This window comes from Photinus pyralis, unplaced genomic scaffold (assembly GCF_008802855.1).
Source record: "Photinus pyralis isolate 1611_PpyrPB1 unplaced genomic scaffold, Ppyr1.3 Ppyr1.4_LG1, whole genome shotgun sequence".
Taxonomy (NCBI): Eukaryota; Metazoa; Arthropoda; class Insecta; order Coleoptera; family Lampyridae; genus Photinus; species Photinus pyralis.
The window spans coordinates 29,374,962-29,500,268 of NW_022170249.1; the positions used below are offsets into that span (position 1 = coordinate 29,374,962).

Below are 125,307 nucleotides of genomic sequence, written 5' to 3' on the forward strand. Positions count from 1 at the left end.
TCTAGTCTATAACTTTTGATTGAGAAGTCTGATCGAAAAAGTACGAATTGTTTTGGATTCTACGCACCCAAAATTAATAAGAAAAAGTGTTTTCCCGAGAAATTTTGGTGCAGTCGATTTTTGGTAAAAAAGGAAGGTTATACACTGCCTTTTTTTGAGCCCCGAAAAAAAAATTGTCTCAGATCGACCCGGAAAAAAAATGTTCTTATAGAATGTGGCCTGTAGAATCCATAATTTCAAACAGTTCCAAGATTGGGCTACTAGTTCAAAAGTTACAGCCCTTTGAATTTTTTTCGAAATTGGTTTCTAGTCTATAACTTTTGATTGAGAAGTCTGATCGAAAAAGTACGAATTGTTTTGGATTCTACACACCAAAATTAATAAGAAAAAGTGTTTTCCCGAGAAATTTTGGTGTAGTCGATTTTTGGTAAAAAAGGAAGGTTATACACTGCCTTTTTTTGAACCCCGAAATAAAAATTGTCTCAGATCGACCCGGAAAAAAATTTTCTTATAGAATGTGGCCTGTAGAATCCATAATTTCAAACAGTTCCAAGATTGGGCTACTAGTTCAAAAGTTACAGCCCTTTGAATGTTTTTTCGAAATTGGTTTCTAGTCTATAACTTTTGATTGAGAAGTCTGATCGAAAAAGTACGAATTGTTTTGGATTCTACGCACCAAAATTAAAAAGAAAAAGTGTTTTTCCGAGAAATTTTGGTGTAGTCGATTTTTGGTAAAAAAGGAAGGTTATACACTGCCTTTTTTTGAGCCCCGAAAAAAAAATTGTCTCAGATCGACCCGGAAAAAAAATTTCTTATAGAATGTGGCCTGTAGAATCCATAATTTCAAACAGTTCCAAGATTGGGCTTAAATTATAGCAAATTTGGTCTGCTTTGAAAACTTATTGAACCGTTATTGGCGAAAAACTGATCCTTCAAAGTTAAAATCGTCAAAATCTGAAAAGAAAACGAAAATTCCTCGGTTTGTAGTATATTTGACTATGTTGCGTTCGCCGCTCGAGGTCGAAATCTTGAATTATACATTGGGTTAACAACATAAGCAATCCCACAAAAAATCAGAACTACCGGATTTGACGCTTGGTACCCCTCATTTTTAGGAACAAAGTTACAGGACTATAAACTGCCTGAAAACATGTTTGTCATGGTTTATTGGTGATTTTGTTTCGCATAGGTATATTTGGATTGGGTTTTCTACTTTGTCGGATGAGATAGATTCCTTTGTTCATAGGCATAGTGTATATTTATGCTTAAAATTGAATTCGCGATCCTTTTACATATTTTGTCAACTTCCAAGTCCAAATGCAAAGGACGAAATGCAAATAACATCAATTCAATTGTCTAGATCTTGTCAGGGTACACTGAATAAATAAAATAAGTCCCGATTGCTTTCAGTCCCCACGAGCTCAGGTATGAGACTTCTTAATTATTTTAATTCTCGACAAAGATTTTTGATGAATGGAGTTAGTTAAGCGCATTACACTCGAAATGTAAAATTAAAGTGAAATTTCCATACAATTTTCGCCTTCTGTTGTGCAATTCCATTTGAAATGATTTAGTATCCAATTACCCATACTCGTTTCCAAGTCCAGTTAGAAACAATAAGATTGCTAATCGAGTTAAGTAGGTGCAGAAGCAATTTGCAACAAGGTGTCCTCTTTTAAGCTTTGTATATATTACAAGATTAGGGGAAATGCTGGCAATTTAGCAGCAGTCGGAATGTTTTATCGCTACACGAGGAAGTGAGGTGTAAAAGTCTTGTTTTGTAAGCTGTATTCTGAATAGGAAGTAACTAAGTTTCACAACGCTGCGTGAATAACGAACACCAAGGCAACCTATCCAGATGAGGATTTGAACGTGCTTTGCCTTTTAAATAGGCTGAAACTCCGAGAAAGCAGCGCCAACTTTTTGCACGACTTGTTCTCGCGGCTGAGCTACAAAACGGCAGTAATTTCTATTATCTCCCATTAAAAATTTGGCATTGTTAAATTCGGTAAAAGCCTAATTTAATAAATCGCCCAGTACTACATAATTGAATATTCATAACGCAATCCCTTTCTAAGGATTGTGTTCTTTGGCGTTGAAGTACGATCTTCGTGACGCAACGTTTCTGTCTCTCAATGCCAATAGTCTTAATTGCAACGAAATGGGGGGGCGTCCCGAAATACACTTGGCGAATAATCATAATTGACACTTTCCCAAATAAAACGAAAAGAGCTTTTCTAGTGTGTAGCTTAGGTAAGTTTCCATCACATTACACCGCTACTAAGGAAAATATTTGATGAACCTTCAAGATGGGGAACTTATTATTACATTTCAGATCGAAAATGCCCTTGTATATCTCCCATTTTAATTAATTCGGGAATTACCATAAAGCGAAATGTTCATAACTAGATTTGTGGAAAACAGATTTCCTTCGTCGGATAAGCACTGAAGCAATTCTCTCTTTTTCTGGTAGAGTAGTTGCAGGACTTTCTGATTTAATATGCCACGCACGCAATAAAATTTGACGAACCGCCATCTTAGGTAGGGTTACAATGGGGACTTGAAACACAGAAGGTGGAGCCGCGGATAATAAACCCTTTAATTACATGATCTCAGACAATAAAAATGTAAAGTGTTGTAGATGCACTCGCCATCTTGTAACTTAGAACAGCCAATTTTTTTATTACTTCAAAAGGGAGGGCGGGGGTATTTACGCCCGCACCGTATATCAAAATCATAACTTCTTTAATTCTGAAGCAAAAGTAGTAAATTTAAGTTTTCATCTGTAACACCAACCGTATTAAAATAGTTTTCAGTGACGAGCCCCGTTATAAAATATTTAATGCTGAAACGTGTGAGACGTCCGATGGACAAGAGGCTTTGTAAAACAGCGAAAAGGTCATGTGCTTTTATGGGGTGGGTAGGTGGTCATTTTTCCATTTCAAAAATTTGGTTTTGTATTTGTATTTTCTTAATCATAGGGAAATTTACACATACCGCTTCAAATCGAACATGAACAAACGATGGCAAGCAACGTATTGAGGGAAAACGAGCGCGGTTGCCAGAGAGCCAGATATTACAACGCTACCCACTAACTGACTTTCCGCTGAAGAAGATTTTCAGCAGCACATTTTTACGACAGAACATAGCGCTGTCACCAGGTAGAATAACGTGTCGGTTTAAAAGAACATATATTGCACTATATACCGTCAGTAAAGAACAGCACAAATATACCAAATACCGAAATCCGCAATAAAATATGGGGTGCATACAATATGAGGTGCTCCATTTTACTCCCCGGAATATAGCACGCCACTGGTGATCATAACTATTTTAGAAACATGGCGACGGTTGTCGTATTTATTTGTATAAAGTTTATTCAATTTTAGTGAGATTACGAGTCAGGGCCATGGATAAGGATCCTATTTTATATTCGATAGAAATCTATTGTTCGAACGCGACGTACTTCACGAAACGTTCATTTTGATTATTACGATACTACACAATTAGCCGCGAATAGTGATTTGTGAAATGATTAAAAAACTTCCTTATTGGTCCTGCCAGTAATCAATCGCAAATTCTTCACTTTGTTTTATGATAATTCTTACCCACTCTTATATCCCCTTGGAACGAAGATTCCAACGCATTTTGGGGTAAGTAGAAATATACGTACCGTCCATTCAATTGTCAAACAACGGTAATTGTGCACAATTTTGCTCCAAGATCTTTTATAGTAAAGGACTTATGAGACAAAAGAATCGCAGTAATTTCGTTTCCTTGTACATAATACATACAGTGTGTCCCAGATCGGGTGGGATTGAATGGGTAACTTTCTTATTATTAAAGAGTAATCGGGAGCTGCTCCAGTACTTTCTAAGGGACGCAGCGGTAGGAGACGAAGTATTCGAAACTGCCAGTAAAGGTGGAGCTTAAAAATGATAAAGTATAACGTGCTATCCCTACCCTACACGCGTATAGTACCTACTCCGTTCAGTTCAGTCATTTCATTTCAATGTAACATGAATAGACAATTGAATAAGGAATTTATTTACACATATCACATATGTAGGTACTTACTCGATTTATTTTTTTTATTTCATACTGACCCGTAGATGGTCGATTACTATCAATTTACGTCCGTGAGTGTCGCTAAGCAACACTTACCGGACTGTTATTTATACTTACACCAAATTTGACATCTTCAAACAATTCATTAAAAACTCCAACATAAATTTGACCATAATTATTTATTTGGAACATTAACATTTATTGTAAAAGAACAATTTGTGGTTCCCGCACCACTAACGCCTGGATTATTACTAGATATCGAGTTAGTAGTTTGATTCCCTCCGAGGCTCTGCTGTAGAACTGCAATAAAATTCTCGTCATGAATTGATTTATTGGAAAGCGTAAGCGGGTACGAAAGATCACCTTTGAAACTCGATCAGGGTAAACGCATGTTTTGAGTTCCATAAGATACCACCAAACCCTACCCCCACCTAACCCTTAAAAAACCCTCAAAGGGTTGAAAATGCCTATTGTTGTTTTTTGGGAATACGTATCTTGAAATCAAAGCTATTTAGGGAAAAATATGAAGATAGAAAAATTTAAGCATATATATATTTTCCTATAAAACCTATACCTATACAGGGTCATTCTTGACGAGCGTCAGTTAGAAAGATATGGAAAACATTATCATAATAAAAACAAAAGAATAACAACAAGCGACTTAATTTTTTTTATCAATTTGCCACAAGAAGTAACTAAAACATGGAATATCTCGGAAACCGTTTGAAGGAGCTTTTGACATTTTGTATCAAATTAAAGGTCTGGGAAAAAGGAAAACAAGGGTGAAGAACAAAATGGGGGGTGTCATTTGAAAAAATGGAGTTATGGGTATTTAAAAGTTTAAAAGTTGAGAGCTTTGAAAAAGTGACGTAGTCTCACTTTCTTAGACTGTTACGCATACCATAAGAAAATTCGATCTTTCTTTAAAAAATCAGTGCAAACGGTGTTGCAATATCTCTCACCGTTTTCGAATAATAAATTTTTAAAGTTACCCCTGCAAATTCAATTTTTTACATAAAAAGTTGAATATCGGCGAAGCCCTTGGAGCAAAGGGTCAACTATGGGGTATCGTTGTACTCCAAATTCGACGTAGAATCCGAAAATGTAGAAAAAATAGAGGGTCCCTATTTAAAATATCAAAGTTGATGGCTACTTCCGGTATTTCCGGAAGTGGCGCCATCTTAAAAATATTTTAGTTCAATTCATCATGTGCCAAAACCCTTAAAGAACTTATTAGTTTATCTTCATTTTCAAAGGTTTTCCATATCTTTCTAACTGACGCTCGTCAAGAATGACCCTGTATATTTTCCTGTACCAGTGGCGGAGTTATGATATTAATTTTGGTTATTTTTAAAAAGACTAATGTTTTAATTTCTGATTGAAATAAAGACAAATTTTTCAAAAATATTTAGTTCATTAAGTCACTATGCCAAACAAAATTTATATATGTTGCGGCCAGGAAATTGAAAACCAAATAAAGTCATGGATATTTAAAAATGTCAACATAAATTAGGACCTCTAAAAATGTTATTTTTGCCATGCACGCCATTTCTGAATGCGATACCACATCTGGGCTTTTCAACAAATAGGAAATATTATTTTGTCTATACCTACTGTAGACAAGGAAGAAATATAACAAATGACAGATTAAGGACCTTGACGTTCTCTACCAGCAATATGTAGTACAGCAAAATTTAAATAAGGATTTTATTTTAGCATAGCTTCCACCAGCTCTGAAGGCAGCTCAGTACCAATAACCATGCGTTTTTAGGACTTTTTAACAAGTATTTTCTTTGAAAAGATTAATTATATTATTAAGAAGCTCCTAGCGAGTTCAGAATTTTGGTCTTTTTGTCCGTCCGTCCGTCCGTATGTGGACAAGATAACTCCCGAACGGTTTCGAATTTTCCAATTCTGTTTTCAGTATTTCGTTTATCATCACCCAAGGAAAAGATGTTCAGTGATCCCGGAGCTCGTTTGCTATATTTGTTACAAGTTTATTCTTATTTGACTCTATCGCTTCAATTCCTCTGTAGTTTCATTATACCTTCTTTACAAAGGCCTCAAAGCTGGAAAGTAATACTGACCCGGATGATTTTCCTTTTTAGTTTCAAACATGGCTGAATAATAACTTACCAATGCAGGAGTGGATCAAGACATACATGGACCTCGAAAGGGTTCTAAAGCAAATTTTTTGCAACTGTTCGTCAGGCGGTTGCAAAAAAGCTTGCTCGTGGCGAAAAATTGGTCTAAAGTGTACCCTAGCTTGTAGAATTGTAGACAGTTATAGAGTCTGACGAATTAATATAGGTATAGAAATAATTAAAAACTTATGCTATGTTAAGTATTCATTTGCCTAAACGGATCGTATTTTAGTTACACTACCTCATAATAAGTTACCCTACTGCACTGCATAGATACCTACTGACTACAATATATTACAATATATTATCGTTTTAATGCATTAAAAAAGGGATGACATAAAAAATTAGTACTGCCACTGTTATGATTTTTTATTTCATTAGAATAGGCACGAAATGAATGTTCTTACCTAAATATTTTTGAGAAATTTCTCTAGATTTAACAAAAAAAAATAAAAAATTAGATTTATTTTTTAAAATAAAATTAACATTACAACTTCGCCACTGGTACAGCACCAAACCTACGCTTTCATTTGTCTATCTTCACATTCTTTTGCAAATAGCGTTGTTTTCAAGATATTGACAAAAAACTTAAAAAAATCCCTTTCAAAGGTAGTTTGGAGGTGACAGACACGGCGGATCACTTATGGGGTTTGGTGGTATTTTAAGGACTCCAAAATCAACTTATTTACCAAATTTCAGCTTGTCAGTAATTTTTTCACGGTTAGACTGGGTCGACCCTGACGCTTTGGTGTAATCGGGGTTGGAAAGTTTCCAGAATTTTTAACATAAAAAAAGGGATTGTATGACATAAATTCCCACATCAAATTTAAAGACAATTAATTTCTCTACAAAATGGTATTTTTACCTCGAGCTAAAGTGCAACTATCAGTGTTCGAAGCATTGTGTTGTGAATTTTCAATCGTTTTTAATAAATTTACAATATTAGCGGTCATTTTCGGAGATCCATTTTTTGGTATGTTAATCAGCAGTAGGGCTGGGCGATTACGGGTTTGAATAATCGATAATCGATTATGAAAAATAATCGATTACACTGATTAATCGATTAATCAAATAATCGATTAATCAAATAATCGTTTAATCAAATAATCGATTAATCAAATAATCGATTAATCAAATCATCGATTAATCAAATCATCGATTAATCAAATAATCGATTAATCACCTAATCGTTTAATCAAAAGTCGATTGTCACGTACAAGGAGTGATAAATATCTGTTTGTATGCATTAATACGTTAATTATTTAATAATAAAAATAAAAAATAATTCCATTACTCTTTTCATCAAATCGTTCATTACTAGGCAGATCGATTAATCAATAATCAACAAAGTGTCCCTGGTTCGAATCCGGGTTCGGGCATGGATATTTGCAAATGCATAGTGGGTTGGTTGGTAGAACAGCCTTGGCTGAAACCCTGTCCATTTGAAAATGAAGGTCAAAAATAAAAATAAATAAATAAAAATAAATGATTAGGCAGCTTACTCTCCGATGAGGTGTGCTTTAGTTTTGATGATACAATCTTAATTCATTTTAGCTGCTTAAAGTGACGTTTTAACATCCGCTATAAAATAAAATAATACTTGTGAGCTGTGAGTGCTCCTTTTTGCGTAAACTGATGATCCAGCTAATAATAATCAATTAAAATTTACTTAATAATTGATTAATCAAACAATCGATTAATCAAATAACCGATTAATCGATTAATCAAACAATCGATTAATCAAATAACCGATTAATCAAATAATCGATTAATCAAATAATCGATTAATCAAATAATAGATTAATCAAATAATCGATTAATCAAATAATCGATTAATCGATTAATTTAATAGGATAATCAAATCCGATTATCGATTATCGTTTGATTATAATCGATTAATCGATTTTTTTGCCCAACGCTAATCAGCAGAATATCTACTTCTACTCAGTTATTTTTTGATTGACAGAAATTTTATATGAAGGTTTCTAGGGGGACAGAATAGATTGACTAGACTAGTATACAATATATCGTCAATCGCAGTAATTATAAGAAATAACGAAAATATACCAGCGCACGCCTATGACTGCTCACATCCCCAGCATGTATTGCCGAAGTAGGTACCATCCCCATACATTGCTGCTGCACATTTTTAATTTCTCACTTCAAATACCTATATGTTTGGTGGAAAATATTTGTTATCCGCTACGGCGCTACTTCTATGTAAAAATAATTATACTCTTTCGTAGGCCGGGTGGTTTATTACTCCTAGGTCTGAGACATACTATCTATAAATAAATTTGATTGTTGTACGAAATGTAGCAAAAAAATTGCAAACATTCTGACGGAAAGACCAACCTTAATTACATACCTATACCTATGTGCAAATTACGCACATTAATTCTGAAGAACAAAAATATACTGTTTACTTTTAATAAAAACTTGTTAATTTGAGGGTTCAAAATTGTGCTAACCAACAATCAATTTCGAATAATTTCAATGCTACTTTGTTTTGAGGTACAACAATTTTATCATTGCACGGAATTGTCTCACATTTGTGTCCCATGTAATAATTGCCTTGGACGCAAATGAAGCGAGCGAAAGGTTTCCGACACATAATCACAGTTAAAAGATAAGAAAATTTCCTTGCATTTTTAGCACCTCCCATAAATGCATTTGTCTCACAAGTTTCTCTGTCTATATAAAAGTTCGGTAATTTGCCGTAATGTGACGCTAAGATACAGACTTAAATATTTGCAAAACAGTGCCTCCGTTCTCCCCATAAAATTACAAAAACGGACTGTCTTTTTAATGATCTTTTTGTATATACTAATAAATAAAGAGCTAATGTATGCCTCTCTAATAGTAAAATTTTCATTTTTTGCTTTTTTAAGAAGAAATTGATCTTTAAAAATCACTAAAATGTCGCAACTTTAACGCCATATATTTTGTTTTTTTCGATTGTTTTTAAAAAAAGTGGCATTAGAGAAGCACGGCGGCATTCTTTCTGAATCGATATCACTCATCACATCAGTAAAATACCTTTGTCATACTTTAAATTTATAGGGACAACGTAGAGATGTTTAGGCATTTAATATGCGGAGTCCTGATTCCTCTTAAAGATAGAGAATTGGTTAAATGGGCAATGTTTTGCAGTTTTAGATGCTTATTTCAAATTTCCTTGTGGAAATTCAAAATGTCGATTAGGTTCGATGTAAATTCAAAAAAACTAAAATTGGCCATTTCCTTTAATCTCTTATATCATCGAAAGTATAAGAGATATAAAAAGAAGTTTTATATAAAAGTTATTGTATTTGACACCCCTAATTTAGAATTGATGTCAAACAAAAATTCAAAATGGCTACTTTTGAGGAACATTTACCAACTTCTTAAAGTTAAATAGGCGCCATATTGGATTTTTAGATTACTTGATAGAATTCTCTTTTCAACGAGCTATCATATCATAAGATTGAAAATAAGATACCAGTTATATCAACGGTTTTTATATTTTAATCAAGTAGGCTATGATGAATTAAAAAAAAAACAAAACAAAATCTATTCGAGGCAACAAAACGATGAAAGTAATTACATCAGATGTTTAAAATATCAGGGGCGCACTCATGGGAGGGGGCGTTACAACTCCCTCCAAAATTTGAGGCGTAGAAAAATTTTGACTTTTATGACGTCACTTTTTGACTATCATATTATCCATACTTACATACCTACAAAATGCTGGTATAACTACAAACTATCCCCTCGAAAAAATGCCATGCCATTATCCAGTTAAACACATTTCAAAACACTTCGATTTACTTTACACAACGTATTACCATTGATGCATTGTCCCAGGTCACATTTTGTAGGTGGTTTATCCATAGGAATATCGAAACTAACTGCAGTTTTACGAGTCCCAGTATATGGACAGATGAGTCTTATTTTGCGGAGTGTTCAAATCGAGATAATGAACAGTACTCGTCACAGGAAAACCTGCATGTTGTAATTTGACGCCGAAATCAAGTAAGGTTTTAAATTAATGTATTTTATGACATAGGTAATGGTAAGTCATGTAATTGAACCAGTAATCTTCGATGGAACTTTAACTGCTCACCATTATTTACAAATTCTCCAATAAACTTCCTTAAAGGATTTTCTAGACAACGTAAGTTTCGCAGAAAGGGTTAGTACCTACCAACAATTAAGCTGGCTGCCCGGGTCACAATTCACGAATTATGTACATTAAAGAATAAAGTACATATATGGAAGTAGCTACTGTACTAATAGGTAATAATAACACAACTGCACGAAGCCGTTTTAAAGGCGTCTTATAGCATCAATGGCAACACGTTGCCTAAAGTAAACGGTCTTGAAGTGTGTTTCACTAATAATGGCCAGTATTTTAAACATGTGATGTAATTATTTTTATTGTTGTGTTGCCTCGAATAGATTTTGTTTTGTTTTTTTTTTAATTCACCATAGCCTACTTGATTAAAATATAAAAACCGTTGATATAACTGGTATCTTATTTTCAATCTTATGCTATGATAGCTCGTTGAAAAGAGAACTAAAAAATCTATCAAATAATCTAAAAATCCGATATGGCGCCTATTTAACTTTAGGAAGTTGGTAAATGTTCCTCAAAGGTAGCCATCTTGAATTTTTTTTTACATCAATTCTAAATTAGACGTATCAAAGACAGTAACTTTTATATAAAACTTTTTTTTATATCTCTTATACTTTCGATGATATAAGACATTAAAGGAAATGACAAATTTTAGTTTTTTTGAATTTACGTCGAACCTATTCGACATTTTCAATTTCCACAAGGATATTTGAAATCAGCATCTAAAACTGCAAAACATTGCCCATTTAACCAATTCTCTATCTTTAATAATAAGAAAGATACCCATGCAATCCCACCCGATCTGGGACACACTGTATATCGAGCGATTCAGAAAATTCAGCGTCATAGTTGGCAATGGAAGTTTAATTGTGAACATCCATGTGATTGAAAATTCGCTTAATTAGAGAGGTATTTGAATTTTTAATTTAATTTAATGGTTGGTAATAAAGTTGAATTTATGGAAAAACAGCTTCTTAACAAAAAATAATAGTCAAAATGTGAGCCATTGACTTCAAGACATTTTTGAGCTCTACGCAAAATACCGGTGTTAACATTTGCCAACATTCGACGATCATGGTTGATTTCATCAATTTTTGCCACTATTGCTTCACGCAATTCGTCTAGATTTATATACATTATACAACCGTCGTTGAGAAAACGATTTTTTTTTAAATCTGGCCACAAATAGAAGCCGAATGGAGTGAGGTGAAGATCTAGCTGAATATGGTATTGCTGTATTTCGACAGTAAATTCCCTTATCATAGCCAAAGAATAGTATGTGCTGTAGCACCGTCTTGTTGCATGTAACAGCCCACAATTTCATCATGCAGCTGCAAATCTCTCTATATCTTGCAGCAGTTAATATTCCTGAACAACTTAAGTAAAGGCGATTTAACTACCTACTTGCAATTTTGCTCCACTTTTCCATTTCTGTTTTAAAGATTTCAAGAAACTTGAGAGATGCTTACAATTGAAGCAGGTTAGTTGTAATCAAAAACGATAATAAATTATGCCTGCTCTGGCAATAGTGATTGCTAAGTATGCAAGATGATGGGTCCAGCGTCCAAGATGTTTCCCAAGTCAACACTGACATGCAAATATGTGATCGTTTTAACAGTCATTATGGATTGAGTGCAAGAGCAGCAAAGTACAAACTGTGAAGTCCGCCCTTCGAGTTGTAATTATTTTTCTATCGTTTTCCTTCCAATATTTTGTAGCTGCATCTCAATAAATACATAATTATTATCTTAGATCTCCGCCTGAAGATTCTTAACATATTAATGTGTTTCTGTTCGCTTTATTTGTATTCTACAGGGTGTTTATTGAAATGCAATTAATTTTCTTTTAGTACTTGACGATTATCCAGTATACATTGAGTGGTTCCATTAAAATTAAATATTTCCTATCACTGCGAAGGGTGTTGTTGCAAATGCATGGTGTTTACTCATTTGCCTTCCAGGGCCATTCCGCCTCAAACTCCATTTAATAATATGTTATTCCATTGCGGCAAAGATATACTTTAAATAAAATAAGAACCGATTCATTGACTTATTATTTATCCATTTATCTTTGCTTAAGAGGCCAGCTAGCCGGCGGCGCCCATTACATAACAAGAACACAAATTAGTGTGTAAGACAGTTAACCCTAATTTAGAGGTCTGGGGTGGATCGCACCCCACAGCCACTTTCAATGTCCATATAAGTTTTTTTTCTGAGATTATGCAAGGAAACACGGCGCGTGGGGTCCGTTCCACTCTACGCCCGTAAACTTTGCACTTGACTCAGTTACATGAATCCGAGATACTGGAAGCAATTAAAAAATTGAAACCGAGGTCGGCTATGGGTGAAGATGGAATCCCACCCTACATCGTGAAAGGATGTGCATCTTTATTGGTAACCCCCTTACTACATCTATTTAATTTAGCTTTGCAAACATGTACATTCCCTGAAGCTTGGAAATGCACCAGAATAACACCAATTCACAAAAATGGAAGCCGAAAATTAGTTGAGAATTATCGCCCAATTGCAATTATACCAGCAATAGCGAAAATTTTCGAAAGAGTGATCTATACTAGACTTTATTCCCATCTCAGCAGTATAATTGCAGATCAACAGCACGGTTTCAAGCGGAACAGATCAACGATTACCAATTTAATGCAGTTTACGCATTTCTCAGCAGCAGCCTTGGATGAGAGAGCCCAGGTAGACTGTGTTTATACAGATTTTGCGAAGGCATTTGACACAGTATCCCATCAGGTCTTGCTCCGTAAACTTGGTTTAAATTGCGTAAGTAATCCGACCGTCAAATTCTTGAAATCATATTTATCTCTCCGTAAAACAAGAGTGAAATTCAATGGTGTGAATTCAGCCGAATTTTATCCCTCATCAGGCGTTCCCCAGCAAACACTTCTTGGTCCTTTTCTGTTTCTCTTATATACATAAATGATTTACCGCGAGTGATAAAAAACTCGAAAGCACAACTATTTGCGGACGACCTAAAACTTTTTAGTAAAGTCCAATCCGCAAGTGACTGTTTAAATATTCAAGAGGACATTAACTCAGTAATTAAGTGGTGTATCAAAAATAAACTAAAACTAAATATCAATAAGTGTAAAGTCCTTACTTTTACTAGATCGAAAAATCCCTTACTTTTTGACTATAAAATGAATGGAAAGGTCTTACTAAGAGTCACCTCCGTTAAGGACCTGGGCGTGTTTTTCAATACCAACCTTAACTTCAACTTACACATTGAATACCTAACAAATGAGTGTTACAAACTTCTTGGTTTCGTTATCAGGCATACACTCAATTTCACGAATATACAGACAATGCTAACCTTATATAATGCGTTTATTAGATCCAAGCTTGAGTATGCTGCATGTATCTGGTCTCCTCAAACTCTCAAATACTCAGACATGATTGAAAAAGTGCAGAAAGAGTTCATCCGAGTAATGTTTTTTAGGTCAACCCAAAATTATCCACATTTGATCTCTTACGGTACCCAGCTTAATTACTTAAATAGTACTTTCGGCTTAGATGTAACGAGGTTAGAAACCCGACGGTACATTGCTTCCACAATTTTTGTCTTCAAAATTTTACACAATTTGTTAAACTCTTCCGAATTACTTCAAAAAATTAAGCTTAAGGTACCATTTCTTAAGCTAAAGCAAAATAATACTATTTTTGTAGTTAACAACACAACTTCCCCACTTATTAAGATCTTGATCACTTTAAATAAGTTATATATTATATTATATATATTATATTATAAATAAGATATCGACTTTTTTCACGATCCCCTAAATTCAATAATAAATAAAATTAGATCTTAAGTCCTAATATTTGTTCAGAGCCCTAGTGCCATGTAATTGGAATTTTTATTCTGTATGGTTTCTGGTTAAATAAATAAATAAATAAATAAATAAATAAATAAATAAATAAATAAATAAATAAATAAATAAATAAATAAATAAATAAATAAATAAATAAATAAACTTGAAAGTTTTAGTGGCCAGTAAACTAGGGTTAATCAGAGGTAGGATGCAGCAGAAGAACACCCGTTACAGCTCTCAAAAGTTAAAAAAAAGTAAAGTATGTGAAAATTGTCTATAAACCAATAGAAAATAGTCCCTTCATCTCTTCTAAGCAGTGGGCCGAAGTATGAATACGATCCTTTTGCTATTATAGCAATATGTTGTTTTATTTATTCATTTATGAATACTTGAGTCTAATTTCACATCAAGCAATCAATAAGTCAAAATTGCACGGAGATATCCAATCAGGAGCGAATCGGGACACACAATCTAAGTCCTATGAAACTTTTCTGAGAAAACCAAGTTATAAAAATACTTTCGTTAAGTTATTTCTCACATAAGAGGCACAAAATGTGGCGTAAATTGAGAGTCTGAAATAAATGAAAGCGCTTACTTTGTGTACAAAAAACTAATATTGGTAGTGGTTTGTCGGAGGTTTCTATAGCTTACTTTGGGAAAACGAATGCTGAACACATTCACACGTGCTAAAATCAGTAGAGTTCACCCATATTTCCAAAGTATAACATTTTCGGAAATTACTCTTAAGGAAATAATACTATACTTATAAATATAATCTACAGGATGGTGTTACAAGTTGTTGGCCAGTTGGTAAGTAATTGCGGTTATGGGCAGCGACATAATGAATTTGTGTAACACTTATATCCCTCCCTGCAATTAATAATATTGTGATACTTGTTTTATGATTAAAACGCTCAGTTTACAATTACTTTCTTGACAACCTTGCATATTAATAGGAGGATGATAATTAAGTAAATAAATTCCTCTTGTGGATTAAAGTTGCTACGTAAAAAATAAGGCCAAACACTTCTTTGAAGTAGTTGAACCAGCGCGATTTTGGCATATTAATTAAAAATCTTCCACGCTTCTGTTTCTTCTATTTTTCGCGTTTTCAGGAGCCTATACGCTTTTACGAGGTGATACATTTTTCAGCTCTATTGCTTCGTCTGTTCAGGCACCCAGAAAGTATCACCTTTACCACATTAATGTATTGGCATCGAATAAACAAAGCGGAAGGTTATCTAAAGCTCTCAAGATTTATAGCTTTTAAACGCAACAGGACTAGAAAATGGGTGGTATCAACTTACGCAACAGCATTATTCACCGGCACAGTCTGCCTTGCCGATCATTTCCTCAGTAAACGTAGTCAATCAATAAGGAAAGCTTTGCCAAATAAACTCACTTGTCGCTTTTCATAATCATGATTTAGGTCGTAATCGTCTTAGCAAATTAGTCTGAAGTTTTGTAGAAAGCTTTTCCGTACTAATTACTCTCCGTTTACTGCACCACAGTTAAACACATTTAAGAGACAGGACAATGAAGTTGGACGCATAAAGGCGGTTTTTGAATTTTTGTCGAATATTTATTTTGCCAAGTTTTAGGGGTGTGCCCATTTTGAATGGGATAAATTGTTTAAGGGGGTCCAGATTGTCCAGATACATCTAAGATCCGTATTCGAGCAGACCACCCTTGACGACCCTGTGACAACTTTCTGTCCAGTTCTTAGATGGCAACTATTCTCGCATTTGTTAACCCGGGCACTAGAACAAAAACCATCTTGAAACGTTCCTTCCTCCTAGACTTTGCACTTATGAAATGCACAACGATTCCGCTGGCCCAATTATCTTTCTTAATTTAATTTCTACTGATTGAAAATTTCGAAGATTCTAATCGTTAAAGGTCACAAGCGGACTTTCGGCGTCTCCTGTAACAAAAAAAACGAGGTGCTAATTAAGTAGGTAGCTAAATTTAACAATTGTGCGAAACGCTTTACAACTAAAGTTAATAAAGCCATATTGATTTCGAAGTTTCCATTGATGACAAAGCAAACTGCTAAAGTATTCGAATTCATTGACTCGCTTATTACTGACGTGAAAATCGATGTCTATAGTGAGATTTTCAATTACGTAAAGACAATGGAAACGCGAATAATTGCATGACAAATACTGAAAGATGTTCGTCATACGTCGTCCAAACGTGAGAGTGTAATCGTGTAGGTATCTAAATTGCAATAGAGCTTTCTCTAGTCGTTGGTTTTAATTGTTTAGGAGGTGATGTAAATGTAAATGCGACTTTGAGCCTTTCAAGATGAGATGACATGGAAAATTAGGGATTAATTTATTTCATTAAGGAATGTAGAACTTTGTGCACTCTCACTTCGCTTTCAGGCACGAATTTTGCAAATATTTAGTAACGGAACCTACAAGGAGAGGGGGTCACTTTAAGTGCAATACACAAAACACTTTCTTCCATTGTCACTTTGATTCGTGGCAGCAGGGGCGGACTGGGTAACTGCGGGCCAGGTGGAATTGCATAGGTTACGGGCCATTAAAGTATTAGTGTAGTAATGATGGTGACCGGGGGGGGGGGGGGTGTTAGCTCTGAGGTGCACCACAAAACCATTTTAAAGTACTCCTTTCATCATTGTAAAACACTTCAATTATTTAACAACATCAACCCCAATTAGAGAAACGTGTTAATAATTTATTAATAGTGCAAGAAACTAAATACAGCACACACTTATAAATTTCCAACGGGCCATTATGATCTACAGGTCAGGTGGCAATCGCCACCCGCCCCCCCGGGCCAGTGCGCCCCTGGTTATACACGACCCGGAAAAAAAATTTTCTTATAGAATGTGGCCTGTAGAATCCATAATTTCAAACAGTTCCAAGATTGCGCTACTAGTTCAAAAGTTACAGCCCTTTGAATTTTTTTTCGAAATTGGTTTTTAGTCTATAACTTTTGATTCAGAAGTCTGATCGAAAAAGTACGAATTGATTTGGATTCTACGCACCCAAATTAATAAGAAAAAGTGTTTTCCCGAGAAATTTTGGTGTAGTCGATTTTTGGTAAAAAAGGAAGGTTATACACTGCCTTTTTTTTGAGCCCCGAAAAAAAAATTTTCTCAGATCGACCCGGAAAAAAAATTTTCTTATAGAATGTGGGCTGTAGAATCCATAATTTCAAACAGTTCCAAGATTGGGCTACTAGTTCAAAAGTTACAGCCCTTTGAATTTTCTTTCGAAATTGGTTTCTAAGTCTATAACTTTTGATTGAGAAGTCTGATCGAAAAAGTACGAATTGTTTTGGATTCTACGCACCAAAATTAATAAGAAAAAGTGTTTTCCCGGGAAATTTTGGTGCAGTCGATTTTTGGTAAAAAAGGAAGGTTATACACTGCCTTTTTTTGAGCCCCGAAAAAAAAATTGTCTCAGATCGACCAGGAAAAAAAATTTTCTTATAGAATGTGGCCTGTAGAATCCATAATTTCAAACAGTTCCAAGATTGGGCTACTAGTTCAAAAGTTACAGCCCTTTGAACTTTCTTTCGAAATTGGTTTCTAGTCTATAACTTTTGATTGAGAAGTCTGATCGAAAAAGTACGAATTGTTTTGGATTCTACGCACCAAAATTAATAAGAAAAAGTGTTTTCCCGAGAAATTTTNATTATAAATATATATAAAGGCAAAAAAAAAATAAAAAAAATAAATAAATAAATTAATGAACAGTTTAAGGGTTGTTTATACATTATTGAAACATAATCTATCAACGAAATAAAAATGTTCGGTGTATTACGAAAGTTACAACCCCCGCAGTCTAAGTACGGTGCATCCCATCCCGTTACACCGTTTTTCCGGCGCCAACCCATCCCGGCGACCATTACTATCCCGGCATCGGTCATCCCGGCGACTATTGATTTTCCGGCATCGGTTATACATTGCATACCTTCCAAACGATCCCAGTCCATCACCATCTTTCTTTTGTTTTTTCTATACACAAATTTAATATCTTTCAATTGCAAAAATTGAACACTGTTCATTGTCATTTCCTTTCATTTTTCCTGTATGAATAATAAATAGGCAAGGTATGTGAAAGTACCTACTTACTGTTAACGCTCCATTTTGTAGGTATACTCAGTGTGTCCGTTCGATAGAAAGAGGGGTACATCAGCAAAGTTTTGGAAAGTTCTGAGCTGATTTGAAATGATTTTAAATTTAAGTAATCTCATTTTTTTTGTTTTCAAGATATTTGAGAAGAGCAAATTGCCGGTACGACCGAAGCCGGGACGTGCACTGTTGCCGGGATGGTCATCGCCGGGATTGCCCATCGCCGGAGTTGCCCGTCGCCGGGTTTAAATCGCCCGGATGACCGAAGCCGGGAAGTAAATGGTCGCCGGGAAGTCGGTGCCGTGATGGGAATGGCCGGGATGACCGTGGACGTTAGTATGCTGTAAGTGATAGTTTTAATTACTTGAAAAATTGAGTAAGCATAAAGGATACGGAAATGTATTATTAAAGGGCAGTTTAAGGGTTGTTTATACATTATTTAAATATGTATATAAATATGATCGGTTTTTCAAATCCATTGATTCTATAACTGAGGCTTAGGATTGCGTCTACACCATAGGCACTAGCATCACTAGTTAAATATAAAGGATAAGACGAGTTATAAATAATGCTCGTCTACACTATCCGATGTAATCAATTCTTTACTCACTACTTCACAGTTTTTATTCAAATGTAGGCAAAGAGTACCCCTTTGATATAGGTATTCCAACTTCATCGATGCGATGACCTAAAAAATCAACTTGCTTTTTAAAGAACTGGCACTTTTTCATTTGCTTTTACATTAAATTCTTGTTTTCATAACAAGGCCGTAAAGAGTCACCAAACCCAAGTATATCATCTAGAATAGATAATTCCTGCAAGGTAATCCTGGCAAAATAGTTGACATGGCAGCAGAAAATATAGCCGGCGCAGAATTAATACCATATGTTAATCGTTTAAATCGAAAGAGTCTTTTATGCGTATTAATGGTTAAGGAATGGACTGGATTGTGGATCTACTTCTGAGCGTTGATAAGCTCCATTTTGCTCAGTGATACTAAAAGAACGACTACCCCGACTTTTTATGGACAATAGCAATAGGACTGACTATACTTGCCTTTTTCAAGTACCATTTTTGACTCTTTTTCAACTTTTTTCTATAACCAACTGGTACATCGTACCATAGAGTAAATACTCTATGATCGTAGGCATTGTGGTGTTTCTTTATTGACTTAAAAGGGGCATATGACGTGGTTGATTTGGATATCCTATACTTAAAAATGGTAGGACTAGGTATCAATAGGAAAGTATGCATAAATTTACTTAATCTTTTTGTAAATAGAAAAATACATTTGCGTGATCATAATAATGTATTACACGGTCCTAGAATGCTCTATAACGGTCTCCCACAAGGCTCAATATTGAGCCCACTCATCTTTAATATTTATACTGCAGGTCTGCATGATTTGGTGGCCGACAATATCAAAATTGTTCAGAACGTCGATGATCGATGTATGTTTAATTGCTTAAAAGACTGGATCAACGAAATGGAATTTAGTATTTCACAAGAAAAATCAGCTATAATGTGTCTGACAAGAAATAGGCTGCTAACTGCTGGAGAAATTTCCATAAGAGTGATTATACTTTCTCTATAGTCGACGAATATAAACACCTAGATATAATTATCGATAAGAAACTCCTATGGAGCAGTCACATAGAGTACATTAAACAAAGATGCGTCAAAGGATTTAATATTCTTCGCTTTGCGTCAAAAAAATCTTGGGGCGCAGATTAGCATATTTCCTTGATGTTTTATAGGTCGTATATATACGGTTCAGTCTCAAATTCTAATTTATTAACTGTGGACGAGATACAATTTAAAGCCCTAAAAGAAGTCTAGGCCCCATGATGTCTTCACCAAATCAAGCAGTATTAGCAGAAACCTCTATATCTACGTAGGCAATACAAATATTTAATTAAATACAGGATCTTTAATGGTCAATAAAGTATACCTAGTTCCTTACTGGAAAATTAAAAATTCACCACCATTAGCAAACTCTCTTATTGATACAAACACCTACCAAAACCAAATATTACAGCACGCTAAACTCCCTTTATATGAATTCAATTTGGAAGTCGTTATAGACACACCAACCACCATATTCCCTAATTATTCTGATAACCCTGTTCTAACTAATATCATGCTTAAATGTGCACTTAGTAATGTTGGAGAAAAGCTGGCCGCAATTAACACAGATGGGTCAACGAATGACGGAAGCACTGGCTGCGCTTTTTTTGTTGTAATCATAAACTATATAAACTACGAAAAAGGGTTTTCGGCATGCAAAGAAAGGCTATTCGAAGACTACCTTACAGAGCTGACTGCAAGTCTGCATTCAAACGACTCAGGATAATGACGTTCTATTCGCTTTATGTATATTCTTGCTTGTGCTATGCGAAAGCAAACTTACACTGTTTTAATACATGCAAAGATGTCCACTCACACAGCACAAGAAACAGCGAAAACTTACGCACTCCCTTCGTGAGACAAGCCACCTCACAATACGGGCCTAACTTCTGGTCCGTAAAGTTCTTTAATGCCCTACCCACTGAAATAAAAAATTTACCGACACATTTGTTTAAGAAACAAGTAAAGGAAACGTTGCTTTGCAATCCCCTATATTGTATAGAAGATTACTTTGTTGTTAAGTTTAAGTGTTAAGTTTTATTGTGTTCTCTACTTGACAATTGACATGTGTAAATATCTGCAGATAATACTACACGAATAAACTTTATTATATTATTATTATATTGAAAGTTACAGAATATCGTTAAAAATCTTATTATTGATTATAAAAAAGATAGTATAACAATTGCCTGACCTGGACCAAGGTGCATTGTGGAAATGAAGCTCAATATTGGAAAATAATGGAAAATGGCCCAATGCTTACTCTGCACTTTGAAGCAGATAACATTAATGAAAATTGTATGAATTTATCTCTTGTTACTTCGGCATTCTGTCACCAGGCTTCCTAAAGCTATTAAAAGTACAACACACTGTAGAATCCAACGACGCAGAAAAAAACGATCACTAATTTTCAATTGAAAACTTCGAACTTTGTTAGAAATCTAAATTTACTCAAATTTTTAAATTACCAACCCTATAAGTTGATCACCCTGTAGACTCTACCTATTAAGAATGTGCACCCCTAACAATCAGAAATTCTAATTTCATACAAAAAAGTTTGAAAAAAAGGAATCCAAATTAAGAGCTACCGTTACAGACAACGCCAATTAACATTATATGGGCGAAACATATTCAGTGATATTTTTTAACAATAGGGGTTTTACATACGTTGTTTTTCACTATCTCTACTTTTAATTAACAACATCTCTTTTAAAGGGCGCCTAATTTTGTGCAACTGCGTCCACAATAACTTAATATGACATTAATTAATTTGAATGTTGTTGCTTTGGCTTCACCGAAAATTAATCTCTCACGCTCCCTAAAGCTAAACTGTTACCGGAAATATAGGTACCAATTAACAACAATTTCTTTAGTATACACCGCACACGAACGAATAAAAATAAAGAAGCCAAAATTAATTAATATGACAGCCTGATGTTCATTTGTTTTAAAAAGTTATTTGGATTGCATAAAATGAGGCGGTCTTCTGAAGGATTTTGTCATTTAAAGGTAGACATTGGGAAAAACAATACGCGTAAATTCCTATGCCTACATCTTAATTGATATCACCGTAGGTATATTTAGGCCAGTAAACGGAAGCAATAAAAACAAAGGGAAAGATAAATAGGAATACATTCATTATTTTTAAGTTTGGGGATGGCAAACTTTTATCCTATCTCTTTTTGGTGCGTCACTTTGCATATAAATATAATGTAGGTACATGGTGAGGTGCCCTGCACCTGTTCGTTTAGCAATATAGAAGTTTATGTAAGATTATGTATGTATCTAATTCATTTTCGAATGAATCGCCAGTGAGAGCGAGTTGTGTGTGTCCCACTCGTATGAAACGAGTTTATATTCCACGTGTAAAGGGGTGAGTTTTGAATTTTGATTTCCTTTACAAAAGACGGGTATCCCATTGAGAAGTTTTCAACATTTTCTTCTGTATATACGTAATCTTTTGTTTTGAAGTTTTAGGGGTGAGAGGGTGCACTATTTTGAATTTATTACATATACTTTAAATGGAATTATTCCCTCGACTAGCCCTCTACATGAACATGTTTTAGTTTCCTTACGAATGTTCCATACCCCACAGAATCGTGCCAACTTCAATGGCCTTTTTTGTTCTAAAAAAAACTTGTGAGGTGTTAACGCTAAATTTTTTTGGGTGAGAATGTAGCACGGGGGGGGGGGGATAGTAAACAAAACTTAGTTTACCCTTTTTCGACCATCATCATTACCATCATGAAATGGTTCGAGTACTCGCATACTATTCCAGACCGCCCAGTTTTAGGTTTTTATGTAAAACTCTAAGCCCGAACAAAGAATTAGGTAATACGAGTATGAAGTAAATAAACGTAATTAAACAAATTGCGGTTAATAATGGTTTTTCTTTGACTACATCACAAGAAATTGTTAACAAAAATAAAGTGCAATGCTCCTATTATCAGCGTTAGCGTTTTGGTATGCAATAGCAAGCATCTTTGTTTGCAGCCCTACGGTTGCGCGTCACTTTGCAATAGGTTTTTGGAAATTAAAGGGGTCGTTTGTCCCTTACTTTGCTCGTAAATAATTTGAACTTTCAATTTTTTAAATGAATTGTTTCTCGGTATAGAAATTATTTGGGTTCACGGTTAGCTCTATTAAATTTTATATTTAGACTACACACGGAAAAAATTTGCTTCTCAGGGATCTCGAAATTGAAGCTTATTTCTTTTCCGGAATGTAGGAAATAAATAGAAAAACAAACATTTTCCCAGTCACTAATCGAATTTGGACACTTTTAAATTTCCAAAGTAGTAACAGACTATTTTTAACTAATGCTGAAACCCTCCTTGGCCGCTTCTTCTTTTGCTCCTGTGTACCAGCCACGGGAGCGATCTATTATGTGTTGGAGGTCGGAGTTGTCCATCCTTTGATAGATTTTGTCGGCCAGCGATCGGGTGTGCTGCGAGGGTGTCTATTTGCTGGTCCCTGCCTGATGGTGGTGTTGAAGACGAAGTAGGGGGCTCTGGTTATCGTGCGCAGCGCGATGGATTGTACCGCTTCCAGTGCGGTGGAGTTGAACTTCGAGACATACGCCTTCCAGCCTGCAGATGCGTATATCAGCACGGGGCGAACGTAACTCTACACAGGTGTACCTTCGTTCTTGGCGCCAGCGCTGGGGATGATAGTTATAGAGGGTACAATCTAGATCTTTCCCTCCGTCCTTTGGCGATCGTGTCGGCTACGTGTTGGGCGAAGTTTAGTCGCTTGGCGCTTCTTGTCTGATGAAAAACATTTTTGAAATCCCAACTCAACTCAATATGAAACTCCCAAAGCAACAATTACAAGAATTTCTTAGAATCCCGTCCTAGCGCCTTATGACTTCGATCGTGCCCTTGAACTCGAAGAATTGAGTTAAGGAGCAGCGTTTCCAAACTCGCAAGGAACTGAAAGAATTTGTCACAGCTTACCATCATTGGCAGCAAAGTTTTATGAAGAAAGTATTCACTTATGCGACAAATGCCTCTTCGTCAGGGTGAGTAACCTAGATGATACATTCTTTTTTGGTTTTTATCTGTATTCTCTTATAGGAAGTTTACCGGAAGTTAAAAAAATAGCCTTCTGTTCCACTTCGTTTGAGATCGTTCCTCGGAATACCGTAGTGCAATTACTACAAATGGATTGAGCACAGGGCGTTGGCGAAGGCGTTGGTGTCTACCTATATATTCGATGGTGGGCCATCTGCATTACTACAGGAAAGACCACTTGTAAGTTAAGGTAGACAACTTTGTTTCTACTACATTACAAGGGTAGGTACTTCCTGAAAAGGGATGAACATTGCTTTCTTTTATTTCCTCCCTTCCTAAATAAACTTCACAATAGTACATAATACCAAGGGACTAAAGTGTGCGTTTTAATCCCCAAAGGGGCCTCGTACTTCAATAGGTATTTCATCGCAGATAATGTGCCATTTTATTGACTTTTTGTAAATAAATAATGCGCGAAAATTTTTGGAGTAGTCATTTTTTGGTAAAGTGCAAAGGCTATTCTTGCCTATAAATTAGGATGAAAAACGTATCAAGTGTCAAGTGTCAAGCGTCAAGCATCAAGTATCAAGTGAGAAGCTTATGAGATTTTAAGAGAGATTTAAAAAAAGTGATTCAAAAAAGTCAGGAGAGATCCAAAAAAGTTAGTAGTGAATCAAAAAAGTTAGGAGTGATTCAAAAAAAGTTAGGAGTGATTCAAAAAAGTTAGGAATGATTCAAAAAAGTTAGGAGTGAATAAAAAAGTTAGGGGTGATTCAAAAAAGTTAGGAGTGATTCAAAAAAGATAGGAGTGATTCAAAAAAGTTAGGAGTGATTCAAAAAAGTTAGGAGTGATTCAAAAAAGTTAAGAGTGATTCAAAAAAGATAGGAGTGATTCAAAAAAAGTTAGTAGTGATTCAAAAAAGTTAGGAGTGATTCAAAAAAAGTTAGGAGTGATTCAAAAAAGTTAAGAGTGATTCAAAAAAGTTAAGAGTGATTCAAAAAAGATAGGAGTGATTCAAAAAAGTTAGGAGTGATTCAAAAAAGTTAGGAGTGATTCAAAAAAGATAGGAGTGATTCAAAAAAGTTAGGAGTGATTCAAAAAAGTTAGGAGTGATTCAAAAAAGTTAAGAGTGATTCAAAAAAGATAGGAGTGATTCAAAAAAAGTTAGTAGTGATTCAAAAAAGTTAGGAGTGATTCAAAAAAAGTTAGGAGTGATTCAAAAAAGTTAAGAGTGATTCAAAAAAGTTAAGAGTGATTCAAAAAAGATAGGAGTGATTCAAAAAAGTTAGGAGTGATTCAAAAAAGTTAGGAGTGATTCAAAAAAGTTAGGAGTGATTCAAAAAAGTGATTCAAAAAAGTTTTTTGATTTAAAAAGGAATGTTTCAAAAAAATAAAAAAAAATTTTAAACTTTTTTATTGTATTTCTCAATAGTTACATTTGTGTAATTTTTAATAAAGTTTAAATATAGATTCTCTTTTTAATTAAAAAAATTTCGTTTACTTTAATAGTTTTCATTGTTTTTTTGCTGGGGGAGACTGTCTTGTGTTGAACTAGTGCCAGCTGCCAGCAAAGTGCAGTTAGGGCAGTACAATATTATTCTAGAGATGAACAAATGTAATAAGTTTCTTTTTTTGTATTACAAAGATCTTCTTGTAACAGTGATAACTTAAAAAATAAATAACTTGATAGGTACGTATATTTTGTTCTCAATTGAAGCTACTAGTACTTAGTGAAACACCATAGTCACTTTGATTGACTACTAGTAGCTACCTTAGAGTAATCCTCGATGACGGATGGACCGGAATGATGATGACAGCGCCGAATTCGAAGTGGTGATGGTAAATAGTACTCACCCCTACAACAATAAGATTATCCAGTAAACGTGTAGACAGGATTTCATTGTCCTACCTAAGAATGTTGGTCTTTGTTGACAACTGCAGAGTTGACTAGTTCCTTCGGTCTTCGCATCGGAAAAGTGTCGTTGTTTTAGAAGCTAGCGATGGAGGTAGGTACTTACTGCTTAAGACCGGCTAAAAAGTGAAGTCGGATTAGAATAGTATATTGAAAGACAAGTGTTACAATGCGACCTATTGTAATACGACCATCTTGTGGCACGAGTGGCGACGCGAAGCGTAGCCACGAGTGTCCGCAAGATAGGAGTATTACAATAAAGCATTGTAACACGCGTTTTTCATACTATTTTTTCTATTTCGGTGCTTTAATTTAATTAAAAAAATCATTATCAGAAACTATAGGGAACATTAGAACTAACATGTTTTATGTTGGGAACACTTTTTATGCCGTTAAGTTTTAGGTTGGCAGCGTAGTAAGACTGACATTTTGAAGTTCAAACATGGAAGTACCCAACGAAGTACCTACTTGTACTAACTAGTAACTGCCAACTTAAGAGATGAGTTACCAAAAAAAAACGACTACAATCACTGTCTTTGTACAACTGTTTTCGGCCGAAACAGTTGTTACAAAATCATCATTGTGACACCGAAATAGAAAAAAGATCTTTTGATGGGTAAGTATATGTATCCCAAAATAGCTGATATATTTATGAAATAAATCAGATCAAATCAGTTGAATGTGGCCTGTAGAATCCATAATTTCAAACAGTTCCAAGATTGGGCTACTAGATCAAAAGTTACAGCCCTTAAAATTTTCTTTAGAAATTGGTTTCTAGTCCATAACTTTTGATTGAGAGGTCTAATCGAAAAAGTACGATTCGTTTTGGATTCTACGCACCAAAATTAATAAGAAAAAGTTTTTTCCCGAGAAATTTTGGTGTAGTCGATTTTTGGTGAAAAAGGAAGGTTATACACTGCCTTTTTTTGAGGCTCTAAAAAAATTGTCTTAGATCGACCGGGAAAAAAACATTTTCTTATAGAATGTGGCCTGTAGAATCCATAATTTCAAACAGTTCCAAGATCGGGCTACTAGATCAAAAGTTACAGCCCTTTGAATTTTTTGTCGAAATTGGTTTTTTGCCCATAACTTTTGATTGAGACGTCTAATCGAGAAAGTACGAATCGTTTTGGATTCTACGCACCAACATTAATAAGAAAAAGTGTTTTCCCGAGAAATTTTGGTGTAGTCGATTTTTGGTGAAGAAGGAAGGTTATACACTGCCTTTTTTTGAGGCTCGAAAAAAAAATTGTCTCAGATCGACCGGGAAAAAACATTTTCTTATAGAATGTGGCCTGTAGAATCCATAATTTCAAACAGTTCCCACATCGGGCTACTAGATCAAAAGTTACATCCCTTTGAATTTTTTGTCGAAATTGGTTTTGTGCCCATAACTTTTGATTGAGACGTCTAATCGAAAAAGTACGAATCGTTTTGGATTCTACGCACCAACATTAATAAGAAAAAGTGTTTTCCCGAGAAATTTTGGTGTAGTCGATTTTTGGTGAAAAAGGAAGGTTATACACTGCCTTTTTTGAGGCTCGAAAAAAAAATTGTCTCAGATCGACCGGGAAAAAACATTTTCTTATAGAATGTGGCCTGTAGAAGCCATAATTTCAAACAGTTCCCAGATCGGGCTACTAGATCAAAAGTTACAGCCCTTTGAATTTTAATAATTTCCATAAAATGATTAACGTTCGACTGTACCTTACTTTCAGACTTGCGGTGAGACGACCCTGGTGGATGTTGCGAAGATGATTTTACTGGACAAACGGGTGCCAGATGTCCTTTCTTATTGCAACGATCACAAGAATAGTCGCGGTACTTGCAGTCTTTTGCCATATGGATTGATCGCCCACAAACCGTCATTTACCACGTAACTTGTGGCGGCTATCGGGACTGATATGATGAAGGTCGGGTTCCCCTATAATAAATTGTCCAATCACTGTTTTTGAAACTAAATTCTGGTAAATGTCCAACACTTGCGGCACTGACAGCCATTGTTTAACCGATGCACAATTTATTTGTAAATGTTAACAATATCCTTTAAAAACCCTCGTCGCGAATTTTGTATTTGAACGGAGCCAGAGAAGGAAACAAACATGTTACTCTACACAGCGTTTATTCTATACTGAATTGTACGGGGAAGTCCGATATCAATTTTGGGAAACAACTGGGAAACTTTCAAACTTTTTTGAAACCTTTAATTTTTTGAATCGCTTTTTGAATTCCTTTTAAACTTTTGTGAACCACTTAAACTTTTTTCAAATCCCTTAAAAATTTGTTTGAATTTTTTATTTTTTGAAACTTGAATTTTTTTGAATGTATTTTAGTATTAAAAAATTGACTGGACTAACAACTTTTTTGTATTTTGCAGACATGGTTTCCTTACCGCACTTTTCGCCGTAAACTTCCACAGAGAAAAAGATGACCACGAAGATGGCGTTAGAACAATAAAAATATATTTTTAAGTGAATATAATTTAAATTGTGATTGAAGGTGTACACTGTGTCTTTGTTAATAAATTTTCACCATCAAAACTTTACTTTACCACTGCTCTATTTCTACAAAGGGCAACCAAAGTGATGATGAGAACCCTATATGAAAATGGAGGTAGAACACACCTGTGTATTTGAGCAACTCCATTTTGAATTAGAAACCTCCATATGACAACCTTTTCTAACGACTGGAAAGTGGCACCGGGATCGATTCGATGGCCTACCACCCCATCTCAGGCATCTTGGCCTAAAATTAAAATAAAAATAAAGATGTAGGTAATGGAAGTACTTGACGCGCCTGTGTATTCCGTTCCAAAGTGCTGTTGGGTCGGTTACAGCCCCTTGAATTTTTTAACGAAATTGGTTTTTTGTCCATAACTCTTGATTGAGACGTCTAATCGAAAAGGTACGAATCGTTTTGGATTCTACGCCCCAAGATTTATAAGAAAAAGTTTCCCCAGAAATTTTGGAGTAGGTTTTTGATACAGATGACGCCTGAGATGATGCGTCTTTTCGTTTGATTTAGTTACATCTAAGCACAAATTTGGATTCATTTACTGTTCAATGTCTCAAAAGCAGTTTGGTCGCATCAGAAGGTCAGTTTAAAATAAGTAATGTCTGGAAAAATCCCTTTTGATGTACCTACTTATTTGCAAGAAAAATGTAAAAACTTACCCTTTACACGTGGAATATAAACAAGTTTCATACGAACGCAGCACATGCAGCCGCACTTACTGACGATTCATTCGCAAATGACTAATATAAGTACCTACTCGTACATACATAATCATAACTGTAATGGTGATAAACAGGTCACCCGAACACGTGCCTAATTATCCTTACATACAGGATGGTGCACCAAAAAACATCCACTCTTAGGAACTGGGGAACGAAGTGGTTTTCACTAAACGTGTCACCACATCAGATTATTTAATTTATTTAAATTAAAGTTGTGAAGCAAACATTATATTGCTACTGAAACGCACAAAATGGACAAAAAACCGATTTAAAGAAACGGCAAATTGAATTTTGTTTGTAACTTTTAATGTAGTCGCAAAATCACGAAAATTTTAGATTACACAGCCCAAAATATACAAGAAAATTTCCTCTCCCGGTCGATCCGAGATTCCAGCCGTTTTCCGACAAAGTTTGGAGGCAAGAGTATACAGGTTGTTTCGCGTAAACCATTACGTAAAAGTTTTCAGATTCTCCTTGACACATTAAAGGATATTCATTTGCTGAATTACATTAAGATCCACTATTATCATTTATGTAACCCTATTTTGTTAATTGATGACATACTCTAACGACCATTGCAATGAATGGCATGAAAATTGTATAAATATATAGCATGCCTATAGTAATGAACCATTCATTCCTGTACGTGTACGATCACCAGAAAAGGCCGAAGTGTACCTGCGGTAGGTGGGCTACAAATTAAATCAGCTTCGCGGTCTAATAAGAGAACTATAAAGTAAATTATCATTGCAACAGACAAACATTGTTTGAAATAAATTTATGACCGATGAACATGTACGAACGTACATTACTCATTGCCCGACACGCGAAGTTGCTATTTAAGTAAAGTAACCGATAACTTCAATTTTACTTATCTATAGAAATAATTTGATATCTGAAATGCCGAACATGAAATTCGGTCATAAATTACGCTACCATATAGAGATGGAAGTTAATTTTTTACAAAGTAGCTATATTTAAGGATCGAAGTTCAGGACTTGCAAACTTAAAATAATCTATTATAGAAAGTTTAGCAAATTTCGTATTCTTGTCGCTAAGTTTTCTACAATTAAAACCATTTTAATCCACTAAAAGACTTTCGGAAATTAATTTTTTCTCCCCGCACGAAAAAAGTTTATTTATTCTAGAAACTTTACACGTAAGTCGATTTAGTGAGAGATTACAACTTTTTATGAGAGGATAAAGTTATTGATATTCCCAATATTTCGATACACGCGCAACGGCGGTAGGATTTAGATTTTCGGGCTTAATTCTATAATGTGATTCAATTCGCAGAGCTCCACAAAGACGTTAATTTCGCAAATGCCAACATGAACAAAAACTGGGATTAACTTGGATTGAAAGGAGTATGGCGGAAATTTCGTATAGGTACAGTTAAAATGTGCAGGAAATTTTGGGAATGTTAGTCTGAAATATCAAATTGGGCGATTTAATTTTACTGTGAAAGTTTTCCATCATAAGGATTTTTCGAAATATGACGCCTTGATTTGAAGCGTTACTTCAAAGAATTGTGTTTGCTCCGAAAGTTGAAGGTTCACATTTCAAGTTGGAAATTTAACCCCTATAAGGTTTGCCGCAGTTGATGTTTGAAGGTTCAAACGTGAGCACTGCATCGTCGTCACTTCCGAGTGATTGCAATTTCAAGCTGAAAGAACCTCAACACTTCAAGCTGAATTCTCGAACGTATCAACTCTGAACCTTGAGGTTTAATTAAATTCTGAAGCTTAACATTTAAATGAGTAGACAATTTTGGAACGCCTGGGAAAATAAGGATAAAAGTATCGTTTACCTTAGCGTAAAATTCCAATTCCAAACAGTTACATGTGTGTTAAAATTCAGACCATTACTTTGGACTGTGTGCCTAAATGAGACGCCATGATTGGGTCGAAAATTAAGTTCCCCACAAATTCGCCGTTTAAAGGACAAAACGCAGTGGTTTTATAAAAAGAAAAAAAAAACAAATTCCATTACTTTGGACCTTATACCAGAAACTGACTGAAACTCTTTCTGGCAATTTAAAACCTTACAATAGGAAATATCTCACAAACAAAAAATGGTCAAAACCGTTTCTAGGATAGAAATGGACTTGAAACTTTGGTGTCACTTTCAAGTCGAGGTTGCTAAAATGCTAAAACGCGTGTGGTGCTTGTTTTAGTAACTATTTTAGAGTTACGTTTCAAAAGAATCCAAAAACAAATCTTTTAAGTACAAAATTCATAGAAAAACTTTAGAATTTTAAAAAATCTCACACAGGACTACAATCTACAAACCGTTTATTTTAATATGTTATCAAACTTACAAGAAGCAGAAGCATCAGTAGTAAATTTTGGAAATGTCTAAGAAGTTTTCAATACCTATTTGGGAAATGTTCGAGTTGAAACAATAGTTATTTATTATACAAGCACTTTAGTTTATAGCAGAAGCCATATGAATCATTATAACACTTCTGAAAATTCTGTAGTTGTTAATAATATACTCGTATGCTATATAATATATAGGATTGCTCGATCACGAAATTTTTTCAATTGCATTTCATTATTCATATTATGTTAATTCTAATAGGTCCAAATGGATTTTGTAGTTAGGTATTTAAATTAGAAACACGTCTACAAGTCGATAAATTCTTCTTCAGTGTTTTGCTTATTGAAAGTGTCGTTCGTGTTCTTCATCTTCCATGAAAATTACAGCTAAATCAGTTATTGCAATTGCATTGTTTATGACACTGGCTAAAATGAGCGCCAGTTGAGTGTAAAATGTTATAACACTAAATGTAAAAACAACTTAGCGAATTATAACATTCAAGTCTGACAGCCAGATCCGTTGGTGGTCATATTAGGGTGGGGGCACCATCACGATTAGGGATCAGGCAAATCCTATATTATATATCATCCTTGGGTATTCAATTTAGACATCAAAAATAGCAAGTTTTAGTTTCTCCCGTCGTTTCCATGGAAACAATATTGTATTCTGCTCTAAACTTCATTTTATATAGTGTTCCGCGTCCCATTTTGAATAAAAATGGCAAATGTCATTGCAATGCACAATGACTTGTTTCACTTTATTTACCTTTGTGTCGTTAAAGTGATCACTATCTACTCTTACTGTTAAAAAGATAGACTTAGGTTACTTATTCAAACGTATTAAAATTTAACATCTGCTTTGGAATAATTTTTATAATGTACATGTATTCGAATTCGAACAATCTGTTTGATAAACCTCACATGGAAAGGAACCCAAGAACCGGTATCTGGTGACTGATCTATTTCTCCACTTTTGCCAAGGCCAATAAAGACGAATGAATTTACTGCAAAGTCGAAAGTGAACAAGAGGACGCCTGGTTTGCGGCTGTTGTCGCACAACATGGCGATAGTTTCTGACCTCGTGCTTGAAGTCCCACAAAACTAGGGTTCAAATCACGATGCCAGAGTAGAAGTTAAGTTCGAGGTTCTGTGTAGTGTATGATTGAGGTTTAATTAATTAACTTCAAAGAAAATTGTTAGGTATTATAAAAGCGGAAAATAAAAACCCAATTAATGAAATAAAAGCTACGGTAAGTAATTAATTGAAGTACTGACCGTGATCAAAGACGGAGCGAAAAATAGCTTGCGCACGGCGTAACTGTTAAATGAAAACTGATTTTGCGACGTGGATGTTTCCCACAAAATCAAAAGTGTGAGGTCCTTGACCGTGCGTCGCATAATGCGATATCAACAACCTTGCAAAAGTTCTCCCAATTATTTGATATCGAAAACACTTTACCGTTGAAATTAATTACCCATGCTACCCCGCAAACGCACCATTAAAACAATAGTGACGGAAAAATTATAATTACGAACTTTTTGATTACGGGTTTACCAATTACGAAGTAATAAGAAATGTACCCGACTAATCTGCAAGTAGAACGTGATTTCTTTTACGGGAAAAGTGAAAACCCATCTTGTATTTAGAAATGTTAGAGGTTCAACACTTTGGAGCTTGTATTCTTGAAAGTGACTCACGGGCATTACGTTTGGGCCGAAAATTTGGGGCCCCAATTTGAAAATATACCGGTTGTATGGAAAGGAACATATTTCGTCTGTTTGAGATTCATATATCCTTATTGGATTATAAAACGGTGCTTTTGAGCCGAAGCTGTCCCAACATTTCCTTGAGTAGTGTAGGTACCACAACTTCTCTGGTGAAACTCATTGGAACGTTCCATGAGTTTGAGGTTTGGAAAGGTTTCAAGCTTGAAGCGTTGTTTCCAATTTTGGACCGAACGTGCTCAAAACTTTGAGCTGTATTATTGTTTGTGGTACAAGCAAACATAGCATACAAACTTGAAAAATCGTAAGGATTTGAAAGAAAGCTCCAAAATGTTGGTTTGCATGTACCTTAATTTTGCAATGAGGAGCAGTGGTTCTATAGAAGTTGGGAAAATTGTATATGTTTCAAGTTCAAGCCATCACTATAGACTCGATATAGACCACTGCAGTGTTAGCGCTTTTATGGGCCAATAACGTCTTACTTTTTAACGTATAGGTGCCCTAATCTCCTCTAGAGATAATTATTGCGCAAAATGTTATCTGTTTGAAATTCAAGTTGGGTATACTGTTGACTATACGCTTGAAAATCACTCAATCTTATGGTTTTGGCGCTGTGCTTCGACCAAAAGTGGTTTTACGGAATTTAACTAAGATTGTCGTTTATATACGAGAGACGAGAAAAAAAGACGCCTGTTGTTGAAGTTCGATGCCGAACCGCTGTAGAAGTTTAATTTCGCCCAGTTTTGTGGCCGACTACGTTTTGAGTTGAAGAAGAACTGCAATCAAATTCAAGTTTTGTATTTCGTCTAAACTTTACTACGATTACGTTACGCCAGACAGAAGAAGCTGAAGGACCAAGTTTGTGCGTGTCACGGTTCATCAGGTGTCTGTGGTCTCAATTAGTATAATTAGTTATTTGAGTTTACGAACCTTATTTGGATATTTTGTCTAGAAGAAGAAAACTGTTTCAGTTGGTAGTTTATTGTAATATTGTTCTGAGCATTCATGTCCATTTTAACAGGATTGTACCTATTTATTTTATCTTGTGTGTGTAAAATAAAAATTATCTGTGTAATTCACGCAAGTTGTGTGTTAATTCGAAGTTCAAACCCTAATTCATTATCCGACGGTTCATGTTCAAATTACGACTAATTTGAGTGGATTCTAACCCAAAGTCCATTTTTTGTCTTAAGGTCAAAGTCAAAATTTAGTTAGTCCGTTTGGAATTGAAGGATTTTGAGCTTGTTCGCTGTCTGTCGGGAATAGAAAACCGAACTGAGGTCAGGATTGAATCATTTTTCTGTATGGAATGAGGATCTGTACCGGGAAAGTTATAATTCTGGAGCGAGCTAGGTTTGAAGCGTTTTATGTATGGTCCTTTTCGCCGGTTGATTTAATTTGCTTGTTAAACTTAGGAGTATTGACGCTGCTCGAGGACCAAACCCAAGAATAGAAGCAAATAGAACCCACATCACAAATTAGAGTGAAGGGCAGTGGTGGTAAAAACTGACGTATTTAGGACAGAATTTGAGACAAGAGTAGTAAATGGTCAGAACTTAAAATGTGCGACTCTCGGGAACGGATTGTTTGGGGTGGGCACTGAGAACAAAGGGGAAGTGGTAGTTACATTTTCACAATTACCTATTTTATATATCTAACAGTTAATCAAACCGGAACTACATTTTTTAGACATTTTCGTTTTTTCATAGACAGAAGTTAGCATAGAGGAAATGTTAGCCTCTGCATAAAAGGCCTGTTCATCAGATAACGCGACCTTTTTGTAGCGTTATGCGTTGTTCGTCATAACTTTCCGAGCATCCGTCTACTTGCGAACTGTTCACGTCTAGCATTTTTCTCAGGTTATTGTTGTACAAAAGGTTTCAACCCTCCTGGCGATTTTTGGGAGCAACAAGGGAATTTTGCTTGCAGTTGGAGAAAAAATTTACTGAAACATATCGACTTTTAGACAAAGTTGGTGATAAAGTGATCGTCAATCAGTGCAAGAAACCCTCCAATCTCTCTACAACAGTACAGCCCTCCCATTTCCGAAAATTGAAATCCATGCCAAAAGAGCGCTGTTTTGGCACCACTAATCACGCTAAATCACAACCTCGCCAGAACTGAATTGGAACCACAGCTTGGAAGTGAATAGGGGAGGGGACCAATACTATTAAAGTTCTGTTATATGATGAACAAGCCTGTAAGCCTAAAAATCAAAAAGAAACAATTTAAACTGAATTACTGAAATTTATTACGCAATCTCTAAAATTTAGCATATATACAATAAACCATCTATATTAAAATGATATGGTTAATTAACAATATGCCAATAGATGAATTGAGAACTCTGGACGGTACTTCACAAATAAAACTGCATTTACAATTTACATTTAGCAACAATTCGTCTAATCCTTACATGCTGCTGCATTAGACTAGAACTGTAAAAAATATTTCATTTACATAAATTAAAAAATACTCTTACGGTACAAATTTTAACAATCATCCATCCAGCGGAATATGCAATAAATACCTACTCAAACTTTATTCAAAAAATACTGAAATCTAACACACAAAGATCACTAAACGGTGCACTATTTCACTAACAGTATAGGATTTGTCATGCTCATGGTGAGAGTTACATTAATAGTGCTCACTTCCTAACTTTGTTATAAATTACACTTAGAACATCTACAGCTAGCCTAATAAAGTAGAAACTTTCTCCTCAAACGCACCCCATTTAATAAACAAAGAAAATCAATATCACATTATTTTCGGTAACCTCAAAAATTCAGTCTTACTTCTTTGATAGTTGACCAAATTTGTTTAAAATAGTTTTTTTTTAAGAAAAATATTTTTTAACTTTCCCTTTTATAACAATGAGGTGCAATATTTACACATTCTGGCGGAATCACAAGTATTTGTTTTTAAGCTAATGTATTAGGGGTAGTTCACCTGTTAAAGAGCGCTAATGTGACTACAACTAAAAGTGCTCTAATACTCGATGATAGCTTCTGTGATGCGTTGTAAGGATATGAAAGGCCTTCCGTGTGAAAGCCTTCTATGTGAAATCCTTTTTGTCTGCAATCTTCCGCGCTGAAGTCCATACAATGCATCTGAAACAGAATGTTTGATGTAAAATAATTGTAGGCGGAAAGATATAAATAAAAAAAAGAGATGAATCCAAATTTTCTTTAAGGCGATCACGTAAACGTAGTAATTCGTAGGGGTTTGCATTTTAGATATCTATACGCGAGCATTATTTATCATCTTGCTCGAATTTCCCTTACACGTTCAATAATCAATATGAATTGTTTTACAAAAGGAAAAAGAACAGACGTGTTAATTACACCAGTTGAAATTAATGACGGCACTTGTAAAACCATCGCGTGTATGGAATTGGGTTATTTAAGTTTAATTAATTTCTTATTACTTATACAGATGCTATCAAACTAAAAATTATGGCATTACGTTTCTAGTGAACTGCAGGTGCCGAAATAAAAATTTGGTACACAATTTTCAAATGCCCTTTTTTGTAAACAACGGTAATTTTTCTTTCCCTGTACAAACCTTCAGGGAATCAAGGGTAACCGCGATTAACAATTAAGTAAATGAATTGTAATGGAAAACTTAAGTAGGCTGCTGAGGATTTTCTCGTACCAAGACGATACTTAACAATATTTTTAAGAAATTTTCTTTACAAGAAGATTACTAGAAAAAGAATAGTTTCCATAAAGAATTTCTAGGATAAATTCAAAAAATTGTCTCAAAAAATTTTTGAAGCGGACATTACCGAGATGATTTCTACTGAAATTTCCAAGAAAATCCCTGATGGGTAGATTTCTAGAGAACGGTTTCGAAGGGAATTTCTATAGTAGGATTTTTAAGAAAATTAGATTAATTGCTACACTTAACTGAAAAATAGCAATTTGCCAGTAAAACTTTTAATTAGGATAAACTCCCGATTAAAGCCAGCAAATGTCAATTGAAAGGATCAGTTATAAAACTAAATTGTATGTTAGGTACAAATCTAATAGTCTTGTGCTTATGGACGTTTCGTTCCGCGAAAGAAAAACCGAATGAAAAGGCGACGAAATCGCTCCCTCGCACTGAAATGAATGTAATTATTCTTTACAATTAACAAGATCCTCGTAATAATTAGTATGAATGGCCACGGTCGCATTAATATTTTTCTATGGGCAGACACGAATTATTTGAAGTCACGTTCGTTTGATGCTTCTTACCTTAATCATGGATGAGGCCATTTGATCCAGAAATCTTCTACTAAATAAGGCTGCGTCTTCACCGCAGGACCTCCTAATTGTTTGCGTATAACAATTAAGGTACTCTTGGAACGAGCTGAAACAGAGTAAATAATTGAAATTCGCAAAAAATTTACATTACATAAATCTGAGGACATATATTGCTAAGCGTGCGTACAAAAAGGTTTTCCATGTCATTTACATTAAAATACGTACAAACATTTTTGCATTCGGTTTCCTTTAATGTTGACCAACCGCATCCCATGCTAAATTCGACCCCGTTTTTTTAAATTGAGAATAATTACGAACCGACGCTCATCAATACGGGAGTCAGATACAAAAGAAAATTTGGACCAAGTTGTACAAAGTTATAATAATACCGAATACGTATATCTTCTTTATTATCCCATTACAACTTCCGGTAGAATGAGGAGCGATTAATTTTGAACGTCTTGTTGGTTTTTGTTCTTTTCACAGACGCCCAGACGACGCTTTTCAAATGTTAATACCGAATTATAAAGAGGGGAGTTTGTTTCACTATTGTTACATTATTTCACTCATTAAATATTGCCCGAAATCACCCTTTTCCAGTCCGAGAGTGATGCGCTTCCATTTTGGATCACGTTCAAGGCGACATAAAAATAGGTAAAATTAATGCGGTATCGACCTTTCCGTGCGAAACTGCCAAAATTAAAATAGGCGGTCTTCGCGAAGTTAGAAAAAATCGTAAAATTGTCGATTACGCAACTTAAACATTTATTGAGGTCGGAATAAATTAACAATCTCCGGAGAGTTGAAAAACGTTGCGTTGGTTAAAATTTGAAATGCGTTAATCAGTGCAAAACTAGGACTCATCGTACAGATGAAATAGCTAAGAATGAGAAGGGTACAAACCATCTTGTTAGACTGTGTCATTTAATTGTGGGTAATGAATAGAACAAGGAAGCAGTGAAAGTTGCTGCTAAGTAATATTTTGGAGACTTTGGTGTAAAATGGCTTTTAGTTGAATTAATTTGCATTAGAATGGGCTTGTTCTACTGTTAACAATTATGAATTTTGTGACAGTCTTTCATAACTTCATATGCTGGATGTGGAAGAGACTTGTACATAATTAAGGGATGCGTCATATTATTATACTACTATATAACATTTCTTCTTGCATGTCGATGTTTCCATGTCGCCTTGGCGATGATCATCAAGTTAAAAGCTCCATTTTAAGGGTGAGTAAGGTGTCCAATTTCTTCAATTCGTAAGAATGTTTCCAAGAACATTAAACAAGGGACTTCTAGGAGGGGACAGATTCGTATGATGATTCTCAAACAGACATCTGCTTTTCTAGTAAGACTTTCACGGAGATTTAGAAAGAGATTACTAAGATTCCCATAGATTATTAACTGCTACAGCAGAATTTCTTAAACATGCCATAATTTCTAACTCGCGAAGGGTTGCATTTATATGCGCAATTGGAGGGTTATTTGTAGACATTTTAGTCCTATTCAAGCGAAATATTTCTGAACAGTTACAACCCTCACAATGAAAAATTCGCTGCAGCTAGCACAGATGTCACCCGCGCACCGTATTCTGCCCTTATTTTGTCCAAGAATATGTGTAGGCTAAATTTGGTTCCAATCGGTTCAGCTATTTAGCAGGAAATGAGAGTATACAGACAGACAGACCGACATCGTCGAGATTTTGTTTGATTCGGAGTCCTGGTGCATCAAAAAGTGTATTTCCCTAAAAAAAAGTGGGAGGGGAGGCATTTTTGGCCCCAGTGCAATCCCCCCCCCCCCTTATTATGTTGTCAAGAGTGTGCTGATTGCATAACAAGAGACACAGCTGTCATATGTCAAGTGGTCCGCGTATCTACATTTCTTGCACGTTAGTGAGGGGGGGGGGGTAATGCCCTGGGGTAAAAAATGAACCACGAAGCCACGAAGAATAAAATTCATGTGGTGCTTCCGGTCCCGACTTCAGAAATTTTTTATGTTCCCTCCTGGTCTTAAGCACTCATCGTAATTACTTTTTTGATTCAGTGGTAACTGTAAAGAAGAAGTGGAAGGAACTTTCTGATTCCTTGTCGGATATAAAGCACCCTAGAGCAGTAAAAGGAGACGTCTCACCTGTAAAAGATGCAAGCATGGCTATTTGGGACACATTACAGACTACGCACTTGCATTTTCCAACAACTTTTGAAGAAGTAAAGTCAAACACGCAACAATTCTGGAGTAATTGGAGTTTCCCGCCGCTTGTTTTTGCTTCCAGTGAACGACCTGACTAAGATTGTTTGACACTACTCCCACCAAGGAAGATCTTTCTTTATATCGCATTGGATCAGGATCTGCATCGACCTTAATTGCTATTTATGTCGATGATCTCGTTATTTCATCAAAAAATCAACAAATTGCCAATGATCTGATATCTTTTCTTAGTAATAGATTTGAGATGAAAGATCTGGGAAACATTCGATATTGCTTAGGCATTGAATTTGTCCGAAATAGAGATGGAATTTTTATGAGTCAAACGGGATATAAATGTACTTTTGAACCGTTTCGGAATGACTGATGCCTACTCCAACGAATAAGTTTGACACAAAATCCTATGCTGGGTCATGTTTGGAGAAGGCCCAATATCTTGAGACTCGAAAAAACATAAGACGGTGGCTTTTCCCTCCAAAGAAGCAGGGCATATGGCTCTGACGAAAGGAACTAAGGAAACCATCAACTTTAAATCGTTTCTTATGGAATTAGGAATAATTTGTTTCAATAAAATAGTTATCTATGAAGATAGATATATTTTAGTCACAGGCGATCCGAGGAACACAACTATGTCGTGCACCTTAAAACTTACAACCTTTCCAATAGAAAATTGAGATGACAGAGAGAAATTGCTTTAAAAAAATCAGTAATTTTAAATTGGCGAAGGGTTGCAATGAGTAGTTCGAGGGTTGTTTGTAAGAGATTAATCGAAATTCTCCAACAAATTTTGAAATCATTCTTGGTAACCTTTGAAGTCCTAGACATGTTAAGAACACTTCTGAATCCTAATATAGTTCTTAGAATATGCGCAATATAAGTTTAGGAAATTATACTGTTACGTAAAGGGTTCTAGGTAAATTAATTTCGTTATTTACCTGTCGGTAACTGTGGTCATTTGATCAATGACACTTTTTGAAATCTATCGAAGTGTATGTATGAAAAGACGGTTTTATAAAAGTCATCCTCCCAATTTGTGATAGTTTTTCTTTAGAAACGAATGAAACGAAGTCTAAATGTGCAGAAAATGTGGAAATTGAGAAGTATTTTTTTATTGCTTTACTTCGAGAGTTGTTGAGTTAATTAAAAACCCATACACTCACGGCAAAGTTAACAAAAAAAAGGGAAAAAAAATGGGAAACTGCAGCAATATTGAAACGTGGGTTTTACTAATTAACTTTTGGAAATATTGCGGCGACCTGTAAAAATTTTACAAGTTAGTAATCTAGTAATTTCATTGGCCAGAATTAATGCGAAGTCTCTGTTACATGGATAACATGATATTTTAGACATTTCTTCAAGATTAATTTAAGAACTACGTTTACTATTGTTTACAGATGAGTAACAAATAAAATATTGTACATTATACGCCAGGTAATAGTTTTTACTGGCTCTAGGAGATGACAAGCTCGCCTAACGGCTCGCTAGTCAACTTCTCCTATCGCCAGTAAAAACTCACTTACCTGGCTAATAATGTAAAATACTATTACATCCCCTTTACGCCCACAACCGTCGATTTTACGTAACTGATTGAAGGAAATATACACTCACCAGCACACGCTTTTTAGTCCGTCGTCCGCCGGCTCCCTTTTCGCCTTCTGATACTTGTAGGCGGTTTCCGCGTCCGTCTTGTTCCTGTGATGGTGGTGATGGTGGTGGTGATGATGGTAGCGGTTACGCTGCGCCGCCTCCTCGAGTTCTTGTTGCTTGTTCGTAGCTGCTTGAATTTCGGTCATGGCAGCAGAGTACCTGCTGAAACAGACCTCCGTATCGCCCGCGACCCTCTGCATGCAAGGGGCGTGCGACAAGAACTCCTCCTGGTAGGTGCCGTTCCTGCAGAGGTCGTTCGCCATTGATGCGGTGCCGTGGAAGAGCTTTCTGAAGTGCTTGCGTTGCTGCAGATTCATGCAGAGTCGACTGTATCCGTGTATGCATGTCAGTGACTTTTCCAGATCCCTGAAAATGAAATGTGTGTGTAACCGCCTAATGAGAATCTTTTTATTCCCCTTATTTGCTAAGTACACGAAAAATATCGCTCAGCCGCATAAAAAGAGCTCATTAATTTAGGAGATAAGTTGGCGCTGACTTGGCGTGCAAATAAGAGTTATACGTTCCGTGCCCACCGATGGAAACTTTCGCGAACTTACATTGTTATTTTTTTCGGGGGTCTTAATTAATATTTGTGTGTTTTGTATACAATCCTAGTTTGTGGAAGTTTTAAATAACGTAAAACAAAATATTCGAGTTTTGGAAAGTATAAATAACGAGGCAATATTTTCCTGACAGCTTTATTTATAAGAAAAGAAATTCGCGGAGAAAACTTTTCTAGTGCCTTTAGGTCAGAATGTACTTAACTTTCCCATACATATAAACAAGTCCATCAAAAACTTTTTAATCTAACAGATTTTCTCGAGACACATTGTTTAAAATGTAAATAAATCAAGTTGGCAATTGCAATTCGAAAAAGTTGAATATACGATTTCGCTAAAGCTCGAGGCCCGGGGCGGATGGGATCATTGCGAAATGCACATTCACTTTTTCTGAGCTTCTAATATGTGAAAAACAAACAACCGCAATTAAATTTTTATAAAACACACCACAAGGGCTAAACTTGCCTTAGAATGGTATTCTCGTAAACCGTGGAAAAAGAAGACTGCTACCTCATGGCATCATATGATGGTGGCAGTTTCCGTGCTTAAAAAAGTTGGTCAGCACACGTGAAGAACGAGAAGTTTAAATCAGGAAATCGGAACAGACCAAAAAGGACCAAAGAAATCAGAGCTTAATATAATTGAAGGGTTATCCACTATTGTAAAATATACACGAACACGTTAAATGCATTGAATTACTGATAAACACCGATACTGTATACTGCATATACATGCATTTGATTTTAAAGTAAAATTTTGGTCGAAACAATTTCGATTGGGTTGAGATTGTATAAAAATCTAAGTTATACACGAAGATTTGGGGATTTGAAAAAGTATGTTTATTGAGAATACATGGTAAATACGCGATGCAATTTTCAGGTAAAAAAATGGACAAAATTAGTAACTTACGCAGATTCGGACCTTCAGACTGCAGTATTTATAAGGGTCTATGGACTCTCTTACTAATTGCGTAATTTTTTGATAACTGCATATGGTAAGAGTAAGTTTTCTGAAAGTTACCCTCGTTTCCTCCGGCTTGCTTCCACCCGCTAAACGGGGGAAAGAAGTTAAGTAACGTGAAAACCCACTAAATCGCTACTAGCGGCTCATGCTATTGGACCGATTTTTTGAGTTGGTTGTGGTCTTAAATTGTTCAGATAACAGTGGTTAGTTAGAATAATAAACCCTGCCACATACCACCAAATCGGTGCCACAGCGAAATAGCGAGTTTTAGTAGGTTTCGCGTCACTTAACACTTTTCTCCAGGCTATAGCAAGTGAAGCAAGGGGAACGAAGTGAAGGAGAACTTTCATAAAATACTTACCTTATTCATATACCAACCGTCACGGAAAAATCAGCTAGTTACTAATTTTGTCTAATTTAGCGCAGAATTATTCAAGAATTCTCAAAAAGCACGGATGCCGAAAAATGATTTTTCGCAGAGGTTTGTAAAAAAAAATCCTATAGAAGTTTCAGGCTGCTCAAGCATACTGACCCGAGCCACGAGAGTTTTTTTTATTTAGATTATTTAGAAAAGACTTTCAAAAACCTTTGGCTAGTAGGAAATTCTTACTGTTACCATTGAATAATAAATCTGAATAGAAGGTCAGTGAGATAGGAGAAAAGGTGGCCAGTATTCATTATCTAGAATGTGCTGGTATCGTACGGCAAGTAACAAAACGTGATTAAAGGAAACTCTTCAACATTTTTTAATTCATACAATATAGCCGAGATACTCACTTCAAAATGAGTAGAGAGGTGAGAGAGAATGTTTTGACTACGGTGACATCATGCCATTGATAAACTTACGCACGTCGGTAACTGGATACCTTTGATACAACGATCGTCTAAATATAGTTTTCAGATGAATATCCGACTTAATGTTTTAACAAATTATAAGTTCTTAATTCAATAATAACAGCGTTGTTGCAGAACGTAAAAAGTCAATTATTGGATACAAGATAATTAGACAACAATATGCTATGATAATATGATAAAAGGTCCGTTCACTTAGCCAAAAATGAACTAATTTTTTTTACGTATTGTGCCTCAATAATCATTTGTGCTCAATAGTGCATTTATGCGCACCGTTTGTGCCTTTTTGGTTTTGGAGATAATAGGACAAATCAAATGGGGGCAACTTAAATCGTTATTTTACATACGAAATTAGATCATTCACTATAGTAGTAGGCGAGAGACGCTTTGTAACCCCAAGGCCCATTCTCCAAACGAGTACCTATAACTTTTGTTTGAAAAGTTATTTTAAAATTTTGTTCCTTAACTCATCCAGTATGTACACAACCAATTTCGTGGAATTCTCTCCATTTTCGTTGTCCGGCCAAGAATTGCAGTGGAACTTTTTTTTCGAATTTTCAAAAACTAATTCCAGATTCGTGATTTTTATGTTCAAAAACCGCCAGGCACCAAATTTCGTCGAAGCAGGGGTGCGCCCTTCCGTGATAGGAAATTTGAAAATTTTTTTCAAAATCGGAAAGGGCATACCCGAAAACCTAATTAAAAACGTGTCACTTATCATTGTAACTGTTGTGTAGTGATTGTTTCAGGTACGGTGAAAATTTTTTTGCGGTTTTAGGTCACTAAGTAGGTCTATTTTAAGAATCCGCCCAAAAATGTCTGCAAAAAATACAAAAATTAAATTTTTTAAAAATATGGGCATGTAGCACATCGATTTTAGGGTTTTGAAGTTTTCTGAATTTAAATTTTTAGTTAAAAATGTTTTTGGGGGCATTTTGGAGGAGTGGGGGGTGTTTTTAAGGGGTGGGTTTTTATATTTTTTCAATATTAACGTGTCGTACATCGATTTATATGTTTTTATGGATAAGGATCCCGAATTCCATATCAAAATGGAGGTACAGCAAGTTATTCAATGTTAAAAAAGTAGAACGACGCCGACAGACGGCCCGAAAATAACATAAAACGCGCGGTACGCCTCGCCCGCGCTGCACGACATCATTTTAATAAAAAGATAATAATTTTGACGCTATCTTGTATATCTTTCTAGGATTTATTCAAAAATCATACTTTGACATCAAAATTGTAATCTCCACCCCAAGAAACCTATAAAAAGACGTATTGCACTTGTTATAATTATTATCTTTTTATTAAAATGATGTCGTGCAGCGCGGGCGAGGCGTACCGTGCGTTTTATGTTATTTTCGGGCCGTCTGTCGGCGTCGTTCTACTTTTTTAACATTGAATAACTTGCTGTACCTCCATTTTGATATGGAATTCGGGATCCTTATCCATAAAAACATATAAATCGATGTACGACAAGTTAATATTGAAAAAATATAAAAACCAACCCCTTAAAAACACCACCCCAATCCGCCAAAACGCCCCCAAAAATATTTTTAACTAAAAATTTTAATTCAGAAGGCTTAAAAACCCTAAAATCCACGTGTTATATGCTCATATTTTTTAAAACTTTAATTTTTGTATTTTTTGGCCGCCATCTTGAATTTCTCAAAATGCTCAAGGGTGTCAAGGTGGCATTCTCAAAGTAGACATCCTTACGAACAAAAACCGTCAAAAAATCTTCACCGTACCTCACTTCCAGGTTAAGCCAAAAATCCCAGTTTGGCATCCAGACTATTAGGGAAGCGATTTAAGAATGAAAGGACACGGTTCATTTTTGGGCTAATGGGGGGCTAAGTGAACGGACCCTATGATGTATGTTCTCTTGATTTATTTTTTGACGGTAAAAAACATTCCATTGAATGCGATTGACGACTGCGTCTTTTCTCTTGCTATGGAAATTCATAATAGCTTTGAAATTTCTTATTCGATCCGTAAACTCGAGAACTTAAGAGGCCGTTCTCAGCATACGACTAGGAAAGCGCTTCAATAGAAATTATATGGGTCGAATAGCGTGTCTAGGTGTGGGACTTAGTATAACATTTTGAGTAAATTGGATTCTATACCGTGTTGTTACGTTGTTAGGTGCCGATGTAAAGATAAAGGACACATCTATGCCTCTATTGTAACAGATTTTTGATTTAATACTCGAATTTTGCATAAATAATTGTAGAAGTACTTGATATTTATGGTATTTTCAGGTGCCGTAATTATTATCTAATATTTAAAAAATATCAAAAATATGTTACAAGAGAGACGTAGAAAAAGGTTTAGAAGCAAACGTGCCGGCATGGCGTTTTCGAGTCTTCGTTTCGTAAAAGTGCAATACAATTTCTTTCATGAAGCCGATTTAAAAAACCTTTCATTTCACATCATAATAGATTATATTGCACTTCTCTCATTTGAATTTTAAAGTTGTTGTTTAAAGTAGTACTTAATTCCAAATTTTGTCTCAAAAACATGTTATTTGTGAATTTATATACGGAAACAGCAATTAAACAATATCTGTAAATGCTCGCACAACTGAGACTGACAGTATATTGCATATTCTGAAATATCCCAAAACATTGTCTATAGGTACAATAATAGTAAAGTTTAATTTCGATCTTAAAGTCTACATAAGGTAAGATCGTTGGAATCAAGATTTACTTGTAAGTTGATAACTTTGACGTCATTTCCTAAAGAGGTGTGCAAATAATAACATGTATTACGTAAGCATAAGTTTGTAAATACAGAGATAATATTGCAATACGATCTTCACCTGCTGTTACAACTCCCACGCAGTCTACGAGATAAGTACGCGAAAGTAGCGTCATCTAAAGAAATCTAATCACTTTGATTCAGTTGAGTAGGTGGTATAAAACCTCGATTAAAATTTAGTTACTTTTGATAGTTATAAATTCAATGCTTTTAATAAGCGGAGTTTGTCCCAGAGGGCAACCTACGGAGAAACTCCGTTAAAGTGGACCCTTCAAAAAGCATTGCGTTGTCTTTCTATTCAGATTTATTATTCAATGGTTTTGGAGAGTGCAGAATAAACAAACTGGACGCGGTAAGAGTGACTGAAATAGTTATACCACCACCTCCCACTTATCTTATTATACTATATTTGTGTATATTTCTGTGACTCAAACCTGCTTCTTTCGTCGGTCGATTTAGAAATCATGCACCGGAAGCAACAGCAATTATATGCGCCCCTAAGCACAATGGCACGGGATAGGTATTTCAAATCAATCTCGAACCATGGCATAAACCTCTCGCAACATGTTATAAATAATAAGACAGGCATCCTACAAATAAACCTCTGTTTGAAACGTTGGATCACACAGTCTTATGAATGGTAAGAGTAGATCTATATAAGAGCTAGGAGATTTAGCTGACCTGTGATCGTGCGTTAAAATTGAAACAATTTTGAGGTACTGTTTATCGATAATAACAATTTATTTTCACAAATACAAATATTACTTAAAAATTAATTCAAAACATCACATTTCCAGATTTTATACATTGTAATGAAGGTAAATGACCCAGTGTTAGTTACTAATTAGCATTTATAAAATATAGGTAGTATCATACAGGTAAAGCAATAGCAATGGAATAAGAAACGTAAATAGGGCAAATCTGTTCTATTACAGCTTTCCGAGAATCGCAAAGAGATGCTTATCGATACAATTTGTCATCCTAAGAGCAGTTTGTCCGTGCGACTCGCCTGCTGGAATATTTTTACAACTAAAAACTGCCTGAGTCCTTATCTCTACCCCGATAGGAGTGTTGTCATCTGGTTTTCCACCGTAATGCTTTCGAGCGGCAGTACTAATTCGTTTCACTATTTTGTCAGAGTTGAAAGTACCATCTTCATTTTGGAACTCTATTGATTTCCAGTAGCAGAAGAAAAATAAGTTAAACTGGGTATCGTTTTCAGGAAGAAATTTGTCGGAATCATTTGAAAGGATCGATTCAATGTGACTTCTGTCGAGGTTCAAGTCCTTTATGCATTTTACTACGTCGTCGGGAAGATCCATCCCCATTGCCTATAAATAAACAATAAATTGATTAAACTGATAATTATTGCGAATGATTTGTCTTTACCAGAGAAGCGCATAGGAGCAGGCAGATTGCAGTAAAGGTGTTCATGGTGGCAGGTGTTGCAGTTTACAGTTGTAAAACTATTCTGTTTCAAAGTTATAAAATCCACCGATTATATACGCAAGTCGTGTTTACCTTTATATGAAGATAGGATATGATAGGATAAGAATTTTGTCGCTTTAAAAGCTTTACCAGCTTCTCCTTTTCTAGTCGGTACTAGTAAAGTAGTAAAATCGTTGCAGTTTCGATTTTTTTCCTTGTATTGTTATTTATTCCGTAATAGTGGTGTTTATTACTTGTTTGTCTCAAACGGCATCTATGTTGCGTTCTTTTTGCTCTCTTTGATGCGATTGTAGGTTTCTTCGATACTGTGATATCTAAGTTGTATTCATTTTTAGTCTATTTATATTTTATTGGAAGAGTTCTGTTCTTGACTGTTTTTGGAGTAGTTTTATGTCATACAGTATGTAAAACGCCGTGTCTATAGTCCCGTTAATAAACGGTGATCTATTGCGCTCCCGTCAAGCGATTTGAGGTCATAAAAATGACGGCGTTAATGGAAACGCTAAGCGCACCACTCGTCTGGCTTCACTAATATGCGTGTTTCCTTTCCAGTTACGAGTATAACATAGTTCTGTTCTAGGTTCTGTTATATTCGTAGAAAGTTCGTGAAAAATCGACTAAGAAGTGTTTTTACGGAGTTATCAAATGTTCGCGATTTTTTTAATTAGTTTTTTAAGAGTTATTGTCGACGTTTTCATTTGGTGTATAACTTACTTTCTCAAAAAAGAACCATTTAGAATTGGTAGATACTGCAAGAAGTAGGTACCACAGCGTAATACGATCTGAGGCGGTAGACGGTCGATTTTAGCATACTCGGTTAGGCCAAAGTGGAACTCCATTGGTTATAATTTCGATCACTCTCGTTCAGTGGATTTCGAGCTAACTCCTCTGCTATTAGGAAGTAACCATTTTATATCTGCCACTTCATTCAAAAATTGAGTAACTTGCTCCCTTGTTAGGTAGTTCATTTTGTTGGGATGCAACCGACGGTCTGACGTGTCAAAAACGCGATGGTTTTGCAAAATTTGTTAACGTTCAAATTTTCTTTTATTGCAAGACTACTCTTAATCATTGAAAACCTACTCCATAACGTACTTGGTTCCATAGATTTTCCTCTTTTCGATAAATAGCAAAACACTATCGGCTACTTTTTTTAACGAGCGCATTCAGTTGCATACGACTATCAAATCTTTAAGTGGGGGGGGGGGGGAGTTAACGGACCCCGTACCTTCATAGGTATATGATTTTGTCGTTTTTATTGGGGGGGGGGGGGTAACGGACCCCGTACCGTACCCTTCATAGGTACATGATTTTGTCGTTTTATTAACGATCCTCGAGATCGTGTATAATTTTGTATTGCTGTCTGTCTATCCGTCTGTCTGCCCCCGTCCGTCCGTCTGCCCGACCGTCCGTCTGTCTCCCTGCCCGTGTGCACGATAACTTTGTGTAGAAACGTCCAATCGCTTTAAAAATTGATACACATGTTCTTCAGAATATAAGAAAGGTCGCTACATAGACTAACGATCCAAAAAGTTATAGCCCAAAAGCTGCCCAAACCTCTAAAAAGGGTTTCTTTTATTCTTGTTACAAAGGACATCTGAATGTCTGGGTTTTCTGTGTTAGGAAATATTCCTTAAACCTCAGGCAACTATGCAGATGAATATAAAGAAACTGCGCATGCGCAACCCGACTTTTGTATTTGCGCAATCCTCATTTTTTTATGTGTTAAGATATTTAAATGAAGTTTTGTATGTACGCACCTCGAATAAAAGTAAAACTAATGCCTAATTCAAAAAAATTGTTTGCGCATGCGCAATCCCAATTTTTGTTATGATATTCAAATGAAATTTTGTATGTGGGCACCTTGAGTAAAAGTAAAACTAAAGCCAATTCAAAACATTTGTTTTACTGATCTGGTGGAACAGAATCAACCCCTTAAGGTGTGTCGTAAAAATGATATATGTGTAAAGATATCGAGGATTGTTCGGTATAATATTAAGTTGTATCGAATTTTTAGAATTTACGTTGCAGGCGATGTCTCAAGCTTCAGAAATGAATGCTAGTGATTCAGAAAAGTTGCAGTAGAAGTGGTAGGTTCACTATGCTTCCGCATGTGCAATTGTTTGCGTTTTGTTCGTCCGTCCAGAATGATCCTAGACTTCTGGAATTTTTTCCAATATGAAAGTGTGCCAGACGGCCATCAAATTTCATTTTCAGCTCAAGAGCTCAGAGACCCCCCATGAATTACTTCCTGAGATTCTGTTTTTGAATGTAACTTTTACATGCGACAACCAACTGGTCTCAGTAACATTTTTGAAAATGGGGTGGGGGCGGGAGTGAACACACGTTCTACCCTTCATGGTATTCTAATGAAAGGTCTCGCCGAAATGAATTGGTTTGTACAAACTATAACTTTCTTGCGCGACTCCTTTCCGAGATTACTAGTAGGTGGCCAGGAGAGGAGGGAGGAGGTAGAAATTATTTGATCTTTCATGGTATTCCAATTAAATGTCTCAACAAAGGAAACGGTTGTCTACCAACTACCGCCCTACTTTCGGATTCCTTACCATAAGAGAGGATTGGGGGAGGGGGTGGAACTGGTTTTATCCTTGATGGTACTCTAATGAAAGGTCTCATTATTTCTACTAGCCATAGCCTCTTCTTCGACTCCTTATCGTGATCTGATATAAATAATTCCTTATATCTCAAGATCAGATGATCGGAGGGTGGTACTCACAAAGGGCGATTGGGACGTCTTGAAGAAATATATCTATTGGTGATGTCAAAACTTTAAGATCGGAGGTGAGTACTCACAAAAACAAAATGAATTGTTTGGAAGAGACATATCTATTGGTGGACTCTCCCCAATAATAATCTAACAAAGGAAACATTGATAAATATAGCATGCTACTTACTAGGTACCTTAAAACCCATCCATTTACAAAAATATTTCGGTTTAAAAAAATGTGCTTTATCTGCACAAGAGTTGTGTACAATTTATACTTGTTAACTCCTGTCGGTGTACCGTCATCTTGACTATTCTCCCTTGGTGTCTATTGCGTCTTTTTGTCTGCAGAAGAACTTGACTGCCAACTTTCTATCATGTATGTACTGAGCGATGAAGCAAATCAGAATCGATAACCTAAATCTGACAGACATAGGTATTATACAATATAAAATTGTTAAAGAAGGCTACTTAGATAATCAGTTTTGGTGTTTAGAACAAATAATTATGAAAAATAAGTAATGGAGTACATTCCAAAACCGAAAAAATCATACCGCATACGTTCTTTCTTCGAACTGATGCGGCAATTCGCTCTAACGATACTTTGTATTTTAATATACTATTCCAGGGAACACCCTACACCGACAGTACTTTCGGAGAGGTATAATGAAAAACGTCTTTCAATTACGTTGAATTTATTTCAGCAGGTGGAATATGTAGACTTTACATCCCAATTTACATCAATCAACGACGTTAGACACAAACAGAATATGATGAAGTGCCCGAGTAAACTTGAATCTGCCAATTCCCTTTAGTGTGCTTTAGCCTAATTAGTAATAGTTTTATAACGTTAACTTGAATGAATTAACTTAAAATTATTCACCAGTTATATTGATATTCGAAGAATCGCGTAGGCACACATTTTTCGTGGTTATTACGTAAAAATGAGATATAAACAACATATAATTAAAATTTTAATTGGAAACTGAAAAACCTAAACCAAATTAACCGAAACTCATTTTCCGAATGTTCCTTTTGCCTTTTTGATGTAGAAAGTGGCAGTGAAATGAAATATTTCATAGCTGACTGTTATAATTCGTATAAACATGCATTATAAAATGTATAAAATGCGTAAGGTTCAAATGTGAAACACATGTACATTTTCTACAAAAGGTATCGATTTCGTACCGAATGTTTCAGAACGTATCTTTCCAAATACTGTAGATTAAACGCTCATGCACCAATTACCTCGTAATTGAGCTCTTATAGAGGATAAATAAGTTCATGAAATTTGAGGCGTATATGTAAACTCGTATCCATACACTATAGTATTTTTCAAAATAAGACTAAACCTAACCCGCCAATTAATTCGCTCCGCTGTTTCACAGAATACCTCTCATTAAAGAAAATCCATCTTTTCATAACGGCTATTGCCCAATGTTATACGTTTTCGGACATGTACTACAACTTTTGTCTGTTATTATTACTACTGCTTAACAGCTGACAAACACTATAAACTATAAGGACAAGTTTTGTGCCGATTTCTCCGATAATATTTAATTATAGGTACCTAATCTAATCGACAGAAGTAAAAACAAAGTGTAATTATTTTCACAAAAGTGGCAAGTTTTGTCAATACCGATAGTGCGATTGTATTGAATTAATTTAGTATCGGTACTTATGGCACGTGCCATTGTTATGTTAATAGGTTTCTCCAGCCCGCGTCTTTTGTTAGACAATACATTTGGCAACGTTACCTTCCATAAGACCAATACTGATCTCACGCACGGACCGTTCTTTTAAAGAATGGTGTTCACAGTGATGGTGTAGTTTGAAAAGAGCCTCGTCAAAATGCCTTCCGATTAGATTATACACGTCTATGGCGTCATTAAAAATTGCACGTTGACACATAAAGGTTGGCCACCCACCCCTGTTGTAGAGCACAGCGGAAAATTTGAAGGCCCTTAAAAAGGTGCTTTAGTACAGAGGTTTATGATTTTATGAAGATTTTTAGGGCCGGTTTTTCATATTTCAAATAAACTTTCTTGATAATATAGCTAATCTCCTACTTTAATACATTTGTTTCCATGGAAATTACTGTCACAAAACCGGCCCTTGGCAAAATAAGCAGATATTTACGAATGTTTTTTATTCTTCTTAGGCTAAACAGTTATGAACGGAATGATTTCAAAACACGCATGCATTATTGCTTGATTCTGTTTCATTTTGTGATGGGGAAAATTGTCAAAATTTTGCACCTTCAAAATTATTTTCTGCGTCATGATTGCAACAAATTCAAAAATGTATATACCTATTGCTAAACAGAATTCAAATCCCATTTAAACAAGTACAACGCGGCCCTCTTTTTCATTTAAGATTTTTGAGAGGCGATCCTTACAATTCAGAGGGAGTGCTAGAAGGGTGTAATATTTTCATACCATAAATTGTCATATGAAGAATAGAAATCGACATTATTTTCAGGTTTTTTTCCCAAAAATTAATTATTCAATTCAATTCGACCGCTCTGAATGGTATACAAGGTTTATATTATTTAATTAATTAATTAATTAATTATTTTTTAATTATTTATTATCCCTCTCTTGTTCTGGGCCTTCAACAGGCTTGCGCCCAATTACAGAGTGACCCGCATAATGCTATTTAGAGGTGCCTCTGCAGAAGGTCTTAAGTTGGTCTATACTACTCCGGTATTTACCTTACGAATTAGGAAAACTGCAGGAAAACCTAATTCGGAGTAGCCGGCAGAATGCTCGAAACTGGTCTAAGGTAATTCCTATCCTATCTCTGCCACATATGAAAAATTCACCTCAACCCAAGTTCGAACACCCGACCTCCGGATTTATAGCCCAACGCACTACCACTGAACCATAAAGCCGGTTTATATTGTAGTCTTGGCTATTATTTGGAAAAGTACTAAAAATGCGAGGAATACATCTCTCATACACCTTTATACTTGTTTTCATTAAGTTATGTATGGATCAGAATTTTTTTTTACATATACTCAAAATTAATAAGCGGAATTATGATAATGATATTGATTGTGCCTAAAAAAATGTAACTGCAATTCAATAACGTTAAAATACGTATCGAAATTTCACTTGCAAAAACCGTAGCTGAATAGCGCATTTAAGGAACTCAGTTTTACGATCTAATTTTCGAAAGTAACAAGCCTAGTTTGGAATTATAGTTAGTCATACATCTTCATTTTCAGATGTTAAATCATCTCGCATACAAACGGGAAAAAATTAGCCAACCAAAGAAGCAAATTACACCCCGTCTACATGGACGATATTTAATTTGAAATTTTTGTTTAATTTTAAAACGGAAAGTATTTCGAAAGGTACTCGAGTTGAGTATTTTAAAATGAAATGTTGGAGTTGGAGGTAGGTGCACTTTAATTATGTTTTTGCGAATAACACTAACCAGATTTGCCATGATTTTTCTGGAGTGGTACGTTTCAGTTTCATTTCATTTATTAGCGTACAGGTCAAGTACCTACTGAGGGCAATAACTTGCAAAGTGGTAGTTCTAAATTTATTCTAATGTTGCTTAATTGAATGGTTTTTTTTAAACATTTGATCTCCGATATAAATATTTCAGTTTCTCGTCTTCTAATTTGTTGAAACCATAATACACTGTTTGGCTATGGCTTGTGCCAATGTTAAATTATAGTTATATAGGTATGTAACATTAAGATGGGCCGCCATTTTTCTCCGAAACGAAAGGCGCACAAAACTTGCTGATGGGCGCACAAATCAGGCCAAAATAGGCACAAAATTATGACATTGGTTTCAAGTGGATTCGATTATAAGAGGCTGTACCGTTGGCACCCCTGCCATAAAATGGAGGGATTGTAACAGTTTAGTTTATTTATATTCAAATTTCAAAATTACCGCTTGCTACGTTAGGCAGGATATAGGTGAGATGGCGTCACTTGTACGCGTGCTTCTTTCCTCGCGCAGAATCGCGTAATTTTTTCACTTCATTTCCGTTTTAAAGCCAACGAGGTTGTACTTGTAGAGCGTGGCATTGTGAATTCTTCTAAAACCAGTGGGTAATATTTGCCATCATTCACGTAAAATCTCTGGCAATTTTACCTGTTTATTGGCGTTGTCGAGTAGAGTAACTCAGAAGCCGTTTTCTCCGTTGTGAGGCTATATCTGGTGGAAGTTCATCGCCCTACCTACATGTAAGTGAAATGGCGTTGACTTTCTTTTACGTTATGTTATCTAAAATTCTTTCAGATTCACAACCTCTTGGATAATTTCCATACCTATTTCATTGATTTAAGTATTTTTCATTACCCTCCTGACGATTTCAGGTATGTTATTAAAAATCTCGTTAAGGGAGTTTTACATCTTCATTACTTTTAGGGGGTCCAGGTAGTAGACGAATTCTTGTACCGGTCAATCCAGGTAGTAGATGAATTCTTGTACCGATCAATCCATGTAGTAGGTCAATCCTTGTACAGACGAATCCTTGTATGTAAATGAATTTGCATCTTGCGAATATTCCGGAGTACGAACACCTGTTGATTGCCGGCAGCTATCCGGCGTACCACCGAGTAGATAAGCGCTAACACCTAAACGATACCGGGAGCGACCAGCTGATGGTGGAATTTTCGGAAGATACGATCTTTTACACAACCTTTTTTTTTATTTGCTTCAATACCGTTAATCTAGTGTAACCTTCCGACGATTTATGATCGGAGCTTTGTATTTTGTTCGCATCTAGTGTTTGAGGTCGTGGCTCTCTTCAAGAGCAACGCACCTGTATTTAACGTATGGGTAAACGAGCCGGCTACGAGTAAGCTATTTTTGGCCCTTCCGGCTCATATAATCGTTCCGAGCGTTGTAGCTTGGGGTTTGTTTTTGTGTTACAGAACTGGAACTTCGAAGGAGAGCTCTTTTTCGGAGAAGACAGCGTATGTGTTATTCAAGGTAAGATTTTTAATTTACTTGTACCCAGTGTTGCCTATATGAGTTGTTATTCGGGTTAACTTAATTCAATCTTTGAATCCATTGAAACCTTAACTACATTTTTGCTCGATCATTGTTGTAGGGGGCTGGTAACGTAATTATTAGGGAAGTGTTCAGGAATTTATTTGGGGATTATTTTTGTCATTTAAAGTATTTGTTATTGTCGTATTGAAGATACATTTTATTTGCCGATCCTGCACCGTTTTGCCAGGATTAATAAATCAGAATTGCTCGTAGTGAATTTATTATTTGGCTCTCTTGTGTTTTCCCAATTTCTATACAGGAGAGGTCAGAATTTGTGCAAAATTGGGTGGCGCTCAACTAATCATTTCTAGTGACTACCAAAGATCAAAAACTTATGTTATATGCCCAAACGAACAAACCGCTGTGGAAGATTCTCATCTCGAGCCCTTCTTTTAATTAAGAATCTGAGCTAGCTGGCCGTTTATGCGGCGGGGTTTGAGTTTTACAGCGCCGAACTAACCTCACGTTATAGGATTGGCTCACAAAATAAGGACAATATTTTGACGATGTAATAAATCAGGGTGCCGATTTAGGCGTGCTATTTTAACCCAGCCTGGGTCGTACGTACGTACGAATCCCTCTATCTCCTTCGTTTTGAAAGACTTTCGTTCCATGACAGGAGGAGGATGTGAATCACACATAATCAAACTTTACAAGAAGCCATTTAGCTAATGCTTGAATGGAATATCCTATCCTATCAGGACTACGTGTATTTCAAATCCATACAAAAGTAACTCCAAGTTACGATACCACCGAGAACGCAAAGATCGTTAAGTCCTGGCGCTGTCCCTTAGGGTATAAGTCAAAGTAAAATAAATCCACAAAAGTTCATTAATTGCAATTCTACACAACGGAATGTTGCGCAATGCGTATTTAAAAACCTCGGGCTATTTTATCGTAAACCTTAATTTTGTGTTCTGGAATAAGAAATAATAAAGCTTTATATTTTACTTTGCTTAGTACCAGAAATGTGAGTTTCCGTAAATGTTGACTGTTGATTTTAGATTTGACATTAGCTAATGAGTTCAACAGCCCACTCGTAAGAAGGTTTAGTTCAAATAATTGTCAAGAGGTCCCTATAGGACAAAGCTCGGGACAAAGTATGAAAAAGTCGTAGATGAGAATCGAGAAATGCTTAAGTATCGGTTGAACATTCAATTCAATGGACAATTGCGCCTACATTAAAATGAGATCTAGCTAATATTGTTACAGAATTTACTAAGAAAACATTGCTTTTGCATGACAGGCTATAAAAACAACCAAGACTGCTTCAATATTTGATTTAAATTACTACTAGTACCTACTGTTTCAGATTTGACATCTCTCCCCTAACTTCGACTCCGGTTCCGATAACCAGATTTAAAAACTCCGCTTCCGAATTCGGTTCTGATATAACCACACATCCGTAACATCTCTAATATTAACGATACTGTGCGTTATTTGTTTGTCTGTTTGTTTATTTATTGAAAAGTGTTGAAATTATTCACCTCCTGTACATATCGAATTGTTGGGCTAGCATACCATTTGAGTAAAGATAGCACGTTTGGGTCATCTCAATTTCCGACGAGTATGGAGGCGGCAGCATTTCTGATGAGGTCAGGTAAACATTCCCTAGCCAGTACAAATGTATGACGAAACCAAAAATTAACCTATTACTTCAATCAATAGTTTAATGCAACTGTAAATCAAACTTGCCAATGAATCAGTTTTGTAAGTGAAGTTTTCCATGGTTTTGGTTTCGACTATATTAATGGTAAGGTGTTAGAATGGCAAGAAGACGAAAAACAATTTAGGTAGTTTTTGTCATTTGTAACGGCTTCGACACCCCACTTGTAGAAAATGAATTTTAATTTCTATCAGTAATAATGAATAAACTTTTAATGACTCTTACTTTGCGGAAGGTTCTTTACCTCCACTTTTAATCTGAAAATAAGAACCCGATGCTCTGATTTGAGCACTCTCAAATAAATGCTCATGAAAATTGATTTGTTTGAATATTTTGGTAAAAATAAAATCGTTCCAACTCCACTTTGCTTTACATTTTTCGTACTCTAAAATATGAATGTCATTCTAGACCGGTGGATAATGACAGATTTTCGGACGTGATTTCTTACAGTATGCCTCTTGGAGTATATTGAGGTGTGGATATTCTAACGTTAATAACACAACTATGAATGAATCACTCCGTGTTCTTCATATATCTAATATGCCGTCATTTTCTTCAGTATGCTACGAAGCTCTGGATAGGACACATAGGAAATTGTTTTGTAAATTACAGTTGTAACTGGGAATTATATATACTACCTAAATACATCTACGAGATGAAGTGAAAAACAAAGGGGCATACTGTATCAATACACGAAAATTTGTTTAACAATTTTGCAACTTCTGTTGCGTATGCCTGCACGTTTTACCATTGAATTTTACTGTCCCACTCGTTATGCCAATAGAGCATATAGATCATACGTTATCATAAACTGCATGGGAACGTAATGGCATTACTTAATTAATTAATTAATTAAGTTAATTAACTTTTATATATGAAGAACACGGAGTGATTCATTCATAGTTGTGTTATTAACGTTAGAATATCCACACCTCAATATACTCCAAGAGGCATACTGTAAGAAATCACGTCCGAAAATCTGTCATTATCCCCCGGTTTATTCATCTCGTGATCACGTTCCAAATCTAATTTTTCTTTGTACTTACCTAATTTATCTATGTATTTGTAATTAATCAATTACACATTAAAAACACCTGGTACAATTCACTTCACAATTCATGAAAACAAAAATCACCAATATCTTGGGTTTGGGTTCACTTATCACGCAATGAACGTTCTGCACCTTGAGCCACAACGCTTTCGTGGTAACAATTTATTTAAACGCTAATACAATAACACGCAAATGTTTGCTCACGTAAGATTTGGTGAATAACATAGCAATAAAATATCACGTGTACGACTACGCGGCTGGCAAATCTTTCGTAAACTTCGAAAACACGGCTTTAGTTCGAAACTTACATTAAAAATGAATCTCTTCGCGATCTCCAAATGCCGCACTACTATAGTTTCATGTCGAATCTGACCAAAAATCCAATACGCGCTCGAAAAATATCGCGCTCGAGTTACGTAGTTTTGCCGCGAAGAATCCCTCCCTCCCACCTAATTTTCACTTATGTGCTTGCTGAAACGGACCGCTTCGGAGATGTTTTTTATACATGCGAAGGTATGTCATTAAGTATGTCCCTCATACCTAGTCCGGAACGTTTTTGGAACCGGAAACACTGTGGCGTTTCAACGCGCTTTATATTCTCGCCTATGATTATGAAGCTTTACTATAGAGACCACCTGTTACACATTCAATTATATTGTCATCGATAGATAAATTAGATAACGCATCTTCAGTACCAACATACTTCTGCACAAAGAAATAGAGGAATCTGAAGCACTATAGATCGTATCATCTAAAACAGGAATCGGGGGGAAAGTAGTGTAACTTCCCACTAAGTTTACTGTTCATCTCAATATCGCTGTGCTATGACCACCCTTTAGACTCCCAATCAGAGCTGGGCAGTATTCGATTTTGTAAGTACTTTTTAGTATTCAAATTCTTTAAAGTATTCAAATACTTTGTAATTAAATACTTTTATGGAAGCAGTATTTGTATTTGTAACTCAAATACTTTCACAAATATTTAGTATTCGAATACTTCGCAAGGTATTTGAATACTTTGAGAAGTATTCAAATACTTCGCATAGTATTTGAATACTTAACCTTCCTTTTTTACCAAAAATCGGCTACTCAAAAATTTCTCGGGAAAAAACTTTTTCTTATTAATTTTGATGCAAAACAATTCGTACTTTTTCGATCAGACTTCTCAATCAAAAGTTATAGACTAGAAACCAATTTCGAAAGAAACTTCAAAGGGCTGTAACTTTTGAACTAGTAGCCCAATCTGGGAACTGTTTGAAATTATCGCTCTACAGGCCACATTCTATGAGAAATTTTTTTTCCGGGTCGATCTGAGACAATTCTTTTTTCGGGCCTCAAAAAAAGGCAGTGTGTGTACCTTCCTTTTTTACCAAAAATCGACTGCACCAAAATTTCTCGGGAAAACACTTTTTCTTATTAATTTTGGTGCGTAGAATCCAAAACAATTCGTACTTTTTTGATCAGACTTCTCAATCAAAAGTTATAGACTAGAAACCAATTTCGAAAGAAAATTCAAAGGGCTGTAACTTTTGAACTAGTAGCCCAATCTTGGACCTGTTTGAAATTATGGATTCTACAGGCCACATTCTATAAGAAAATTTTTTTCCGGGTCGATCTGAGACAATTTTTTTTGAGGGCTTCAAAAAAAGGCAGTGTACAACCTTCCTTTTTTACCAAAAATCGACTGCACCAAAATTTCTCGGGAAAACACTTTTTCTTATTAATTTTGGTGCGTAGAATCCAAAACAATTCGTACTTTTTCTATCAGACTTCTCAATCAAAAGTTATAGACTAGAAACCAATTTCGAAAAAAATTCAAAAGGCTGTAACTTTTGAACTAGTAGCCCAATCTTGGAACTGTTTGAAGTTATGGATTCTACAGGCCACATTCTATAAGAAAATGTTTATTTCCGGTCGATCTGAGACAATTTTTTTTTCGGGGCTCAAAAAAGGCAGTGTACAACCTTCCCTTTTTTCCAAAAATCAATCACTCCAAAATTTCTCGGGAAAACACTTTTTCTTATTAATTTTGGTGCGTAGAATCCAAAACAATTCGTACTTTTTCGATCAGACTTCTCAATCAAAAGTTATAGACTAGAAACCAATTAAATTTGTATATAAACAAGAAATATAAAATCTATCCCCATACAAAGTATAACTTGAATTTTTAAGTAGTATTACGCCTTTTATCTAGTATACTATTTTAAATTTTTAATGTATTTGAGTGACAAGTATTCGAATACTTTTTAAAGTATTCGAATACCTTTGAAAGTATTCGAATACATTGTAAAGTATTTGAATACTTTTCAATGTATCTGTATCTAGTATTCGCTTGTGCTGGACGTAAAAGTATTTAGTATTCAAATACCTTTGATTGGTGTAAAGTATTTACTATTTAGTATTCAAATACTTTTTGAATGTATTCTGCCCAGCTATGCGTAGAGGTAATGAGTCTAGTGTATAAAACGCTTTTTGAGTCTTTAATTCGTTACGGTATACAAAATTGGGGTTGCGTGGAAGATATTTACATAAATAAATTAAATAAAATACAAATGAAGGTGGTAAAAATGATATAGCAAAACATGAACAAACACGATATACTAGACAAAATTGACACATTAACGCCGGTAGGGTTTTATAAGCTGTACCATATAATTAGTAATTTTGAGAACGATCAATATAAGGTAACAATTGAACACCAATATCATACCAGAACCACGAAATATGTAGGTAGTACCACGATCTTACAATAATTATGGCGAACGTACACTTAAATGCACTATACCGAGGTTGTATAATATGAAATTACGTTTGACTACAATTCATTGAATAGACAATTGTTTATAAAGCAACTTAAAACTATGCTCCGCAATTATTAAAGTACTGATATTGCACTTCCCCTCACAACGCCCTCAAATGTATACTTCATTTTGTGAACCTAAATGTGAAATTCTTATATCAATATGATCGGTACCCACTGATAAGTCTGTGACTTAGTGGGACCGCATATTATTGTAAAATTGCAACGAATAAATGAATGAATGAATGAAATTGGTAACTAATGCCCGTTTGCACCGACAAATTTAAGAGGAGCTTAGCTTAAGCGTCCCTTAAAATCCATGGCAACATTATTGAGACAATGGTTGCCATGGATGTTAAGGGACGCTTAAGCTAAGCTCCGCTTAAATTTGTCGGTGCAAACGGGCATAACCCAGTTAAGTTAAGGGTACACCATCTTGGGGTAGGAATTTCAGAAATATTTATACAAATTCTCAATTCTATGTTATCTCTTTATGGATCCTGAGAAGAAAAACATTAGTGAAAAACTTCGGAACTTTTTGGGTCGTACTTCCCAAACTACCTATTCAAGGGTTTTCACCACCTTTTTAGAACTATTGGGGTATCCCCACAAATGCATAGGTGTTTCCGAAAGTGAACTAAATTTAAATGTAATCTGTGTGGAAATAATCATAAATTAATATATTTTGCTACGGTTTAATGAACCGAGCTACACATAAAGCTAAAATGATATAGTAACTATTGTGCATTATGATAGGGTTCCTAATTTTGCACTTCCCGGTTTAAATAAATTATACAATCAGCGCTACATTAGCAGTCCTGAGAAGTACAATTGAAAGATTGGCGCGCACGATCTTTTAATGCCCAGAGATATAAATATCATTATTATTTATTTACACACATTGGCAATTTACTTGCTATTATCGCTTAAGTTCATCAGTGTCAAACTTAAAAATTTACCGTTGTAAATAGTCAGTATTCGTAGAACGTCTGTGTCGGTAAGGTTAGTGCGATGGGAATAACCGCGGTACTTTACCAATTTGGTTGAAAGATAAAAGAAAAATACGACATGTAGGGCACACATTATGAGGTATAAAATGTGCAACACGTAAGATGTATCAACAGTATTGTTTTACAGCTGTACTTGGACACACGCATCAACATGAAATTTATAAGCGGTGCTTGTCTGCTTTTCTGCATTTATTACGTAAGTACTTGCATTTATTTAATTGTCATTGTTCTTAGTTACCTACATTGTTAGATAGCCGAAGCAGTTCCGGTGAAAGATGAGTCAAGGTTTTGTGAAGAGGAATTAAAGTGCATACAAGAATTGAAACTGGACAAATCATACATTGAATCCATCATCACCGACGATTCCTCCAGATTTCTTCCAGAAGACGATGACGTTTTCAACACATACTTGCATTGCTATTGGAAAGCGAGAAATTTCCAAAACGAAAAGGGCATCTTGGATTTTGATAACATTATGGAGTCGATTCAGTTCTTTCCGCGCAAGCATTTTGGTGGAAGACCCAATGACGACAGTCCAATCGGAGTGGAAATTGCGGCGGCCGCTATAGAAGATTGCAAACATGTTCCTGGAGGCGAATCACATGGACAAACTGCGGTGAAGATGCAAAATTGTATTGACAGGCGTATGATGGAGTTGGTAGAGAAGGAAAAGTAGGTTGTTAGTTATTGATTATTTATTTGTTTTGGTTAACAGTTAAATTGGTTTATGTGATATTTTTCGGTAATCTGAATAAAACCATATTTTAGAAGGTTGATACGACGAGAAATTACAAAGATATTCATTCAAAAATATGTAAGGAAAGCTTTGTTTTTGATTTTTTAAATCTTTTTAATTTGTTTTAAATCCTTTTCAATTTTTTTGAATCACTTAATTCATTATAAAGAAGCTTTTGTAATAAACACCCCTATAAAAATAACATGCTATATTCTCTTTTCAAAAATTTAACACACCAGAGATGATCCAACAAAATTGTCTAATGTACACCTAAAGGGGTAACTCTACGGGCGTTCCCTAACAATGCCGAGATCGCTTTCGGTTTGCTCGATATTATAAATTAGACTTTCCCAGCGCCACTGAGCTTCTTGGAGGTTTCGACGCTGCTTATATTTCCGGCGGGTGGCTCACTGTGGTGTTTGATTGGACGAGCCGCGTTGACCAATAGGAGGCTCGCTTCGCCTTTCCTACGCAGAGCCTCCACCAGGAACGGGTGGAGGTGGTGCGGATCGCAGGTCGTGAATGTGGACCTTAGTGTGCTCGTCAGCGCATCTATGGTGTGGGGTTTTTCCGTGGGGCGTGGGGTGGAAGTTCCCTACTTGGTGCTGGGTGACCGCGGGACCATAGTTGGCTTAACGCCTTCTGTAGGGGTGTTGGTTTCGATGTACCTGCAGCATGACCTCCTGGCGGTTTTCGCCAGTGGGTGGAGGTTCTTGGGTTCCCGTTTGCCACTCTGTCGGACTTGTCAGATCGTATCCCAAGAGAGTCTTGCTTGGAGTGACGCCTGTAGCCGCGTTCTTTCTTGGTCCGGAGGTTGAAGAAGACGAGAGGTAGTACTCGCGCCCAAACTTTGGGAGATTTTCCGGTGAGGTTTTTCACCCCTTGGTTCCTTCGTTGAACTGAGTTGGCTTGGGGGTGCCAAATAATCTTGCTCTATACGTTTTTGGTTTAAGTAGAACTTAGGATGATTAGTCCTTTGTCACGATCTTACTGCTGTGATTAGATTTCAATTCGAAGATAAAAATACGAAAAGAACTGGTGTCTATCGAAAGAAACGCATTTCTCGATTTTAGAAATTCTTAAATTAATTTTGCACGTGTTATCCAGGTGCGTGGTTTTCTGAATTCATCGAATTTATGGAGTAACAGCTAAGAAACAAAGAAACTTTCTTTGTTTATTTGTCTCGACCACCTGCATGTGCGATAAATGTAACGGGCTTGTGCCCCTCTTAATTTCAGGTGTTTTTGACGTATGATTGAAATAAATTTTTTGTCTTTGCCAATTAAATAATTAGTGCAGCGGAGAGCCGGCGCTAACTCGCTTATTTGAGGTAGTTTTTTTTTCGGAGTAGAAAGAATTGGGACCCACACCATTTTGTTCAGAAATGTTTGAACCTTCAGAATCTCGCTTTACGACATTTTCCCGTGGTCCTGACAAAAGTTATAGGCCGCTAAAGTTGAACTTTACTCATTTTCGCGCGCGCGACTAGACCACCGAAAGTATTTATTTTCTCAGCAACTAAGCGATATACATCAATAATTCCTTTTGTAAAATGAAAGTACATTTATAGCAGAATCTAAAACATTCATATTTACCTACCTTGTTATGCACAGTTTTTAGAAAAATGACCGTCAACTTCCAAAATTCGTGTAGCAGATGAAAAGTGCGCACTTTGAACTCTCATAACTTTTTATTTCACGATATCGATTTCCAATATTTATAGCTCATTCGATGCTCCAAAGCATTGTGATTATTTTATTTTCTATAACATTACCGTGAATTTTTCATAATAAAAAAGTTACGGTCATTTAAGTAAAAACCTACCGACCTGGCCGAGTCGGGAGTCGCGAGTGAGACGGAGAGGGAAGGATAGTCAGCAGGGTGCGCGCAACAAGGAGCGATGCGTAGGTAAGATGTTCTACGTTACTAAGAAATTTCTCTCCGAATACCAAAACTAGTTATTTAGGCCGTTTACAAATGCATTCCGCCGGGTTGCATTGTAAAATCTCAAACAATTCATTAACTCCATGTATTCGTTTATGAGCCACCCTCAAAAAAGTGGTAAAGTTTCCATTTCTCCTTTAATTTTTTTCTCAAGAACAGTTACAGAGACTGGTGGTAAGTCTTTGAATAGGTTTTGCTGTATGCCCTTTCCGGTTTTGCAAATAATTTTTCAAAATTCCTACCACAAAAGGACACACCCCTCAATAGGGGTGCGAAAAAATGTTGATTTCGACGAAATTTGGTATCTGGTGGTTTTTGAATATAAAAATCACGAAAATTCGAAAAAAATAATTCCACTGCAATTCTTAGCCGGACAACGAAAATTGACAAAATTCCACGGATTTGTTGTGTAGGTACATACGGAACAAAATTGTTGAACAGTTTTTCTTAAGGTCATTTTTCAAACACAAGTTACACTCATTTGCAAATTGGTCTTTCGGGTCAGAAAATGTTCTCCGACAGTGGCATAACAAGCACAGTAAACGTCAATATTACATGTTCTGCTAAGGGTGTCTACCTACATTTCACAAAAATTTGTCAAATAAAAAATGATAATTTTATCACAGTGAGCATTAATAACTTCGACATCAATGAGGAAACAGTCACAGAATAAGAATAAGTAGTCCATCTTCTGTGGAAACAGACGAAAAAAATTCAACGCACAGTCCTTTTTCAAAAGCGAGATACATCGGCAGAAGAAATCCAAATTCCTCGTTTACCTATCACTAGATAACGACCAGATAACTGACTTTAACAGCCTAAGTACATGCTGATAATCCTAAGTAAGTTCCGGTATCTACTATTCAATATATGTATGCCGTTTTTGAATTCTCCACCAGCGAGCTACAATACCATCCTAACCAATCGTCTAGTGAAATCAAAAAACAAGCCTGAATCTTTGGGACAAAATCATACCGTTGTCACTGCTGATCTTGCAATATACAGCACAGCACAAGAGATACCTAATGTGGAGTAACCCCCAAAATTTACAGGGAAAGGTACGTATTTGTACCTATATATTTCACTAAAGAACTGAGATACATGGAGTTAATGAATTGTTTGAGATTTTACAATGCAATGTTTAGCGAACGCTGCTGACTATCCTTCCCTCTCCGTCTCACTCGCGACTCCCAACTCGGCGAGGTCGGTAGGTTTTTACTTAAATTACCGTAACTTTTTTATTATGACAATTCAACTCATGTATAAAAAATCGCATAAGCCGCAGTGTAATTGTCACTTTGACAGCGGCAAAAGTTACCTGCAACTTTTCCAGCGACAAATGCACTAGTGGTTTTTTCACTTATTCATTTTCGAACCAATTATCGCATTATCCTTTCCCATATGATTAGCTTGACGTCTGTCAATAATTGACTAGTTTGGTGAATTTCTTGTTCGTTAAATTGTCCTGCCGAATTACACTCGAGGTTTGTATTTAAACCGAGTAAATTTGGGTTGTTGCAATTCAAATCTGTTTCCTTTTAGCAATTGAACTCGAAAAACTGTCAACCTAAAAATGCTCCACCTGCGGTGTCGCATTTTTATTAGTTGACAGTTTTTCTTGTCTAATTGCTAGGCAACAAATTTTCATTACCTAAACAACCCAAATTTACTCGGTAAAATACAAACCTCTTGTGCAATTATAAGTGAAAAATTCACGGTAATGTTATAGAAAATAAAATAATCACAATGCTTTGGAGCATCGAATGAGCTATAAATATTGGAAATCGATATCGTGAAATAAAAAGTTATGAGACTTCAAAGTGCGCACTTTTCATCTGCTACACGAATTTTGGAAGTTGACGGTCATTTTTCTAAAAACTGTGCATAACAAGGTAGGTAAATATGAATGTTTTAGATTCTGCTATAAATGTACTTTCATTTTACAAAAGGAATTATTGATGTATATCGCTTAGTTGCTGAGAAAATAAATACTTTCGGTGGTCTAGTCGCGCGCGCGCGAAAATGAGTAAAGTTCAACTTTAGCGGCCTATAACTTTTGTCAGGACCACGGGAAAATGTCGTAAAGCGAGATTCTGAAGGTTCAAACATTTCTGAACAAAATGGTGTGGGTCCCAATTGTTTCTACTCCGAAGAAATTTTTTGAACGATTTCGCGGCTCTCTCCGCTGCACTAAATTGTGTGTTTATTAAGGATCCTCAGATCCTTTATAGTTTTGTATTGTCGTCCGTCCGTCCGTCCGTCCGTCCGTGTGCGCTCTAACTCTTTTTAAAAGTGGCCGATTGAGTTGAAATTTGGTGTACGGGTTCTTTGGACATTAAGGACGGACGCTATTGATTTTCAGGAAGCTGGTTCAATAGGAACAAAAGTTATAGGACTTCGAGTGAATCGGGAACAGGAAAAACTACGGGCTCAATATAATAGAAATCAACATATTTCATTCCCTAGGTCATGTATCGGGTTGGGACTTCCGCTAGATTATTCCCTATGACTCTTAGATGTGTAATACTTTAATATAACTCTTCTCTGTGGTATAGGTCGAAAGTTTTAGAGCAAAATGTAGCAAAAATTACACTTTATACATGAATTTAGAGTTTTAAAAGGTTTCAAACGCATTATCTTGATGCAGCAAGAGTACATCACGTGCACATTTGATAACCGCATGTGTGTGATTCAAAAATGTTAAATTATTGCCATATGGGTTTTGATCAAAATAATCAAAATCGTTATTTATGCACCAAGATCGTCGAGAAAAAGACTAGGGGCATTATTTCAATGCTCAAGACATAAATTTGATGCATTTCTGGCGACCACATGGATTTTGATCAAAACATGTCAAAATCGTTATTTATGCACCAAGAACGTTGGGAAAAAGACCAAGAGCATTATCTCAATGATCAAAACATGAATTTGATCTATTTTTGGCGACCACATGGATTTTGATCAAAACAAGATTAAGAGCATTATCTCAATGGCCAAGACACGAATTTGATGTATTTTGTAACATTAAAATAAATTATCGTTAAAAGTTATTGTAATACTGAGGATTAATTATCGTTAAAAGTTATTGTAATACTGAGGATCCTTCGATATTTCGTTGTATCGGTTTATTTAAATCCATTTTACGATCCAGATAGAATAGTATATTAAAGCATAAGTTGCAGAAGGCGCTATATTCTAGCACGAGTTCGCGGCGAAGGTTCGAATGAACGAGTGCTAGAAAGGCCTTCTGCAACATATGCTTTATACTATTTTCTCTGTTGAGCATTTTAATTGTATTAAAAAAATTAACAATTCTGACATTTCTGTAATAAATATTTCAATAAAGAAATTAAGTTGGCAACACCAACAATTTTTCAATAAAGAAATTAAGTTGGCTACCCTACATTTTGAAAAAATTTAACAAGCGCGTCAAATACGAATTTGTGCAGTATATTTTAGTTTTTTCAATAAAAAGTGAATAATGTGCGAAGAAATTCTTCCTTCCACTCCTCCAGAACTTCGACAGTTAGCAGAAGAGACTGTTCTTAATTTGCTACCAGGCAATAATTCCACAATTAGGTATTCTAAAAGTTTATAATAATTGTACATTTAGTGACAAAGATTAGTTTTGTAATTTTGTTAGGTTATAAAACCTCATTTGTATTAAATGGGGATTTCTCTAAGTACCTACACTGAATTTTCAATACCTAATGATTTCAATTACCCGTATCGTAAATAACTGTAACATAATGTTATAACAATAAGTGAAATTAGTCCACATTTTACTAAACCGTTGAGATAAGTATTAACGTCTAAATCATCCAGGCAGAACTTTGAATTGAACATACGCGTATATGATCAGCGTGGATGATTTAGACGAGCATGCCAACCACTGAATACCAAATGTTCTTAAAAATCTGTCAGTTGTGGAAAATAGGTAGTTACCAAAAATAGTGTTGGAATGAAACTCATTCCAGCACTGTTTTTGATGTCGGAATACTGTCATTATAAACGCAAAACAGAGAAACTCATGTTCAGATTTTCTTTTATTTAAGGTGGTTAAGACTACTGAGCCATCTAAATTATTAATTTGGAGTCATTATTATGATTTTTTTTTAGCTAGTTGGTGAGGTGTTTTATAGTTAGTGTAGTTGACGACACACCGTTGCACACAGCAGTATTTATTTGGCGCCCAACTTTACCAGCTTTTAAGATCGAAAATATATCAGTGCAAGGCAACTCATTTCATAACTCATAACTTTACTTCAAAAAAACTGAGAAATTCATTACAACGATGAAATGCATCGCAATTCATTACAGAGAAGAGTGTAATATATCGGTACTCGCCGTTTTAATTAAATATGATACGGTTTATGAGCTCGCTGCATTTTTATTGACGCCTTAAAACGTGTACAAAGCGGTGACAGTAAATCGTTCTTTTATGCAACCTTCTGAAGCTCACCTCATTACAGTAAAAGTTGTGCACAACTAATGAGTTTGTAATCTATATTTAGTATCGCTCGTTTACACTCACTGCACTATGAAGGTATAAAAATTAATAACATGTAAAGCAGCAAAGCGAAAAATACTTCTTGGTATAGAGATCATTTTCTAAATTTTTAGATTTGTCAACTGTTATTTAGCTGTAACTAACAAACAACTTTGTCAATTATTGCTAATCGACAGATGAATAGTGGAAGTGGAATCGGAATTGCTTAGGCCCTTCTAACTATTCCCAGAGGATAAGGGTTGTGCAACGATAGCTCAATGGAGGCTCCATTATGGAGCAGATTTTTAGCTTATGTTTTTAGTTCATTGTCGAAAATTGTTCCATCAGACCCCAGGTCGGGTTAATAGCATAGCATATGTTGGTTCTTTGTGGGAATTTGATTTGTAGGGTGGGAATTAAGCAAACGAATTAACGATTAAAGATGTCCGTCTGACTAAATATTATTTGCAATATTATTATATTTTATAATATTTTATTGCAGACATCTAGGTTCCCATGGTGAACAAAAGATGGCAGGATTGTTAAAAACGAAACTTTCTTGGTTATCTGAAAATGGTTATTAGTTCCAAATATTATGAATTTCAAATAACACACAAAAAACAACAAACATGGAAACTTATTTGAAGTACCTATTATAAATTACATAACAAACGTAACTACATAATACAAGTAATAGATATAAAGGTATATATTTGTTTTCCATTCACTATATTTGTAAATGAGCGGATTGTATCTTAATTTTAAATCTAATAATCTTACCTTTAATTTTAGGAGTTGTCAGGTAGTGAAGAAAGGGAACAATGGAAACTCAAGTAGGTAAAAACTAAAACTTTAACTCTCCCTTTAACTTCAAATTTACATCTAAATCTAAGTGCACGCATTAGTTTTGCGCAAGTACTTAACTAAAATTGTCTTTCTTAACTTCTACTACAGTAGTTATAATAACAAGATGTTTTCATTCAAGAAAATGCCGAAAATGAATCGTTCGGCTATATTCTTCAAATGGGGATATTATCTTGGTTATAAAGGCACATAATTCGGTGTTTGTTTTCTATTTGCGAGTCACTTTGGTGAACTTTATTACTGTTTATAGTATAATAGACAAAAATCTACAGTAAGCACTTACATAAAAAACTGCGACTATAATGACATCTCCCACAATGAGACCGATTTAGTAGTAGTAGTAGTAGATTTAGTTATAATATTATATATATTATAAGGTAGGTTCTCTTTACTTAAACTTCTCCATCTCTAGTCCAGGCTATAAAATATTTTTTTACAAAAAAAAGGGGAAGAACAGAGGAAACAAATGAACGCCCGGAGAAGAAGCTAGCACTAGAAAGCAGAGTTCCCTCTAAGGAAGAATACCAGTGGCGAAGCTGTGGCCGTACCCGTTCGGATCGGATAACACCCAGTGAGCCCCCCCCCCCACTCCCAATCCACAAACTCCACCACATTGTTTGGCATATGTCGCGGCCCAGCGCGATGGCAACAAAGTAGTGGAGAAACGTTCCTGATAGTGTCTACCAGGGACGCATCCTCACGACAGTTGACTAAATCCTGGGAGAGGCGGCGACGCCAGGCTTATGTCAAAGTTTCAATTAGTTACTAGTTCAAACCGGGTTTTTCATGCTGGTGAAATGATTAGAAGATGGGGAAAAATAATTAAAACAGCTGAATTTCTCCGCGGGTGAAATCACGGGGGTTGAAAGGGGTGGAAACTGGTATTTTGAAATTTGTGGCAAAACTAACAATTTTAGGCGAAAATGTTCAATATAAAAGTTATAGAAAATAAAAAAATTAATAACTGTTGTGTCTACACTATTTACACATAACCTCCAATTTTCCTAGAAAAACCGGAAAAACCTTTTTTTTCGATTTTTATTCTTATTTTTACGAAAAAAAAAGTCATAGGGGTTTGAAATTTGGAGTAAAGATAGCTTGTTTGATGATAAAAAAGGAGACAATTTTTTGGGCCCGTAAAGTTGAACCAACAGAAAAATTTTAAGAACAGCGGCAAAAACTGGGGGAACAGTTTTAAGATAATATACCGTTTTTGACATAGTAGGTAAATAGCTTTTTTTGCAACAAAATTAACGTAATGGATCCGCGCTAATAACAAGTTTTTGAAATTTGTCCTCTCTCTCCTCTTTAATGTTGCTAAAATATTTTCTTTTGATTCCTAGTGTCCAACTGCCTTAATTAAAACATCTTTAATTATTTCTTTTTTCTGCATTTTTGCCGCAATAAAAGCATTCGAAGTCAAATCGAATTCTTTTGCTTCCTGAACAATTTGTTTTTGTTCACTAACACTTCTTCCTGCCTGTTTTACAGCTGATGCGATTACGCTGGCCCTGTTGATCGTTAATTTCCAGGAATTATGATCAAAATCCTCACGACTAACGTTCTTATTGCAGATTTTGCAAGTTTATCAACAGGCCCAACACAAATGCATCAGATATAAAACACGCAGGAAGAAAAATCAGGGAATAAAAAATTGTTCAGGAAGTAAGATAATTCGATTTTATTTCGAATTGCTTTTATTGCGGTAAAAATGCAGAAAAAAGAAATAATAAAGATGTTTTAACTAAAACAGTTGAATATAAGATAACAATAGAGAATATTTAAGCAAACATTAAAGAGAAGCAAGAAGACAGATTTCGAAAAAATCTTTATTAACATCCAACACGTTGATTTATCATGGCAAAAACCGTGTATATCTTAAAACTGTTTTTCCAGTTTTTAGCGATTTTCTCGAATTTTTGCTACAGGAATAATTTTTGTTTGTTTATTAAAATATAAATCTTCCCGAAAATTTTGCTACTCCGCGTACCTTTGTACGATGAAAAAAATAGATTTTTCATCCCCTTGAAAAAGAGGTGTTTTTTTCAGAAATCGTGAGATCTCGGAAACGGTTCAACTTTACGGGTCCAAAAAAAATTATCTCCTTTTTTATCACAAAACAAGCTCCAAACTTCAAACCCTTATGACTTTTTTTCGAAGGTTATCTGAAAATAGTGCAGATACAACAGTTGTTCATTTTTTTAGTCAAGCAATCATTTGCAGTTAATAGCAAAATATGGTAAATATGTTTATGCATTGCCCCATACTCATCAATCGCTTTGAAACTAGAAACAACAGCGTTCCCATAGAGATGAAATACCTACAGAACAGTCACATTTCTATTGCAGAAAATGAACTATGGCATAAAGTTAAAGTGACCTCTTACTTTTTTTAGACTTTTGCTTGAAAGTGTGATCAAAGAAGCTTTACAAAGATACGAATGTCAAATATGTTTCCAACATCTTTTAAAACGACAACGAACCTAAAAATTAATGGTGGAACTGGAATTCTTTGGTCACCAGAGATACAGTATAAGACATCGAAAATGACCAAATTAACAATATTTCGCGATATGACTTTTCCTGCAAGCCGTCTCAAAGATTTCCTTTATTATCGTAACTGAGACCTCTGATGCATAAACCACGTTCTAAGTCCTGGTACCTAATTCCACGTCTGCCCCTGTACTTTGAAGTTACGAAAAACTTTCAAGATAAATGAATTTACCTTTGTCAGTTAACTTTAAGCAATTTGTTCGTAGACGAAATTTGCTAATTATACCTACTGTATTATTTCGTAATACAAAGTTTTATTCATTTATCAAACGCGCTCTTTAATTAAAAAACGTGCGTATTTTGACAGTGATTAGTGACCACGATGATCGATTAAAGCTTAACTAAGTTGGATAATATAAAACCGGAAATAGACGTTCGTAGAAATAAATGTTTAGTATTCAAATAGCTATTAGGTTAGTAAGTGAAACGAAATAAATCAATATTACAATTTTAGTTTGAGTTTTATGTAATAGGTACGATCGTATCTCCTTCATTTCTCATTGCAAACTTTTTCCTTACACGCGCAAACATCTTCAAAATTGAAAACAATCGTATAATTGAACTTTTCGCCAACTTGGGAAAAGTTTTCCACGTTCTTCGCTAGAAACTCAATTTACACTACACTAAACAAATGTTGATCATAGCTCACATCCGATTACTTTTCCGCAAAAAAATTAAAAATCGTAATCCTACCTTTATTATATTATATCTCGTCGTGAAAATCACCAAACACTCACCGCCTTTACATACTGACGAAGAACAATCGACTGATACCTACTTTCCAGCGTCGTTTTCCAGACGCCTGAAAAGCTCTGTCAGCGCACCGCGACGGTTTCAACAGTTGACGGTAACAGGCATCCTCGCTATCACTATCCGTATAAACCGTTATAATTGATTGTTTATGAAACCACATGCTTCTTTTTTTTAAGTAATGACCTTTTAACGTGTTTTTCTTCCCTCGCTTGTTAATGAAACTGAGGTAACGCAAACATTTAATTTGTCGTCCCTCATTTTTAGCATTACCTTCCATAGTACCTATAGATAAAATCGAGGTTAGTTTTTGCTACTGTTCGCAGGTGTCCGAACATTTTTAAATTACCTTCAGCTTCAAAGGATTTGTATTACCTATACTTGTATTATTAGGGAGTAATTTGGAGATCTATTTTGCAATAATGACCCATTTTTGACAAGCACAGCTTGCCATTGAAAGTTTCAACTGCAAAACGTCCCTTTTTTATTAGCTGTTCCACTATACAACATGTGTGTAAACGAGGGCAGTTTTCATAAAATGTAAAGACGGCTTTTCGCTGTATATTACTACACGTATCCTTTTATTTTAGGGACGGATCCCTACAAGTTTTTTATTTAGGTAATTCACAATGAATTGTATTATTTATGTGATTATTTTTAAACTGATCAGCCGTGAAAATAAAATAAATAAAGAATATTTTAACATTATGTAGGTGTTCGGAGAGTTTTTATAAACATACAAGTGTGATGATGGATGAGAAATGAAATAAACTTTTTGCATTGTTCCGCACGCCCAAACCTACATACTTGATTATTTGAAATGTCGCTCATAGCAAGAAATAAATTATTTTTAAAAATAAGTACCTATATAACTTAAACAATAATTTTGATTAAAAACTGCAGTAATTTCGGTATTGAGAAGCAAAGATTACCATATAAAGTCTGTAGAAATGTTTGACTCGTAAATTACATACCTTAATTAATCATAGACATTGTAGTGGAAATGCACATTTCGCTTTCATTTGAGGGAAGGGGGAGAGCTTTATGGCTGGAAAACCACACAGACTTTTCAATAGAAAAATCTGTAAATCGGTAAATGCGATTCCACAATTTTATTAATAAATACCAGCCGATTCGCAGTAGTTTTTTCGATATAAGTAAATCTTGTGCCCAAAAGTTATGAGTTAGGGCAGAGAATACGCAACACACAATGAATCTGAAATGAAATTTGAAATAGATGACGCATCTTTTTTCGGCAATTTCCTAGCTTGAAATATGAACTCTAAGATGGAGTATGTAATAGAAGAGATCATGAACCGTGAAATTTTATTAATTAGCGCTAATCTTTATTTTAGGGTATCTAAGTATCACACTATGCGTCTTTATGTACCTACCTATCGAAATATGATTTATCATTTCAAAATCATTCCCAGTATATCAAGAGACAAGCAACGAGTTTAAAGGCATGGCTCACAGCGGAGTGCCTTTAAACGTTGCAAGTACTTTTAAAGACCAATTGTACACGTGTTTCTTATAGTATTTATTTATTATACCTGCAATATAACTTAAAAATAAGAAGTAAAATAATAGTTATTTGTTTCATTAGTACAAAAAATGGCAGTTTTCGAGACGAGGAAGATAGTTGCTGGACGACGCGTTAGCGGAGTCCAGCAACCTTCCGAGTCCCGAAAACGCATTTTTTGTACGAATAAAACATACAATTTTTTCTCCAACCCCCTTTACTTCAAATTATATTCGAATTTAGATTCAGTCACAGTTTCACTACTAGTATGAGAACTTTTGCTTTCTTGTCCTCACGTGTCATGCCACTCTAGTTTTTAGGTTTAACTTATAACCTATTCGTTCTTACTTCTTACTTCTCACCTCTCGCGACTTTGTAGGGAGCAATCTAAGGTAGCATGTTCTGCCGTTTCTATAATCTCTGGCGGAGTGCAATCCATGTCGCTATCAGTTTCAGTCATTTTATTGTATACACAATTAATATTGTTATATTTTGTATTGAAATAAAAAACTTACCATACAGTTTTTTAATTAAAATTAATTGCAATTAACTTTTTCAAATTTTGAATTCAAAATGACAGATAATAGTGCAATGGGCCTGAAGTAGATGGCGTTACGCCCGACGGCGGGTTGCATACGTATTAAAATTACGTTCACCGAATACCTATGTAACTTGTACACATGGTTTAAATAAAAATAGCGAGCGTAAATCATTTTCAATACATGTACATACGTATAGGTAACAGCATTATTTGCATTGAATATGCAAAAATATTTGATTTGTATGTATAGAAATATCTTACAACCTGCAATGTAAAACGATGTCAATGTGACATATCTCCGTGATTGTAATTTTTTAATTGGCCAACTTTCAAGGTCAATTTCTTTTTGGTACTAGGACCAAAAGTATCCACTTTTTGTACAGTTGCCATGGTGAAAGCGATTAATCCGCAAAACGTCAATTTTACGTACCGAACACTGTCACAAAATAGCGTCTTATTCAGGTGGTTGGAGAAAAAATCATATATTATATTGACGTTATACTCGAATCAGTGAAATATAATTAAACTGGAACGCGCACTGGCAGTCTCTGCCATAGAAACGTAGCGCGCCGAAAGAGATAGTGCAAGGAGGATTTCTGTCACTGTCACTCATTAGGAAACTGATCATTAATATAAATTCAAAACGTATCAAATAGGGTGCTCTATTCTATGCATGCGCGAGAGTAGGACAGAGATCCCCCTTGTGGTCCTCTCTCTCGGATCGCTGGCCGACGGAGCGGGCGTTCCTTTACTTATAGTTCAGTGACAGTGACTTTTTATTTTATTTTTATTTTATTTTTATTTTATTTTTATTTTATTTTTATTTTATTTTTATTTTATTTTTATTTTATTTTTATTTTATTTTTATTTTATTTTTTTTTTATTTTTATTTTTATTTTTATTTTATTTATTTTTATTTTATTTTTATTTTATTTTTATTTTATTTTTATTTTATTTTTATTTTATTTTTATTTTATTTTTATTTTATTTTTATTTTTATGTGTAGACGGATAAGTGGGAATCGAGGAGCGAAGCAGATCTGCGTGGTGCTGCGGCTTGTGAAAAGCATTTATTTATCTTCTATGTTGAGCTTGCGTGTGTTAGTAGATTCTCTATGGACGGAGAAAGAATAGAAAAATTAATTGTACTCGTCCGCTTTCTTTTTTGTCGTCGTCGTTTACATGGCATAGTGCCGCTATAAATATGAAATCATCTGGTGATGATGACGATGATGGTTCTTCTTTGAGCGTGTAATATTCAAATATTAATTAATTAATGACAGCCAGATCTGTAGGTATTTGTTTTATGAAGTTATTTTGGTTGCATAAAATTAGGCGCTTATAGATATTTTGTCTTTTAAAAGTAGATAGGGAAATACAGTAAATTCCTATGACTACCTACTTCTTAATAAATATCACTGTATTGTATGTAACAACTGATGTGTGTGTTGCCTAAACACACAAAATCTATGCAAGCGCTCGTAATGGTCATGAATCATAAGAGCTGTAGGAGAAGCCTTTTGCGCCTTTCTACACCAACGTACATTTCTAGAGCGTCCACAATAAAAAAAAAACGGGTAGAGATAAGGTAGAGGCGAGTTCAGAGCAGATAGTGAACACGTAGAAAGCATAGTGTGCGATTTTTACAGAAGAATTTTCTTGAACGTAACTAGAGTCATCTATCAATGACCAGCCATATTAATTTATATATTGTAGGAGAAATGTAATTGAACTAAGGTTATTAATTAAAATTTTTCTATGGCGATCGATTTCGGATCATATGTCCCATCGTTAGGATTAGTTACAGATTTGCAAAACGCGCTCTCTTGAGCTCAACAGTTTGCGACCCGAAGTTCAAAGATAATTTTTATTTTTTGTCGACTCCTATGTTTTCTGCGGAAGCCCTTTTTGATATTAATATTTTCTCCGACTACGTGTTTGATCCCCTTTTACTAAAAATTAATCTGAATTCAAATATTGACATAGCAGATCTATATATTATAGTGACATCCTCGTATGTGTAATATTTTTGAGATCATCACCATTGATTGACGTCAATTATTGTTTATGTTCTATCCCATCAAGTATTTTATTCTTTAGGATCCCTTGTTTCCCCCCTTTTGGTAAGTATTCTCCCCTCTCTTTTGGAAGTTACTCAAGACTAAGTCAGTGGCGCCTAGACGGTTTACTTTACTACCTTTCCCTTTTGTTTATTTTTGCTAGTCTAAAAGAACCCTGATATTCACACGGTGTAACGGTCCTAGTAGTTACAGGCCACCCTTGGCCTATTGGTAACCCAAGGACCTCCAAAAATCTCCCTTTCCTAAACCTCCTCCGGTTCACCCATACAAAACTGTATGGTTGGTTGCCTATGGTTCAGGTTCACCGGGAGATGCTGCGTAGCTTTACAGCCGGAGATATCAGGTCCCCACTTTTAATAAACTAAACCTTGTTATAATACAAGAAAATATAATTAAACAAATATACAGGGTGTATCATTAATATTGCGAAAAAATTCAGGGTGAGATTCCTTGCATAAAAATAAGAATAAAAGTTCATATAAACATGTAACAAAAATGCATATCGCACATTTCACTATTTGCGTAATTCATTTTGAAAAAGAAACCTAACAACTGTCAAATCGCTGTAAAGTAACGACTTTCATATAAAAAGTCAATGGTACTCTCGATAGAGTGATCCGACAAGTGATTATGCAGAGGAAACAAAAAAGTTTTATTTTCAATTGCATAATATTCAACGCCCTGTATCTCGGAAACGAGGCATTTTTGGAAACATGTTTATATGAACTATTATTCTTAGTTTTATGCAAGGAATCTCACCCTGAATTTTTTCGCAATATTACTGATACACCCTGTATGTACACAAGATAAATATTTACAAAATAACTAAACTGGTTGAACGCGACCCAAGTAGAATGTGTCAAACGGGTCCGTTGACATTCTTTGGTCGTTTTGTTTAATCGGGTTAACCTTCAATATAAACAACCGGCAAGTAGTTTCAAAGACAATTAATGATATGATTTAACTTTAAACGGCATCCATACAAAACAAGTAAGTTTTACGTTACAAGACAAACTAAAACTTTATCCGGGGTATAATTACAGGAGGGCTTGTTCCGGGTGAGCGCGAATGTACATTCGCAGCGTCTACCGAAATTTTACAACAGGTATAACTTAATTCACGGACGGTAACTGGGGAAAAGCGCGGTCACATCTTTTATCTCGTCTTTTATGGGAGAGACAGGTAACTTCAATTAATGGCACGGCTATACGGCCATACACTTTTAATTCACGGAAGGTAACTGGTAGAGACACGGTCCTACAACCGTCATCTCTAATGCAGGGACAGGTAACTTCAATGAATGGCACGGCTATACGGCCGTACACTTTTAATTCACGGACGGTAACTGGGAACGAGCACAGTCCTACAACCGCCGACTCTAATTCAGGGACAGGTAACTGGTGAGGGTGAGAGTGGTGTTACAACCGCCACTCCGGGAATGGGACTGTGGTGCTTAGGACCAGGGCAAAGATCTAAGACCTTCTTTCTGGTTCGGCTTCTACTTTTATAGTGTTTGGAAGGAAGTGGGAATGTAATGGTGATGGTAATGTTACTGGTGGGAATGTCAAGCATGACGTCTCCGAAACTACCGCCCTCTCCTGATAGAAATTTAGATTAATTTCAGATTCCTACAGGAGTCAAATTAAGAATTAAATTTCGCATCATTACAATGGACACACCTCTACTCTGCCCGACCTTACCGTGTGCTATCTATGCGCGTATTACGCTCGTGTATTCTACAAAAGACACAAAATGAAAATGAATATCAATGTAATTTTATTACATTTGCTCAAAGTGAACGTAACAACATGGAAAATGGCGTCTTTCATCTTACTTTTAATTTCGAGAGCGCTTACAGAGAGAGTAATTTCGTTCACATGGGCATGCGCATTTTGAGTAGATTTTGATTTTTGTGAAGCAAAGGGTACCCTACTCTTTGGTGTCAGTTTACTTTTACAACTCTGCTAAATTGGATGGGATTCTTTGTGAAACAAAAAATGTTTCGTATGCAAGAATCAAACTCGGACTGCCCGGGCCGGGTGCATGCCAGGCCAGATACCCATTGTGGCACGCGTTGAAAGTTCAATTTAACTGAAACATGGTAGACCAACCAGCAAAATCAAAAATTACACAAGTAGTTGTGATACAATTGGGATGAGGGTTGGAGCTCCTTCTCACGAGGCATTCATTCTCGCAGACATTTATTATTATGTCTAATTGTTATTGTTTAATAGGTTATTTAGCATGACTGCCTCCTCAGGTCGCAAAACTACTTCAATCCAGTGCTGTAGTAGTTTTGAATTTCCCAGTGCCAGTAGAAATACTCACCAAACAACTTGTCCCTTAAGCAACTCATCGGAAACTCCACTATTAATAAAGTTTAGTTTTATTAAATAACAAGATATTTAAATACAAGCATAATAAAAATTGAAAATACAATGGAAATAAATACATTTTGACTTAATGGCTTTCTTGACGATGCACAAATCGTAAAAGAAAAGCCCTCACTTCTATTGCGCATAGATTTTTTGAAAGAACAAAATTTGCGTAGTACTCAATAACATTAATAATATCATAGTGTCAAGTAAACAAAAAATAATTCTGTGTTAGACATTAGTAGGTAATAAAATTATAAAAATGGTCCCTTTAAGCCAATCAATTTTACAGAACTTCTGTAAATACTAAAAAACAACTGAAAATAGTTATGGCAACTAAAGTATTACGTATATCTAAAGAACAATTAAAAAAAATTAATCGAAAAGAAAAGATTCCAAATCCATTAACAGTATAGTGAGAACTTTTAGTGCATTAAATACATTTCGCGTTAAATTGCTGTAAAACAAAACTGGCGATTTTTGCTATACCGCAATATAAAGCCGAAATCATTCATTTGTAACATATAAAAATATGCACATTATATATAAATTAAAAACTTAGCTAATTGTCAGTCATTATTAGAATGGAATATTTCTGTTAGTACTTATGTCTTAAAGTCGGAACGGTTCTTTCGGTGTTGTCGCTCTTTTCGTTTGCGGTTTTGTTGTATCCGATGCTCCGGATGGTTTCCTAACAAGCCTTGAGCTTGCTGTCTGCGTTCCCGAGGGAACTGGTGTGTTAGATCCTGAAGGTGTCCTCGTCCTTAAAATATGAAAGTGCAGTTTTAATTTGACTTTCAAGAAAGTGTGACCCGTGTTAAAACATTCAAAACAAAATCTGCTGTTGTAGCGCAGATGGGACATTGCATTGTTAAAAAGTGAATGCAGGTAAAATTTAATTTTTTGGTACATTACCTCATGGCGGTCCGGAGCGTTGGAGCGTTAGAAGGTGTTGCGGGCGTCTTGAACGTCCTGATTACAAACATTAATATGCAAGTTAATTAAATTAGATATGCGTTAGAAATCTACTCTATTATACAAAACATGTTACAGATTTAACGTTTTTGTAAATAAAATAAGTAAATTTATGTAAGGCAGACTGTTGAGACAATTACAGGCTGATGCAAATTCGAGGGCCACCATGGGGATCTCGGAAACTGTAAGAGATAGGTAGGTAGTTTAAATGTGGCAAAATTGCGTACTTTGATGCTGAACAAAATGCAGTTTGGAAACTAAAAGAATTATGACTACTTTCAGAGATATCATTAAAAAAAATTTATTTCATTTTGCAAACCCATTTGAATTTTTTGCCGAAGATATTTAAAAAGATGTTTCAAAATAAAAGACACATAATTATGGGCACTTTTTTCGCTCTACAAGATGCTACTTTTAAATTTTAAGTCTGACCTTTGGGTGCGGTTAACCATCACCAACTTTGTTTTTTCTTATGGAAGCCATTTTTACTTTTTGTGTTATTTGATAGTGTATTTTTTTCTTATTTCAAAAATGTAAATATCCCTATCTTTTAACAAGAAATAGCGCTATTAATTGTAAAACGCAAAAAACTACCGACATACACAACCCAAGTATGCCAGGCAAAAAAAGAAGATTATTTAACAATTTTTAGAAACAGTGATGTTTACATTTTTGAAATCAGAAAAAAATGCACTATCAAATAACACAAAAAGTAAAAATGACTTCCATAAGAAAAAACAAAGTTGATGATTGTTAACCAGAGACAAAACGTCAGACATAAAATTTAGCATCTCGTAGAGGGAAAAAAATTATCAAAGTCCTCGTTTGAGATCGAAGGGACTTCAGCGCATTTTTGTGTGGCAGATCAGTATTCTATTAGCCACTTTCGACTCAACCATCAATAACAGATCTTGTCGAAGGCTACTACATTCACTAACCGCTTCCCACTTTCCTCGTGCACCCGCAATTCGCTTTTAAAGATTTGACTCCACCATCAGTAAGATCGTGTCGGGGGCTACCACATTCCCTTTGACGGTACCCCCTTCCGACGTCCCGTTTACCCGCAATTCGTGTTTGAAGATTTGACTCCACCATCAGGAAGATCGTGTCGGGGGCTACCACATTCCCTTTGACGGTACCCACTTCCGACGTTCGTTCACCCGCAATTCGCGTTTGAAGATTTGACTCCACCATCAGGAAGATCGTGTCGGGGGCTACCACATTTCCTTTGACGGTACCCCCTTCCGACGTCCCGTTCACCCGCAATTCGCGATTGAAGATTTGACTCCACCATCAGTGAGATCGTGTCGCGGGCTACCACATTCCCTTTTACGGTACCCACTTCCGACGTCCCGTTCACCCGCAATTCGCGTTTGAAGATTTGACTCCACCATCAGGAAGATCGTGTCGGGGGCTACCACATTCCCTTTGACGGTACCTCCTTCCGACGTCCCGTTCACCCGCAATTCGCGTTTGAAGATTTGACTCCACCATCAGGAAAATCGTGTCGGGGGCTACCACATTTCCTTTGACGGTACCCCCTTCCGACGTCCCGTTCACCCGCAATTCGCGTTTGAAGATTTGACTCCACCATCAGGAAGATCGTGTCGGGGGCTACCACATTTCCTTTGACGGTACCCCCTTCCGACGTCCCGTTCACCCGCAATTCGCGATTGAAGATTTGACTCCACCATCAGTGAGATCGTGTCGCGGGCTACCACATTCCCTTTACGGTACCCACTTCCGACGTCCCGTTCACCCGCAATTCGCGTTTGAAGATTTGACTCCACCATCAGGAAGATCGTGTCGGGGGCTACCACATTCCCTTTGACGGTACCTCCTTCCGACGTCCCGTTCACCAGCAATTCGCGTTTGAAGATTTGACTCCACCATCAGGAAGATCGTGTCGGGGGCTACCACATTTCCTTTGACGGTACCCCTTCCGACGTCCCGTTCACCCGCAATTCGCGTTTGAAGATTTGACTCCACCATCAGGAAGATCGTGTCGGGGGCTACCACATTCCCTTTGACGGTACCCCCTTCCGACGTCCCGTTCACCCGCAATTCGCGTTTGAAGATTTGACTCCACCATCAGTGAGATCGTGTCGCGGGCTACCACATTCTCTTTTACGGTACCCACTTCCGACGTCCCGTTCACTCGCAATTCACTTCTATTGGCGACACGAGAAAGAGAGACAGCGATTCGAGATTCACGAAACGTTAAACCGCGTGAGTTCGCAACGGAAGGTAAAAGGCGCCTGACTACTTCTCGAAGACGCGCGCGCCGCCTCGCAAAAGGTCGTTAATTTCGCCCCTATGACAAAAAACAAAATTCCGCCACGCAGGAGTTGTGCGCGTTTACAACATCTTTCCGACGACACCAATTTCAAAAGAATCGGACCAAAACTGTAGTAGAAGATAGGAAAAAAACTGAAAAACCTTCACGTTAGTATACTACGCTCGAGGATGACGCCCAGATGTCGCCAACCCCACATCATGTAGCCATGTCCCTAAGGTTGACAAATTTCACGGCCCTGTAGATACACGTACACCCGTTGCCTTTCTACAAGAGTTCTTCTACGCGCCCACATTTGCTGCCAGCCAGCCAGCCAAAGTGAGATTAAAAGCTACTTTTTACAAATAAATTTGCAAAAATGCGCTAAAAAGTGGCCATAATAATGTGTCATTTATTTTGAAATATCTGTTTAAATAACTTCGGTAAAAAATAAAAACGATTTTGTAAAATTTCGATTTTTTTAGGATATCTCCGAAAATAGTCAGAATTTTTGCAGTTTCAAAACGGCATTTTGTTAAGCATCAAACTGCAATTTTGCCAAATTTAAACTACCTACCTATACAGTTTCAGAGATCCCTATGGTGACCCTCGCATTTGAATCACACTGTATACTGTAAAAGTATGAAGATTCGTCAATCTTAGAATTTACAGGTAAAACTTAAAATTTACAACAATTTACCTTCACTTTTTTGTACCTGTAGATTCTAAGATGGATCGCTGTTCTCACTTTTACAGTCACACGTACACCAAACCTTCTATCACAATTTCTTTTCTGACGAATGAAAATTGAACCTTAGCAGACAGAATTTCCTATTTTCAAATTTCAGATACAGATACAGATTTACAGCTTGATCTTTTTAAATGGTGAAGCATACCCAGTACTGAGTCTTAGAAATGAGACACCAACTGGCAACCGGCCATTTAGGTTGAACATTTGCCACTGTGAGTCTCAAGGGGGAAATTGATGGCATGACAAATGAAAATCTCAGCAGACAGAATTTTCTATTTTAGATCTTTTTGTTGAAATGGGACACCAATTGGAGAATTAGGCTGAACAGTTGTCACTCTGAGCTTTCAAAGTGGAAACTAATGGCCGTTTGCACAGACAAATTTAAGTGGAGCGTAGCTTAAAATCTATTGGCAACGATTATTGAGACAATGGTTGCCATGGATTTTAAGGTACGCTTAAGCTAAGTTACACTTAAATTTGTCGGTGCAAATGGCCATAAGGAAGGAGGGTTAAGACGGAAACACGACTGTCACGTCACGTGCTATCACGCAAACTCACGTTACCTGCGCAATATGTGCAACTCCACTGACGTATAGAAGTTTATGACGTTTATGTCTTTAGAATCATACTACTGTCACCAAACGCATTCACGATGTGCTGTTCTGATCTCGCATGATCTCACGCGTGCAGCGATTTTTGCTATCAACGCCTGCCTGATATGTGGAATTGCACATAGAAATGTGGGAAATGAAATGAAAACCATTGAAGAATACTAGAAGAACATGATTTCCTGGGTCCTGGGTCCAAAGAGCTAAAGATTTGGTAAGGTTTGGCAGGAGCGATATATAACATTTAATAGATCAGTGTTAAATGAAAAGACACCTCCACTAAATGAGTCCCACGAGAAAGAGAAACTGCACATGCTGTTCCACTGTAAGGCATATAACAAATCAAGGCACATGTTCCTTGGTGAATGAAGATGCATCTGGGAATGCTGCAAGATGCTGCTCCCAGGAGAATTCTAGTTTTCTTATAAGGGAGTGAGACTAAGGGGTACAATGAGTCCAAAGGCCGCGGTACAGGGATCTAATAGAAGACCACCTCCGAAAATAATAATAATAATACAAAGTTAGGTTTAGACTGTAGATGTATTCGTTACAGAGTTGTTCTTCATAGTTCATGGTTTCTGTAATTGGTGATTAATACAGATCATATTTTTAGCAAATTATGTGTCAGAAACTGTGGATGAGAAAGTATGGATACTTTCAACAATGTCATCTTCGATTTTAATGTTTACTTTCTTGTTAAGCATTCTTTCTACATCATTTAGTTTTTCACTTCAACCTTTCACCACATGAGAATATTTACAGTCAGACCAAAAAAAAACAGGAATTTTGTTTCAGCACAATACAGTACTTTACTTATGGGTGAAATGTATGGTTGACTTGCAATATTTTTGAAAACGTTTGTATTCACTTTCTGAATGTTCCAAAAGAATGCTTACCCCAGAAAGATGAAATTTTACACATATTAGACATAATCCCAAAACTATCTACTCACACAGTAAATAAGACAAAATAAAAAAAAAACACACACTGAAACTAATCCACTTAACCAAAAAATCCTCACAAATAAGTTACCTATTGGAGACAGGTATCCTCGATTTACTTCCCAAAGACTTTGACCTTGTTAGTTTTAAAAGAACAACATACAAAAGTTAATAATTTTTCACTTGACAGTACACAACAAAAAGCCAATCTCTTAAGCTATTCAAGAATTTCAAAGCTGATAAGCTCATGCAATCAAACTACTAATTTACCCCTACCCAGAAGAGAATGAGTAAGAACATGAGCTCGTTGTGGAAGGTGATTCTAATTCAGTATCACCTTCATCCGGTCCCACATAAACAGGAATACGTGACCTACCCAGTAATAGACAAAATTATTATTACAATCGACATACAGTTAATGCAATAAACCACACTGCAAAGCAGGCACTATTAGTATTTGAATACTGTAAGAGCAATTCAAGTATTTAAATACTTCCCATTGCCCACCTCTGCTCGCCCGCCACCGTTAAATCAAGAATTAATGTTGTTAAGATTACCTTGAAACAGCAGTGTTTAATAACGTTGGTATGCTTGATGCTCGGGGTATGCCAGACGATCTAATAAGTGTTAGAAATTGAATTAATTCATTAGTGATGCTGCTTATGCATTATGCAAGTTTCAATCATTCATCTATGTTACTGTATTAGTGACTGTAACTTACTTTCCAGCGGGACTAGTTGGAGTGAGAAGACCTGTGGGCGTTCGTGGTCTTGAAGAGGAGAGGCCGTTAAGTGGCGTCGTTTTCCTTGGGGTTGTTGTCGTTACCGTCAGTGTGTTTCGACCTGACATTGGAGTACGACGGGTTGGTATTCTCGACGGTGTACCATCGTCTAAAAACCAATGTTTTAATTATGTCTACGCATGCGGCATAGTTCGTACCAGTACTGTCGAGAGATAAATTAGAGCCATGTCTAGAAGGAGGTTTACTACTAGGTCGACTGCCGGTTCGTGATGCGGGTCGTGAACTAGGTCTTGAACCTCCTGGTGTAAGTGTAGACCTATACGAAGGTTTTCTAGGTGTACGAAGTGAAGGCCCTTCCGTATCTGAGAGAGATTCAGGTGTACCCAAAGAGGACTTTGACGCTCTCGTTGGACCGCCTGAACTCATGGGCGTAGATCTGACGGAACGTTCTCGTACCTAACAATGAAAGACATATTACCTATCTACCCACAAAAACTTGACTTCAACAAATATTTGAAAACTCAAAAATGCACTTACCTTCAACCTTCCTTACCTTAACAAGATTCCATAATAAAGTGATTACTTTGTTAATTTATTTAATATAAGGAATATTAACCATACATTACCATAAATGGTCCTTTATACCTACCATCGGCACTTGCGAAAGGTATAGCAATTTGTGATGGTCAGTCATTGGCCCAATAACCGCAACTAAATCAAGCAATCAAAATAGTACCATAAAAATACATCAGATGAAAGAACTGAGTATTTAACTGGTACTTATTCCACATTCATTCAGGGGTTTTTATAATTACATCCTTTATCGAAAACAATACACAACGCTATGCTAATACATAGAAAGAAAGTGTAGATTTTGCATATATGCCCCTAAAGGATTGCAAACAGCAACTGCACAAAAAGCTATACTTTTTTACCTTCCTTATAGTTTATAATTGCAACTGCCATTAGATACTGATAACTGGTTTTTTTATCATTACTGCCCAAAATTCATTTGGTTTTTACTAGTAAATCCATGTTTAGACACATGTAAAGAGGATATCTTGTATTTTTATATCTAGACATGCCAGCTATTGTATTAAATGTTGGACGTACTGTTTAGTTTTTAAGACGGCAGATTGCACGTTTTTGTCTAGATAGAAAAAATACATGATAAGCGTTCTTTCCATGTATTTCTGCAGTAATTTACTTGTAGAAATTTAACAGTCTAGAACAGACTTAAATAATCAGTCATTACAACACAAAAAACATAAATAATAAAAATGTTAAATACTGGTGTAATGCTCAATAAGTGGTTCAAGTAAAACAGATAACACCCAAGTATTATAAAAACCTGGTAATACCTACAAAGGTAATATTCTCCTATAAAGGTTGTACTATATTAAGAGACAAAGGAGTCCATCCAACCATTGATGTATTGTTTATTTAGTTTAGAAATATATGTACAGACATTTCCCAAAATAAATTATAATGCCCAACAGTTTTGAAAGTAGAAACTACAGATCTCGTCCCCATCAAAACAACAACGTCTTGCTAATTTGCTAATAATAATAATACTACTAATAATGTGGAATTGCTGTTACGAGAGTTTTCCCAGAAAACCATAGCATTTTATACTAAATGATCATATCAACACTGGAATTTAGTTGCATCTGAAGAGCATTGTGTGTGACAACATGATAATTGCTCCATTTCATACACTAACTGCACATTCAAGAACCCTTCATTCTCCAAAATAAAAAATACAAATAAGAAAATACAGCAATTTGATAATATACTTCCGGAAATGCATCATCCTACTTCTCTAAATATGTTTCTTTTGTCACAATGGTAGCCATAAATGTTATTCTTATTCTAATTATTTAATGTTAAGGTTCCATTTTCAATAATAGAATAAGTCTTAAAAAATCGGAGCTTTTGAATACATCTGAGGTCTGTAAATTGGCATGTTAACTAACATTGCGTAATGTTTTATCCGATAGTAAGGGGGCCCATGATGGTGAACAGGGATTTACTTAAGCTACGTAAGGACCTATTGAACTTTGTGGATTAGATGGTAGAAAGAAAAAAATGTATATGATGTACATTCTTCCACCAGTAGGGGGCGCGTCTAAACTTTTTTAGTAATGTACAAAAAAATTGTCACATGAAAACACTCGAGCGCGTCAAAAATTAATAGTGTACATACCACACGAGTCTCTGATATTGGAGACATCTGCCGGTTTACATATGGTGGGGGAGGCTATACGGAAGGGTAGAAAACGGAATTTATTCCAGCGCGTGAGATACTTCAAACGGATGTTAAGTGAATTCCAAAGAAGCTCGCATTCAAAAGACTGAAGATTAGAACATGATGGAAGCTCGGGCGGCTTTTTGAAAATGCAAAAAAAATCGCCATTTTGAAATATTCAGCGCGTCAGATGATCATACAGCGGATTTAGCTTCATATCGTATTGACCCATAATCTGACGATAATTGAGAGAAATTTTCTTAAATCTGACGGTTTAAAAAAACTTTTTTTTTAATTTGATTTATATAAAACACAAATATTAGTAGCTAAACACAAGCAAACAACCTAGAGGGTTGTACATATCACAATGTGACATCACCGCCTATGATCTCAGTCAACTGACATGCTTCAGCTGCTGAACGCACTGAACTTTATTGATGATTTGTTCTTAATTTGACGTGTGGAAGTCGACAGATCATATTTCTTCTGTTATTTTTGAATAATTTCCCTCAAAATAGAACAAATTTGTCACCAAAGACAGTAAAATGCGTTATTATACAGGGTGTTCCTACATATATGATGTAAAGACGAAAGGGGATAATTCCTTGACTTATTTTATCACTGAAGGTTCATATAAATATAGATCAGTCAACGCTTCTTGGCCGATCTGCAGGGTGTTATAGTTCTACACTTTACAATTTAAACTTTTAATTCATAAACATATGCAAATACAAGATACAATTTTCAATGCCAGCTCTGAAAACTAATAAAAACAAGATATTATCCAAAGAAGCCAGGGCCTAGTGGATATTTTACAAATTATACTTTCATTTAACTAGGGAAAATTAATTTTTATTTTTTTCTCGGTAAAGGTCATAGATACAAAAAAATTACTAGAGACCAAAAAATTTCTAAACAAACCAGGAAATTCAATTCTTGTTTCACAATCTACCAGTGGTCCATCGAAAAAAAGTTCAAGGGTAGAAAATGAAACATGATTCCTGAAAAAAGACGCCCTGTAGAATCTCCCTACTATTGACACAACCGATGATGTAAGCTCTTCAGCGTAACATATTCCAAATTCTAATGTCTCTAAAATTGCAGGAGATATAAAGAACAACTTAAAAAATCTTGAAATTTTAACACCCTGTAAATCGGAACGAAGCTGTGGCGGACCTATGTTTGTATGACCTTTTAGTCACAAAATAAGCCAAAGAATTCCCCCCTTCCTAATTTATGTACAGTGTGATTGATTCTGCGTGTCCAAGCGTATATTACTTTTATTATTATTGGAGATACGAAAAGTGTAAAAAAACAAAAATACTCCACTTAAAATTTACATATTCAAAAAAATGAGTGATATAAAAACAAAAGAGTATCAGAAAACAAGATAATTTTTTTTAATAGAATGGTTTTCTGGAAAGTTCTTAAAAAGCTTGAAATTCTCTTTACAATGATATCAAATAGATTATAATTACTTAAGAAAGCTGCAGTAATGTTTTTAAAACCAATTGCAGAACTGTGGAAATTTAAACAAAAACAAAAGAGTTTTTCGCTTGTCCTGTCTGTCACAAAATCAGTTTAGTGAACAATATAACTTATAAGAACCACAATGCAACAAACTAATAATTACACAGCTGATGAAAAAAGGGTTTTTATTCTTTAAGATATTTTCTTTAAAATTATTTTGCGTTCTGATACTCTGTGTTTTTATATACCTTGTTTTTTTAATATGTAGCTTTATCAGAAATTGAAAGTAGAGTATTTTTACTTCTTACACTTTTTTCCTATCTCCAATAATAAAAGAAATATAGACGCTTTGACACGCAAAATCAATCACACTGCCCCTGAACTAATTCAATTGGCAGCTATGTCCAAAGTTTTTTTTAGTAAGCATAAGACATTGACAAATGAAACTAACAGTTCTATCTAGGTTTTCAGATTCGATTTTGTAAAACAACTTCTAAAAATGCTACCACAATATGGCACACCACTAAACAAAAATCGAAAAGACATTCTTATCTCAATGAAATTTGGTATCTGGCCGTTCCATGAAAATGATGATCCAAAATTAATTTTTGAAATTCGAAAACAAAATATCAAGTGTAATTTTTGGACTTAATGTCTCCCCCATGAAACATTTTGAACCCTTGCTTTATAAAACAACTTCTAAAAATGCTACCACAATATGGCACACCACTAAACAAAAATCGAAAAGACATTCTTATCTCAATGAAATTTGGTATCTGGCCGTTCCATGAAAATGATGATCCAAAATTAATTTTTGAAATTCGAAAACAAAATATCAAGTGTAATTTTTGGACTTAATGTCTCCCCCATGAAACATTTTGAACCCTTGCTTTACTTTTTTTGGTGTATCGCCCAATTTTTGTGCATTACATTACACATACATTGCGCAAAACTAAACAACCACTTGGAACAGAATCATGTGGCACAAAAATCACAATGGAGACATGGTGTGTCAATTTTAAAAATGCTTGAAATGTTTTATGAATATTTTTTTTACTTTTATTTTCCATAGGTAATGAAATGCGACAAAAAGCGCACCAATTTTGTTTAAAAAAATCTTCAGATCATGATGAGGGCCACAAAGCAAGGTAACACTCCACCGACCCATTTCAATCTTTCTTTGTTCTCCATTACCAATCATTACAATAATAACTCTGTCTTTTTTTATTGTATTTAACATATTTTTTGTAATTGTGAATAATCACCGCATGAATTACTTGAACCACAGCATATACAACGAAAAGTTGAGAGACGGCTGCTCGCTAGTGATTCGGCTTAACGCGGGTCGCCCATTTACAAGAAAAGTACTGAAGACGTCATAATTCCATATGTGGACTGTTTTTAAGCAACTTAGATTGTTTAATACAACTTTTGGCTAAACCTGTAGAACAGTAGAACCTTTGTGGCCCATTGAATATAAATGCAAACTGTATATGTATTATCCTAGGCAGATATACTCATCTTACACATATCACAACTTGTTAGAGACGCACGACAATTCGCAACGCGAGTCTGCTGTGAAAATCATATGATCAGTTGACTGGTCTTGCCGAAATTTTAACAGATTAGATTTTGAGAATGAGCCATACACAAATACACAAGGTGCAAAGTATATAAAATATTAGCTAATAAACGCATGTGAAGGTAGCAGCTATCTATATATAGTGCGATTCAATACTTTTACAAACTTTGGGGGAATGTTCTTCACACCACAGCCCAAAAAAAACTTGATATCAATATACAGTGTGTCCCAGATCGCGTGGGATTGCATGGGTAACTTTGTTATTATTAAAGATAGAGAATTGGTTAAATGGGCAATGTTTTGCAGTTTTGCTTATTTAAAATTTCCTTATGGAAATTCAAAATGTCGCATAGTCCTTAAATGTCCCATATCATCGAAATTATAAGAGATACAAAAAAAAGTTTTATATAAAAGTGGCTGTCTTTGATACGCTTAATTTAGAATTGATGTCAAAAAAAATTCAAGATGGCTACTTTTGAGGAACATTTACCAACTTCCTAAAGATAGGCGCTATATCGGATTTTTAGATTACTTGATAGATTTTTTAATTCTCTTTTCAACGAGCCATCATAACAAAAGATTGAAAATAAGATACCAGTTATATCAACGGTTTTTATAATTTAATCAAGTAGGCTGTGATGAATTAAAAAAAAACAAAACAAAATCTATTCGACCCAACAAAACAATGAAAATAATTACATTAGATGTTTAAAAAATCAGGGGCGCACTCATGAGAGGGGGGTTTGGGCATTACAACTCCCTCCAAAATTTTATATAAGTAGGCTTAAAAAAATTTTGATCTGTATAACATCACTTATTGACTATCTTATTATCCATACTTACATACCTACAAATGGTGGTATAACTACAAACTATCCCCTCGAAAAAATGTCATGCCATTATCCAGTTAAACACATTTCAAGACACTTTGCTTTATTTTACCATTGATGCATTGTCCCAGGTCACATTTTGTAGGTCAGTAGGTGGTTTATCCGCAAGAATATCGAAACTAACAGTTTTACCAGTCCGAGTATATGGACAGATGAATCTTATTTTTCTAACTGCGGAGTGTTCAAATCGACATAATGAACATTACTCGTCACAGGAAAACCTACATGTTGTAGTTTCACGCCGAAATCAAGTAATATTTTTTTTAATTAATGTATTTTATGGCATAATGGGAAGTCATGTAGTTGGACCGGTAATCTTCGTTGGATCTTTAACTGCTCACTATGATTTACAAATTCTCTAATGAACTTCCTTAAAGGATTTTTCTCGACAACGTATGTTTCGAAGAAAGGGTTGGTTTATGCTACCTACCAAGGAGCTGGCTGCTCAGGTCACAATTCACGAATTATGAGCAGTACATTAAATTATAAAAGTAAGTACTTAATTAAAAAATAAAAGTAAAGTGGAAGTAGCTACCACTACAATAATAATAATAATAATAATAATCATCATCAATGGCAATACGTTGCCTAAACTAAACTGTCTTGAAGTGTGTTTCACTAATAATGGCCAGTATTTTAAACATCTGGTGTAATTATTTTCACTGTTTTGTTGCCTCGAATAGATTTTGTTTTGTTTTTTTTTATTCGTCACAGACTACTTGATTAAAATACAAAAACCGTTAATATAACTGGTATCTTATTTTCAATCTTATGTTATAATAGCTCGTTGAAGACAATTAAAAAATCTATCAAGTAATCTAAAAATCCAATATGGCGCCCATTTAACTTTAGGAAGGTGGTAAATGTTCCTTAAAAGTGGCCATCTTGAATTTTTTTTACAAAAATTTTAAGTGGGCGGGGTTTATGCCAAAGCTGACTCATCATATAAACATTGTACATAAAAAATCGTAGGGCTGTAAACAAAAACTTGACAAAAAACTGACAGTAAAATACATATTGGTAAGATACTGTTAAAAACCCAAAATTGAATTACAGAATACTTCATTTTTCTAAATCAAATTCTGAATATTCATAGCGGCAACATTCGTAACTAAAAAAATCAAATGCACGATTTGACTCCCACATTTCTGAAAAAACCTGGAGATGTTCCTTTAAAATCTATCTACAACACTCTCTTGTACGGATTATGATTTATACTCCTAAAGTTAGACAGATGTTACTATTCTTGCATGAATACTTTGGAAGTCTAAATTTTTTGCAACAGTGAGCAATATACCAATGGCAGTACAATTAATTTTGCATTGGTGAATGTAAAATAAATTCTGTGTACAACAACACTACAAACTACTTAAATAGCAAAAACCACCACACAAGTGATAAAAAGAAAATAGAGGAGTGTTATTACCCAATGGCAAGTGTTGGGATTGGCATGTGCCATGTGCACCGTGGGGCTTGAGGTAGATCCCACATGCATGGGATAGGCGTTTCCAACCTCTCCCTTCGCGCGTAACTGCTCAAATATAGGCATCAACTCGGCCAAGTGCTCTTCAGCTACAGATGAGATGCCAACAGCAAAATTTAAAATGCAGAAAATACATAGTACTATGTGAAAGAAAATTTCAATTGTTTGCCAATGAATTTATATGCTCAATAACGGCACAAAAATGAGGCCAAACTCATTTAAGATATCACAAACTTAAATTGAGTTTCACAACATTCCACAGTGAAAACACTAACAAAAACTATCATGCAAATCATTATTTGGCAATTTTAAAAAACCCTGATAGTATTACAGTTCGCTATAAGTGTTCACATACTAACTAACATTCAACAGAACTGTAATGTGATGAAGAATTAGTCCAGCTATCTAATTACGTATATTTGTCTAAGGAAGTAAAGAATCATTGACCCTGCTCTCCTGAGGTAGTACTTTACAATACCGATACCTACCCATCTGCAAGTATGCCTTCCTAAATGGATGCGACAAATCTACAAACACTAAAAACACATGCGGGTACAACTTACGTGATTCTGTGCCCAAAAGCCTGGTTGCGCATTGTACTTATAAATATCTAAATTCTATAACAACACGTGATTTTACTGTAGATATTTATAAACACATGCAATGATATGGGTGGAACCGTGAACGAAACATGTGAAATTCCCACTGAAAAGAAGGCGGTGAAATACTATTCTAATTTCTAATGTCAAATTCCCTTCCTCAATAAAAGCTTACTGATAGTAAAAGCACAACTACTGCAACTAAAATGCCAATTATTTTACACTTTAATCCAAAAATAGGGTTGTGAATGCTGTGGATGTGTCTAGCAAACACACAACAATGGGGGTGATACAGAAAGTTAACAGAAAAATATTTAAGGGTAAATTCTTCTTTAAACACTAAATTAAAAATTATATTTGTGACTTTTTATTCGATCCAAACAGGAAAATGCATAACTCGTGAGTTTCTGTATTATTATGAATAAAAATGAATCATAATGTTGCTGTAATCCTAGCCTCGATAAGCAGAGGTTCCATGCAGTCCAAGGTCCAAAAGGAAAAAAAACTTGAAAACTCAAAACCTTTTCACGGTGCGCCTGCCATATTTCGCGCTACTCACTCCAACCCAGCGTGTTCAAGATGCATATCCGCTCCCTTGGTTTTTTTAAAGGGCCACATTCTTTCTTAATACTTGCATTTGGTTCTGCGTTAAAGTATATAGAGGAAGATATATACAGCCAACCCCCATTTTGTAGGTTATAATGATAATACATCATTTTGTGTAGTTTCCCATACTATTTACGCCATCATGTGTTTTGGAAACACAATATGACACAGCAACTGTACACTTGAAACCATATTTAGATAAATTATTGGCTGTTCTGTCATAATGAGATGATCTTTTCTTTATAACGAGGTATCTGTTTCCTTCTCGTATCCATTTTAAACTGGCTATGTAATTTCAAATACTATTTTCTACTCCTAAAATTCAGTTACTGAAAGGCGTGCTTTCCGCTTCTGCGGAAGCGCATCCCAATTTAGTTGTTTCTTAAGATTTTAAATTTTATCTGCACTTCTCGTAAAAGGGAATCTAGTCTGTCCTGTGTTGCGCATTAAGATAAATAATATCGTCCTGTTGTCTTTCCAAAAACATGCAAAGTATTACATTGACATCATTTTTTATTTGTCAAGGAATTGCATTTACTTCCATATATTATTTCAATCTCTATGGTTGGTACCCCATCTTCATTTAATTCAGCTTCCAATTCTAAGCATTTCAGATTTATCTTCCAGTCATTGATAATTCGATATACAGTTCCCAACCAATCTTTTGAGACTAATACGTAAATATAATCCTCTTCCTAATCACCTTTTGGACCTGTCCTGTAGTTTATTCAGATTACCATTAGTCATCGCAGCATTTTAAACGCCCTGGTTATGTTCTTCACATTTTGGACATACGAATTCCTGAACTTGTAATACTCAAGCAGTAGGTGACCCCAAATAGAAACTAGGTGATTTCGAAGTAACAATTAACAGCAACAGCCTTTGTTAAAAAAATAAATTGAGAAACTTAAATGATTATTATCTGGATGAGTTGCAAAATCATAAAACCACAATGTGATCTGAAAAATAAATGCCAAGTATACAGCGCCATCGAAACAATACATTCATACTGTTCGTAATAGGGAAACCAATAAACCTAATTTTTAAGAAATCTGACAAAAGGGGCAATACAGAATCCTTGCTGTCTTTAGTTGTGCAAGATAATCATATGAAAAATAAATAATAAATGCAGTTATTCGCGTACAATACATTGGGGACTGCTCTCTTCCATTCCCCCAATTGCTTTGAATTATTTTTCTAAATACAAATAGTGCTCTCCAATAGCACAATGGTAAAATTTGACATTAAAATATTAAAACAGTTTTCCACAATATTAATGTTTATAATGAAGTGCATATAAATAATACCTTGGTGATCGGCCCAGCGGTAGGAGTGCGCAGTGAATTAGCAGAAGAGCCCGAACCAGGTGTAGAGGCTGACGTTTTGGGCTTGAATGCGGTCATTGATTGAGATACTCCATCTGCCAGAATGAACTGTTCGCGCAGCTCTATATTCGTGCGACCCTTGGCTGTGTGTGCATGGTTCAGGTAAGAGGAGCAATTTTAAGGTGCCAAATACAAAAATAAGGAAAAGAAAAAAGAAAAAAACGAATTACAAAAACGTACAACATAAAACAGATCAAAAGAAAATTTAAAATTTTTTCTTAGGAGGTGAACGAAAAGGGCTGAATGAATTTAATAAGTTTAAAGAAATTGTGCAACAAGTATCATTGCGCTTGTAACTGATAAAAAGTAAAAATGCCATCGCACATAATTGATGCTAACTAAGCAATTGCTATGAATCATGATATAGGCAAAGCGACAACACTTAAATGCAAAAATTGTATAAAAGATCAAAAACGGACAGTTATAAAAATGACAAGCAAATTGGATGCAATATAAATTCTTTGTCTAAACGCCCAACCAGTTTCAACACAAAATGAACAATAAATAAATTTCACCTGCGCCACTTAGGTTGATAATAAATTAATAATGCAGGAACTGTTTAACTACTTCCACACCTGAGAGATGTTACTTTGATTATTTCCTTCATATAACTAGTCAAATAATTAGCATTGCTAGTTACTATAAGTAAATTTTGTTCTTTTTCGTCGAATCATTTTACTAAGAAAAATATCTACTTCTCATCAATTTCCAACCTAAAATTTGTTGAGTAGCAAATTGACTCAACGCATTTCTAAGCAAAACATTTGATGAAAATGTCAAATTTGAATCTGCTATTTTTATGCACTTGGGATACAACGGTTGACTAAAACACGGACGCATATCCACTTCCTTACATAAGTTCAATTTTAGATTGTTTATGAGCATCCAGTAGAAACTTTCAAAGATATTCAATGTTAAAAAGGGATGGGCACTTTAAAAATTTAAATTGATGTAATGTTGCTGTTATTTTTATAACTATAAACATAATCATAAAATAAATCAAATTCAAAATGTGTATGTGTACCATAATGTTAAATTATATACAAACAAAAATACATAAACACAAACAAAAATCCCAAAATGTATCAATAGCATTCCATACAAATTACCCTCGGAGCAGAGATTATACAAATCGAAAGTTAGCGCATAGAATGCTGTTGATTAAATTGCATGCATTCTTACCAAAGAAGCACCAAGGCTCGTGTTGCTCGGGTTTATCAGGATGAGGTAGAGGCAATACCAATGTAACTTATGTGGTTACGCACAATACATACATACAAAAGCATGATGATGATGATTTGTGTGAACATAAGACATATAGTTGCAAATGATCATAATACATAAAACAATTGGGAGAGGAAATATTAGTGGTGAAGGGAAACGAGAAGAAAAAAAACTATTAGTATATTGCAACTACAAGCCATGTATTAGACACAACTAACACGAGGATTCTCACCTTTACAGTGAGAATACTCGGGAAAGTATTATACATCAATTTGCATCTTTGCATTTTCTAAAAATGCGAAGAATAGCGTACCTTGAAACCAAATTAAAAACAATGGGGAGATTATGAAGCACAAGCTTAAGCAATATGCTCAAAGATGCGTCCTCAGGAGAGACAGTTAATTATTTGTTAATATATCATTAACACGTGATTTATTCGTTAAATGAAAGTTAACCATTTGCACATTCTTATTCAAGCTAAAGATTTAGTTCGTATAATTATGATTGTGAGTACATTATTTACTTCCCTTGCTTTAATATACATGCTTTATTTTTGTGTAAATTTGGTAAATTGAATTGACTAGAGAATTTTTAATTAGATAATCGGAATGACGACACTTACCTCGACACGGATCATTCTTCAAGAGAAATTCGTCAAGTGCTACCCATCCGCCACCGACGCGCACCATCACAGTGCTTCGTAAGATACGTACAAGACGTAACTTTTGACTATCACCAAACTAAAAGGAACCAGTTTACACATGACTTACCTACCCATTGTGATTTGACTTACCCTATACTTTCCTTCGCCAACTTGAAATACTTTGAATTTCAGTCGACACGTGCACAACATTACTAAACGTTTTACTTCATCGTGAATCTTCTGCGCATCTATGTCTGGTGCCTTTTCTTGCCAGTCTGGTCTCAATGCGGCGATAAACTCCTTCCAGTCGATCAATCCGCAGTTATTTCGGTCGAACATGTCGGCCACAGCCTTCATTTCCAATCGAGATGTGTCAAACTCTACAAAAATACTTTCGTTAAGATTTCCATATACCAAGAAGTTTAGCCCATACTAGTTCTAATGATTCCATCGATGAATTCATCCCTCGGAATTAGACCATTATTGTCCTTGTCCATTTTTCTGAATAAGTCTGTTAATCTAGATTTTTTGTGATTCATGAATTTGAGGAACTGAAAGGAATTTGTCAGATTATCAGTTTGCATTGGAAACACTGTAACTAACCCTTCTTCTCCAATCGTCCCACGAGAAGTTATCAGCTCGTTCTTTTTCTTTCAGGTATGCAAGGTGATCGTACAGTACCCGTTGGCGTTCCCATTCCAACATCCATACATTACGCCATTTATCCCATAAGTATTTAACGCGTGGCGATCGAAACTCTGGTTCCGTACTAAACAAGTTGGAACATTAATGAGTGATTGTGAGGTAGATATATACAGAGTGTTCCAATTTGTAAGCATATATACATATTTCCGACTTACCCATCAACACACTGTATATTTATATAAAACTCACATAGAAAGCATTTAAATTGTTAAGCCATATTTTCTAAATTTACACAATGTACAAAAAAAACTATGTACCTGCCAGCAGGAGGAAAACGAGGTCCAATGTGAGGAATGTTTGGATCTGGGCTAATTTCTCGACCGGGACTGGTTCGGCTGTAGAAAACACAACACATGCAACACACAATATATACTACAGTTTTACTTTCTACAACTTAAAATAGATTTTTTTTAAACAGTTCCACAAGCTAATTTACTGCACAATGCAAGTTGACTATTTTTTTTCATGGATGTTACTCCCCTTTGTTTTTCATTTTCATCAGAATGTCAATGTATTTTCAAATTCAAAGCGCCTTTATATGCACATCCCGTCTGACTTATCCCCCTATACCACTCCTAAACGGTACCATTATCAGATTATTATTTTTACAAGATATGCACTAAGTATCTTTTGTTAGTATATACATATTAACTAAAATTAAAAATGCCTGCGCTGACATTGACCTTATCTTGTATTCCCAATTTCATTGAACAAAAAATGCAAGACAAGAATCCGGAAAAAGATATGTATGTATGTATGAACTAACACAGGTCTAAGTTATGTATGATGGCTGTAAATAACCTCAAAAATGTAGCTTAAAAATGGCCATTATGATCCAATGATTCCCCTTAATCAAATATACACAAATGGCTAAGACTCTATGTAAGGTTTTGTTGCATCTCGCTTTAATTGCTTCAAAATTCAGTATATGTTGCCAATGGTTGCTCCCAAATTTAATTGAAGATCCAGATTTGCTCTTATTTGACTCTCTGAGGTTAGATTACGATCCTATGAAGTCTTTTTAGGCTGTCTTGCATCTCAGAGTGCCTTTATCTATTTGACTTTGGCCCAGTCTACCGTTCTCTTCTATTTCGCAAGATCTCACATCTCTTTTACACATTTTTTTTAATTTTTGCCCATTTGAGACACACACTTGCTCTTGCTTGACTCTCACAGCTCAAATTACAATATAATTTAGTCCCTTACTCTATAATGTGCTGGAGGTATCATTAATTGTCTCTTCATTTTTTTGTATCCTTAATTGCAAGGCTCATTCTTTGAACCTCTATGGCGTGGCCCTTCTAGCCATCCTCCTGTTCCTTAACGATTGCATTCTCTCATGGACCTAGTACTTTTTCAAAACTTTAGCTCAAATCTAGACCCTTTTGAGATTTAGATTCGCATTTATTTGACGCTTTGAGGTCGAATATAGACAATACTTGTTTAACTTTTTCCTAATATGAATTGCATCAAAGCTAATCTGAAGCTCTCTTTGATTCCCTTAATATACTGTGAAGAGGCACTCTCATACTTGCTTCTAATCTCTTAGTATGTACAGGGCGAGTTGTTTCCAATGTTTAGTATGGGGAGAGATACAAAGAATTGCCGAATTTTATGTAGATTACGTTTGCCTTTCAAAGTTTCTTCTAACTGTACAAATAAAGAAGTTATGGTCAAAAAACCGAAAAATTTAATTTTCGAAAATGCCCTTAGTGATTTTTACTTAGCTTTCTGATAGGTGCTAAAACAAAATTTTTATCACTTGTGAGTTTCGAGTAAATCACATCAACTATCTTTTTTCTTATGAACGCCAAATTAGAATTTTATGTCACTCGATAGAGAAAAAAATCACAAAACCAGTGATACTAAACACTTCGTATTTCATTTGGGAACACACTATATTTTAGCCTCGAAGTGTAGAATGTGTTATTCTTATAGCAATCATTCCATGGCAGTGTCGATGGTGACTATGCGAGACAATAAGCGAATGAATTTGGTTTCAATCATAATCATTGTAAACTTCAAGGCAACAATGCAAAATTGATTCCCAAATAAAATACTAAGTGTTTATTTAATTATTAGTATTACCAGTTTTGTATTTTTTGCACTATGTATATGACATAAAAATTCAACATAGCGTCCATAAGAAATAAGCAAGTTCAAGTGATACAAATTTTATTTTTGCAAATCAGAAAGCTGAGAAAAAATTACTTGGGTTTGTTAAAACTATTTGGTAATATGTTTTAAAATAAATTAACGCCAGCGCATTTTAAAAAATGACGTTTTTCGGTTTTTTGACCATAATTTCGTTTATCTTTTAGACCAAGATTTCTACCATGGTATGGTAGCGTTTCCTTTTTGTGTACCTTCTTTTTAAATATCTGTTTCCAATTCCACACTTTCTCAAACTTTTCTTTGATTTCTTTTTTACTCCTATAAAGTCGCTCCCCCTCCCTCCCAGCTCACATATATACAATGGAATTTAACTAGTAACTTTATATGTATTTTATTTCCAAAAAACTCGCATCTATTTAAAAAAAAAAGATTCGAAGTGTCTGTCAGCAGTAAAGTTTAAATGTAACTTTTATCTCCTAATGGGAGTAATTACATAAAATCTAACACATGCTGTGCATGTGATTTTGAATCACAAAGGAAACCCATCGAACATGCCCACCAATGATTATCATCTACATAATGCACTTGCAGTCAACATTCCAAAGCTTTAAGCAAAATGCATTACTTTCTTGGCACCCATACATCGACAGGCAACAATCTGATAGCACACTTAAGTTGTTTGTTTGACTAGTGTTCAATTCTTCTGTTGCGATACACTAAATCTGAAGGTGTATGGAACTAAAATAAATTAACCCTTACGCTTTAAATAAGAAGCTTAATGTTCAGAATTAAGATCCACCATTAAGGTGACACTTGAACATTCCAAAATTATATACACCCAGCAGAAAAGTGCAATTTACAGCCAACAATGCACACAATACATAGACTGAAGTAAGCTACAGACATTCCCAATTGGTGATAACATACTTATTTACATAAAGTCCGGAAAATGACACATTACTGGCGATGAAATAATGAAGGACGAGGCCCTTTGTATTTTAATTTCTGAGTCAAGTATAGTGTCATTTTACTGACGAGTTTTGTATTAAATTTTACCCAAAATCGTATTTTAATATAAAATTTCAATTTTCATATAACACTTTTGATTAATGTCAATCTGTTAGTGATGACAGGTGTCTTTATAGACATTTAGCAATGTGATAGGTAGGCAGGAAAGGTAGTCTGATCTGCCTCTGTCATAGAAACTAAAATTTCCTGACAAATTCATTGAACTATAAACAACGTAACTGGAAGGGAATCCATAATAGGCGACAAATGCGTACCGTTGAAGCTGTGAGACAGAATGAGGTGGTGGTATATCTATTTCAGTCACACTCATCGCGCCTAGTTTGTTTATTAGCACGCCTGATAGAAGCAGAAAATACGACTCGATGAATTTAAGTGAAATAGAAAAATTATGTCAATGAATTTAATGTTATTAGTGTGAGACAGATAAAGATACCACCACTCGTCTGGCTTCACTAATAATATGCTTGTTTCCCTTCCAGTTACGAGTATATAGTTCAATGCATAAAGTAGGCCTGAAAATGAAGGTTTCATGACGATTTTAGATCAAATAAATTACAATAAAAATGTCAATCAAGCAAAATTCATCAAAAAATCAATGTATGATTTAATGTCAACGATTTGTTTAATTGATCATTTATTCATGCTAGCATGCAAAAACGAAAGGCAAACAGTGCAATCGTACCTCTGTTTCCGCCCAAGAGTGCCATAGCCGTCGGGTGACGTTTCACGGACATCATGCTGTGATCCCCGACTGATGTGAAAAGCAAAACAAAAACAAACATCATGCAGGTGTACGAGCTTTTAAATAAATAAAGAAAACAACAGAACGTAATATATTAGGATCACCATTGATAACTGTTTTAATTCCATTTTTATTACAGGAATCTGCAAAATTTTTACCGCGTTTTTTCATTCAAATTGGTGGATAACAGAATTTAACATTCTTGAAAGTCACCTTGATTTAGTTAGTAAAATGAATAGTTCACATATTGGCTTAGCGTTATGACGTTATACATCTTTACCATAACACTTGGCATTTGGGTGAGAGAGCAAGTGAGTACTAGTTTTAGGAACCGCGGGCGATGAACTAAGAATAATGTTCTACGTTATAGGCGTTTTAAATGGAGGTTTCTGCGCTAAAAAGAGATAACAACAGGCAATGTCTGATTCTGAAGAAATGGAAAAATCAAGACAGTAACAAACATGCCTTACCTGTTGTTACCTCCATTTAAAAAACGCCTATAACGTAGAGCATCATTGTTCACCGCCCGCGATTCGTATAACTAGATAACCACTTGCTCATTTAAACCAAAATGCCGGGTGTAAGAACCGTGGTATTAATAGAAGCAATAACCCAATATGCGAACTTTACACATCTTACTTACTATATCTTATTTCCTATAAATGAATAATACTACGCAATGAACCTTTGAGAATATTCCCATAAGAAACCATAGATATGTGATTTGTTGGGTAAGTATTTTCGATTAGTGTAGTTTGGGGGAATATCTAAAAATTAGGTACATGGTGATTCTAATACCTTTTATATACTAAAACAAACATTGTGCGTCGCTTATAAATTGTGTACGACAAGCGGCTGGTGCCAAAACCAAACAGTTTTAAAAAATAAAAAAGAATTGGGTACTTACATTGGCGTCTTGGACTTGGGAATTTTTCTGGATTCTTTAGTTGCAGATTGTTTAACCTGTTTAGCTTTACAAATTCGATCAACTTCTACCTGTCGTTTTTGGGTATTTTCCATAAACTCTTTGTGGTCGGCGATTAGTTGTTCGGTACTTGGAATGTCCATAGGTAACTCCTCTTGACGTAGTGACAATAAGGTATTTTCGAGACCTTGTAACCAAGCCAAAAGTTCCTCCAGAGAATCGTCCATGTCTCTCAGTGATTGAATGTGTGATGATAACTTCTTGTACCTCTGTTGTGCCCATTGCGAGACTTCCTCCCATCGTGACTGTATTATAGTGATCCAGTGCTTAATTACGTTGACTGCATCTGGATGTGCCTTGGCGAGTACGTTATGGGCCAAGGTTAAGGTGTTGTCTTTTTCCACTTCCTTATCGTGTAATTCGCGTCTGATCTTTTCCAATACTTCCAACTGCGCATACGCCGACTCCTCATCTTCAGGTGTATTTCCTAACCAAACCGATTTATCTAGTGTTCACACAAAGTGGAATAAACTTACCCGCAAATCTAAGCTTCATTTCGGCATCAGACAGCCAATCCAACAACATATGCACAGCCTTATGTAACCTCTCAGCTTCCTTCAGTGCTTCTTCCAAGCGAGCCGATTTGCGGTGAGTCAATCGTGATACGACCTCCCAGATAGCGTTTAACTCATTCAATTGTGTTCGGATAGTCGCAGCGTCTGCCTTATTTCCTTTAACTTCCAACTCGTGTCCAGTGCGCATCACTGTTTCCATTTGCGCGTTACGAGCCTCCAATTCCTGTTCGAAATGGTGATGTTGATCGATTAAATGATGAACCGTGTCGAGATCACCATATAACGGATCCTCAGACGACAAATCCTTCTCGGCCTTTTGCAACCACTGTAACAAAGCAGCAATGGCGTCTTTAAACTGACCAGAATAAAGGAGAGCTTCCTCTAGTTTTCGTTGTATATCTACGCTCTTATTGCACACAGAGGTCCATCTGTTTTTCAACTCCACCAGCATTTGTTTTAAGACGGTCTCGTCAATCTTAGGAGCTTTTTCCTTCAGATGCTTGCCCACTTTCATGGTGTTATCGTAACTGCTTTGTTTGGAGGAGAGAGCGCGTTGGAATTCTTGGTGTTTGGCTAATCGTTGCTTTATCTTTTCGGGGTCATTAACGATTGCGTCTCTCATCACTTCGTCAAGCGATGACTCAGTATCTTCTAACCAACTCATGAGGCCGCTCCAAGAATCGTGGAATTCTCTCGCCTCCTTGTAACCAAGATCTAGCGCTCGCGTTCGTTCTGCCGATTTAGATGCAACCCTTTCCCATCGATGCTGCACGCTGATCAGTAAATTCTTGATCAGAATGACGTCCTGCTTTTGGCTGAAGTATTTTAAATGTGTGCCCTTTTTATCTAAGTTAAGCATGGTCTCCCTGTGAGCGCTGACGTCCTTTTGGAATACTTTGTGATCTTCGATTTGTGCCTGCACGGTCTCCAAAACTCTAGAAACCGGCTTCAAATTCGAAAGAACCTTCTCTGCGTTTGTTAACCAATCGACAAACGACTGCAAAGCGTCATGGAACTCGGTCGCTTCTTTAAGCGCAATCTCTAATTTTATTTTCTTGTCATTCGCACGTGACGTGACCGAATCCCATCTCTGCTTCAATGTTCGTAAATTATGTTGCAAATTGGACGCCGCATTTGAACCTTTACGCAAATATTCTTGACCTTGAGCGAGTACGGTTTCAACTTTGGGACGATTCTCCTCAATCTCATTATAAACCTCCATAAATCGCTCAAGTTGTTCACTAGCTGTCTCTGGGAGACCACCAACTGGTTTACTTGCGGCAATAATACCATCAACGTCACCTAACCAGCTAAGCAAATCTTGAATTTCCGCATTGAACTGTTGAGCTTCTCTAAGCGCGATCTCTAACTCTCGTTGTCTATCTGCAGCCTTTTGCATAAGTGCCCTCCAAGCAGTGTTCAACACGTTCAATTTATCCTGTGTTACACACGCCTCATCCGTACCCTTCCCACTTTCGATGATTTGCCGGCCAGCGTCATTTAAAGTATCAATGCTGGTTTGGTGAGCTTGAATGTCGTTAACCAAAACCTTTAACTTCGCTAACTCTATTTCCAAAATCTGTGGATCTCCGGCGACAGGTTTCAGTTCGTCCAAAGTTTGATCGGTCTTGCTGATCCACACCAGTAATTCATTAAGAGCATGCTGGAATTGCCCGAGTCGCAGTAACGCATTCTCCAACTGACGTTGGCGGTCGACAACACCCCGCAATAAATCATCCCAACGTCTATTCACTGCGGCAAGTGGCTCTTTGATAGCGGCTGCTTGATCAGCAGATGTGCGTTCAGTTAGCTCCTGAGCTTGTCTGTAATAAGAGGTTAATTTCTAAAGTCTGGAAATTTCCCAAACGTACAAATCAAGCAGATGTTTTAAATACCTGTTGATTTGTCACTCAAAATCAAGCATAAACACTACGGCGGGGCAAAAAAGCATTTTGTTTTCAACTTTTTGCCCACTACTTTAAAATATTTCGAAATATTGAAACCAAGCAAAACAATAATTAACTTGTTTTTAGTAGCAATTTTTAAAATCCTATAACAAATTAACAAAAACCCGCTTATTAACTTATTAACATTTCCTGAGAAAGCAAACTTTGTGCTAACTACAATAGTTGATGATGGTCATAGTTCTGGTTAAACAAATAAATAAATAATTCTACCTTTGGTTAAAGTTAACCAGATTTACCAATTTTACCATTATCAATGCAACTTGCTAGTTACATATCTTTTTAGGTATAGTGAGAGAGGTAAAAATGAAAGACATAAGAGTACATGTGCATTTTTGACAACTCTACCTGCTCTAAAAGGTACCTGCGCTCAGGAATACAGAGTGAGTTGTAATTTAATTCTAGTAAGTTTAGCACAAAGTTATTTTTTCTTCTTCAAAATCAGTATTAACAGGAAACTATTTAACTACATTTTTCTCCCATACTTATACGCCAAAATGCGAAATAACACGATACACTTGAAGTCATTCCATAATGCTAGAGCAAGAGCATGCATGACAATATGAATATAAAACGCCAACAAAACAGAAATTTTGATCAGTTATAGAATGACAAAATTGCATGGCAAAATCTCAAGCACACGCCATATAGATCAGCTGTAAAAAAAATTTCCCATAGCACACCCACTCGTTTAGCAATCTCAAAGTTGTAAAACCCCTTTATAAAATCATGCATTATTAACACAAAAGCAATGCTTAAATGCTCGTTTAAATGTCTTGCCTGATAAGACTCCTGTGGACCGGAAGGACACATCAAAAAAGGAAAGATACAAGTTAGAATATAAATGTCACAAGTTGAGGTTACGTTGAAAAAATACTCACCTATTTAACGCTTCAACTTTCACCATGTGGGGATCCACTTCTGACTTGAACTGCTTCAGTTGTTCTATTTGTCTTTTCACAGCGTCGATGTCTGTTCCCAATGGTCCCATTTTAACAAATTTCTTCTCTGCTTCATTCAAGAATACCATTAGGTTCTGCAACAATTCATTAAATTAACTCTTTAAGTTATCAGACTTGAAGGACCATACCTGTAATGTTTCGTGGAATTCCATAGCTTTTTCCATTGCGTCGATGAGATTTTCTTCACGTTTGGCATACAAGGCGGTAATGTTATCCCAAGCATGGTCTAGATCTTCAATATGTTTCTTTACTTCGGGTTTATCAGGTTCGCCACATAACTGCATTAATTCCTGCCCAGATGCTCTGACTTGATCCACATCTGGTTTAGTTTGGTCAATTTCATGCCTAATCTCTTGTAACGCGACCTGTTGTTGTTGAATTGTTTTCGGCTCAACAGCCGGTGGTTCTTGACTGGTGAGGGAATCTTCCAAATCACGCAACGTCACCATAACCGCATGGAGCTCGCTCCAGAATTTCTGTGCCGCATCCAAAGCGTCCTCGAGAGACAATCCTCGATCATTCGTCGCCTTTTGCACATCATCCCATAAATTCTTTAACTTATCCAATTTCCGTTTCACATCTTTAATCGCAGGATCTGCGCGGTTTCCGGCCTTATTGATCACATCGTCTGCTGCCCGTTGGACGGCGGCGTAAGCTTCTTTGCGCTTGTCCAGATCGCTGATTAACGCGTTATTGTCTTCAATTTGATCTCGAATTTTGGGAGGATGCGCAGAGATCGGTTCTTGATTGTGAACTTGATCTGCAGTATTCGTCAATGCGCGCAACATACCTTCTAATTTATCCGCAAATTTGGAACTCTCTTGCAGTGCCCTCTCGAGCGCTTGCTGACGTTCGCGCAATTCTAATTTCAAAGCACTGTATCTTTCGTTGCAACTGTCAAGTAATTCTTGCACCTTTGAGCCATCATCATCATTACAAAGTTTGACAAGAGCCTCTCCAGTTTTATTCAATTTGTCGACAAGAGGTTTGTGTTCATTAATCGACTGTACGAACAATTCATTGCGGTCTTGTTGTTGGGCGATGAGATCAGGACGCATGGCGGGCATGGCTAGCATGGATACCTGTTCTTCCATATCACTAAGCCAGTTGGACAGTACCGCATGTGTGTCGTGGAAATGTTCGGCGAGAGGTAGTGCCTGTTCTAGGATACCTAAACGATCTGAGCTTAAAGCCGAAACAGTATCCATCGTTTCGCGTAGATCTTCCATTTTTTCCCTAATTAAAGATGTGTCATCGCTCGGCGGACTTTCACGCAGAACTTTCCTGGACGTCGCCAAAACGTCTCTTACGCGACCTTTCTGACTTGAAATATCATCATTAAGGGCTTTGTGTTCTTTCAACTGCACGCGAATCAAGTCTGGTTCGGCCGATGGTTTTTCCGCGTCACGAATTTGACTCTCCACCTCTCTAAACCATTCCAACAACTCGTCTATGTCACCGGTTACTTCCAAAGCTCGCTGTTTGCCCAAGTGGATTCTTTCGGCGCGTCGTTGTATTTGCTCAGAAATTGCATCAAACCGGCGATTATCTCTAGTGACCAATCCTTCGATCGTAGCGGCGCCTTCGCCTGCGCTGGCTTGGCATAATTGCGGACCTAAGAGGTTGATTGCCTCCAGAATCGGTCTCTGTTCTTGCAAATCTAGTTCTAACCGCGCGATTTCATTTTCGTTTGTGTCGGCGGATTGAAGTACGCTCTCTGCAGTTTTCATCCATTCTCCGAGACAGTTGTGATTGTTATGGAATTGTTGCACGAGCGGTAACAGATCTTGAGCATTTTTCAAGAGATCGGCTCCACGTGACGTAAGTTCATTATATCGCCTTTGTAATGAGTCTAATTTATCTTTCAGTTGAAGTGCTTCGTCCGATGATATGTGTCGCATTAATTCGACACCTGCGTCAACTGTACCATCAACATCTTGCTGGCGACTAGAGATGTTTTCAGTCAAATTCTGTAATTCAAAAATTGGAATAACAACTAAGAGTTTGATTAGAAATTGTGATTTGGTCCTTAAATGAATACAACAACAAACAACTCACTTCTGCAATTTTGTGTCATTAAACACAATTTTGGCTATTCAACATGTTGATGCAAGAATATACAAAGATAAGTTACGTAAACGCCAATTACATAAATTTCTGCTAATGTTTACCATTTGTTAAAGTTAAAAAAGATACACTTACCGCTAAATCATCCATTTGCTCCAGTAGTCTGTCTGTATGTACTGCCAGAATCTTGTACCGACTCAATTGCTGTTCCATGTCATCCATCCAACCAGCCAAGTCTTGGTAAGTTAATACTAAATGTCTCAATCCTTGCCGGGATGATGTTAAAAGTTGGCCGACATGCTCGCTAGCTTCAACTAGATTACCATAACGATCAGTCACCTCCTGTAATTTATCAGCCAACCCACTTGCTTCGTCATCGCCAACCAATGCCATCAAATTCGACGCAATATCAGTCAACTCGCTAAAATCTGGTTTCTTATCTAATATATCATTGTGGAGAATATCATGTTCGCGTATTCTAATCTGTATTTTTTCCTCATCAGTTGGTATTAATTCCATGTCCTTCACTTTACGTTCACTGCGATCGAGCCAGTCTTGCAGAGGTACGAGCTTATCTTGGAACTGTTTTGCGACGTGCATAGCCCTTTCTAAATCGAGCGTGCGCTGTTGCGCTCCTTCAGTAAGAGCATCAAATCGCCCAATGAGATCTTTCAGTTGTTTCTCTATAGCTTTACGTTCTTTGGGTTCGGCTTCCTTGGCGATCTCATTGCCCATGCTAAACAATGATGACATGGAGTGTTGACGGTCCAGCAACATTTTCTTTAAGAACTACAATGAAAAAGAATTAAAATTAATTAAGTCTACACATATGCAGAGATTAGCAGTACCCAATGGAAGAAGGGCAAGGATAACATTTGGCAAATATAAATAAGGGAATTGTATGTATCTTTAAGAGAGAGCCGTTTTTTTCCGATTACGATATTTAAGATTACCATGTTTACATTTTTCCCAAATTTTATATTTTTTATTCTTTCGAGTCGAGTCGAGTACATATATATGTTTCGGCTATTTTCCAAACTATATGGCTGGAACATAAGAACGAAAATAATAAAAAATAAAATTTGGCAAGAACTCAAAACATCTATTATTTATCTGCATTAGATGGAGCCATCGTTACATCACCTCTACAATGAAAATAATCGAAATGTATATATCTTTAAGTGAAAACATTTTCTTGAATTCTGGCATTCAAGAAAACTGCTACTAACCTTGGCTACTTGTAGTATTGACATTAATGCTTGTAGGTAAAAACCTGATCAAGACTAATTCTCCTAAATGGAAGAGGGTAAGCGTCCCAATCAGTTACTATTTCATTTACAATAAAAATAAACGAAATTTTGCAGTCCGTGGACTAAATCAACGTGTTTTGTCTTGCATTTAAGGGAATAAAGTGTTAGTTTTTCTCCAGGAGGGTTTTAAAAGGCAATGCAAGATGAAAAGTGACATTTATTATTAAACAGTAACATTGCCCCAGAACAAACTTAGAAGTGAATCCTAAACGGGAACAACTGAGTACAAATACAATACGTTTGGAGACCATTCAATAGATGGCGCATAGTTAGCGTGCGTGTTAGTCACTAGATTAGTGCGTGTGCGCCATTATTACAATTATGCATACAAGTCGAAAACGTAAGTGTTGTGTGACAAATTGTGAAAACGTTTCCCAAAAACGGAGCCCGAATTAACTCTGGAAGAAATCGACAGAACATTTTTGCCTTGTGAACGTCATTTTTCTGACTGCCCTTTAGAATCACGAACATGAAGAGGTTTAAAGCGTTTGAAAGTTCCCACATTATATTTAGAGAAATTCAGTATAATGTGGACGTAGCTTACATAGATTGATTTTAATATTTAAATTTGGCGCCATTCACACAAAAGCTGCTAAGAACATACACGAGATGGCGCGTCATTTTTACATTATATAAAGTCACTAGATATAGAAAGTACCGCAATCATCCGCCATTTTTGGGCAAATTTGCTGCCAACTTAAAAAAATTGACAAATAAAATCTGAATAGCTGTCATTTTTTATAACCTAACTTCATAGTACTGTCATGTTTTATAAAAATATATACAGATATCTCCAAACAGATGGAACAATCCCTAACATTAAAGTTACTAGAATCTGGTAACTTCCGCCATTTTTGGGCAAAAATCATGCGTTCTCTCTCTAACACACGAGCCCAATGGAATGCGGTACTTTCTATATTTAGTGACTTTAACATTATATTACAGCTTTCATTCTAAAGTTTGTTGTTCTATGAACATTACAAGGTATCTATGATTTCACAATCAAACAACATTCTTTTTTTCAAATTTGTGTGTTGAACATTAAAATTGTTGTAACGTATTATCGAAGTACAAAAAATAGCCTGTAGGATTAACGTCTCAAACCAACTATGGTTTGAGTAAAACGGCACCCTTGGGATTAAAACACACTTTAGTCCCTTGATATATAATATACTATTTTTATTTATTTATACAGTTTCTGAAATTCTGATAATCAAGAAAACTACTACTGCAATTAGGCCAGTAAATGAACGTGGAATACGGCGATACTGTGTAATTTTCCGCGTCTCCACCGAATCGCATGAAAATTTGGATTTAGGTTCCTCTTACCCTCTACTTCAAAGGTGAACTTGAGCCCAGGGTTGCTTTTACTTGGGGGATGAATGCCACCCCTTCTCGGGGGGTAAAAAAGATATGTTCAGAATAAGTCCGGAAATTGATAAATTGAGTAATTCTAAGCAACTTTTGTTCTATAGAGTTTTTTCACTAAGTCAATAGTATTCGAGTTAATTGCGAGTGAAAATGTTCATTTTTCAACAAAAAAACTACGTTTTCAGACGGTTTTTCGCAAATAACTCTAAAAGTAAGTATTGTATCGAAAAAAGTATTCTTAGCAAAAACATAGCTTATAAACAGACAAACAAAATGGTCTATATATGAAGTCTGTAGACCCAGTAGAAGCACAGTTGTAGCTCATGAAAAGTAGGTTCTCATTCGTCAAATTCCAAATCGAGTACTTTTTAAAGTGTTTGAAAAAACCTTTCTTTTTGTTTTTAAGAAAAGTTCCTAGCATCAAAACTAAGTGAGTTACGTTCAAAATAAAGTTGGTTTTTTTTTTTTTGTAAAAATAATTGAGGAAATCACCCCCTAATTAGCACCCCAATTACAATACAAATAATCAAATTCAGTGCCGGTTTACCGGTTAGGCACGGTAGGCACGTGCCTAGGGGCGCCGACCATTTAGGGGCGCCAGCCGCCAGTGCCACCACCAGGTATCGTACGCCCACTGAATGGAATTTCCCATACCGATGTGCTTACGACTTTTTAAATTTAATTCCTTAGTGTTGTGTCATTTTTTACGACAAAGATTAACAGTAATTACACATTCATTTTGAAATGTGTACATTTACCTACTATATAACAGGATATGAAAACTGAGAAGCTGCAATTTTTGTGTCAAATTGATATACGTAATTGCAGAGCGAGACTACTATGAACTTTTCAAGAAATTCTCTCGGCAGAGTGAGACTTAATGAATTGGCACTTCTACACATGAATAGTGATATATTAGACCGCATAAATGTTGAGGAAATTTTGGATAAATTTGCTTCACAAAAGGCTAGAAAAAAAAATGTTTTAGAGAACTATGACTTTTTTATTATTTAAAAATACCTTTTTCGATTCAGTTTTAGAAAATTATTATTTTTTGACCTATTTAAAAACGCAAATAATTTATTTTTCGTGAAATTATACTGTTCAGACTAATTTTTTAATAAAGGAATTTTTTAGGTGTCGGGTGGGCGCTTAAAGGGCTGTGCCTAGGGGAGAAAATGTTCCTAAACCGGCACTGATCAAATTGTATGTATCTTTAAGGAAGAATTTTTCCTCAAATTCAGAGGTAGATAATCATATTATTGATACCACATGGAACAAGATAAGCGACCCATTCGTTTACTCTTTGATCTACTTTAAAATAAAAATAATGGAATTTGATGTATTTTTTAGCAAAATTTTTTCTCAAATCTGATATTTAAAAGAATTGTAGGTGAAACACCTGATCAAGAATAATGGTACCAAAAGGAAGAGGATAGGCATCACATTCGATCACTCCTATCTGATTGATGATCAAAATGAATTGCCGTTAATGGAGAACTGTTGGCCAAATTCCAATACTTAAAAAAACGGTAAAAGTAGGTGAAAACCCATTCAAAACACAAAAAAGTTTTATCTTACCTTTTGTTCCTGAAGCTGTGCTTTTACAACTTTGTAATCTGCAGAAGGTGCTTTTTGGTTAGCTACTAGCTCCTCAGTGTCTGTCAACCATTTGGCCAATCCGTCTAAAGCTTCTTGGAATTTGCCAGATTGTAATAGTGCAATATCTAGTCGTCTCTCGCGATCATTAATCTAAAACCAAATGATTACTACATTTTCACATACTTGCTGAATTACCTTTTCTTTTAGACTATTCCACAAATCATTCATTTTCTCTAAGTCTTTCTCCAGTGTGGTCGTATTAACGCCCGGTGAGGCGGACTGAATAAGACTCTGACCTATACGATTACAATCATCCACCATTTTGCTAAGTGGTTCGACGCTCTTGGCTCTGAATTTCTTAAAGTCTTGTTGCTGGGCTCTAATACTATCCACTTCGGATGCAACTGGTTTCATTTTGCGCAACTGCTCTGTAGTATCGCCTATGTTATCCAATACACTCGAATGATTCAAATAGAAATCCTGCAATTTCTTAAGCGTTCCTTCCAAATTTTGCTCGCGATTCCTTGCGCGTTCGTCCAACTTGCCCAATTGTTTCCGTAAACTATCCACCTGCTGTCTAGTCTGGACAGTATCGGGCGCAAAGCCACTGTCAACCAAGCGTTCGCCGGCGAACACAGCATCGTTAACGTCATCTGAAGCTTTATTAATTTTACCAATTAGGTTTCCTATGTCATCGATTTGTAGTTTAACTGTCTTGAATTCGCGACCAGGAGGTTTCATCGAATCTAGCTCTGTTTCTAAACCGGAAAGGTCGTTAGTTAGCGCTTTCACTTGATCATTAAACTGCATAACCGCAGTGGCGGCAGATTGTAAATCGGAACAACGATCGTCCAGTTTCGCATGCAACTCATTGATTCGATCTCCTAAACCGTCAACTTCGTCTTCTAAGTGATTGGCGTCGATACTATTCTCAGCAGCTTCGCGGACTAAATCAGTAGCCTGCTGGCGAACAGTCTGGTGCGGTCTTTTCAATTGGGCAACCTCATCACGTAAACTTTTTACACGATCGAGCAATTTAGGATCACGAGCAACACCACCTAATGCATCATGCGACGCCAATTTATCCTCACACCTCTCCAAACCATGCAGAAGTTCACGCAAATTTTCGTTAAAATCGGACAATTTCCTTGACTGATCCTCTAAAGCCTGCGTACGCGCAATGACATCATTATTTAACTTATCCCAACGGTCTTTTAAGTTATTCAGTTCGTTCTTAACAATATCTTTATCTATATCACACGCTGAATGGAATGTATCACCTAACGATCGCGTATTCTCGTATTCTCCCGAACGTTTCCACACTTCATTTCGAAAAACTTGCAGATCTTTCAATTGCTTCTCTATATGTTTACGTTTAAAGGATGACGGCTTTAGTGAATCTAATTTGTCTTCCGCTTGACGAAGCCAAGGTAAAAATGTCTCCAAGGTTCTGTAGTACTTGCGGCAGTGTTCCTGTTTGACAAAATTTGTTAGACAAGTGTCATAGTTCATGTTAACTTATAGCTTGTGAAAAACTAAAGAGCACTTATAAAAATCCAATAAATATGTTCATCAAACCCTTTCAAGTAGCTAACTTAAAGTATAGTATAGCTTTAATTTGATTAAATGACAAAGGTTGCACATTTAATTAAAGTTAAGGGTTGTGAATTTGAGAATCTGCAGTTTCCCTTAGTCTGAAAAATGAATAGATCAGCCAATCGAATTGATTCAACTCGATAGGTGTTTCGAAATTATTTTTGTATTTTGACCTTGAATTTGACTTCAACTCCAGGTTGAAAACTAACGCTCTTTATAATACGTATCAACTTACCATACATGTTTGAAGTCTGGTCTGCCTATCCATAGTTTCCTTTCTAAGTTTATCCCACTGTTGTTGTATTTTATCGACATCCCTTTGTAACGTTCGACTATCAGACTTGCTGTTGCGCGAGATCATATCTCTTCCTTTGTTTAACAGCATAATCACCTCATGCTCTCTTGCTAAGACCTCTCTGTAAATCGGTTCATGATGCGCCAATTGTTGTTCCAACACATCACGATCGGCCGAAATGAGTAATCGCTCCGATAGCGATCCAAGCTCCTCAGACAACCATCCTAAAGTTTTCGCGCACGACGCCTCAAACATCCTGCCGTCACGAAGAGAGCCCTCGATCTCCGCCTTTCTATGGTCCAATTTCTTCTGCAACGCATTGTATTGTCGTCCGATGGATGCCAGCTTGGCTTGAATATCAGTTCGGGACGCCGGATCGCTAAGCACATTGCAAAGTTGAATTCCGGCCGCTTCCAGGTCTGCCAATAGAGGACGTTGTCCCTCCAGTTGTCTTTCGAAATTTTCAATTTTGCGCAACTGTTCTTCGGGATCTCTATCCAAAGGTAACTCGTCAAGATTATCAGATATAGTTTGTAGGGCTTCACGTAAACGGGTATGCTGTGCATCAAACTCCCTGCTAGTGTCGACTGCTGCTCCTAAAGAATCAGCTCGCTCATCCAATTTTCCTAAAACAATCCGACGTGGTCAAGTACTTACACTATTGATGCAATATACCTAATAAATCGGACCATCGTTGTTGTACATTGGTGAGTTTGGTGTTCACCTTTTGACCATCAGGTGACCGAGGATCTAAGTAACTTAGGACTGAATCTCCAACATCGATTAGATGTTGCAATTGTGGTTGTTGTGTACGGAATTCCTCACGTAATACTTGCACCTGCTGTACTTGAGACTGGACCATACGAGAGTCGCTTGAAATCGGTCCCAGAACTGTTAGCATTCTTTCCTTGGCCGATAACCAAGACGACATGGATTCGTGGGTGTCGAGGAACTCTTTCATATCTTCCATGAATTTTATTCTAAACGGGATCGCTTTAGTCACACAGTTGTCATGACAGCGTTTGTGATAAATGAAAATAAATTAATTTATCGATTAATCGTGAAGGTCCAATAATGATCGAATAATTAATTATTATTAATTATAGTAATTCATTCATTATTTATAATTCGGCAACCAACATGAGATTTGATAAACCCATGATTAACACCAGTCATATAAGATCAACAAGATCAATAAAAATAATCAAGATGGTTTATCAGTCAATCCCCAAAGACGTCATCCTATTGTACAGATACCTACTTAGCTTGCTAGTTATTGATTAATCAATAAATCATTCTTTTGTAAATTTAACAGTCATAGATTAGTGGATAAGTTACTACATTAATGGTTTCTTTCACCTCTCTTCTAGTATAAAAACAGTCACGTCAATCATCGCAGGTAGCCGCCCACTGCAAAACTGCCCGTGAGGAGTACACAAATTATGCTATTATATTTTCACCTCTATCTAGCCCATGAGAAGAAATCATAAGTTTTGCAGGGGGCGGCTACCTGCGACTGTTTTTATACTAGACGACGTGTAGACACGAGCTTACCTATCCTTGCAGCGATCATTTAAGCTCTTCCATCTAGACACCACATCTTCAAGTTCATCATTCAGATTATCTGCACCGAGCGCTCCCGGTTTTCTTCTAAGCAAATCTTTGACTTGAGTTCGCGTCGAGTCGAGTAATGATTGTTTTTCGTACAATTCTTCCATAATCTGTCTGATCTGTTTCACGCTCTTATCGGCCTCCTCCTTCGTGTTGGGTACTATTTCTTTCGGCAACTGTCTCTGCACTTTATCCAAGAACGAATCCAGAATTTTCAAATTGTCTAAATGTTTTTTAACTTCGTCCCTAGTGCTGTCTATTTCAGATTGGCGATCGCTGATTTTAATGCCGAGCAGAGAGTATCGATTATTAATTTCGGAAAGCTGCTGTTGAATTGGCGATAGTTCTTCAAGGTGGAATCCGTCCTGGCTGGAACGGCGTGATGAAAATCCACTGGATCCACCAGGAGATATCGGTGATTGCATACTAATTCCCTTGGTAGGCGAAGGGGATCGGCCGTCTTGTGAACCGCGTCTTAATGGGCTGACTGCAATAGTAGTACGTTTCGTTGGACTATACGCTTGCGTTCGTTTTTTAGTTGGAGAATCTGGCCTTTCGCTTTTGACTAAATTATCGTACGAATTACCTACATCGTTGACTTTATCGATAGTGACTGCGTAATCTCTGTATTCTTTCGCTATCGGTTTCAGCTCATCATTCTGCAGTCGTAAAGTTTCCATATCGAGCGCAACAATTTCCAAACGAGTCATTCTAGTCTCCATTTTGGTTAACCATTCCGATACCTGAAGGCGTAGACCCTCATAGATATTCAATTGTTCCGCGCGTTGCAAGGATAACTTGTGTTTCTCATCAAGAAGACTATTCAGTTCTTTCCACTGGTTCTCCATGGCCTTAATTCTATCCCGAACTGGTGCAGTATCGGTGACGTCGCGTTTGTTAACCAGATCTTTACCGTCACGAATTGTGCTATCAAATAGCTCTCTCTTCCCGTCTCGATTTGCCGCGATATCGCTCATACGAGTTGTGTATTCCTGTATGCTCAGTTTGGCAAAATCGCGCGAGTCTAACAGTTCCACGATACCGGAATACCACTGCTCAAACTGTGTGGAGTGGGTGAGAAACACGCTCAAGTTGCTGTTAACATCTTCCAAAAATTCTGCTCGTTTTTGAGTTCGATCAAATAATTTTTCAAAGCGGACTTTAACATCGTTTAATTTTGTTTCGATTTGCTTGGCGACGCGCGCATTGCTCGTCGAGACGATTAACTCACTCGCTGATAAGTAGACGGAATCGATCGATGAAATATGTGTGTCGATATCGGATTGGAATACTCTGTGTTCTCGCAATTGCTCCTCAAGTCGGTCTTTGATTAACGAAGCTGGCCTTTGTAGATTTTTGAATTGATTTTCTGCCGAGTTAAGCCAGTTAACGATACCGTCGAGCGCGTCTTGAACGCCTTGGGATTGTACCAAAGCAGTATCAAGTTCTTGGCAACGTTCGGCGAGTGCATTTCCGAGCTGTTTGTATTTTTGATCCAATTCAATTACGGGTTGTTCCAGACGAGACATTTCAACAGGTGACAGTTGGCCCTCTAAAGAACGTAGCAGCGAATCCAGTGCCTATATTAAATAAATGTGGAGCATTAGTAGAGTGGTGGGAGAAATTTTGGTGCCTTTGTATAAATACCTGTTTGATGTTATCAATTAAGCGTCCATTCGCAATAAATTCATTATTAAGGGTTTTCGCCTTATTAAGTTGATCTTCTACACCTTTCGGATCTCCAGCGATAGGCTCATTGAGAACTTTATTCACTTTGGGCTCAACATCTCGTAACCACTGCCGCGCCTTGTCAAGAGCATCAGTATAGTCACGCTGGCGACTGCCCACACCAGACAGACGATCCGATAAGTTGTTGGCTCGGTGTAGCAAATCTCGGTACTGTTGGGTTACATATGAGACTTCGTTTCGTATGGGGGAGTCTTGAGAAGATAAAGGTTCAATGTGAGGTAAACGCGAAGGAAGCGAAGTACGGAATTCGTTTAAGACGTTGAGATATTCCTAAAAGAAAATGTTAAGAACATGTTTCGTAACGCGTTTGCTAATACTTTTGATTCGTCGAAGAATTTCTGAGCAGCCATGGTGATGAAGCGTAAATCGGCTTGGTGGGCAATAACGTCGGATACAAATTCCTTGGTGCTATCAGTACTAGAATCTAATTTATGCAAGTCACTCAAAGAACGTTCTTTTTCTTCCAATACTCTCCGCGCTTTGTTTAACCAAGTGGAAAAGTTGCTCAATTCACCTTTGAGCTTAAACAGCTCGTCTCTAGCAGCGAAAAGTTTTTTCAACAATCGTTCTGCACGGTCAACTGACTTATCATATCTTAACTTGAGATTCCTGCCACTCTTCTCTAGAGCAGACACCTCGCTCTTGGACAAAACGTCACCACCAGTAAGTACAAGTTGTCTTACTTGATCACCACAGTGCGACACTTGGCTCGCATGCTGATCTAAGTCGTCTTTGACTTGCTTCATTGTGTTTATCTGATTTCGAAGCTCCTCCTCACTTTCACGAACGACACTTTGAGACGATATTCTCCCTTCAACCTCGCTAATCCACTTAAGCAACTTTGACAACATATCGTCACATAACTTGTATTTTTCCTCCACCGCTTGCTGTAATATTTGAAAATATTAATAGTACCAAGTCAATTACTTGCGAGTGTCAACTTATTAAAAAAAATGTCATCTTACCTGTGCAACATTTAAAATAAACCTACATGAATCGAGTAAAAACTTAATTCTAAAATACCTAGGATACCTACACTTAACTTAATAATCTAGCGGTAAAATATTCTGTCTTAATTATGCAGTGCAGCCACACAGCAAAGCTAAGACCCTAAACCTAACACATGCATATTCAAGCACACACAAAAAATGGTCTGTTAGTACAAAATAATAAAATCAACACATGGATTTTATAGGTACTTCAAATGAAAGAAACCTGTAAACAAACTTTAGAATTAATGAAAACAACACACCTAAAAATTATAACTAAACTCAGTTTTGTCACTATTTTTTCAGGTGACAAAGATTGATGATTACCAAAACTGAATGATTATGATTGAAGAAAAATAGTGACAAAATGACAAAATCTTAACGTATACAATTGATCCAGTAGCTCTACTCATAAATTAAAATTAAGGTAACTACATATTAAAAAAATTAAGTGTGTGTTAATCTGTTTTAAATGAGAAGGTATAAAATAGAGATGATCGAAAAGTTGACATGAATATGCATTAATTTGTTAATGCAATATTTAATTCGCAATTTCTTTACGAATTACTAGTATTAGGCATCAATTATGAAGCGGTTGTTACTAATTTAGTGCGTTTGTGCAATCGGCTGTCATAATGCCAGTATCTGCACTCATACATGAGTGTACATGAAGTAGGACCAGCGCACAATTATCAAAAGCTCCCTCGATATCAGCTGGAAAAAATTAAACTCGTTTAAACATCGTGAAGCATTAAATTGCGATGAAAATTCTTTGTTTTGATACCTTCACCCAAAAACTCTTGCAGTATTGGCATGTGTGTGGAATACAAGGAAATCAATCCAATACTACAATTGAGGCAATTATCCATTTATTTATTACAACTTAAGGTTTGGATTTAGAGAGTATAGGCAACTGGTGATGCACATGTAATTCAATGGGGCGTGCATTGCCTCTGAACTTCATTCACCATTCCATAAGCAAGGGGTGTATATGATCGGAAAAATATGCATTAGATATAAATATAAATATAAATAAAAATATAAACTGATATTTTGTCCATTAATATATGTTTAAAAAATCCAGAAAACATGCGTCAAAAGAGTTCATAGTTTAGGAATTAATTGCAAAAATTAGGGAGCATTTTAAGCAATACGAGTATATGGGATCGGTAGCGTGAATACTTATCTATATTTTGGCAATTCATGTGAAGCTCAAAAGTTTTCATAAAAAAAGTGGTGAATGAAGTTCTGAAAAGGGCATGTAAACTGGAGAAATGGAAATAAACTACGCAGCTGTGACTAATATCGCGGTCAACAGTGTAGCTTCTTTCTCACAGAGGGTGCCACCAAGAGTTTTATGAAATCAGTAAAAAATACGATAAAGTTATGAAATAGGTAAGCGCTTTTATCTTGCGATGGAGTTGTTCTTACTTTTTAACTAGGCTAGTACTAGTACTGTGTAATGGGGATAATAAAAGACCCAAAATTTACGAGCAAAAAAAAACTAGCAGGCTATGTAAGTTGCCTATGCTAAACCATTTAGCGATTCTCTTTCAAGGTTGAACAGAGCGTGCGTGTAATAGAATTTGCTGACAGCAAGAAAAAGATCGTTCACTGGTATATTTTTATTTTGTCAACTACTTGCTTCGAAATTTATTTGGTTTCTCTTTCCTATTCATTGCAAAAGGTACCTCCTCTACCTATCGTTTTATGAAATAAATAATAGAAATGGGGATATGTAACATTCCTTTACAACAAATATCAAAATTTTACGTAATTTTTAGAACAAAGGGCTGTTGTATATTGTTGTTGATGTCTGGCAAGATGCGACCTTGTGTGGGTGTTTATTTGTAATGCGATTTGTTTGACAGTCTTCCCTATTCTTTATCTTTGCTGATTGCAGATTAAAATACCGTAATTTATAATCCATACCTTGTTGCAAATTAAATTTTTTGAACTTCAATAGTTCCATTGAATAAAGCTCTTTATTCAATGATAGTACCTATTACATATTAGTATTAGTTTAGTCAGTTTACTATGTGTAATAATTGACCTATACAGGGTGATTCAAATTCAAAGGCCACCATGGGGATCTCGGGAACTGTAAGAGATAGGTAGAGGTAGTTTACATTTGACAAAGTTACCCTTGATGGTAACATCATCTATTTTTAATAAGAAATAACGTTAATTCGTAAAAACGCAAGAAACTACTTACGTACGCAAAAAAGATATTTTACAAAAAATTAAAAGTTAAAGTTAAAATTAAAAAATTGATGTGTACATTTTTGAAATCAGAAAAAAATTCTCTATCAAATTACACAAAAAGTAAAAATTACTTCCATAAGAAACAAAGTTGATGATAGTTAACCGGAGACGAAACGTCAAACTTCAAATTTAAAAGTAGCATCTTGTAGAGGGAAAAAAGTGGTCATAATAATGTGTCATTTATTATTAAATATCTTTTTGCACTCCTTCGTTCTAAATCGCGTTTTCCCAATAAACACGAACGTCGGGAACGTCCATTTTACAATTGACTATCTACTTTCGCGCACTAGTGCCTAAAAATTCAACGAAATTATCTATTTAGTGCGGATCATAAACTAAAAAGTAGTATGATGGAAGAGTAAAAAATAAAAAATAAATACACTTTACATCATTCCCTGTAGTCCACGGGCAAAAATAAGCGTAAACCAGAAGTTTTGAACAATAAATTGACATTTTAAATTTCTACTTTATCGGCATAGAGGACTTGATTTTTTCAAAAGAATTATAATGTCGCGAAAAGGATTTGAATTTATATAAATTCGATTTAACTAATCCGTGCAAAAAATAAAATACATTCATTAGGCGTGAACAGTATTGTTTTGATTCGCGCGAGATGCGTCGCTCTGCGCGTTGCCATTCGCGCCGCCAACTTCGCGCTATCTTCAATATAACTGTTCCGCACTAATAATGTAAATAAACTATATGCAGATATTTGGACTGGAAGTTTTGACATCACCAATAGATTAGGTTCTGAAGTACCCTCTTCGAGCACTTCGTTCAATGTATTTGCTTCGACTTCACCCAATAGATATGTCTTGTCCAGTGCAATTCATTTTGTCTTGGAGAGTACTTTCTTCCCAAAAAACGTCTTGGAAAAAATGAATGTATTGGTTGATGAAAACTTTAAGACCGAAACATCTGATTGTTGAAGGGGAGTACTCACAAAGGCAAATGATCGCCTTAACGGAGCATATCTAATTGGGAAGTCGATGCGGGACTATCGAATTATCGAAAGAGAGTACTGCATAAAGCGCAACGCCCTGACGAGCCAATTCTACTGGTCGATGTCAAAATTCAGTGCAAATCATCTGCACAACGGAAGGAGGGTTACTGTCAAGGGGTGAAACGACTTCTAATCAAGACGAGGCACATCCACTGGCATGTGAAAATTTTATTTGTAAATATTCGAAAAGTTGGCAGGAATGCACCACAAAGGGAAAAATGTAACTATTCTGAAAATCTGGTCTCTAGGTTCTTGATTCTTCTTGCACTTATATATATACCTCAGATTTTAATGTATGCCAGGTCACCTTTAAATGTTATTTGATGTATAAGTCCCCTCGACTATAGCTATCAATAAACGCATCGGAGCTTGCTACTACCTAATATAACTAGAGACCGATTTAATGCTTTTCTACATTCCGTAAATATTCCCAGTAAGAAAAAATCTATTGCAAATGCGTTACTGCAACATCACATAGTGATGTGTGATGTTAGCTCTTTAGTTGCAATAACGTGTAGAGGATGTTACCGCAATGCCTTATGTCCGCGTCAGGGACGTTAGTTTTGTAACGTTTAAATGTTAACGTGTATGTAACGTTTCCAGTTGGCATTATAGACACATTACTTCAACGTTATTTATTTTACTTCTAGATTACACAATAAAAACATTTTTGGTAAAAAGGATTACAATTTGATTCCTTATTATTGGAAATCGAATTTTGTTTTCTTTTATAGTGCAAGGGGTGTTATTAGCTGATAACCCTACATTTCCCACTCGATGCACTACGCGAACACACGTGCCTTACCTGGGATTCGAACCGCTAACCATTGAGAGTCGATATCACCAACCCGCGCGCCGGACCAACTGAGCCACTCGGTACTCAGATCTGCGTTTAGGGAAAATATAACCCTTCTTAAATCTGTCATGTAGTCGTGCTATTAAATTTTATAAAACAAATGTTGCTCGCAAATACAGATAAAAAATGTTACAACAATTTATTAAATACATTACCTGATAAATAGATTCAAGTGAAGAAGCGACAATCATTTCAGTTTGCCTGTTTCCCTGTATACTGAAAGTTACACATATTAACATTTTACGTGAAAAATAATTAAAGGAATTAACGTAAAGGACAGATAAGGGTTGCCATAAATGCAGTCAGGTAGTGCGGAGATTCGGCACAAGTATTTCTCTTATTATTCGCGTGTTTTGTGTAAGCGCGCACGTTATAAACAATGGCGAGCAATATTATGTATATATTTTTGTTGATACTCTCCCTTACATTTTTAAATGTTTAAATATAGGAAAATGTTATTGCATACGCATGGAAACCAATTCCATCTGTTTCTGCCCCCGCACTTGACTATGATGATCATGACAAACACGTTTATTGGTTGTTAAACGTACCACGTTTCTTGATTATTACAATTAAAACGTTGCTCCTATGTGTATTGAGTCACGTTTAAACAACGGCAAAGACGAAAAACAAAAGCGTATGGCAGGAACATCACATTTTAACGTTCAATTATCAGTCACAATTAAAACGCCACAAAAAATTATGTCAAACGAACGCCATCTACTAAACGTTAAGAAGATGAATAACAAGAACTCGTTACATTCACGTTTAAAGAGTGATGTTATACTACTAACATGCGTTAAAAGTCACTATAGTGTACACGAATTAAATGTAGCTATCAAAACATTGGTTAAATGTTACGGCAATGTACCAACTTAATGTTTATAAACCCCTCTGTTGTGACGTTACAAAACGTCCATGTTACGTTCCTTTGTTACTGGACAGGGACATCACATTTTAACGTTCAATTAACAGTCACAATTACAACGTTACAACAAATTATGTCACACTAACGCCATCTACTAAACGTTAAGAAGATGATAACAAGAACTCGTTACATTCACGTTTAAAGAGTGATGTTATACTATTAACATGCGTTAAACGTCACTATAGTGTACACGATGTAAATGTAGCTATCAAAACGTTGTTTAAATGTTACAGCAATGTACCAACTTAATGTTTATAAAACCACTCTGTTGTGACGTTACGAAACGTCCATGTTATGTTCCTTTCTTACTGGG

At 35.9% G+C, this 125,307-nt stretch overlaps 4 protein-coding genes and 1 long non-coding RNA gene across 20 annotated transcripts; 1 reads left to right on the top strand and 4 right to left on the bottom strand.

Annotated features, from left to right (window-relative positions):
• Window positions 1-25,357: 25,357 nt before the first annotated feature.
• LOC116160488 lies at window positions 25,358-32,697 on the bottom strand. Of its 3 annotated transcripts, none has more exons than XR_004143231.1 (6): window positions 32,654-32,697; window positions 28,446-28,566; window positions 27,534-27,745; window positions 25,928-25,940; window positions 25,819-25,870; window positions 25,358-25,765 (listed from the first exon to the last, which is right to left on the bottom strand). It is a non-coding gene; the product is annotated as an uncharacterized LOC116160488 (long non-coding RNA). The 3 variants fall into 3 exon arrangements; XR_004143230.1 differs by having other exon boundaries at window positions 27,529-27,745; XR_004143232.1 differs by lacking the exon at window positions 32,654-32,697 and adding an exon at window positions 28,995-29,757 and having other exon boundaries at window positions 27,529-27,745.
• A 2,644-nt stretch (window positions 32,698-35,341) lies between these two features.
• On the bottom strand, window positions 35,342-41,598 carry LOC116158988. The gene is made up of 3 exons (XM_031471874.1): window positions 41,166-41,598; window positions 37,345-37,459; window positions 35,342-36,216 (listed from the first exon to the last, which is right to left on the bottom strand). Exons 1-3 carry the CDS (start codon window positions 41,519-41,521, stop codon window positions 36,052-36,054), a joined length of 636 nt encoding a protein of 211 aa, XP_031327734.1. The 5' UTR covers window positions 41,522-41,598; the 3' UTR covers window positions 35,342-36,051.
• A 5,554-nt stretch (window positions 41,599-47,152) lies between these two features.
• LOC116160542 lies at window positions 47,153-48,319 on the bottom strand. The gene is made up of 2 exons (XM_031473765.1): window positions 47,729-48,319; window positions 47,153-47,670 (listed from the first exon to the last, which is right to left on the bottom strand). The coding sequence occupies exons 1-2, from the start codon at window positions 47,771-47,773 to the stop codon at window positions 47,269-47,271; spliced, it is 447 nt and encodes a 148-aa protein (XP_031329625.1). The 5' UTR covers window positions 47,774-48,319; the 3' UTR covers window positions 47,153-47,268.
• A 13,769-nt stretch (window positions 48,320-62,088) lies between these two features.
• LOC116160375 lies at window positions 62,089-62,836 on the top strand. The gene is made up of 3 exons (XM_031473564.1): window positions 62,089-62,139; window positions 62,188-62,256; window positions 62,311-62,836. Exons 2-3 carry the CDS (start codon window positions 62,212-62,214, stop codon window positions 62,734-62,736), a joined length of 471 nt encoding a protein of 156 aa, XP_031329424.1. The 5' UTR covers window positions 62,089-62,139; window positions 62,188-62,211; the 3' UTR covers window positions 62,737-62,836.
• Window positions 62,837-80,288: 17,452 nt separating this feature from the next.
• On the bottom strand, window positions 80,289-119,865 carry LOC116180511 (dystonin). Of its 14 annotated transcripts, none has more exons than XM_031500573.1 (27): window positions 119,271-119,864; window positions 118,852-119,223; window positions 117,148-118,784; window positions 116,269-116,573; window positions 115,534-116,219; window positions 113,898-115,175; window positions 113,682-113,852; window positions 109,555-110,208; window positions 107,481-109,322; window positions 107,272-107,426; window positions 107,171-107,182; window positions 104,388-106,249; window positions 103,834-104,338; window positions 102,867-102,935; window positions 99,298-99,375; window positions 98,939-99,104; window positions 98,769-98,886; window positions 98,486-98,715; window positions 98,315-98,432; window positions 86,855-86,916; window positions 86,403-86,661; window positions 86,185-86,353; window positions 86,021-86,080; window positions 85,740-85,835; window positions 85,555-85,599; window positions 80,829-80,885; window positions 80,289-80,676 (listed from the first exon to the last, which is right to left on the bottom strand). In XM_031500573.1, exons 1-27 carry the CDS (start codon window positions 119,802-119,804, stop codon window positions 80,526-80,528), a joined length of 11,691 nt encoding a protein of 3,896 aa, XP_031356433.1. In that variant the 5' UTR covers window positions 119,805-119,864; the 3' UTR covers window positions 80,289-80,525. The 14 variants fall into 14 exon arrangements, with proteins under 14 accessions (XP_031356433.1, XP_031356409.1, XP_031356391.1 ...); XM_031500549.1 differs by lacking the exon at window positions 86,855-86,916 and adding an exon at window positions 93,822-93,967; XM_031500531.1 differs by lacking the exon at window positions 86,855-86,916 and adding an exon at window positions 96,391-96,551.
• Between the last annotated feature and the right edge of the window lie 5,442 nt (window positions 119,866-125,307).

What these genes read in the sequence shown, in the direction of transcription:
- LOC116158988 (XM_031471874.1), bottom strand. Translation starts at nt 41,521, where the DNA reads ATGAATCTGCAGCAACGCAAGCACTTCAGAAAGCTCTTCCACGGCACC. An exon ending in GGACTAAAAAGCGTGTGCTG is followed by an intron (nt 37,460 to 41,165) that starts GTGAGTGTATAT and finishes ACTCTGTTTCAG; the next exon opens with CTCGTTCCAAGAGTACCTTA. An exon ending in TGGCCTCATCCATGATTAAG is followed by an intron (nt 36,217 to 37,344) that starts GTAAGAAGCATC and finishes ATTCTGTTTCAG; the next exon opens with ATGCATTGTATGGACTTCAG.
- LOC116160542 (XM_031473765.1), bottom strand. Translation starts at nt 47,773, where the DNA reads ATGAACACCTTTACTGCAATCTGCCTGCTCCTATGCGCTTCTCTG. An exon ending in TGCTCCTATGCGCTTCTCTG is followed by an intron (nt 47,671 to 47,728) that starts GTAAAGACAAAT and finishes GTTTATTTATAG; the next exon opens with GCAATGGGGATGGATCTTCC.
- LOC116160375 (XM_031473564.1), top strand. Translation starts at nt 62,212, where the DNA reads ATGAAATTTATAAGCGGTGCTTGTCTGCTTTTCTGCATTTATTAC. An exon ending in TGCTTTTCTGCATTTATTAC is followed by an intron (nt 62,257 to 62,310) that starts GTAAGTACTTGC and finishes CTACATTGTTAG; the next exon opens with ATAGCCGAAGCAGTTCCGGT.
- LOC116180511 (XM_031500531.1), bottom strand. Translation starts at nt 119,804, where the DNA reads ATGTTGTCAAAGTTGCTTAAGTGGATTAGCGAGGTTGAAGGGAGAATA. An exon ending in CCGCTGGGCCGATCACCAAG is followed by an intron (nt 86,662 to 96,390) that starts GTATTATTTATA and finishes TTTCATTGTTAG; the next exon opens with GTACGAGAACGTTCCGTCAG. An exon ending in TTAAACACTGCTGTTTCAAG is followed by an intron (nt 85,836 to 86,020) that starts GTAATCTTAACA and finishes ATTACTGGGTAG; the next exon opens with GTCACGTATTCCTGTTTATG.